This window comes from Chrysemys picta, chromosome 1, assembly GCF_011386835.1.
Source record: "Chrysemys picta bellii isolate R12L10 chromosome 1, ASM1138683v2, whole genome shotgun sequence".
Classification (NCBI taxonomy): Eukaryota; Metazoa; Chordata; order Testudines; family Emydidae; genus Chrysemys; species Chrysemys picta.
Genome location: NC_088791.1, coordinates 197,624,983 through 197,746,878, shown reverse-complemented (window position 1 = coordinate 197,746,878; position 121,896 = coordinate 197,624,983). Strand labels below are relative to the sequence as shown.

General features: G+C 42.8%; 2 protein-coding genes across 10 annotated transcripts; both read left to right on the top strand.

Moving 5' to 3' along the window:
- Nucleotides 1–326: 326 nt before the first annotated feature.
- On the top strand, nt 327–48,717 carry C2CD2 (C2 calcium dependent domain containing 2). 4 transcript variants are annotated; one of them, XM_065577817.1, is made up of 15 exons: nt 327–995; nt 3,937–4,035; nt 11,771–11,890; nt 12,730–12,834; nt 17,047–17,172; nt 17,500–17,620; nt 20,965–21,073; nt 24,702–24,763; nt 27,980–28,107; nt 28,616–28,787; nt 32,209–32,322; nt 36,242–36,369; nt 37,542–37,851; nt 39,863–39,899; nt 43,593–48,717. In XM_065577817.1, the coding sequence occupies exons 1-14, from the start codon at nt 729–731 to the stop codon at nt 39,886–39,888; spliced, it is 1,887 nt and encodes a 628-aa protein (XP_065433889.1). In that variant the 5' UTR covers nt 327–728; the 3' UTR covers nt 39,889–39,899; nt 43,593–48,717. The 4 variants fall into 4 exon arrangements, with proteins under 4 accessions (XP_065433889.1, XP_065433881.1, XP_065433885.1 ...); XM_065577809.1 differs by lacking the exon at nt 39,863–39,899; XM_065577813.1 differs by lacking the exon at nt 39,863–39,899 and having other exon boundaries at nt 355–995; nt 27,992–28,107.
- A 5,386-nt stretch (nt 48,718–54,103) lies between these two features.
- On the top strand, nt 54,104–107,414 carry PRDM15 (PR/SET domain 15). 6 transcript variants are annotated; one of them, XM_008179850.4, is made up of 24 exons: nt 54,104–54,389; nt 65,671–65,716; nt 69,094–69,187; nt 71,893–72,046; nt 74,775–75,027; nt 78,716–78,814; nt 79,789–80,013; nt 82,296–82,431; nt 83,899–84,080; nt 84,663–84,757; nt 87,164–87,251; nt 89,511–89,678; nt 91,124–91,218; nt 92,148–92,279; nt 93,561–93,695; nt 98,815–98,978; nt 99,628–99,707; nt 100,635–100,754; nt 101,690–101,821; nt 102,282–102,365; nt 102,542–102,717; nt 103,889–103,969; nt 105,398–105,607; nt 106,056–107,414. In XM_008179850.4, exons 1-24 carry the CDS (start codon nt 54,279–54,281, stop codon nt 106,530–106,532), a joined length of 3,537 nt encoding a protein of 1,178 aa, XP_008178072.2. In that variant the 5' UTR covers nt 54,104–54,278; the 3' UTR covers nt 106,533–107,414. The 6 variants fall into 6 exon arrangements, with proteins under 6 accessions (XP_008178072.2, XP_023956283.2, XP_065433849.1 ...); XM_024100515.3 differs by having other exon boundaries at nt 54,249–54,389; nt 83,902–84,080; XM_065577777.1 differs by lacking the exon at nt 54,104–54,389 and adding an exon at nt 55,244–55,265.
- The last annotated feature ends 14,482 nt before the right edge of the window (nt 107,415–121,896 follow it).

The window sequence follows — 121,896 nt, the reverse complement described above, 5'->3', positions numbered from 1 at the left end:
ACGAACGACAGCACTGCAGTCCATCGCTACACACTTCTGGGCCCCTTCGAAGCCCCCCCGCACCTATTTCCTACCCTGTCACCCCAGTGTTTGCACAGGCTGGGCGCTGCTGCGCCTTTAAGGACTAAGGCGCCTGTGGCTGTGCTATGAGGGGGCGCAGGCTGCGAAGGGCCGAGGAAGTAGCGGCGGTGGCGCTGGCCACCGGCTCCAGGTCGAAGCGGGGGCGGAGCAGCTCGGCGCGCGGGGCGGGCGCTGGTCCTGCCCAGCGCCCGCCCCGCGTGCTGGAGAGGCCGCAGCGCCATGCGAGAGCGGTGCCCGTCGGGCCCGGCGCTTGCAAGGCTCCCCGCCCCGCGCAGCCTGGGCTGGGCAGCGCGCAGAGGACGCAGCGGCGCAAGCTGCTGGCGAGGGGCCCCGGGACCCTAGCGGCCCCTGCGGGCATCGCCTTCACGGGCTGGGACTGGCGGTCATTTCCCTCTGTTGCGGGGTGGCTCCGGCTCAAGGGCGGGTGTTCTGGCCTGCTCTGCCCTAGGGCGTCCTCGGGCCGGACTGTGCTCCAGCCGGCGTCTGTCATTGGATTGCAAAGGGCGAGCTCGGTGCTCTCAGCGATCGGGCTGAGGTAGCGCGGGAGAAGCAAATGCCTTGAACTTTTCTCCCCCGGCGAGGGGAGGGACCCTGGCACGCGAAGACCGTGCGGGCGGAGCGGGGCAGCCGGCTGGTTATGTGCAGTCATGGCTTGGCCGGCGTATTGGGTGGACGAGATCCAGTGGTTTACCCTGGTCACTCTGTTTGTGGCTGCCCTGGTCACTCTGGCCATCTACCTGGTGCAATATGCTCTGGTCGCTCTGCGGAACAGCAGGAGGAAACCGCCGTCGTCGGATGAACTTCTGCAGGGAAATGACACCCTATTGGCCTGGGTGCTGTCTCTGAACAGCTGGAGGACCCAGTGGCAGAAAGCTTGGATAACAGCCCTGAATGCAGAAGCCAAAGTGAGAGGGGTAAGTGGCCGTGTATACTGGAAAAAAACGAAAACAAAAATAGTGGAAATCTTGCACTGAAAACGACGTTGCAGTCGTCTGTGTTACCATAATATGGGCATCTGCACTTATTGCAAGTATCTGTTCCTTGAGATCTCATGGTTTTGAATGTAGATCTGTTTCCCCAGTCCTATTTCATGGGGGTGTAACCCTGTTGACTCTTATGGAGTTTCAAATCGAAGTGAACCTGGTGAAAGGGGAGTGGAAAAATGGCTTTATGTCTCTTATTCCAAAAGGATCTTATATGTAGTATTTTAAATACTGTTGTGACTTTTATACCTGCACTTTTGTGTAAGTTAAAGTCCTGGAGAGTAATTTGAAAACCGAACCTCAGATTTTTAAGACTACAGCGTAAGGAATTATCAAGTTATTTTTTCCCTTCCAAATAAATGAACACTCACTGTTCATCATAATTGCCTTCTGGAAGCTTTAAACTAAAACCTTTCTTCCTACTTCTTACCAAATCAGTATGATTCCTTCCACTTTTTTGAACTGTCATTCCGTTAAAAAGGCGAATCTATTTTGGTAAATACATATGAATTTGGAAATGCAAGAGCCAAATTTTGCTTTCCATTACAGCTGTACAAATCAGGAGTACAGTATAAAGCATCAATGAACTGGATGTACACTCGTGTAACTGAAAGTAGAATCCGACCCAAAGACTTACACCTCCCCTACAGAGCTCTCTTGTGGTTGTAGTCTGCCAGGAGAGCTAAATAAGTGTTGTCTATCCCAATAACATGCTAGAACTTTACTAGACTCTAGTTTTATTCTTACGTTTGCTAACCGTGAATCAAGTCTTTTGGGGACTATGAAAAATGCTAACTGTATATACATTTGTTAATAAAACATACATAATGTTTACCTGATTTTATTATGTTGAAGTCATTGTCACTATTTGACTTCTGCTTTGCCTTGCCCACTGTTTACCATGTTTGCCAAAACAAGAAGTAAATATGTGTATGGTTACACTTATTCAGAATATCTTTGCCAGTGAAATCTAGAAATTTTCTTATTCTAGCCACTATTTCCTTTAAAAAGATATATAGAAGGGAGATGGCTAGAAGTGCAGGAGAGAGGGTGTTACTGACCTCTTAACCAATCAAGATAGACTCTGCATAGCAATTGATAACATTGTCCTGTACCTCTGAGGTAAACAGTAGAAGCTTCCTGACTTGTCACATGACTCTAATGTCAATCATGAACCAGACTTTTCCCCTTATATAACTCTCAAAACTGGTCAATTCTAGCCCCTCTCATGTATGTTTTTGAACACATTTCAGATTTTTGATGTTTACTTCTGTTTAACTTATTTTTGTTTGTCTGGCAGATCTCAGTCTTGTAGAGGGGAGCAGAATAGAGTAAAATAAGATAATGTTCAACCTTATGTCAGTCATGCAACTTATGTTTGAATTTTATATAAAACGTAAAAAAAAATTGTCTGAATTGACATGCACAACCTTTGACCTACCTTTCTACTCCCAGTATCTTTGTGTAAAGGACATAAAACTTTATATATGTTATTTAAAAAAAACAAAAAACCTTGGGATATGAAGGGGGGATGCAAGGGTACTTCAGGCCACAACAACCTAATTTCCTGGACTGAAATTGAAACTTTGCTGTGTCGCTGGAAATACCCAATTCTAACCATCTGGGAAATGTTGTTTCTGAGTGTAGATTTTTATGTTTACTCTTCACCACCATCTCCCCAAGCCAGTGATCTTTTGTTAGTAATCTGTTATTTCTAAGCAACCCATGTGTGTGCATGTGTGTGTGAAATTTAAAATTCTCCAGGCATCATTGTAAATGGGGAAGGTCGATAGGAAATACTTTTGATTGTCCTCTTAAAATATCAGTGCAGTGTGAGAGAACTATGGGTGTTATGATAAAGGATGAAAGACAGAGTTCTGCAAAAATAAATATTTTAAGAATTGTTATGAATTGGATACAGGTTCCAGGAGACAGAAATTAACACCACACTGTAGGCAAACAAATACAGAAAGTAACATTGCTTCTCACACACACCCTCCCCAAAAGAGCCTCTGTAGCCTTTTCTTTTGATGAATTCACTGCCTGACACTGCAATATGTTGTTACTCCCTCAGCTAGGCTCCCAAATGCTCAGAACAATGTCAGCATCACAACGCTAATGAAATTCCTCCATGTGTACTCTTATACCAAAGCAAAACTTAACCTGGGAAGTCTGTTAATGCAGCAGCCGCCAATGAGCACTCACAGCATGAGTAAAATGTAATTACTGTTGTTTCTGAAAACGTGACTTCACAAAGCAGTGGATTTTAGGGATCTCTTTCTGCCCCTCTTTGTGTGTGTTACGTTTACATCATATTCTTCTTCCTAGGTTCTGGTCAGTGTTGTAGGCATGGAGTGTTTTTCTGTTAAGTATTAAAAACAAAATATTGTGTTTTTAAAGATCTTTCAAACAATTGTTTGGTAGCTCTTCATTTTGGGATAGATCATGCAGCCAGCCATATAACATGCTGTAGAATAGTATTAGAGTTATTAGGCCGGATCCTGAAAACAGTTGTTACTATTATTTTTAAATATTTATATTATGGTAGCTGTGAGAAAACCTTACTCATGAGAGTAGCTTCATTGAATTCAACAGAATTACCTGCAATATGTTGAGTGCCCTCACCTCCCATTGCTGTCAAGATGAGTCATAATCAGGTCTTATGAGAGTGAAATTCAGCATAGGTTTTCCAGGATGTTCCTTGCATTATGTAGTGGAGAATAGTGGATAGGATTAAAAACCCCTGCAATTTTATATATGAAAACTGACACTTTCTATTATCTGATGGTTTCAAAAACTTTAATGACAGTGTGTCTCTATTATGTTGAAGTGAAAATAATTTATTTGATTAAAACGTGTACTTGTTTCTTAGGATTTGTTGTTGCTTACATTTGAAGAAGACACAACTCCTCAGCCACAGGAGCTAGCAGTTAGACGGGTTGTAAGTGTTGTAAAGTCAGCCCAAGAGAAGGTAAACTTTTAATGTTTTCTCTTAATAGATTAAAATTGTTACTCCTTTTTAAAATACTAAGCTTTGTCAAGCTTGGTAATGGACTTTCTGAGTTATGGACTGTTGTAAACCCTGTGCATGCTTATTTGAGCCGATTATAAGTTTGAGTGTGTTTCAGGGCTACTAGCAATTGATCACAAAATTGAGTTCATTCTTAGTTTTATGTATGCATCTGTTAAGGTCACATGGCCAAATGTTTTCCCATTATTTCCCCCTCCCGTTATTGTTAAAGTCTGCTTAGGGTGGGGAAGGAAAGGAACATTCTGGAGAATGTTTTGTTGATTAAAAGTTTTACTTAACTGCAACCAGATAAGAATAGGCCAAGTAGGTACAAAGTCTAAGGGTGAAATCTTGGCCCCGTTGAACTCAATGTGAATTTTGTCCTGGTCTTTAATGGGTCTGGAAAGTCACCCTAAAAGGTATTAAGTGAGAACTAGCATATGAATGCTTTTTTTTTTTCTTTCTTTTTTTTTTTTTAAGAAGCACACAACATTAAAACAAGACTGAATGTGGCCATTTGAATATGTACATTCTTTCCGTGAGATACACAAGCACAACTCTACTGTCTTCAGTGGAAGTTGCATTGGGTGGCATAATTTGGACAAAATTGTAGAGGCTAATGACTAAGTTTTCAAACTTAAATGCCTACAGTTAGGCCCCTAACACAAAGTGGCCTGATTCTCACAGGTGCTAAGCACCCACTCTCTTATTACTTCTCTCTTCCTGTTAGTCCTGTGAACTATGCACATAAGTCAGAGTAGTCTAACTTTAGGTTCCCCGATTTGAGGTTTGTTTTTGTTTTGTTTTTTTGTTTGTTTTTTAATAACAAATTCTTCGTTGAATGGAAGGTAAGGGCCCAGATCATTTGATATGGCAGATCTGCATTCAGAGTAAGACCTGAGTGTTTCTACACCCCTAATCCTGAGGCTAGCTGATGGCTCAGCCAGTCCACAGAGTAAGTTAGGGGAGTCTTAACTCCCAGGATGTAAGGATGCCCATCTGCATCTCCCTTTTCTCCAGCAGTTGGGGCTAGGATGCTATTATGTTGGCTTCACATTATCTGAGGATTCCCCAACACAGGGGGAATCCTCCGGAGGCTGGATCTGCTAGTACTATGGCTATAGTATTTTGGGCCACCACTGGATCAGATTGATGTTTTTTCTAAGAGATGCTTTAGTGCAAGCAGGAATTAATTCAATCAGGGAAGCTCTGTGGCCTGTTTTATACAGGGGATCAGACTAGATGATTATGGTAGATCCTTCTGGCCTTAATCTATGAATCTATATAAATATTTTTTGTGGAGCACACATAAGAGGGAGATTGGGGGATTTTGAGGAGGGGGAAGTAGAACCAGCCGAGACCAGAAAAGTCAATAGCCTGGTGATTAGGGCACTCCCCTGGGATATACCTGCTCTAGAACCTGGGTCTCCCATATCCCATTTAGGCATTGATCTGGGTCTCTTCCATTTATCTCCTTTCTCTTCCACCTCCTTCTCTTCCTTCCCCACACCCCCAAAATACCCCAAAACAAAACATCCTGGATCTAAAAAGCTTTCTGATGGAAGCTTAGTTGAGATGATAAGTTTTGGTGTTGACAAATCTACATTTTCCACTGAGAAACATTTTGGCAAAAAAGTCAGATACAGACAGGACTGTGTTGAACACTGTCTTAATCATATAGGCAGGTTTTTATGGAAATGGCTTCAACTTTATCTATGAATTTCTTTACTCTTCTTGGTTTAAGACACACACTGCATGAAATTCAAATATATTTTGCCTCTCTGCACAATAGTTGTAAATTAAAGAAGGAGCCCTTTGATAGATACTTTCACTCCTTTTTTAAATGCATGTGTGGTTTTTTTTCCCTAGCAAACTCTGGTAGTTTTCCTGTAGAACATTAATTGCAAATCCAAAGATCATTGATAGTAAATTCATGGAGAAATAAGTAGTTCTTTTGTATTGTTCTGTTCCTGGAATTGGTCTACATTAAATTAGAACGGGAAATTCTATAATACAGAATAGAAACCTTTTTTAAGGCCCTGTCCACACTGCAACTTTCAACTTGAGTTTGTAACTAGTTACTAGCATGGTGTGTGACCAGGCCCCACATGTTTATCAATGCAGTGGCAGCCAAGAGCATTTTGCCCTTGCCAGAAGCCATGGTTGGCACATGGCTATCTTCTTGCAACCAGTTTGGCACCCTTTTATTTGTGATTGTATTACAAGAGCATCTAGAGGCCTCACTCAAGGATCAGGGCTCCATTATGCCATGTGCTTTACAAACCTAATTTAAAAAAACACAATCCCTTCCTCAGAGCTCACAACTAGGATTATGACAAGACTCAACAGTGGATGCAACAGAGGAATTGGAGTGAAAGGACAAAATGACAGTAAAGTAAATACATGTATGCATAATATTATGCATAAACACCATGGGGTTCTTTTATGTGTTGTGTGTATCTCTTCTGTGTGATTAGTCTCCTTCCTCTCAGCTCTCTCTGCAGGAGGACATGCCTGAGTGCATTAGTCCACATGATGCAGGTTCTACTCTGTGAACAAGTCTACCAGGGCACTGTATCTCCTACTGAGGTATTAGTGGATATCTGGCCAGAATGTTGTTCGTTTTTGCAGTAGATCCAGAGACCCCACTTAGGATCAGGGCCCTATTATGCCAGGCACTGTACAAACATATCCCAACACACTTTGTCCCTTCCTTGAAGAGCTTAAAATCTAAGAAACTGGTGCATTTCCCAGGAAGCACTGATGGTTAGGCCGGATGCCAGCTGTGGGCAAACAAACATGGTTGTAATGGCAGAAAAGTGGCTGTGTGGATGCAAAGTGAACCATGTGACTTGTTGCAAGTGAAGGTGACCAAGCCTCTAACCAGTTACAAAATCAATTAAAAATATAGTTTGGACAGGGCCTAACTGTATAGAATGAAGTGATTTGTTTTTAGAAGTACTTGCATTGCTTTAGTTGACTTGGTCAGCATTTCCATCACCTGTTTCCAGAAGGCTTATTACTTGGCAGTAAAAGTTTTGTGTTTTGCTTTTGGTTTTTTTCCTCATGTCTGGAACTTGGCACATAAGGATCTGGCCTAGGCAAGAGCAAGTTTTGAAATCCATTTAGTTGTTTTTAAGCTACAATGAAAAGTATCCCTCCTTTTCCTTCAAAACATTGACATTGCCTGCTTGACATATTCTTCATACTCTAAACATTCCCCCTGGGGTGAGGGGGAAAGGAAGTGGTTTAGAGAAAGGAAAGCTTCATTTAGTGGGCTAATCAGCCATGTGATTTTCAGCTGGGCTTTGCAGCCTGCTCTTGAGGGCCTTATTAAGCTACTCTGCCATTGCAACTGTGCTGGTTCTGTAGGTTGGCTGAGAGAGTTGAGCAATGTTGCCAAGAGCAGGTGGTATAGGGTAGCACTGTTGTAGTGGTTGGAACCTTTCAATCCCGTTTGGAGCTGGCCAAGAGAGAGAAGGAGCAGGTAAAGACCAGTCATGCAAAAGGCAATCAGTTAGTTTTAAAACACGCTTGAGATGTTTGATATCCATCCCATCATCTTACCCTGAACTCCTGAGGAGAGACTCTGGGTTACTGGCAGGAGAGAAACATGATCTGTGATTCACGCTGCTTATTGAAGGTCACTGACTAATAAGGTTAACCCAGGCATGGCCTTGGATGAAGTCTCTGATTTTTGTATTTCTGAGATCTGGCTGAGATGAAACTGTTGTGGAAGAAGAGAGCCCTGTCTTTCTCTGGTCACTACTCTGAGTGCAGAGTTAAGATAGTTTGGGTGCCTAAGAATAAATTGGCATACCTTCCAACACTGGGGTTTATTGTAAATTTAACCTTAACTTCAATTTTCTGGCTTTCTAATTGTGTGGTTTTTCTTATAAGGATTTTTATTCCTAAATTACTGATATGCAGTCAACCTTCATTAAGCTATTTATCTGGGAATAAAATTGTGTTGTATAGTAGCACCTGTTTCTTTTCTTTCAAAGAAAAGGCCAGCCAATGCTAGTGATGCACTGAGAGTTTTAATAAATATGTATAGCTAGTCATCTTAACAAACCCTAAATATACTGCTACTGGGAAGCTAAAAATTTACCACTTAAAATCCATTTCATTATGGGATATGTCCCACTTGTTTAGAGGGGGTAGGAAGAATAGAATGTCAGAGGCGTGGGCAATATTTGGAACAATGTGTGAAGTGTGTGAGGTTTATATAGTACCTGTACATAACAATTTTATTGAAATAAAACAAATATACAAACTAAAATAAACCTAAACCACTTTATTTTAATTATTTAACTGCATGTTGCCACTTCTTCAAGGAGAAAAGAGTAGCTTACATTTTGTAGCTCTCTAGAGAGGTAGGAGGGAGCAAACTGAAACTGAGACACAAGTTCCCCTACTAATTCAGCTATACCTCTACCCAGATATAACACAAATTCGGATATAACGCGGTAAAGCAGCGCTCCAGGGGGGCGGGGCTGCGCACTCCAGCGGATCAAAGCAAGTTCGATATAACGGGGTTTCACCTATAACGCAGTAAGATTTTTTGGCTCCCAAGGACAGCGTTATATCAGGGTAGAGGTATATCTGGAGAACCGGAGGAAAAAGTTCATCTAAAAAGTTAAAATCAGACTGAGAGATAGAAATATAAAATTTCTGTAAATTGTGAAAGGGAAAACTTAAAATAATTTAGACACTCTTATTTATATAGACGCATTCTCGTTAAAATAGTGTCTAAACTTGTTGAATTAAAACTACAGATCTGCAAATATTTGTCTGTGATGGATCTTGAAATTAACAGATTTTTTTTTTTATTTAATAGTTTGTGGCTCAGAACCACTGTTGTTGATTACAACTCAGGGGAGAAGGGAATAAGAAAAGAACCAGAGCTAGAAGATAAGAACACTGGTTAATGTATAAATTCACCATACAAATAATGGCTATTTTACCTTTAATTCCATTGAGACAAGGTAGAGAACGAAAAGATGGAGCACCCATTCCAGTGGGTGTAGGTCTAAGCAGGCGTGACTTTCACATTTTAGGATAAAGGAAACAGTTATATTACCTGTGTAAGTAAGTGTATACATGTTAGACCTCCTAGAAGAAGGAATGACCTTTTATAAAGAACTTTCTTAGTCTTTGAAAGAAGTGTTGTGGTGTTTCTGTTTGAAACAGAATGAAACTGAGGACTTCTGGGTTGAGTCTGAGAGATATAAGCAGATTGAGAATGAGTATTTGTCGTTTGTTCGGCTTGCTGTTTATTTTAAACTGTTTATTATTATGGAGTTGTACTAGTGACCCTATGGACTATATAACCAACTGTTGAAATAGATACAGTAACTCCTCGCTTAACGTTGAAAAATGCGACTTTAAGCGAAACGATGTTAAGCGAATCCAATTTCCCCATAAGAATTAATGTAAATAGGGGGGGTTAGGTTCCAGGGAAATTTTTTTTTCACCAGACAAAAAGCTATATATTATATAAATATACACACAGTATACGTTTTAAATAAACAATTTAATAGTGTTCACAGCGATGATGATTGTGAAGCTTGGTTGAGGTGGTGAAGTTAGAGGGTGGAAAAGGGTGGGATATTTCCCAGGGAATGCCTTGCTGCTAAATGATGAACTAGCACTCGGCTGAGCCCTCAAGGGTTAACACACTGTTAATGTAGCTTCTCATCAAGGCAGCACGAACACGAGGGAGGGGAGACAGCATAGCAGACAGAGACAGACACACCTTGTGTGTGGGAGAGAGAGAGATATGCACACTGCCCCTTTAAGTAAGCTGACCCACTCTTAAGTGCATTGTCTTTTTAAGTAGATCAGGAAGTTGAGACAGCAGCTGCTGCCCCAAGCTCTCAATGTCTCTCTCCGTCTGTGTCCCCTCCCTGCTCTATATGGAGAAGGGGTAAGTGGGGTGCAGGAGCAGGGGGGAGGGGAACACCATGACATTAGCCCCCTCCTCCCCCCCTGCACAGCAAGCAGGAATCTCTGGGAGCAGCTCCAAGGCAGAGGGCAGGAGCAGCACATGGCAGTAGGTGGAGGGACAGCTGAACTGCCGGCAATTGATAGCCTGCTGGGCGGCTACAGCACAGGGAACTTAGGGGAGTGAGGAGCTGATAGGGGGCTGCCGTTCCACCCTGGTTACAAGCTCCCACCAGCTAGCTGCAATGGGCTGCTCTTCCTGCAAGCAGTGGACAAAGTAGGCAGCGGCCAAACGACGTTAGAGGGGAGCACTGCATAACTTTAAACGAGCATGTTCCCTAATTGATCAGCAACGTAACAATGAAACAACTTTAACCGGGACAACTTTAAGTGAGGAGTTACTGTAATGCAAATAAGAATTGTAAATCAATTATCAAGAAAACAGAATTTTTTGGAGGCTGGGGGAAAGAGACAGAAATAATGAATGTCTTGTCCTCCTAAGAATATTTTTGAGGGTGTGGAAAGGGACTGTAGGGGGAGGGATAGCTCAGTGGTTTGAGCATTGGTCTGCTAAACCCAGGGTTGTGAGTTCAGTCCTTGAGGGGACCACTTAGGGATCTGGGGCAAAAATCAGTACTTGGTCCTGCTAGTGAAGGCAGGGGTCTGGACTCAATGACCTTTCAGGGTCCCTTCCAGTTCTATGAGATAGGTATATCTCCATATATTTATATTTAGAGTAACAAATTCTACCTTTGTGCTTTAATAGCATACTTAAAATGTTCCTATGAAACGAATCCTGAATCAGAAATTGATGACTTCATGTGAGCTAGTGTACTTGCATTATAAGAGCATGACTGTGATGTCTATTCACTTAAGATTGCTGATGTGATTCTGCCTCCTTAGTGAATTATCGTCTATATCTGGGGCTCCTCTGTGTTGTGAAATGTGTCCTGCAAGTTCTTTGAATGTAGAAAGTCAGTTCCTGAACCAAATTGGCTTGGGGGAGGAGGGAGGATGAGATTTTTGCATTTGTAGGTATATAAATAAAGTTACTGTTCATAAAAGCAAATGGACTGGCTACCTTGGGTTAAGCAACATGTATTGCAGGCAGGCACTGTACAAGCTTTGTCTCTTGAATATTCACCCCAAACTCTGCCAATGCACTTTAGTACTAAATTTCAACACCTTTTCTGGTTCAACCAAAGATCTCTTGAGTAGAGGAGGCTAATTATGCCAAATTATATGATGGCTTTTTGTTATGTTCGCAAACAGGGAAACTAGGATGATGCAACAAAATTCATCTTTGTGATAGCTGTGAAAGTGACTTCATTATTTTATTCAGGCCATCTTGTGACCCAGAAATCTTAATGTCTTGTGAAACTTTCACAAGATGGCTAGTTTCACATCAAAATATGAAAAAAAACTGGGATTTCATCATGTTTTGATGCAAAAATTTGATCTTTGACTAAAATTTTGTATTTTTTGAAAGTATGTGTGGGGGGGGAAGGGGGGAATGTTTGACAGTCAAGGAACTTACTTGGAGCATTTTATTGATTGTGTCAAAACCTCCAATTTTTGAGAAAGGTAGTGGTTGTAAATGCTTTACATTACAGTCAGGATTTGAACTTTGGTCTCCAGCAATGAAAGTCTAGTGTCCTTGACCCCTGCATTTCTGAACTTCATAATTTTTCTAACTGATCCAGGTAGAAAGTTTCTTGAATGAAAACCTTATTTATTTATTCCCTGCTAGGTGGTTTCTTGTAATGTAGTGGGAGACTCCATTCAATTTATTGTTCATGTGTCACATACTTCACCTACTACCACAGAATGTCAGTCATACAGTGTGAAACTGTCTCCACTTCACTTACAGGTAACGTTTTTTAATTATATCCCTTGCTAAATATTACATTCAGATCCAAAAAAACTAATTGGCCCAATTTTTTTACATACACTGTAGTCAAACTGAAAGATTGTTTTAACTTTTGAACCTCATAGTTACAAAATGCTTAAATATTTAATGTTAGCGCTGTCCACAAAAATTGGCTTTTTTTTTTTTTAAGGTACTTTTGTCCCAATTCATTGTCTAATTAAAATTAAATATTTGTGAAGACGATGCAAATAAATAATATTGCATTTATAATTGTGGACCATGAAAATACATTTTTTCCCCATGAGTCTGATGTTCTCAACCAGGGTTCTGGGCCCCCTTGGGGGGGCTGCGAGCAGGTTTCAGGACCAGCGTTAGACTTGCTGGGGCCCAGGGCAGAAAGCCAAAGCCCCACCATGTTGGGCTGCAGCCCAAGCCTGAGCAATGTAGTTTCGCGGAGGCATCTGTGTCATGGTGGCCCAGGCAATTGCCATGCTTGGTACCTCTTAATGCCGGCCCTGTCTTTTATATGTAGAAAACCAGTTGTTGTGGCACAAGTGGGCCATGGAGTTTTTATAGTATGTTGGGCGGGGGCTCAGAAATAAAAAGGTTGAGAACCCCTGCCCTAGGCTATACTCATAAGAAATTATTTCACTTTTTAGTGTATTCTATGTTCTTCTTAGCCACTATCATTTGAGATTTATTAAATTAAATGCTGGTATCACCCTGACTTCAGTGATACCGCACTTGTTTACAGCAGTGATGAGCTTTGTCCAGTGCTTCTCTTAAAAGATATTTACAAGTCTGCAGATGACAAAAACTAACCTCTGTCATTTCAACAGCTGGAACTCTATCTGAAAGAGAAAGGTGAAGACATTGAAGTTGTGTGGTCCTTCCTTAATGCCCCTGAAACTAATATTAAAATCCAGCCAACAGCAGTGCAGGAGGTCAGTCAGTAAGTTTTTTATTTTTGTTTGTTTGTCTGTCTTAACCAGTCCTCTAAAACAAAACTAAAGGACACATTTTGAGTCCCCTCTTAAGCACAGTAGCACCCTACATGGATACTAAAGTGTTAAACCTAAGTTGAGATAGAGTTGACCAGTTTTCACAGAGAAATCATTTGTTGGGTCATTGGTTTCATCCAAATCTAAAAGCATGAAAAATCTTGCTTCTTAAATAAAATTATTTCTCAAAGCATTTTTGGACATCTGTAATAAGTGTCCCAATCAAAATATTTTTTTAAGTCACTGTATGGATCGCTTGCATTAGTATTAGAAGAGGACAACCTTATTTCAGAGCCAACTTGACAAATGACTAGTTTGGCGGCGGAGGGACTAAGAATCTTAAGGCTTTCCATAGTGCTAAGCACTTGATTTGTGCTTTCTTATTTGCATATGTTATCTTTCAAGTTACAAATTAATTTTCTCATTATTTGGGATCTTTCTCTCCTCACTCCACTTTTTATTTATCAGATTAGAGAAATTGTACCTTAACAATGGGAAATGGTTCCCTTGTGCTTTTTTTTTTAAACTATACACTTACTTTTTTGTGTCTTGCACTGTAACTTGTGTGGTGTTTTTTCCCTTCTTAAAAAGTTGACTTCAGTGCATGTTAGAGCTTCTTCTGAGGAATTGTATTGACTGAATGATTACTGGGGGGGGGGGGGCAGGGGGATATTTAATTTTATTATCATGGATATACAACTAAATGTATTAAAAAATGATGTATGACAAAACACTCTTCAGAACACTAAAAAAAACCAAAAACTCAGATTTATTTTTCATGTGTGGCAACCTAAATGACCTTAATCACTGGGAATAATATCTAATATCCATGTATTAAACAGTCACTAAGTATTTATTGACAGGTCATAATGTCTCTGAAACAGTGTGGCCCGTTGTATTTAAAAACTCTGCTTTTTGAAAAGTGCTTGACTGTTGATTTACAAGTGTAGTTATATTGCATTGGGTGTTGTACATGCTCTTAAAAAGAACCTGTAAAATCTAACTAACTAAAGGCTTCATTCTCTCCTTAATGTTAATGGGAACTGAGTATGCATCTTATAGGTCTAGAGTCGAAAACCCCCAAAATATTGACATTTATGAATGAACTACAGTTTGGAAATTGTTTCGGCTCCTTCATTTAAATGACATTTTCCCTCTGTTCCTTTTTTTTTTTTTTTTTTTTTAAAGTAAATACTTTTACATGCAAAAATAATAATGATCATCACTTAAAGAACTTATCTTCACAGTGCTTCATACACACCAGTTAAACTGGATGAAATAAGAAGATTCTAGTTTACACTGACAAAAGCTTGATGACTCTGAATCACACTTGGCGCTCTGTACTTGGCTGACTTTTAATATTGCAGATGATATATATGGCCTTGCATAGAAACTGCACTACCCAGTCACAAAAATAATATTTTACAGTTAGGAACGACAGTTCTAACATATTCTAAAAATGACGTGTTAAGGGTTCTTGAAGTAACTTATTCAGATGCAGTTTTAATGTTTCCTGTGTTGGATTCCAGAAAGAGAGTTGAATGTAAACGTTTACAGTTGAAGATGGGGCACAGATAATGGAGTTAAAGTTTTTTCAAACATTATATTCTACCTGAAGCCAACAAGGAAATGGAATATAATCTTTTTGAAAAAACTTTTATATGAACCTAATTCCCCCACAACCCCAAATGCCCATGATATTGGGTATCCGTCTTTCCAAGCCTTTACATTTGGAACTAAACTTGGGTGAGTGGAGGTTTTTTGTTTTAAGTGAACTGCTTCATACATGGACATGAAAGCATCAGAAAATGTCAATGAGTATCAGGCTAATTATAACAATTAGCATAACTTAGTTCATAGCAAAATTAGAACTTGTTGGAATTTTTCAAATTTTCGAGAATAGTTTCCATTAAACTAAATTTTCATTGAAAGTGGGCAGTGAGTGGAGGGGAAACACCCAACAAGAGGGGTTGGTTGGTTGTGGGTTTTTTGTTTTGTTTTGTTTTCGTTTTGTTTTTTAAACTTTTTTTGGGGGGGGGGGGTTCAAGCAGGTGTAACAAAGGTTTGTTATCCATACACTTATCAAGTTGATAAGGTGACACTGCCAAAGTGGACACTGGAAGTTTAATTGTAGCAGTCTTTTGGGGTATTTTTTTAAAATATTGGAGCACAACAACATGCAACTTATACAAATAGGCTCCTTAAGTAGGTTACAAGAGAGAGAAGCAGCAGTACAACATGAGAAAAATAAGGTTGAAGGGTGGAAGGTGCTTTATATGAACAATATCTACACATCTTCAGAGTGTGACATCATAAAGCGGGTAGTGAAACAAGATGTATATACATTGCAGATTGGGATTGTTCAAACACACCTAATACTACCCCTCAACAAGTTAGTGGTCAAGAAGGGACTCTGACTTTAAATTTATTAGGCCTGTGGTGAAGATTTGGTTGTCACTTGCACCAGTGCAGGAATATTTCATTAACTTGTACTAGTTCTAAAGCACCGTGTAGGTTTGCAAAATGAAGTGGTCAGTCCTGGGATGTGTTGCGCATTCTTGGCTCTCATCAAAGTTGTTGAGAGTTGATGGAGCTCAGTCAGAATGTTGCAGGACACTCATCATCTGCCAGGATTAGATTCATAGATTCATAGATTATAGGACTGGAAGGGATCTCGAGAGGTCATCGAGTCCAGTCCCCTGCCCGCATGGCAGGACCAAATACTGTCTAGACCATCCCTGATAGACATTTATCTAACCTACTCTTAAATATCTCCAGAATAGATTCATTAGGTCTTTCATCCCCTTTATTGTGATCATCTTGAGTTGCGCTAGTGAGTTGTTGGGATATTTCTGCCAGGAATGCAGCTAAATAGCTTAGCTTCTGCAACAGGGCCTAGTTAATATCCATTTTTTGGTCTCTAACTTTTTGCCAGAGAATGTGAGTCCTCCAATTGCGTACAAAATGGCTGTGTGTTCTGACCTGACCACAGCACACATCAGGATACTCTTTCCATCTTACTGTAAGAATCAGGAGACATGAATGTTTCATATAAGACTCAGTAAATTGGCTCCATTCCTTTAAAAGTTATGGTCTGTAATAGTATAATCTTTCTAAATGAGATATCAGTTTGAGACACTCCTCTATATATTTTCATCTATAGGTATTCTCTGTCATGTAGGTCTATGCAGTGTCTCCATGTATAGCCTGATTTACATCGCTGTACATTAGAAATTGAACCTCTTCTAGATTCTTCCTGGACCACTTCCAGTGCTCTTGAATTTCCTATTTGTTGTCTATGTGCAATAATTTAATTAAATATCCCCTCAATTCCAAATATTGAAGAAAACTAAAGCATAGAATAGCATGCTGCCACTGATTGATTGTAGCTAAAAGTAAAGTGATCTCCTTTATCAGATCACTGGCAAGCAAACAATTACTGCATCGATGTGCTTTATAAGTAACCTCAAAGCTACCATGTATAAGCAAAATTTTGCAATGCATTTTGATGCCTGCAGTATAAAGGACGGAGCATAAATGAGTGCTGCAATGAACCATCAATATCTGGAAATCATTTCTTGGATGACAAGCGGATGGGAATAAGGAGCTGCCTGAACATTCAGACAGAACTATTTTAGGCATGACTGAGGTTTGGACTAAAGAAGTACCAAAATGATCATTGTGTGCTGAATGGAAGTTGCCAAATTTCAGCTAATGGAAGTCAGCATAGTTCCATAGAAGTCAGTGGTACTAGTTTGATAATCTGACCTGCTGTCTGTATATACTGTATTGCTATCCTGGTTTTGCCCAGGTGGTAAAAGCTTTAACAGCATAACAAATATGTATGAAATCATGACTGAAGTTCTTTCTGAGGTGAGTAATGACTTTACCCTTTCCATTTCTCTTTCAGAACTGCTTGTGATTATAATGCATATATTGTGAATGTGGGTTTTTTATTTTTAATAGCTAAGATCAGTGACTATTTGTCTGACATTTCAGTATGTCTGGCTATTGGCACTAGACCTGCTCTCATTCTTACAACATTTGCTTTATGCTATAGTGATAGACTGCATAGTCAGCTGTCCAGTGAATTTCTGCATTAATGTTTATTCTCCTGATTAATTAGAAGCATGATTCTTTTTTCTCTCCTACTAGGGCCAGATGGCTGAGACATGTGCAATATTTGAGCCATTCAGAGATGTTTTCCAGAATCTAATTAGTTTAGTTTCACCATCTGTAATTTTGAGTACAAAACCTACAGATATAATAAAGGAGGTACAGGTAAGTCTTGTATACATTTAAATAATTTTTGCAACCTGTTTTCTGTTAATATTACTATGACTGGTCAGAGGACACTCATAATCCTGTGAATGAACTGCAAGTTTAACACTGTGCTATTTGATCAGAAATCATAGAGAAACACTTTAAACCACTTAACCTCTGGTACAGGAGGATTTGACCTTAAAATTCCTAGGTGACTACTTTGTTGCTAATGCTGCCCTGTAATTTTTAATATCAAATGACTTTTAGCATGTTCATCTGTGTGAGTATACAAGGTATTGAGTATTTTATATAGATGATCCCTTGTGTCTTGTTTCCTTTTCACAGAATGTACAAAACATAGGAACCCTCCCCCAGGGCACCAGCCCTCCGAAACCTCCAAGGATTCATGAACTAAAACTGCTAGTGAAGAACATTGTAGCCACACTGACTGATCACAGTGCTGCAGGTAAAAACAAAATCTACTGCAGACAGATATTCTGCTTCAAAGCTGTAAGGAAGGTGACTCTTTAACCTGTAGTGGTCATACTTTCAGACACAACAAAATACAATGAATGGATCAGATAAATCCTCATTCTGATCTGGTGCCTCTGCGGCACTGGTGGGCCTTTTTCCTCTCTGTCCTCTCCACATCCAAGAACCTGTAGGTGGGGCAGAGTAACTGATTTATTTTAATTTGAATAATTAAAAGACTCATGCACAAAGCTAAATGTCCAGGCACGTAATATTGTAACAAAATAAAACCCCAGAAGCACTAATTAATCATTCCAAAAAGGAATCCTGCCAAGCTCCTTTCCATCCTGCCATCGTTATTGGAAGAAGACCCTCAGCCCTCCCCCAAAACCCTATGGAGCAGATTCCTTTGCAGCAATTTTGGGTTATTTCAAACCAATAGGGGTTGTGCACTGTGCACATCATGACTCTCTCCTTCTACTCCCCCAGCAAACCATAGTCAATAAACTGGTTTGTAGCATTGCTCTGTACCATGAAGCAATTAAGGGGGGGTGGGGAGTTCTGAGGCAGCAGAAGATTAAGTAGTTGATAAGGTGGCTATAATGGAGTTGCACTGCCAAGGAGCAGAGGGCCCTTGTGTCCCAATGTGAAGGCATAGGATCTTTATCAAGATGGTTCTGTCCTTTGGCAAGATCTGAACAGTCCTCAAGGGTGGGTGTGGGAAGAGGAGGACATAGAATTCAATGCACTGGTTGTGTTCAATTCTGTGTGTATGTAGGGTGGGGGTAATCATTCTGTTAGGGGCGTGGAGAGAACTCTAAAGGAAACCTCCTTAGTTCTCTTTCCTCAGTCAGGGCCTCTCCCCTGCAGGTCTGTTGGTGGGAAGGGGTTGAATATGGCCGATATGAATTGTTGTTATGCCCAGAGATTTCCAAGAAAATCTCTGGGCATTGTATGGTCTGAAAAGTCACATTTGGGGGAGAGGAGAGGAAACAAAAGGAAGTAAAACACCTTGAAATACCCTTATTGTATTGTCACTTTTTAATACAACTTTCCACTTAAATCATTTGGAGGCTCTGCTTAACAACTGATGACTCAACATAGGTGTTATAATCCAACTCCCGGTCTTTTCTGTTTGGTTGAATATTACTTGGTATGACACTGGCTTAGCTGTGCTCTGAGTAATTTGTTAACACTAGAACCCTCCATGAGATGTTTATTCAGGCAGGGATACTTTATTGAAGAAAGACATACCTTTTTCCCCCAAAAAACAGTCATTGGCTTGGGGCACATGGAGCATGAAGCCAAGCAGGAGGTCACTGCCCACGAAAACAAGTTGTGCTGCTTATGTTTGGGGCGTAGGCTTTCACCCTGTCTTTCAAGTGTCTAAGCTTCTTCATGATCAAGCCTGCCTGCTTCATTGCTCCAGGGCTAGAGCACCAACTAAGCTTTTCAGAAGTGTCTGAATTCTGATCAGTGACCTTTTGGGTGCCTCAATTTTGTGCGTGCCCAACTTGAACCTTTCAAAAGGGTGCTTTTTCAATGTAGATTCCCCCCATCCCCGAATATGGGTGATCGGAACTTTCTGAAAATCTTTTAACATGCCTCAATCTGAGCATCCAGAATCGCTAGTTACTTAACAAACAAACAGATGCCCCTTTTGAAGTGCTTCAGGTTGGGTGTAGTCTTTGGTCTCTGTGGCTTTTGTAGTGTAAATAGGCCAGAATTCAACAGTCATTAAACCCTGTGCTTGGGTTTGGCTCCCTACTGAGAATGAGGTGAATCCTTACCATTGCCAGGCTAAGGGATTTTTTTTTTTTTCAAAAGTGACTGTTATTGGGTCATGTTAAAACATTTTAAAACATAGGTTTTTTTCACCATTTGTAGGCAGGACTAAGCTGAGTCTGACCATGTTGTTGGAGCCCTCTGTAGCATGATTGATTTGCATAGCTTGTTTCTTTGCCTATCATGTTCTAGATAGGCTAAAATAGGGGTCGACAACGTTTGGCACGTGGCTCGCCAGGGTAAGCACCCTGGAGGGCCGGGCCAGTTTTATTTACTTGCTGACGCGGCAGGTTCGGCCGATCGCAGCCCCCACTGGCCGCGGTTCGCCGTCCCGGGCCAATGGGGGCGGCGCGGGCGAGCGATGTGCTGGCCGCGACTTCTCGCCGCCCCCATTGGCCCGGGACGGCGAACCGTGGCCAGTGGGGGCCGCGATCGGCCGAACCTGCCGGTAAATAAAACTTGCCCGGCCCGCCAGGGTGTTTACCCTGGCGAGCCGCGTGCCAAACGTTGCCAACCCCTGGGCTAAAACATGAATCTTTAACCTGTCCATAACAGGGTTTTGCCACATTAATATGCCTGTATGAGTTTGTATAGTGAGTTCTAACTGGTAAATAACCATTGTTTACAATTACTTTGCTAGTAGGCTCTACATATGTTTTTTGTATAGATTGTCTTATGTGTATGTGGTTCAGGTAACACATCTGAGATTGATCTAATATAGCAAATTTTATTTATATCTCTCTATCTAATATAGATTCAATATATCTTTGTCTATTTCTGTGCACAAACCTCACTGCAAATTTGTGTATGTTCTTGCCTGTTGTCAGAGCCCCAAAGATGAAAAATAGTGACTTTTGGCATTGTAAAATTTACTCCTTTTTTTGTTTGTTTTTTAGAAGCTATAAATAATACCAACTGTTCCCACTTGGAATAACAGTAAAATTATTCACTTTTACCTTCAACTTGTTAGTAGACATTTCTGTATTAGTAAAGCAATGCTCTTGAGTGGCATGATCTCTTTAAAAATAGCAATCTGTAAATCCATTGTTCATTAACAATGTGATGGACAATATCTGTTAACACAAGAAATAGTAGTTCCTCAAGAAACAGTTAGACCGTCAGTAAGGACTTAAATATTTATCTAATTTTTGTTTTAAGTGACTTGAAACCATGTAACTGTTTACATAACTTCTCTTAGTAACTACATTTCCGATTGTTATTACCCTCCTCCTCTCTCCAGCTCTCGTGATTTTGTTACACCGACACTCATAGCTCCTGGTCTTTAAATTAAGGTGTAAGATCTTTGGGGCCAGGATTGTTTTTTTTAGTATGTTTATACAACACGCTGGGCAAGGATGCCCCAATCTTGACTGGGCACTAATGTAATACAAACAATAAGGGGTAGGAAGAAGGAATAACGCTAGGGTGTGGGGGGCTTTTTTTTCCCCCAGTGGTCTAGACAAAAAGGTGTCTTGTACTTGTTCAAGAGAAATAAGCTTATTGATGACTTGAAGTCAACAGTTGGATATTTGTTCCTTTCCTTTCCCAATACAGGCAGCATAAATCCAGTGTGTGTAACTCAATTGAATGATCCTCTACAGAAATTTTCCAGCTCTGTAGCCAAAAATGGCACTAACCTCTCTTGGAAAGAGGAGTTCATCTTGTAAGTAACCACCAACATAACATTTTCTATTAAATGTTTCTACAGTCTCAATTTATATAAGACGTTGGAAGAGGAACTGTGTTTTTAACGTATCTTATTAGTTTTATTTCAGATGATTTGACACTGACAGGGCAGAACTGTGGTTTTTAAAGCAATTTTCTAGTACTGAGTTATAGCAAGTGTTAACATGGATTTCAGTCATTTTTATTTTTAATTGAGGATTGTTGGGCCTGGGATTGGGAAGTACAGATGTGTGGTTTCTAATAGAGATGGATGATGGCAAGTACCTGAGGGCATTCCTACACCACAATCTTAAGTCGACCTATGTTGGGTCAGCTTACAGCCATCGTAGTAATGACTGTGGTGGCTGATGTCCACACTATCCTCCTCCTGTCAGTGGTGTGCGTCCTCGCTAGGAGCGCTTCTGCCGACTGAAGAGGGGTAGTGTGGGTGTTCTGAGAGCCGGGGCTCTCAGCTCCACACAGCTCCCTGCCGGGAGCCCAACTGCTCCCTGCTCCCACCTGGGAGTGAGGGGAAGCCACCTGGGGCTTCTCGTCTCTGGAAAGGAGATCCATGCCTTAGTCCAGTTGGTTGCCGTGCTCCCAGTGGGGAGCCTGGGCAGCAGCCCAAGCCGAGAGCCTGGATGACAGCCCAGCTTGGAGTGGAGACCTGGCAGCACCACTGGGGAGCTGGCTTTCTTGTCAATTCACAGTTCCAGCTGAGCCGTTAAAATGACAAGCCAGCCGATGTAAGGAATGCAGTGTCTACACAGACGCTGTGTCGCCCTAACTATGCCGACATAATTCCACCTCCAAAGTGTTGGACTTATATCTGTGTAGTAGGGCACATGCATCCACGGGAGCAAGACTGTAATGTAGACTGACATAAGCTGCCTTATGTCAACCTAACTATGTAGTGCAGACCAAGGCTTAGTCTTAAAAGGGCGTTTGGTATAGTTCTATTGTAAGTGAAGGTCACAGAGCTCTATGCTGTGGAGTGGGAATGGAAAAAGAGCTTACAGACAGTTTGGATAAAGCTGCTATCTGACAGTACTCTGAATGATACAGCAGTTGCTTAGGTGATCACTATCCGCTTCAGTGTTGTTTAGGAGAAAGCCACTGATAGGGCCAGAGGCTTTTTACTTTACTGGCTAAAAGGAAGGGAGGGAGCAGAAGCGGGTTGTTATAATAAGTGAGGAAAAGAAGTGCTGCTGTGTGTACTTCTCTTCTCCTAGAGCATTAAAGCAAAAGGTGTTGGCTCCTATTGGGGTCTCCCTCTCCTTACAGCCGATCAGTAGCTTTCCTACCCCAATCCATTTTAGGAACCTTCCCTCCTTTCTACTCGCTTAAAAGAAAAGTGCCACTTGCTGTGTCCCCCTGTGTCCCCCTCACCCTGGAGTCACTGTACAGCATCCATTGTCCCTTTTGCCCTCCTAAAAGGGCAGAGAGGCAAATTTCATGAAGACCTGATCTAGGAGAGGATTAGGTCAGTGCTACTGCTGGGACTGGCAGCTGCTTTACCACCTGCTTGAGGGGTGGAGTGAACTGGCTATCTGTTCTTCAGTCCTAGGGGGTGGGGGGGCACTGCAGTGCACAGCTCTGAAGAAGGGAAGCTTTCTCCCTCCTCATTGTTCCCGGCGCTGCATGTGTAGGTGCATGCATAGCACAGGTAAGAGCATTGCGAAGCAGCAACAGCAGTGGACGGGTTGTGAAGGAATTGTAGAGTGAGATAGTTTAGGATGTGGAGAATGCAGCTCCCCCGATTTGAATGTATGATAAACGCTCTGAATTTGACCTAGCCAGGAAGAGAAGCTTGGTAAATATTTCTTAATGCAACCCTGAAAATCTTGTTTTTATCATGCACTTAAATGAGAGTTGTGTCCAGTGCATGCTGCTGTATGTTATCTTGCTGTTATGTTTAGTGAAAAATAATTAGCCTTGAAGCTGCCATCTTAAGACACCTAAAGTCTAGTGACTTATGTTCTTTTCTGTGCTTGGTCTCATCACTGGAAAAATGTCTCTCTCATCAAAGACACTGGCCTTGCAAGGCCACGGACCAGACACTCTGCCATGACAATGTGATTCTTTGCCACCACATTGCTGGGATGAGCATGATGCAACTCATTTGCATTAATAGAAATAAACCAGTTGGATAGCATCTTTCATCTTGAAATATCTCAACGTGCTTTATGAACTTCATATATTGTATTTGCAGATGGCTTCAGCTATCTGTTAGTGGGGAGTTCAGGTGAGCAGGATGACTGTTTTAACTGGAACTTGGTCATTACACCATAGTTATGGTATGCTTTCCATAGTGATGGGTGCTCTACATGTGCCTAAGGTAGATAAGTTTGCAAAGTCCGATGAGTTCTTTAATGATGATAAGTAGTCAGGATTTGGTCTATGTCTGCACTGCACACCTTACAGCAGCACAGTTGTGTCGCTACAGCAGTGCCACTGTAAGGTATGCAGTGTAGCTGCTCTTTGTTGGCAGGAGAGAGCTCTCCCGCCGACAAAATAAAATCACCCCCAACGAACTGCATTGGCTCAATGGGAAGAGTGCCACCTACTGAACTGCCAACACTACTCCCCTTCCTGCTGGCATCCTGTGTCTTCCCTGGAAGTGTGGCTCAGTACTGAGAAAGTTCCCACCTGAATAGAAGCATGTTTCCAATATTAAAGTTCTCCACTGAACTCTTTTATAATAATTGCAGAAGGAATAGAATAAAGTTGAGAGGAAATTTCACAATATCCATATACTTTAACAGCCCAGTTGATAGATTTGGGTGTGATGTTTTTGTTTTTGTCTTTTTTTGTCTATTGCATAAAGCACCACAGGTTGTTCCAAAAGCAGTTGTGTCTAATGATTCATGCTGCTCATGTCATGTTCTTTACTCTCATCCTCTTACAGTGTCCCTTCATTCTAACTTTGTGCCAAAATAATATGGACCCTTCTTAGAGAAAATACCAAAGGGAAGCACCAATGATTTCTAAATCAGGAAGTTTCACAGTCAGTGGTCAGATATCTATGCCAGAAAACTATTTATTTAAATGTAATATTTACCTTCCTTATTAAAATAATCTTACATTGGCAGGATGCTACTCCACTTTTAATAGACCACTGGATCTATTCCATCTTCTTGACTTATGAATTTGGAAGCTGTTGTTGTCTCAGCTGTACGCAGAAGGAATTGTTTCTCAGTCTTCGGGTAGAGCACAGACATGGAAAACTTCATCCTGAAAGGCAAAGTTTATAACCAACTGAAAAAAGGCCCTCTTATAATGGAAATGTTTTGGCAATCCTAAATTTAGTGAGGAAGCTAGATAGACCCAAGGTTAGGCTCCACCCCAGCATTCCCTTCCCTCAAGTTAATTGAGTTCAAGAAGTGGGACACATGTTTTCTCGACAGTATTTGAAAGGCAGAGTGCTGTAAATGCTGTCTAACACTTTCCACTGGCTGGACAATAACACTGCACTATATGGTGCAATATGCAAGGTGTGAGACATAATATAAAGCCTTCTGTAAAGAGTGATTTAAAATGAAGAATGGAGAAACATTCTCCGTACAATAACTGGAGTAGTAATGAAAATTCCTTGAAGGGTTGACATCATTTTATTTATTCCACAGTGAATTAAATGCCAAATCAAAAGAGTTACAACTGCAGATCTTGGAAGATGGGAAATTGGATAGTAAGTACTGCAACTGAATTCTTTTGCATGGTCCCCTCATGGGCATTACTGAGCTCTTGAAATAAATCCTCTTTTGTTTACACAGTTGAATAAGATCATGTAAGAAGCTGTCAGAAGTTGGCAGTTAATGTAGACCTGTTCTGCTGACTAACCCTGGTAGCCAGATCAGGTACGCCTCAATAACTCCAGGAACAAAGAAGGCTGATAGTCGCTGGGGCAAGAGAGCCCTTGAAAGAGGAGCCAGGAGTTTTGCTGGCTTGGACCATTTAAAAAAAAAAAAAAAAAAAAGCCAACCCAGGAAGAATTTCAGAATTAAATTTGTTTGTAAACCCCGTTCTGCTTTAGGGCTTAGCTACTTAAATTATAGATCAAAGGCTAACTCCACTGGCAGTTTTAGATGACCTCCTGCTGCGAAGTGGGTATGGGTTTTTCACTGTTTCCTTGTGTTCCCAAACATTGACACAAGGGATGGCATTGTGCAAATGCTTTTCCATATTCCTGGGTTTTGCTTTATTCTTTAACAAAGCCCTAAGGCAGGACTGAATGTACAAACGAGACTTGAGTCTGAGTGCTGTCTTGAACTTGGCTGGTGTTTTTTATGGTTCCACCCTCTAATATTCTCTTGCCTTAGACGTCTCATGTTTTATGTTCCTGAATGGGCTTATGAGACCCACTTACTGTTTGGCAGGTCAGCAGAACAGTCCTGGACTTCTACACAGAGTGCAAAAGTTTGACTGCTTAGCCCAGAAACAAACTCTTATGCCACTTGTGTCTGGAACTGCTTACCAACTCTGAATAGTCTTGTGTTTATAAAACTTACTTCTTGTGCCAGAGAAGGGAAAAAAACATCCACCGCTTCTGAGTGGATGAATAGAAAGAAATCCCGATGAATCCTGACTTCCCTTCTGCCCAAAACTGGCTGTTTCCAAGCACATAATCCCACTTATGTATAATCAAACTTTGACTGTAGGGAATTGTACGCTACTATACCTGATTCTACCATCCCAGATTAGAGCTCCTTATCCCTACTTACAAGAAAGATGTTTCCATTGCAGAGTAACTCTCTACTTGATCAGGAGAGGCGCAGGCATATATATATTTTTTCTTCTTGGATTGCTGGCGAGGGGATGGTGTAGGCAGGTTTTAAGATCAAAAGGAATGTTCAGTTTCACAACTTTTACATGAGACATGGTACTTTGTACCAGAGCAGTATTTCTCTATCCTAGTGCTTCACTTTAGGTAGAAACTCTAAATTTCATGTTACACCTCATGGGTCAGTTTGCTAATATGTCAGGATTATTCTGTAAAAATGGAAGCATCCTTTCTGAGTCTTAGCTATTCTCTTCTATTTCAGTATTGTCAAATTTAGTTAACTTTAGATTAATAATGATTCAAAACCAAGTTAGAGTACGGTGATAAACTTTCCACACCCCACCAAGTAAACACTACACATCTTTCCTCCAGCCTTCTGCCTCCTACCTATTAATGAAACCCTTATCCAATGTAACTTATGTAAGCCATATTTAATAACTTGTTATCAAAGCCATATTTAGAGTGCTATGTTAGTCATGTAGAATGTGTTTTTAAATTCAAGGTTGGCAAAAAGGAATTACAAAACTATCTGAAAACCATACAAGGGTGGGTGAGTTTTGTATTTTGTTACACTTTTGGTAATTGTGGCTGTTTTTAAAAGCTCTGTTGGGCCACAGATTTTTAAGTGGAAATAAGCCAGTTTTGGGGGAGAAATGGTTGTGTATCAGAAACATACAGAAAGTAACTTTTTTTTTTTTCCTCAGCAAACAAATGTGAGGGGGGAAATAGCCATTTTGTCAAAAACATATATACAGAGATGTGGAGGATGGAAAGACCCACACACAAATGAAATGCCCCCCCCCCCACACCCCTCCCAAAAAAAAATTCACACCGGTCTAATGTAGAGCCATTAACACTTCACAGTAAGGGGGCAAAGTATGTATTATCATTTACCTGGGCAGGACAGATTTTTTTGTAGGTGTCTTTAATAACAGTCTTTCACGATGTGTCAACCGTTACACATACCATAACTATTAATGGCACATTTTTATTACTTTATTTTTTTTGCTTAAAAAGAGTCTTAACAATAAATAAATATAAAATAGCAGACATAAAATTTCTGAAAAAGTAATATTTAATTGGTGGTGGTAGTGGTTGTTAAATCTTAGTAAGAGGAATGTGCGAAATGATGGCAGCCGTCTAACTTTAATGTAGATCCATCTACCATGGCATCTGAGTGCCTTCCGTGTAAAATCGATAGCAACACTGAAGAATAATGCATTCCCGTCTCACGGTGAACATTCTGCATGGGGTGGGCTTACTGGTTAGAAGGGGTGTCAGTGTTGTGAGCGTCTTTTATAGTAGACTAATCTAAAAGGGCCTTTCTGTGTCAGTTGAAGAAGCTAAGCTGTAGCACAGCAGTAAGGAGAATCATAAACACTTGTCACCCTGAAATATGGAAATCCTGACTGCTTAATGGAGTGAAATCCTGACTCCATTGAAATCAGAGGCAAAACTCTCATTAACATGAAAGGGGCTAGGATTTTGCCCATTGACCTACATCACAAAGTTTTAGGCATCACGTTAATTTTGTTAACAATAGAATTCCACTTTAACATAACTATAAGAGAGAGAGAGAGAGACTCTAAACTTGCTCTCTAAGACCAACATAAGGAAGTACTCTTAGTTGTCTATGCCATTCCAAAATGAATCCAGGGAGCACCATCTATGAAATACAAGACAAGGGCAGTTGAGGAGAAAATGAAAGAATTCAGCTGGATTGTATCTTGAACATTCTCATCAGTGTTCAGAATCTCTAGAGGTTGGTTTGTTTGTTTGTTTTCTCCAAGTGTCCTGGATGCAGAGGAAAAATTATTTAAAAAAACAACAACGGAACTATTAATGATTCAGTATCTGCCTTATTTTCTGTCAAGCAGTGTCATATCTATTCTAAAAACCTAGCCTGCAAGAACTACAGATCCTTCTTTAAAAATTTCCTCTGCAAATAATCCTGTCTCTTTATAAAGTAAATACCTTATTGTGCTGTAGAGATAATGCCTTGCAATATTAGGTGCCTCAGCAGTTTGAAGTAGTAATGGCTTCTGCTTTCCACCTTTTCAAAATAACTTCAAAGGTATTGACCGCTCAGACAAGACTTTACTATGTCACTTTCATTTATTTTAGGTTCTTTTTCAGCCTGGGCAACTGTACCTTTAGACTTGTTCAGGAAACAGCCTTCTGGACAACAAAGCTTTGCACTGAAGAGCAGGTCCAGCAGCCATAGCCCTGTGTTAGGATCGGTCACTGCAGAGGTATCACATTCTTATGTTTATGGTTGACTTTTGACTGTCAGATTGTCCATTTTAAGAATACAGCCCAATACACTATTGCCGAGCATGTTTTGTAACAATTTACAGAAGTGCCAACTGAGTGTGGTGCTACTTAATCAAAATGGTAGTGTTGTGAACTCGCTTTGTACTTGCGTAAGTGACTGCATAAGGTGCAGGGTAACAGTGAATCATACCCTACCTACTTAAAGCAAAAGCTGTGACTGTTATGGACAAAGCTTTAGGAATAATTTGAGTCTTCTAAGGGCTTGTCTACACGAACACTTAGTTCATGGCAAGCTGGGATGTCAATCTGCCCCACACTACCCTGGTGCATGCTTAAAGGTCTGTGGGCACCTTGCTAACATGCACTAACAGTTCATCAGTGTGCTTTGATCTAGTCCACTCTACAATTCCAGCTGCTGTTTCAAAGTGTCTCTCTTTCCTTTTAAGGTGTAATTATTACTTTAATTACCAATGTTTCTCTTTTTAGTTCTCTTATGTAGAACCTAATGAGTCAAAATCCTGGCAAGTTCCTGCTCCGCTTCCTGCCACAAAAATAGAAAAGGATCGAACCGTGATGCCTTGTGGGACTGTAGTCACTACTGTCACTGCTGTGAAAACCAAACCTCGACTTGAAGGGAAACATTCTGCACTGAGCCCAGGTGAAGACATCAGTGAAACTTTAAAATGCAAATCCAAGATTGTTTGTTTGGTTTGTGCTGGTTTTTAGGAGTATAGTTCCCATGGGGGACGGGGAAAGAAAAAAAGAACATTGTCTAGATCCATTTTAAGTGTTGGTTGGTTTTGTTTTTAATGTGGTCCTGGTTACTTTGGATAAAATATTTCTTTTGCATGAAGCCAGATCCTACCCCACTGAAGTCAATGGAAGTCTTGCCAATGACTTCAGTGGGAGCAGAATCAGCCTCCTGGTAAGTAAGGTGAGAAATGATCATGACTTCCTTTGCTTGGTACTGTGAATGTTGGGTGTCTCTCTTTGGTGAGGTTGGGTTTTTGTGTGTGTGTTTAGTATTCCCTTTGAAAACATGAATCTCAAAGAGTAGGGTAGAGTAGATAGTATGATGCTGCTATTAATGTATAAATCCATTGCATTTGGGGTGTTTCTTACACCCTGTCAAGGTGATCATCTGTCTGCCCCTGTGGAAAAAATGGCACATGACCCTCTAAAAACACACAACAAGCTGCTAATGTAGGCGCTCTTATGAGATGTCAGATTGTTTGTGATGTATAGAAAACTTGAAAAAAATAGACCAAGTGCAAAAGATACAGGACAGCATTACCAGAACAGAAATTGGGTAACTTGCTTTAACATGCATAATGCTTTCTTGAAGTATATTACTTCTGTTGTCAGTCACGTGGGGGAAGGGAAGAAATGTGGAGTCACCCACTTTTCTTCCACCCTCTTTATCCCTCCCACATCCCCGTAGGCATACATACCCACGAGAGAGGATATAAGTAAACCATATTACCTATATGGAAAATGCATTGCTTTAAAACTCTTAACTTCTGATTTCTGTATTTCTTGACCTGTTTATCTCCTCTGCCCCCAACTCTTTAGTATAGATTGGTGTTGTTCTAAGCTACCATTCACACCTGACCAGGATTCCTGACAGGGATCTTCCTTATTAAACAGTTTGATTACTGACGCTTCCCTGGGGTAACCCGAGGTTGTGAGGCACCTTGCTACTCCCTGCCTTTTGTATGAAGAAGCCTTGACTGTGCCTGCCGGGAGTCAGCTTCCTAACTCTTTTCAGAGTAACAGAGTTAGTCTGTATCCGCAAAAAGAAGAACAGGAGGACTTGTGGCACCTTAGAGACTAACAAATTTATTAGAGCATAAGCTTTCGTGGACTACAGCCCACTTCTTCGGATGCATATTCCTAACTCTGCTGGCCACGGGCAACATAAGCCCTCCTCTCTAGGCCTTACAGGCACTGCTGGTACACTGCTGATTAGCGATAGGCACAGTCCAATCCCTGAACTCTCTGAGTGTCTCCCTGGAGTGGCCAGCCCCTGGTCCACTGGTCATTTGCAGTATGCACAAATCCATTTCTCCCAAAAAAGTAGTATATGCCAGCTTACCAGTTCCACCTCAGATCGCTGCTCCACCAAACACACAGCACTTGGATATGTTTATGCTGAGATCATATCTAAGTTTATTCAACCAAGCATAGAGATTCAAGTAGTAGCAAGTAGAAGTATTGTATGCAAATGGTTACATATCAAATAGAATCATAGCTCTCTTTCTGGAACTGGGACTTATTTAACAAGCTCCTCTCATGTCTAATAAAGTACTGCTCACCCAAAATCCCTGCAGCGCTTTACAGCCAGACAGGCTTTGACTCTTCTTTCATGAGACCTGCGTGTTGTCAGTTTGCCACCTTGCTTTTGAAGGATTCTGTGTTTCTTTGTGCTCCAAGGGCTTGTCTTCCCGTACGGTGCTACAGCAGCGCCCCTGTAACGCTTTAGTGAAGATGCTACTACGCTGCTTGGAGAGCTTCTCCTGTCAGTGGAGTTAATCCATCTCCCTGCGTGGCGGTAGCTGTGTCTGCGGGAGAAGCTCTTGTGTCAGCCTAGCACTGTCTGCATAGAGAGTCAGGCTGGCATAACTGTATCGCTCAGGGGGTGGATTCTTCATGTTTCTGAGTGAGGTAGTTGTACCAATACAGGTCTATAACTATAGACCTGGCTCAAGATAAACCAGACCAGTCCTTGGTCTTTATTCATAAACAGGACACCCCCTGCTGTTTGTTTCTTCCTGTAGATTTCCTCTCTTCAATTTTACAATCTCTCAACTCAGACTGAGGGCTTGTCTACACTGGCACTTTACAGCACTGCTACTTTCTCGCTCGGGGTGTGAAAAAACACCCCCCGAGCGCTGCAAGTTTCAGCGCTGTAATGTGCCAGTATAGACAGTGCACCAGCACTGGTAGCTATTCCACTCGTGGAGGTGGTTGTTTTGGGGAGAGCTCTTTCCCAGCGCTATGCTGCGACTACACAAGCCACATTAAAGTGCTGCCGCGCCCAGCGCTTTAACGTTGCCAGTGAAGATGTGCCCTGAGCCTGAAAACATACAATACACAATAGGCCTGACAGATAGGTGCTAATTACCTCCTGCCTGAAAGGAATATTTCTGAGGTATGTCACCTCTTGGTGACCTCCCTTAACTCCAAGACCTTAAAAACATAATTTTAAGTATAGATACATAACTCCTTTAAGTATTATCTGCACATACATTTCTCAATGATTATCATGACCAGTGGGCTACCAACTCTTGGTAGAGACCCCACGTATCACCCTTCAGTGAATTATTATGCAGATGCCCAGCCCAGGGGATCCCTTTAACACTGTATGCACTCTCTACATACTCTGCCAGTCAGCACCAAGAGCTCCCTGTGTCACTTACCTTAGTTGTTGTTGCTCTCCGAGCACTCAGTAATGTCTACACTTTATTTATAATATTAGACTTTTTGTCTTAGATCATAATGAAAATGAGTTTGGCTTCTGGTGGACGCTTGTCCACATTACAACACTATCATAAAACTTGATGAGGCTGCCAGAGTCTGTGCTTATTACAGACCTGGCTGGCTCTTTCTAATCCTGATTGCTATAACTATTTTTAAAGTGGATTGGCAATGTTGTGCGAGGACGCTTGTCCAGTGTTGGTCCAGACTGTGCCTTGCTGTAACTAGTGTTGTTAGCCCTTCTGTGACAGGCACGAAGTTAAAACCCTCTTAAATGTTGTGCATGTAAATGTAGATATGAGCTACCATCGTCAAATCATTGCACAAACTTTTTTTAGTTTTATTTACGTGGCTCTTTTGTCTAGAATGTTTTAAAATCAAAATTATAAACAGAAAAATTAGCTCATTTTAAGACTGAATATTTGGCATTTACCAGTGACAGAACTTTTGCTCAGAATTATACGACAGGTTTTTTCAAATGGTAATTTGTATCAGTAAAAGCACTTTTTCAGATGCCCATTATTTTTGTTATACACATTTCTAAAATACCTATCACCACAGTATCTAGGTGAGAGATAATAAATGAGAAACTTGCTTCTCAGATTCTCCTGTGAAAACTCCTGCTAAAGTGAAAGTGATTGAAAAGGATTTCTCAGTTCAAGCAATCCATTGTCAAGGTGCTCCGGTCAGCAAAGTGTTATCCTCTTCAGATACAGGTAAGAGAGAAACCTCCAAAGCCTGTATCTATATCCCTTTTTCTCTGCTATGCCATAGATTATCCTAAAACATTACATTAACAGCAGGTCCCATGCCTTAGTGCCTTCTGGCAGGTATCATAGCATTTATGTTAGTAAATATTACAGTTAGTGTAGAAGTCTGCGTGTAACTAATTCCTAACTTCCTGAAAATCTGTCAAGGAGCTGTGCTGTTAGGAGAGAAGGGAAGCCAATGGAGAAGCAGCCAGGTTGGCTCCTCTTTACTTGTCAACTAAATATCTCTTTCCTACAAATCCCTGGGCTCCATGGAATTAGGAAGGTACAAAGACTCCCTAATCCACAATTCCTAAACTTCTTCCACCGGAGGGGATGGTGCACAAAAGCCCTTGTGAGTGGGACCACTGCTGAGTCCTCCTGTCAGAGGGGGTGCACTCTCCCTTGTGTCTAAATTAGTGGGAGAGAGAGACCGCCTATGGAAGTCAGAAGACTGGATTCTCTTCTAGCTCTGCCACTGACTCACTTTGTGACCTTAAGCAACTCGTGTATCCTCACTGTGCCTGCTTCTCTACCTTTTGTAAATCACCCAGGAGATAGAAGATGAAGTGTGTTTAAAATACTAGGTAGGGATGGTGGTGGTAGAACCGTTATTGAATTCACTTTTGGCATGTGGTTACATATGCTTTTTAATGTATTTAAATATAGACCCAAACTCTTCAAGTGTATATAAGAGCAAACACCCTTTTTTCCCCTCCATATTTTGAATTTTCAGTGTCCTTATTTATATGGTCTTGTGGATGTCTTCCTGCAATGCACTTTAAAAAAAAAAAAAAAAAAAAAATCCTTTATCCACTGTCCTTGTGTCCTTCACTCCTTGTGTCACAGTGAACATCACTCCCTTCTTGGAACTATAGTATCATAGAAATTAATAATGGTAGAGACTCATTATGTCATCTTTAAATGGCACATGCTATGGAATTTACTGCTCCTTTGGGGGGTAGAGATTAGAGTACATAGCACACTCTCTGGAGCCAATTCACACAGTTCCTGAAACAGTTGGAGGGTTTGCTGGACGATGAAGATCTGCTGGCCCAAGGACAAAGATCCATGGTAAGCTGTTGTACATCAGTGCAGTGACTGGAGTTCATGCAGATTTCTTTAAATACTTTTGGTTTTGTTTTGGCTTAGGCTTCTTTAAGGCCTATTTGTTTACTTCATTTATAACATTTCAACCAACTTGATAGCTTTCTTTGACAGGGTAACAAGTCTTGTGGAAAGGGGGGAAGCAGTAGACGTGGTAAATATTGACTTTAGTAAGGCTTTTGATACTGTCTCACATGACTTTCTCATAAACAATCCAGAGAAATACAACCTAGATGGAGCTATTATATGGTGGGTGCATAACTGGTTGGAAAACCATTCCCAGACAGTAGTTATCATTGGTTCACAGTCAAGATTGAAGGGCATATCGAGTGGGATCCTGCAGGCTGTGTTCACTCTAAGCTGCGCGGTCGCGTGGTGGCCCAGGAGCGAATCAGGTGCCACACACTTGATTAGCAGAGCCGCGCACAGCAGCATGTGTTCAGATGCCCCTCCCCCTGCTGTTCTGCAACCGCATTGCTCCTGCCCTCTGCCTTGGAGCCCCTGGCCAGTTGCTCCTGGCACCCTCCTGCTTGTGCAGAATGGGGGAGGGAGGGAGGAGGAGAGGCGCTGATGTCAGGGTGTCCGCCTCCCCCGCCCATGTACGCCATCTCCACAGAGCAGGGGAGAGGGGACAGGGCTCAGGAGCAGGAGAGCTGCTGGCAGTTGATGTGGTCTGAGCCTTCTGGCGAGTGCCTTAAAAAGACAGCACATGTTCTCTCATAGACTTCCCCAGCTCTCAGAGAGAGAGAGAGAGAGACACACTCTCTCTCTCTCTCTCTCTCTTTCACACTCGTCTACAACACATATTTGTGGTGTTGTTACTTCTTGGTATTTCCTGAATTGTACATATATTCTCTGTAATTTTATTCTTTTAGTTTTTTGACTGGTCTGTGCATTTTATTTTATTTCTCTTATGCTTAAATTTAATTCTTTCAGTCAGTAGTGAGTTCTAAAATGCCTAACCTGTCCTGGCTGGAGTAATTATCCCTATGGTAACTTTAAAAATATATATATATATTATATCTAGATTTTTTTGTTTCCACTGGTGCCGCACATTACCTCGATATTGGTGCACATAACAAAATTAATTCCGCACATGGATGGAAAAAATTAGAGGGAACATTGCCCGCAGGGATCAGTTCTGGGCCAGTTCTGTTCAGTATCTTCATCAATGATTTTGATAATGCCATAGAAAGTACGCTTCTCTAAAGTTTACGGATGATATCAAGACGGGAATGGTTGCAAGTGTTTTGGAGAATAGGATTAAAATTCAGATTTATCTGGACAAACTGGAGAAATGGTCTGAAGTAAATAGGATGAAATTCAATAAGGACAAATGCAAAGTACTCCACTTTGGAAGGAACAGTCAGTTGCACACATACAAAATGGGAAATGACTGCCTAGGAAGGAGTACTGCAGAATATGATCTAGGGGTCATAGTGGATCACAAGCTAAATATGAGTGAATGCTGTTGCAAAAAAAAGCAAATATCATTCTGGGATGTATTAGCAGGAGTGTTGTAAGCAAGACATGAGAAGCAATTCTTCCGCTCCATTCCATGCTGATTAGGCCTCAGCTGGAGTCCTGTGTCCAGTTCTGGGCACCACATTTCAGGAAAGATGTGGACAAATTGGAGAAAGTCCAGAGAAGAGCAACAAAAACGATTAAAGGTCTAGAAAATATGATCTATGAGGGAAGATTGGAAAAAATTGGGGTTTGTTTAGTCTGGAGAAGAGAAGATTGAGGGGGGACATGAAAACAGTTTTCAAGTACATAAACAGTTGTTACAAGGAGGAGGGAGAAAAATTGTTCTCCTTAACCACTGAGGATAGGACAAGAAGCAATAGGCTTAAATTGCAGCAAGGACGATTTAGGTTGGACATTAGAAAAAACTTCCTAACTGTTAAAGTGGTTAAGCACTGGAATAAATTGCCCAAAGAGGTTTTTAAGACCAGATTAGGCAAACACCTGTCAGGGAAAGTCTAGATCAGGGGTCCTCAAACTGTGGGGTGTTCCCCCCACAGGGGAGCATGGAGGAACCTTCTGAGGGGGCGGGACCCAGGCTAACTCACAAGGGGTGGTGACAGAGCGCCACCCAGCCCTGATCCATCCCCAGCTCCGCTCCAGCCCTGCTCCCTGCCGTGGCCCTGGTTCTTGACTGTGGCTCTGCTCCTGGCTCCAGCTCCGTCCCCGCTCCAGTCTTGGCCCCCGACTGCAGCCTGACCGTGGCTTCCACTCCTGGCCCCAGCCTCAGCCCCTGGCCGTGGCTCCGTTCCTGGCCCCAAACCTACCCCCAGCCTTGGCTTCCTTACCCCGTCCGCGCCCTGTCTCTGGCTCAAGAGGGGGCGGGGGGAGGCGCGGACAGGGGTAAGGCGGGGTGCAACTGAAAAGTTTGGGGACCACTGAGCTAGATAAGATTTAGTCCTGCCATGAGTTCAGGGGACAGGACTAGATGACCGATCAAGGTCCCTTCCAGTCTGACAATTCTACTATTCTGTGTCCAGAGAGACTCTGAAGCTTCATGTACAGTCTTGGAAGAGTGAATGACATACCTATTCCAGGATACAAAGGAAGGATTTGGGAATGGAATGGAAACTAATAGTAAAATGATCATTTGGCTTACGTTTGGTTATGTGGTGTTTTAGTTACATGATTTCTGTTGATCTCTCTATTTTTGTGTTTAAAATTCAAGCTGTCTTCCTTTTCCTGCTCTTATGCTTTGCTCTGCACTTAAACCCTTGTCTGCTTTTTATCTTAAAGCACTTTCCTTTCTTTTCAGAGCTGCTGGTGTTGAATGGCACTGATCCAGTTGCTGAAGCAGCCATTCGACAGTTAAGTGAGTCTGCAAAGCAGAAGCTGAAATCTCCAAGAAAGAAAAGCACCATTATCATATCAGGGGTGTCCAAGGTAGAGTTCAAAGTCACACTTGTATTTAATGCCCGACACTGAAGAGACTCTTCGCTTTGCTGAGTATGATACTTGAACACGCACTCTGCTCTCTTCCATTTGACAGTTTTTGCAGAAGCTGGAGTTTATATCCTTATTGCTTCAGAAATTAAGTGTTGCAAGTTCAGCCTAAAAGCAGAGAGTTAATCAGACACAATTTAGCTAGACGACTAACTTTATTAGATAGAGGCCGTTATCTTGGGAGATGGGGCTGTGGTTAGAGTTGGGGAGGACATGTCCAGGCTCAAGAGCCTGGTGAGAATTCCAGCTGCGAGGCAAGGAGATGGTGTTGGAATTGCTACCAGGCTATAGTCCCTAGACTGGGCATGGGGGCTTCATCTTTCAAACTAAGCTCCCTGTAAAAGAGGTAGTTGATTTTTTTTTTTTTTTTTTTTTAAATGTCCCACCACTCTCTCCGGCTGCTGGAAAAAAGAAGAAGCTTTTGTCTCTTTATGTTCCCTATCCTCATATAGCCTTCTGGCTGCTCTCCCCCAGCCCCCATCTTGTTCATTCTCCCTACCGAAGAGCTCCAAGGCCTCTGCTGCTTCTCATTTTTTCAAGCTGCCGTGCAGTGAAATTTACTGCCGTTTTTTGTCACTTTTCACAGCTACTTGTAGGGTTCTGAGGAGAAGCAGTGCAAGCTGACATAACCCTTGTCTGTCTGCACTCTGCTGTGAAAGCTCGGAGCAGCAGCATTGAAACTGTCTGCAAAATGGGAATGAGGCACTACATAGACTTGAATGCAGCAGACTTTCATAAAGGTTCCTTTGCCACCATAAGGTCTTAAAACCTTTTTCTTTTAACCAAAGCTTAGATTTTTCTGGAAGTTTCTGGAAGATATCTTTTTAGTTCCATCCACACAGATGCTTACTTGCAAAGGAAAGACTTCCACTGCAGTAATCACTACTGGTCAGTGGATTTTTTTTTTTAAACCAAGCCCTAATCCTTTTGTTAAAACCAAAGTTAATTTAGCTCTGTGCTCTGCTTAGAAAAGGAGCAAAGAGAATTTGCGATACTGTGGAATTTTGGCAGTATCTGGGCAATGCAAACAGGGTGCAAAAAATGAATAAAACCCTTGGGGTGGAGATTGGTTTGTCCAGTAAATAGTGTCTTCCCCCCCCTCTCTGTGGCAGACCTCCTTATCTCAGGACAGTGAAGCTGCACTGATGATGGACTATGCAGCAGCCATGGATGACTCATGTAAAGAGGAAGCCCCTTCCATGGTGGGGGATTCTACCACAGAAGTTCCCAATAAAAAACTACCACCAGCTGCTTCACAAATGCTACCTGCCACTGACCCAGAGGAAAATAGCCATAATGCGTGGGACTTGGATAACAGCAGCCAACAATGGACCAGCAATGCACTCTTAGACCAGGACTGTGAAGAGATGTCCGGGAGTTCATTAAGTGTCTCGGAATCTGGGAGTGTGAAAAAATCTAAAGGTATATGAGCTCTCTTGACACTTGCCTAGTATTGTATCAAAGTACTGATTTCTATAGCTGAACTTCAGTGTCTTTGTCAAGCAGCACTATTGGGTGATTCTTTTCTGTTCTTACCTTCTTAAACTTCCAAGTGGATTTGGTGCTGGTAAAAAGTGCCTGACTGATAACCCTGAAGAATGAAATCCTCTAGTTAACCACAAAAATACAGTACAGGCTTCCCCGCACTGTGCCCCTCCATCACAATATGGAAAGACTTGTTCCAGGAGAGAGAGGGTAAATTGCTCCAAATCCATTCAGTCATCTGGCTTCTCTGAGAAGATCACTGACCAAACTGCAAATTCCCTGATGCAAATTCTTTCTGGTAAATTAAGATCAAGAGTAGTGAGGGCCCAAATAAAGAGAGAAAACAGTACAAATCCACAATCCCCTCCACCATCCCCTCTGTGCACAACCTCCCACTGTCCCCTCCCCGTGACCCTCCCCACAAAAGGATATTTGTGTCCCTGATAAACTTTTTACTCTTTGTGCATATTAAACTACCCATTGAATAGTTTGTCCCTCTCCCCTCTTGCCTTTTTCAATAATACAGGTGTTTACAAAAGAGAGTGACACACAGGATGTGATTGTTTTCTTTAAATGAGGGACAAATTGTTTTATCATCATAACTGATACTTGCCTGAGTGTGTCTGTAGGCTGCAAATGACCTGGGCACGTCTTGTGCCTGGTGGCTCATTAGATTTTTCTTCCCCTGTCCTTATACTAACTTTGGAGACGAATTTGAGTCCCACTGCTTCTGTTCTGTGGCTGGTGGGATTTTGAACCTGAAAGAAACCAACTGGGAGGTGAGCTGGGAACATTGTGTTCAATGGACTTCACTCACCCACTTGCCTGTTACTAGTGTAGGAGAGAGGCAAGTCTAAGGGCCACTGTCCAGTAGCTGCCAAAGTTCTTATGTATGCCATCCCCCTCAAGACCTTTTCTGACTTTTTTTATGGCCTTCAGGAATAGTACTGAAAACCCCACCACAAAATTTTTATCTCTCGTGCTTTAAATTCATAATCTCTGCCGTAAAATATAATGTGGATCTTTACGTGCTGAGGTTTCTCCCATTCTGTCATGATTTTCCCATCTTGTCTTTCCTCGCAGTCACTTATTGTTAGCACCTTACCTGAAGCTGTCAAGGTAAATGAGCAGTTTGGCAAATGTGTCCATAAGCTGGCCATTAAGAAGTTCTTTTATAGAGGGTGGGTTTGCCTGTGCGTAACTCTCTCATATTTTGAGACCTGAATATTAGGAAATGTGTGATTCCAGGGTACACTGTTACTAAGCCTCTGGACTTACTCAAAATTTACCTTCGGAAAACAAAAACTTACATTTGAGTAGCTGTTTGGGTGGGGTTGTTGTTAAAAATGCAGTTACAATAAAAACATACTCTTTTCTTTCTCTGTACAATCTGACTGCTCAGACTTAAATGCTACTCTTTTCTATTTTTAAAATAATTGTGTTCACCATCTCCTAACTCTTCAGTAGAAACATTCTGAGTTCATGATGCAATACATGAGTGCAAAAAAAACATCAGGTGTCACATTCTTGCATATTGTGAGGATGTTTGTGTCACACTCCACAAATAGCACAATGTTGTTCTACACAAAAGCCTGTCAGAAAAAAAATTCACAGTCTAACTGTGGGGCTCTTGTATGTTGTGTTCTCTATAGCATCATGGCTTTTGTGAAGTAAGACAGGAATATTTCCTCTTTCCCTCATCCGCCCCCCACTAAGTTATGCTAGTACAAGATGTTTGTTGTTTAAAAACTCACATCTGCATTCGTTTTGCAGGGGAAGCGTTTGCCAAATGTTCTACTTAGCCAAAAAAAATCCTTCACGTACAATGTTAATGGTTCACAATTTGTACTGTCTTTCATTATTATTTTTGCTCTTGCCTGTGTTGCTTTTTACCTCTTATTACCTTTCTGACTTCATCTTTCTTACTCATGCCTTTTGTAAACTTAAGAGGACTACTATGCCAACCTGAATTAATTGCCTACACAGTAAGTTATTTTTGTTTTACTTTTATTAAAGAAAATGTAGCTTTACTGTGAGACACTTATTGCAAAAGTGAAGCAAAACTTTCGTTTGTTTTCTCACCTGTTATCCTCTTACCTGTGTCAGGGTTGGGTTTTTTCCTTCTCTCCGCAATACCTTTGTTTCTGTAGAGAGTTCTTAGCAGCTTAGTCTGTAGTAGCAAGTCATTCTAATTTAAGTGTGTTACCCTTACAAATAATTGATTTGGGGGTGTGGGAGAGAAGATTCCCCTCTCCTCTGTCCAGATTGAAGATAACAGATTGGGGAAACTTGGATAATTACTGCAATTTTACTGACATCTCGCTGTATTTCTATGGCATTCATCCCTGTAGGAGCCTACCAAAGACATGCATGTACAAACTACAGATGATTACATAACCATACATGAATACTGTGTGTGTTTTACAAATTGTTTATGGCTTTCTAACACTCTTTCCTAACAATCCCCAATTATTTGAGCTATAATATCTTTATATTTCAAATATTGCAATATCATTTCAAAAACCCTACTATTCATTACATACGTAGTGCACGTTTGTTTGCCTTTATGGAGCCAAGCAAAACAATTAAGACTCAAACGTGACTTGAACTCATTCAGAGTGCTTGCTAAGGATTCTACCTGCCCCACTCCCTTTCTCTTGTCAGAAATAACAAAAGGATTACATGAGAATACAAGTTGATTTTGTATTTGCTTTCACCTGTTTCCAGTCACTTGTCTTTCCATCCTACTGCCCAGCTAACCTGGCTGTTTCACCAGCAGCACCTCCTGAAAGAAAGATACTCCTGCTTCCAGAAGTATAGATTGAACATTAAAGTATAAGCAGAACCAAAGTGAAAGCAGAGGCATGTATTAAATAACTATATTGCACTTCCTGGATGAAAGTTACTTTTGTGGAATAGAGAAGACTGGGAGAAGGAGGGGCTTTAGTCCGAAGCCACAAATAGTATGGAGACACGGGATACAAAACTCATTAATTAAACAAAAAATGTACTAAATACAATTCTTCAATAATCAATTTGAGTGGGAGTGGGGAACAATGTTGTTGTACAGGACAACTAATCTTGTATTAACTGTAAGGATATTGCACTGAATTTCATTAGGGTATGTCTTAATATGATGCATTTGACAGGAGACTCCATTGACAATAATGGTAGCCATATCCTACTTCCAGGACAGTATAATGTAAAAAGTTCCCTGTCTGCCTTGGTTTATGTATTCATAGGTAATGACAGCAAAGCAAAGCGAATGGCATCAAGATGGTGATGGGTGCCAATAAAAGAACCTAGCTAGACTCGTTAGATTAGATAGTGGTGTGAATACAAGCTATTGTGACTGTACAGCACTGGCAAGTTAGTAATGGAGACCACATTTTGTTCTCTTGTACTAGTTTGAGCTCCAGAGAAGAAGATGAGTACTTGATGCTCACTGTTTGGGGTCCTAAGCTGCACTCCCCCCAAGTTCTTCACTTTAACTGCCAATTTCCAATCTACATGAACCCTCTAGAGGAGGAGATGAAAATGCCACCACCCCACTGTGCACAAAACCAAGTTTGTCATTTTAAATCTGTATTGCTAGACCTTCCTTTTAATACCAATGTAGACTGACCTCTCCTCTTAACTTCAGGGTTTTGTATCAGAAACTGACTAATTGCATGCTTCAGCCTCACAGTTGAGGCTGTGTGCACACACAAAACAGGATCACTTACAGAAGAGAGAATTCTTAGAAGTGGGGAACTGCTGGCTCCCAAAAGCAATCCATTTTCTTACAGAAAGAAAAGATTACTGATGATTTGTGTTACATATGCAAGTTTATTGAGGGGAGACAGGCTGTAGTTGGCATGACCGCATAACACATGACACGCTTGCCTTTTCATGCATTAATCAGGACTGTATTATTAAAAGTATTTTTCATGTAATTGGGGTATTAATTTATTACGTAACTACTTATGTCTGTTCATTTTAACAACCCTGCTTGACGACAAACTGGAGAGGGATTTTGAAGAGTTTGGCGGCTAAATTCTAACAAGTCTGTTCTGAGCATGTGCAAACTGAGACTTTTTCAAAGATTTATTACCATTCCAGATTTGGGCTTCTTTTTTTTTTTTTTTTTTTCCCCCTCATGGAAACAGCAAATGGCACATCCTTGACAGCAGGCTCCCTGCCAAATGCGAAGGCACTAGAGCATCTCAATGAAACACTTGAAAAAATGTTTTTAACATGGGAAAAACAATGCATGTTTCCCTAGCCTCGTTTTCTGAAACAGTTGAATCCTTTCTGCTGAAATTTTAAAAATGAAGAAATTTAGCCACTTTCCATGCCCAGTCAGCTAAAGTTAGGCAAAGTTATAAGCATCTGACAACAGGACATTTATAATGGCAAGTGTTGGGCAACTTAACTGTAGGTACCAGCTCCACCTATAATACACACACTGACTTGTACAGGCACATGGCATGTAGTGCTCTGAATAAATTAGCATTTACAGATGCCAATGGGGATCCTGAACTTGGAATTTAAATGCCAACTTCATCTTGTGCATAAACTAGCTGTATACTCTCTCTCCCCTGCCCCCCCCCCCCCCCCCCAGCTTCCTTGCTATTTCAGCAGCAATCTATGCACTAGATATCTGGGGGGAGGAGGGTAGAATGTGTGTGTATTTCTGAACCTGTCATCCCATTCATTTCATATCTCTTCCCCCGTACCACATGCTGTACTTCCTAGTGTATTGGAAGGATTAAATCAACCTGAATGAGATGTGAGAACTCAAAGATCCTGGAATGTTGCAGCCCGCAATGAATGCTATGCATGTATCATGGGCTTTAAGAGAGCAACTGAAACTAAGCAAATGGAAGGGAAGTCTACAATACTCGTGGATTGGCCCTGAAAAGCTGGAGAATTCAAAGGATCTCCAATATAAACAATTCTCATCTGTACCTTGTTCTGTAATAGCATCTCTGTCCTTTTCAACCATGCTCTTTTTTCGAGGACTGAAGGAAAACTGACATTCTCTTTAGTGCTCCTCTTAACAATAACAGTGAATGCCTACATTGCTTTTGTTGCAGATAATATTTTCTTCCTTGGCTTTTCTATTACCTGTAAGTGTCTGTGCATAAATAGAGATCTATAGTTGCTGTAGGTCCTCATGAATCTGAGTGATTAGGTTAGAATGAAAAGCGCTATTTCCATGAAGTTGAGGGGAGGTGAAAGAATATATATATATACACACACTTGCCTTTTCACTAACTTAAGAGCCTAGACTTTCCCAAAATTGTTCCATTTTGGGGCGGAGGGAGGAGGTATGTGCATGTTGCTGGGAATACAGTAGCATACAGTGTAGATGCATTCTGTCATGTGAGCATCTAGTTGACAGCACAGATCGTGTACAGGAAAACTTAAGTTATTGTGACTAGCTACAAAACAGAACTTTGATAGAGCATTGATGTTATCTAACCTAGAGAACGTTCATAATATTCTTGCTCCAGTACAGAACATTCTTGGTTTCCTAGCTTGTCTTTCACACTAAGTATTTCAGAGGGCATAATTTAAAATTGGAAACACACTAAAAATGATTTTTTAAATAGAATGTTAAAACAAAATAAAATGGTGATCCATCGGGGAAAGCATATTTATATCTAAATTCTCCATCTCATTCACCTCTGCAGGTGGAATTTTGAAAAAAAGTGCAAAGCTGTTTTTCCGTCGGCGGCATCATCAGAAGGATCCAGGAATGAGCCAGTCACACAATGATCTTGTTTACCTGCAGCAGCCAACATCTGATGAAACCCGAAGGAAGGGAGCAACGCTAACACGCATCCTTCACAAGAAAATTCTTTCTAAGAACAAAAGCAAGAACAAGCTGAATGGCACTTCCATGGAGCCATGTGTATAAAACCTAATGCTCTCTAAATGATACTTGCACATCAATTGATCAGCGGTTTACAAAACAATACTAGAAGATGTAAACACAGATTGTGACATGCATAAAATGATATTCACAAATGCAGTGGTTCCAGAATAAGCAGACAAAGCTTGGCTTTTATTTTTCCAAAACACTTTATTTTTTTTAAAAGCCTTTAAGCAAGAAGGATCCTCCTGTCCCCACCAGCCTACTCCTAAGCATAAATAGTGTTGATTGTATGATGACAACATGTTTTCTCCCCCACTCCAATCCAAGTTGTCACTCTGCATTCAATCCTGATTTGAAGAAGGTTTGAATCTACCACTCCTAGTGATAAGATTTTTATTTTTGGGAGGGATGGGGGTAGAGAAGGTGGGTTGGACTGTAGAAGTGGTGTGACTGGGGAGCCTCACCTTTTTTTAAGTTTAGAATATTTAATCTAGCTTACATTTAACTTCTAGCCAACATGACTTCTTGGTTTCTAGGTAGATGACTGGACCACTGTAAAGAGGTAACGTACCACTGTGGTTTGTGCTTCTGTAATAAGAAACAATAGTAGCAATGCAGATCTCAACTTGGGTTTCTAGGCAGGCTGAAAGTGGAAGCCAAGAGACTCTGATCTGGTTCCTGTTATAATTTGGAAACCGGTTTGTTTCTGGAAAAGGAAATTAAATGCTGATTAATACAACCTGCTGTAATAACTTGTAAATCAGTGTAGGTAGACGTTTACCTTTGATGTTAGCCATAATAATTGATGATTATGCAAAGCTGTATCCTAGAATATTTAATTATGTGCATATATTATGCTAAAACCCCTTTTTTTCTAGGTTTACTTTGTTCCCATTTGCAAACAAAGTATTTAAAAGGTCTTACTGTTACTTCTATTTCCCCCACTATATGAGAAGCTATAAGTGCTAATGCAACAGTTTTATTTTGGGGACTCTACACCCTTATCTACAGTACTTTTGTAGACAAGTATACTAGCAACCATATCAAAAGCAAAGTTAGGAGCAATAAATGTTGTGTAGATCACGTTTAATCCTACTTAGATTTTTATTAGTTCATGGTCTGATTTGCTAGTTACCAGTAGCCTGGAAAACAGAATTTTTGAAATGTTTCTCTTTCCCTTCCTTCAGTTACAAGTTTACAAGTTTTGTCATATGGTAAGGGTTTTTTTGGTTTGGGTTTTTTGTGTGTTTTAAAAGATATTGTAGTTAGCTCCTTTCTTTAATATCTGATAAAAGAAAAATTGTAGTTCTCACTTAGTTAAACTGCCTAAGAGGGGACTAAAACTTCTGTATCTAGATACATTTTACAGATTACATATTTTTCATATATATGTCTGTTTACACATTCCTTTGCCATATATGCATTCCCTGTTGAGAACATAGCACCCAATCCTGCTGTCTTTACCCAGGCAAACATGCCTGTTGCACCAATATCACCACTGATCTAAACTGATGCAATTCCATTGAAGTGAACAGAGTTGTGCCTGTTTCTGTCACTAGTGAATTTGGCCCAAAGACTTCAGTAAGACATTTGACTGAGTAAGGATGGCAGTATTGGGCCTTAGCCTTAAAGGCATATTTTCCCAAAATGGAAACTTGAATAATTGAACTAAGAGCTTTCAATACTTGTGGTAGGCTCCAAATTCCTTAGCAAAGATGTACTGAAGGGTATAAAACTTGGGGGGGGGGAGGGGGGAATCTTTAGCAAAAAATAAAATATCCAAAGAAATGAACCACCAAATGCTTTTAACTGAGCCTCTAGTTCCAAATACATTTTATTTGGCCTAGTAATAGGACTGACAGTGCTGTCATGCATACCATTTTACAGAAAATAGGTACTGTCAACAGTCTTGCTGTATTTGTTGTTATAAATACTTGAAGGCATTTTTAAACACTATTTTAAAAAAATCTTAAGTTTGTTGCAGTTGCAATTTTTTTGTACTATAACTATGCACTCTACAGCTTTTGTGGGGTTTTTCTGTTGTGGGTTGTTGTTGTTTTTTTTAAATCCGAAATCATTATGGCTTTGGGATTAGGTTAAAGTCCTACTTTAACATATTTGAGACTGTTTCTCCTTTTTACTGACTTGCAAAAAACTGAGATTAGGATTCCATATCTACTTTACAACAGTTTATGCCATCAGCACCAAAAGGCTGACCCTGCACTCCTTTGGTGCACACACAATTCCCCTTGACTTTGTTAGGTGTTGTTTGCACGTAATGGTAGGTAAAAGAGAGATCCCTGCCCTATTTAAAGTTTTTGATCTGGTTTACACTACAGACTTATATTGGTATAACTGAGTTGCTCAGGGGTGTTTAAAAATCCACACCCTTGAGCAATGTAGTTATACCAACCTACCTCTCCCCCTCCATGAAAGGCAGATTAATTATGCCGATTGGAGAGCTCTCCTGTAGTTTAGAGTGTCTTTATTTAAAGCACTATAGTGGCACAACTCAGCGCTGCCCTGATGCAGCGTTTTAAGTGTAAACTTGCCCTTAGTGATGCTATTTGCTGAAAGGAGGAAAAACAAAATTAAACCCTGAATGTCGTGGCCTTTCTAAACTCAAGTTTTCCTAAGGTGCATAGATATCACCACAGTATACAAGAACCTAGGAAGTGCAGGATTAGGCCCTGATGAGTGAAAGGAATCACTGACAGTAAACCAAACATTTGACACTAAATAAGTTAAATTACTGAGTTGGGATTTTCGTGTACAAAACCTTGTGTGGTTCATTTTTTAAATTGGTGTGAGGGATTACATTCATCTTGGCAGAATGCAAGCAGGAGGCTCCCTCCTGCACCCCCCAGGAGACCAGTAACTCTTCATTTTTATGGAAGTCTTGGATGACTGCCAAAATTTGAGTTTTGGTGGTGGGGAACTAAGGTGGAGACTAGAGTAGCCTATTCTCAAGATGGAGGGGACAAAAGCATTTGGGATAAAAGGGGGTCTTAATTTTTGTTGTTAAATTAAAAACTTCTCAATGGCCCCTCCAAAATAGCCCTGTTCAGATGGATAGTGATTTAAGATTTGCCACATGTGGCTAGGTCATTTCCCCCTCTTCTAGAAATCACTGTAGATAGTGTTGAGAACATGTTAGCCATAGCCACTAGTTGTGAACCCAAACTGACAGTTCAAATCCTCAGTATTTCAAATGTTAAAAATCATGATCCAGACCCCCCACCCCTCAAAAAAAATTGAGATTAAAAATAAATGTGAGGGGGTTATATGCCCTCTGGTTTCTGAGCCTTCACTCTGTCATGTTTTTCAAGCTTTCCTCTGCAACCACGAGGACTAGGAACTTACTCTTATTTTTAAATGAAAGCTGAGAGTCTCCTGTAATCATTTTATTTCCAAGCATTGGGGCTTTAAATAAAATCTCATATTGGAAAGCTCACTGTTAAAATTGCAAGAGCTAGCAACACTCAATCCTATGGAAATAGATGGGCACATACCAGTAGTTCACCTACAGCCTGCTCCCATCTACGTGAAGATGAGTTTTGCCACAGAATTCAGCAAGATTGAGCACTTAACATTAACACTGGGTCCAATCCTCTCAAGTGCTGAATGCCTCCTGCAATGATCTGTGAAGAATACCAATGGGCATGGGGGCAGCACAGTACCTTGCAAGATCAGATCCAGCATGGTTCCCTAACTTTGGGGAAGGGCAGGGGTTGTAATATACAGACACACATACCTTAATGATTTTAGTAGTTCAGCATTTGAGAAGGAATATCACATCATGCACCAAAACCCTTGCATTGTGTTATAGTTTTTCCTCAGAATCAAATTATTTCAAAGCTGTATTGTGGAAATAATTCATGAAATCTTTTTGTGGTGTTTTTTTAATTCTTATTTATCCGTGCATTCTGTAAGCCAAAGAAAGTATACAGCGGTTGGTTTATTTGGGTTTTTTCCCCCGTGTGTTTTCTCTTTATTGTTATGTAGAAATTGCAGAAGGAAACAGTGAAACTAACTATACTTTGTACATTTGACAGCACTTCACCTTCCCACCTTCACTCCAAATTGTCCTTTTCAGTTCTAGTGATCCCTTAGGTGTTAGAGCAATAGTACTATAGGGTTTGGGGGGGGGGGGGGGTTGAGGAGGAATCACATAAATTTTACTTCTTTTTTTATTGCTTGTGTCTCATTGAATATAAAAGCCGAAAGTTAAGATACATGTGAGCGGGGTACCATAAAAACCCCAAGTACACCATAGCATAGGATTAAATGACTACTCGAAGGGGACAGAGCCTGGTAATACAGTCCATATTTACATGTAGCTGCCCTACTGGAAAAAGCTATGATATAAAGAGCAGAGTTGTTAACTAAACTGCTTTTAGCAACCAATGGCCTCACATTTACTCCTTGACATCCACATTGACTTCTGTGGGACGATTCATGTACTTAAAGTAAGGTCTGTGTTTAGGTACCTTGCTGACTCAGGGCCTTAATGATAAGGAAACTCTGAATACATTCAGTTAATCTTCCCACCATTCAATTAAGGGTGAGCGATGTATTACTCAGGACAGCTATACTGCTGTTGTGCAAGCTACTAGCGAGCTGCAAAAGTAGCTGGCATATATGGAACTGGTTATCTTGCCAATCTTGTTATTTTAACAGCCCTATATAAAAAGTGTAGCTGTTTACCAAGGGTGTAATATGCTTGCATATTCCAAACAGGGTGAAACATTTACTCTTAGCACTCAGCTGTGATAACTTTTTTTAAATTTGTACACTAAAATAGCTTGGTGCAATTAAGAGGACTGTGCTGTACAGATTTATTAAACTATCACTAATAAGCATGAAAAGAGGATGTCTCTTCTTTTTTTAAAAGAAATAACTACTGTTGTACATAAAACAATAAACACCAATTGTCTCTGTATAGTATCCTGTCATATGTGCCCAGGTCTTCCAGGTGTACCAGATCGTCTATCTGCTCATCTGCATTAATAACAAGACTCCATGTTTACAGGGCCTCTTTACCTGTTTTCTTTTAGCAGCAAGCTCCTCCTAGCTGTGCCTGAACCCATCGAGGAAGGATCCTTTGCTGCTCTATTAAGATGCATAGTAAAGCTGTGTTGGGAGGCAGCCTATTGGAGGGGATTGAGGGACTAGTGAATAATTTGAGCCTAAGCTTTGATGTTTGCATAGTTTGTCCAGGTTTATGAACATGCCCAGCTCTTAATGGACAATTTGTTGTATCCCAAAACCAACTATCACTTCACCATTTTTTTTGTTGTCAGAAAAGGTCCTTTAGCAGAACAGAATGTCCAGAAGTCACCTTGTGTGGAATCCTACAAAAGTAGGGCTGGGTGGCACCTCGACAGGTAATGTAGTCCAGCCCCGTGCACTGAGGCAGGATTATGTATACATAGCAGTATTGCAGTGTTGGTTGTCAAGATGCAATGGTGTTTAGATGAACTGAACGGAGCTGTTTGCCTAAAGGATACTTAGTGTTCTGTGTGTTTAGTTTTTGTGTGTGTTTAAAAAAAAAACCTGGAATTTTTTGATGTTCATTTTCCAAACATTAAAACTGGGATGAAATTGGGGTTTTAAAAAATTGGGGAAAAGGGAAAAAAATGTTCATAATATACACATTTTACTACAGTATAATTGAAACATTTTTATGTACAAAGATATTTTTGTCTCACTCAGAGCTAATAGTTTTTCCAGAAATCCTGATTTGCATACGCTCATATAATTTTCTTCACAGTATCCTCACTCTTGTTGAGTCTCTTGCTGTCTTGGAGGTAGTCCAACTTTGAAAATAAGCACCCTGCATCAAGACATCCAGGGTGTTCACTCAGAGCTCACCATATCACTTGGCTGAAGTTGGGAAGTGTGTCTTGATGACTTCCAAAAAGCCAGCACATCCAGTTTCACATCAGGGTTAGGCATGTTCAGGTAAGTCAGTACCGGGTTTACAATGGGGCCATGGAGTCAGGTGCTTGCTCAGAAGAGGCCCTGGCCTGCTCCGCTTACACTGAGCCCCCGCCAGCCTCTGGTTCCCTCTCCCCCGCCTACACTTGCTCCTCTCGGCCTGCCTACCGGTCAGCCAAGGGCTCCTCTCCACCCCCTGGCCCCACCTGCCAGCTCCTCTCTGCCTCCTGGTTGGACTCCAGTGCATCTCTGTCTCCAGGCACTCTTCTTCCTGTCATCTATGGGGCCCCACCTGTCTTCCCAGAGCTGAGCCGCCTGGGACTTGTGCAGAAGCCTGGCCAGTCTTGGCCAGTTGTGGGGGAGAGCCCTGGCCTGCCTGATCACGCCACTCCCGAGGAGCCGGAGTGATTCCCTGCCCCGGGACAGCCCTGGCTGCGCTGCCGGCTCAGCCTGGCAGACAGTCACCTCCCAGCAGGGAGTGCGGGAGTTGGGGAGTGGGTCTCTGGGGGGACGGAAGGGGAGCTGGGCTGTGAGGGGGTGGGGAAGATCTGTGTGTGTTGGGGCACTAGGGAGTGGAGGTTCTGTGTGGGGTGCTGGGCAGTTGTGGGGCTGTGGGCAGGGGGCACTGAGCAGGGGTACTGTTGTGCAGGGTGCAGTGCATTTGTGGCAGGATCTGGGGGGACACTGGGCATAGGAGATCGGAGGGGTGTTCCCGTATTGTGTGGGTGAGCTCTGTGGCGTGGCATGGGCTCACCCCCGAGGGGAAGGGGCACGCTGACAGCACAGGGCCAGGCAGGCCATTGTGCGTCTGGCAACTACCACTTTGTAAATAGTGCTCTCACACTGGGCTGGGTAGAGCGGGTCCCTGCCATGTCATGCCCTTGGCCAGCCCCTCACTCCAGGGACCGACCTCCACATGCCATGCTCCATTGTCTCCATGGTGGCCCACAAATATGTTTGGGGCCAGGCCCACAAAAGGTTAATCCTGCCCTGAGGTAAGTAGTAAATTCTCCTTTTCAGATTTGAAATTCCACCTTTAGTGGCAAATGGTTGAAACACTCTGGCATAAGGGTCATAGTTAAATGCAAAATTCACCATGAGGAACAGGTGCAATACTTGGATGATGTTCTAAAATGAATCTTCAGCACCAAACACTTCAGGGTTCATTGTGTTGAAGGTTTTGAACGCGCTTTTTTTGTTTTCTTGTGTTCTGGGGTCGGAAGGATTTCTAAAAACAGCTGGGTTTTCTTGACATATGTTTCTCCTGCAGCGTTTGTACTCAATTCAGCTGTAATTTTGGTTGTCAGGATATGGTAAATGTGTGTATTGGCAAACATGTTGGCAGTAGTCAGAAAAAACTCCCGTGTTTTCTGTGTGTCACACAGTGATACCAAGTTTTCAACAATGAACATTATCTTGGTGTGCAGAATCTGGTGGTCATTTTGGTTATTTGCCAGTCTCGTCAGAGTTTCTGCTTTAGAACCAACAAACTCAGGATGATCTAGGAGACCCATTAGTACAGTCCATGCGTTATTTACATGATAGGCAGCGCAGTACAAGCTCATCCAATGATGTGGCACAAAGGGGTATGTAATTGGCAGCCAGTTCTGCACTCATCTCCCACTGTGTAAAATGGAGCCTTCAACTTGTTCGCAAATGGCCCCAAATCCTATGATGCATGATTTCATGTCTTTTATTTCTTCTGTAGCAAAGAAATAGGTGAGCAGCATCTCCTTGTGAGTCAATCATAGTGCGATATTAACATTGTTTGATTTTCGACTTCCATCAGGTGTGTGTTCTGTGTTTTACACTGCAGAACTGCTTCAGTCTCAGCACTGCAGGACACAACAATCGCATAAAGCTTTAGTGTTTAACAAAAATAAGTACCTGAAAAAAATATTAACGGAGTGTAAGTCAGTAAAAAACCAAACTCCCTTAATTAAAAAAATCTGGTAATTTGTCAATGGAAATTGGTAAAAACTGAAAACCCGGAACACTAAGGGTACTCAAGACCCCAATCCTCGAATGAGCTCTGTGTGGGTGCTGGGGGCCATCTGAATGGAGCCCATTGTAGAATTGGAGCCTAAAGTATTATTTTTAGTTCACTGGCCAAAATGAAAAATAAAGTTCTGGGTTGACCTGAAATGAACCATTTCATTTTTTTACTTTTTTAATCTTTTTTTTTAAATAAAGTAAATTTTGAAACAAAGTAATTTCAAATGAAAAAAATCAAAATGTTTTGGTTCAACTTTTCTTTAAAACAATTTTGAATTTTTCAGAATTTTTTTCAATCAAAACACTTGGGCAAATTTGACCTGTTCACAAAATGTTGGGGGTCAACCCAAACCTGCATTGTTTGGTGACAAAAAGTTTTGTTTGAAAAATTTCACCCAGCTCTACTTCTGGATAATCCTGCCAGCCTCTGAGCAGCTTGAATGCACATTTTAGCGCTATAATTATTGACTATCCTCTTCTCTCAAAAGGTATGTAAATAGAACTTGTTTCTGAAAAGGATAGTTTTTGATTTGTGTGGGGGTATAAAGCCAGGGAGGGGTTAATTGTAATGATTTTTCTGTTTCTCTCTCCCCCCCCCCCCACACACACACACACACTTTTTTCTGTGGTGACTCTCTGCCTAAACTGACTTTTTTTTTTTTTTCTAGGGGTTTGGCCATACTGAACTATAAATCTATTCAATGGCCCCCAAAACTGCAGAGTTAGTGTTGCTTGGTGGTATGTCGTCCCGTCCAGTATATTGAGTTGGGCAAAACTCAAACTTCTGAAACAGGGTCTGGGAATGGGAAGAGCCAGGCAACTTTAAGCATGGCCAGTGCTTTTAGCCTCACCTGTAATAGCATTGTGGAAATCATTTAACAGCTTAATTTGTTAATTCTGTGTAATGTTTCAACAGTCATATTACAGGAGCCATCCTACCTCTTTGTGAATGTGCTTTGTAACACGTGGCATAGTGGCTGGGACATGTGAGGATGTGAGTAATGCCCCATTGTTTACAGGTTTCAGAGTGGCAGATGTGTTAGTCTGTATCCGCAAAAAGAACAGGAGTACTTGTGACACCTTAGAGACTAACAAATTTATTAGAGCATAAGCTTTCGTGGGCTACACTGTGCACTGTGGGAAGGCTCCAGCCTGTTTAGTAATGCAGAAGATCTCATGTTTGTGTTAGCATCTGTGGGTTTAATTGTATGGTGCCGGCGTTTAAGTCCAGAGAATCCCAATTAAAGCATAAAAGTATGTTTACACTACAAGCACTACAGTAGAGGGTACATCCTTGCTACAGTGAGAGAAGTAACTCCTGTTACTGTAGTAAAGCCAGGGTGTCCCTTATTTTAAGATGTATTAAAACAGATAGCTTCCATTTAATATTTAAAATGGTATTTAACTGCATTGTATACAATAGAGTGGTGGAAATGAACACTGGAAAGAAGAATATGATATCCTAAGGGCAATGGTGTTTCCCTGACATGTCCTTTAAAATACAGTGTTGTCCTGTATTTCTCATGAGGTTTTCCCTTATTTTCATACGCCACAGGTGGGCACCCTAATCCACCCTGTGAGGCAGGAGTTGGTCAATGGAAAAATTCTTCTGTGGCCCAAGCTGTCCCTAGAGCAGGGGTTAGACCTACCTACCTGCATCATTTCTACAGCTCTGAGTGATGGAGCAGGTGGCTGTAAGTCAGGGGTTCTCAAACTAGGGGTCAGGACCCCTCAGGGGGTTGCCAGGTTATTACATTGGGGGGGTTGTGAGCTGTCAGCCTCCACCCCAAACTCTGCTTTGCATCCAGCATTTATAATTTTAATATATTTATTTAACAAGTGTTTAATGTATAAGGGGGGGGGGGGGTCTCACTCAGAGGCTTGCTGTGTGAAAGGGGTCACCAGTAAAAAGAAGTTTGAGACCCACTGTTGTAAGTGCTAGGGGCAGAGCAGGGCCGGTGTGTGGCAGCCTGCAGCACAGTGGTTTGAGCTCCGGCTGGGCTGCCCCGTGTGGGTGCACAGGATCCCCAGGTGTGCAGTGAGTGGGGGGGGCCAAGAATAAGGAGAATTGTTGCAAGGGGACGGGGAGAGCTACCAAACCAGCTACAAAGCATTGAAATAAGGGAGGCAGTATCAGAGGAGTAGCCGTGTTAGTCTGGATCTGTAAAAAGCAACAGAGGGTCCTGGGGCACCTTTAAGACTAACAGAAGTATTGGAGCATAAGCTTTTGTCTGATGAAGTGGGCATTCACCCACGAAAGCTTATGCTCCAATACATGTTAGTCTTAAAGGTGCCCCAGGACTCTCTGTTGAAATAAGGGAGGGTCCCTTAAACTAGGGCAGGCACCCCCCACCGACCTGTGCTGCAGGCGAGCTTGCAAGGGTGGTGGCTGAGCTCTGGCAGGCAGCCTCCCTCGCCGGTGCGTACAGCGCCCTGCACAGGGGCCCGGACCCCGCCGGCTGCGGCAGCCTCGGGGAGCGACTGCAACAGCGCTAGTGTATAGCCCCACCCCCACAGCCCGGCGCGGCGCTAGAGTAGGCGGCCCCCTCCACGAACTACGCCTCCCATGGTGCTTTGCTGGCGGGCGGCCGGGCCGGCTTCCGGTGGAGGGTGGTTTCCGGAGCGGATCGGAACCTGGAGTCCGGATTCGATCCGGGTCGGAACATTCCAAAAGCAGGTAACGCAAATCCCCGCATTCCAGCGCGGCGCGCGGCGCTGCCCGCCCCTGGCCGGCGACCCCTCCCCACCCCTACTGCCCCACCACCGCGCGCCGCGCGGCCCCCGCCCCCCTGGGGCTGCCCCTGGCGCGCGGGGCCCCCGGTCCGGCTGCACCGGAGCCGCCGCCGCCTCCATCTCCATCTCCAGGCCGCCTGTTCTTTGTTACAGCGGCCGCGCCGCCGCCGGGGGGGCCGGGCGGGTCCGAGGCAAAACCCGGCGGAGCCGCTCCCGGATCCCGGCCCAGCCGCCCGCTCCCCCGGCGCCTTGGAGCTGCATCCCGGAGCCGGGAGCGGCCGGGTTCGGGGCCGCGCGGAGCCCGGCTGGGGCGGGGCTGGGGCTCGGCAGGTGCCGGGAGCCTGCAGGCCCCATGTCACGCTCTGATGGCTCGTGTGCAGCCCACCCCCATTTCCCCGGAGCGCGGGGTGTAAATGATCCGCCCTCTCCCCCCGCTGCACACCGCCCCCCTGGGTTCCCAAGCCCTTCCCAGGGCTGCAGCCGCTGTGAGCTAAAAGCTACTAAGTCCGATTTTAACTATAGCCACCCCCTCTCGCCCCTCCTGGAGAGCCCGGCACAGGCTCGCTGCTGAGACCGGAGAGAGATGTTATCTGTTGTCGCAGGGGTGAAATCACCATAACTTAGGTGTTGATGAACAGACTCTTTGTGAGTCTTTCCAATCCATAAATGCGCAAACTGATTATTTAAACAGCATATTAAAATACAACGTGGAAACACTTTGCACGTCCACAGAGAGGCAGGATTTATTGTATATTTCCAGAGAGGGTTGTTATTACTTCTCTCTCTGGATACACAAGCCCTCTATGAGTTCTGTGCCGAGGTGAGATGTTTTGACTTCCGATTTTAAGGGGTTTGTTCTCCTGTCTTTGGGCTACACATTACCTAGACCTGAAAGGATTTAGCTGTGACAAAGCATTATTCTGCCACATAAAGTGAAACCTGTGCTAAAGACCCCCATCTCCAGTGAGGGAAACCACTGCTGTCAGAAGAAGCCACTTCAAAATCTCTCCAATTTTCTTCAATCTTTAAAGGCCACCTCTACCAGGCTGTGGGGCTTTTTCTGGTTGGTCCCTTATATATTTTTGAAGGATGACTCACTACTCTCTTGCACTTAATGTAAACAGGATCTTCCTTGGCAATGTTAACAGATTGCTTTGGGCCCAATCCTATCTTAAAGTTAAATTGGATCAGGCCCTTTGTAAGCAGGTTGGGAAGTGGTCTCATTTAGGAAATTATTATTAAGTATCATTTATATAATACAGGCATTACCATCATGGTATTGATATATAAATTTCTTAGTCTTTTTACATTTAAAATAGCCCAGCTCTATTGGCCTCCAGGGGAAATGTACTTTTCAGGCAGTGGTGAGGATGAAAGTGGTATGGTCCTCTCCACCCTGTAACTGTCATGGTTAGTTCTGAATTGTCATTCTGGCCTGTGGAAATGGAAGACACTTGAAAGTTTTGCAGTAACCTTATTTTATTTAGTAACAGTTAGATTTTAGCCAAAAATGTAACATTTATCTGCTTATTGGGGTGCATCAAATGGTATAAATGAATGTATGTGATACCTAGGTTTATTGCTAAAGTATGTGCTTTAAAGGCATGATGAAAAGTCAGGAAGACAGGACTAAGGGAGGACAAGATAACCTTTCATGTTACTAGGAAGTACTTTGAGTTTTCTGATAGCAGTTAACAATGTAATGTTATGGTTTTGTATTTCAAGCCATTTAAATTATAAAACATATTGGTCCTATCATTTTGATTCTGCTTTGTAAGTGCTGGCCTATAACTTAACAAGGTGTGATGCTGTAGGTTGAATTATAAAGGAAAAATGCCCTTTTCCATGGTGCATTCAGTGCTGTTTCCTGTAAAACATTAATTCCTTGCTGATGCCTTTCATTAAATACACTTTGAAGTTTACTTTTTCTTAGTACACAGAAGTGATTATCATGTTCACAGAGGGGCTAAATAAAATATGCTGTTTTTAAAAGGTACAACACAAACTCAGAACTTTACATTTTGCTAATCTGCACTATAAATGATTGGGGCATAAAAAATAAGACATCCTTTCCCCATCTCTCAGCAAAAAAATTAACAGTAGAATTGTATACTCAAGCCTTGTGTTACTAAAACTTTATTACTTGACAAAGTATACTGCAAGATATCTTTAGTATGGTAAGAAGTATTATAAGTAAACTACATCGTGAAATCAGTGAACGAAGTAAACTTCTGATGAATTTTTCTTGTTTTATGTGTGTATTTGCAACCTTCATTCAATTGTAGTGTGTTCCAGTTATTTGGGCAAATTAGTGAAGTTCTGCTGTAATGTAGAAAGGGAAACCTGTATCATACACTCTCATCCTCATTTGTTTTCATAATGACAGGTATCCTCATAAATTCAGACAGAATTAAAGGTTTGAGTCTATGCATCTTATGCTTGAGTTTTAAAAAATTATATTGTTTCCCTTTATATCTAGGTTACCAGTTCAGTTTGTGAAACCAAAATTGTGCCTCTTGCCACTATGACCTACATTTTCCAACTCTGTGTTTTAAATATGTAACAATGTGCACTCACTCTGGTATGCTCAGATAAATGGAAATATTTTTATAAGAGCAATTTAAATATGTAGGTCCTGATCCTGCAACTGGCACCATGTGCCTGTATAGACCCTCAGTGGGGCTGACTTCAATGAGGCTCCACATGGATTTTATAGTTTGTGCATATGGAAAAGCTTTCAGGATTGGAGCCTTAATACAATTGGAAAAAGGGAGTTTACCTGGTTATGTTCTTAGAGCTCTTGCTTACATACAACATTGCTCAGTTATAAAATCTGAAAATAAGCATCACCTACATTTACAATCTGCTGATGATTATTAAATTATTACAGTAATGCTGCAAACTTTTGAGGGGTGAGTAAAATTCTCCCATTTACTTGCAAAATCTTAACTGGTTTAACATATAACTATTTATAGGATGCTATCTATCACTTGGGTATAGTTATGTATATTGGTAACTGAAGGGGCAAACCAACAGATTCTCTTCACTAACTAGTATATTATAAGTATACCAAGCTGATGATAGCTTGCTGTTTGTGGGCTGACAGAACTCGTATGCTCCTTGGTGTAGATAATTTGCTAAAGAAACTTGGCAGTTCACACATGATTTCTTCAACCCTTGACCCCCAAAACAAGCGCAGGTTGGTAAGTCAAAAATCACCTATCAAGCTGATGTGAGTTTCTCGCCCTTTCTACTTAAAGGGTATACTGTCCTGCCCTTCCCGCATAGCTGAGAGTACGCTCTGCACCTGTAATCTAATGGCCATTGTCTGCTTAGCTGAAACGATATTTGCAGAACTCCTCATGCATAGTGATGGGAACATTGCTGTTCATTTGCTTAGTCACCACTGAACTATTCCTATCAGTGTCGTTGGGCTTCGCAGAAGTTCGTTATCATCTCTATAAGCAGATAACTATGTGCAGTGGAATGAGTAACTTAATAGATCTCTCCACTAGTACGAATTTTAGTATCTTAGGGAGGAAATGAACATGGTCTCAGGGTTAGAGCAGAAACTGGGAGTAACAACTACTGGGTTCTATCTTCAGCTGTGCCACACAGTGTGACTTTGTACAAGTTTTTCCACCTCTTCAGGCCTCATTTACCTATGTGGTAAAGGGGCATAGTAACACATTTCAAAAGGGTATTATGAAAACTTACTTCAGGTTTGCAAAGACCTTTGAGGTCCTTGCCTGAAAAGTTCTATGTGAATGCAAAGAATCATCAGCAATCCAGTTGTAGGGTCACACTTCCTCCTTCGAATTTGGAAAAGCCAAAGATGTAGAGACTAGACAGAAATCTGTATCAAGAGAGTGCATATAGTAATGTACAGTAGTCTTTGAGATCTCTCTCTGCACCTGAGGTGTTTCATTTAGCAAATTTTATTAGCTCAGTCCCAATGGATATATTTACACAGCAGTTTTGAGTCTACTTGATACAAAATTACAGCTTCTGGTTTTCAGGATTTTTTAATTTAATTTTTCAGGGCTTATTTTTAGCAAGTTTTGAGTTCCATGTAGATGTCCAAAATTGTTTTTTGGGAGGGGCTTTCTCTTTGTACATATATGTAGTACTGTTTCAAAAACACTATGTTAAAGCACACTAGGGAACCATTAGTGCACGCCAGCAGTCTGCACCAGTGGTGGACAACCTGCGGCCTGCAGGCTGCATGCTGCCCATCAGGGGAATCTGATTGCGGGCTGCGAGACATTTTGCTCACATTGACCGTTTGGAGGCACGGCCCCCTGCCGCTCCCAGTGGCCGTGGTTCGCCGCTCCCAGCTACAGGGAGCTGCGGGGAGCTGTGCCTGCAGACGGTCAATGTCAGCAAAATGTCTCGCGCCCCGCAATCAGATTACTGTGATGGGCCACAGGTAGCCCACCCCTGCCTTAGATACAAGCTGGGGAGCGGGGACGTTGCCTGTATAAACAAACTGCACTTGGAAAGGGGTGATGTCAACATGAATTGAGTAACCATTTCTGGTGTTTTTCTGGTGTTCATGGGATAAACAGCAATTTATTTAAGTGTTTCATTGGTGTTTGTTGGTGAAACCCTAAAATCATCAGCTTTATACATATTGCATTATCTGTTCTGTCAACATAATACAGTAGGTCATTGTGCTAAACTTTCTGAAAAGACCTCTGATGCATCAGAAATCACTGTGCTGTGTAGGAAACAAAAACACTTGTTTAGAAAGGTGGACATTAAGTTGATGTAAAACATTTACTGAGAGTTAGTACCTTCTTATCAATTAATTAATGAAGTGTGTATTTGGGTGACCTCTTGTTTTCTATCCTCATCTCCTTAAAGGGTAGCATTATGACGTTACTGTGTTCTCCCCTTTCTCTGTTAAATCGCTCGCACTTTCCCAAAGCAAATAGCAGTTTTGGTTCTTCCACAACAGTACACATCTGCATCCTCATTATTATCAAAAACATGTTTTGATTTAATCTGCTGTTTGTGAAAAATGCCATTCTGATAGTCCTGGAGCCAGAGTTGCTTGCACAACAAGTCTGACACAGGCAATGTGCCACACCAATGAGTCTCAGCCCAATTCTATAGGGATTACTTTAGGACCCATCCACATGACATATGGAAACCATTGCAAGGGCACAGACTATGTATAACCTAGAATTCCACAAGTGTCACAGTCATAGTCAGCACTGAATACACTAGGGAGAAGCTGTATGGGCTCTTTTACACTAGAACAGTAGTTCTCAACCTGTTTACCATTGTGGGCTACATATGCAGCTCTCTGTGCGTTATGTGGGCTGCATCCACACAATATATATACTATCTGTATGGCCCTGAGGATGTCACATGGGCTGCAGCTGTGTGCTGATTGGACCGTGGGTTGAGAACCACTGTACTGGAAGCACATTTCATTAAAGCTTGAATGAGTGACAATGGTTGGAAGTGGTGTCTGGTGGAATTCATAAGGAGACTGTGGATATCCAGACTATCGTCCCAGGGGGATGTTCCCTGGAGGACAGATCCAGGAGGAGTCCAAGTGACTGGACAATAGCGGCCCACCTTGTCCTCTTTCTTGCTATGGAACTTGCCCAGTGGATTGTTAGCTCAGATCCACTTGGTAAGGAAACAGTGTTGTGCCTAATTGATCGGAAATAGCTTCTTGATTTTAGAAGGAGGAAGAACATGTTTAGTATCTCTGTGCAGAGCTGACCCTGTGTTTCAGTGATCATCAATACGGCTGAGAGCTGTAGGGGAAATATCCGATATTGCTTTCTGGTACATATATGTGATACTGGCAAGTCTGCAGCTTGGGCTGTTGTGCTAGGAGTGTGAATTACAGGGAAGTCTTAAAAATATCCCTGAGGCTCAATAGAAAGAGTTGAGCATGAGTTGATCTCACTTACATGGTAGGGCTGTTGATAAGAATGGCCATACTGGGTCAGACCAAAGGTCCATCCAGCCCAGTATCCTGTCTGCCGACAGTGGCCAATGCCAGGTGCCTCAAGAGGGAGTGAACCTAACAGATAATGATCGAGTGATCTCTCTCCTGCCATCCATCTCCACCCTCTGACAAACAGAGGCTAGGGACACCATTCCTTACCCATCCTGGCTAATAGCCATTACTGGACTTAACCTCCATGAATTTATCTAGTTCTGTTTTAAACCCTGTTATAGTCATAGCCTTCACAACCTCCTCAGGCAAGGAGTTCCACAGATTGACTGTGCGCTGTGTGAAGAAGAACTTCCTTTTATTTGTTTTAAACCTGCTGCCCATTAATTTCATTTGGTGGCCCCTAGTTCTTGTAGTATGAGAACAAGTAAATAACTTTTCCTTATTCACTTTCTCCACACCACTCATGATTTTATATACTTCTATCCTATCCCTCTTTAGTCTCCTCTTTTCCAAGCTGAAAAGTCCTAGCCTCTTTAATCTCTCCTCATATGGGACCCATTCCAACCCCCTGATCATTTTAGTTGCCCTTCTCTGAACCTTTTCTAATGCCAGTATATCTTTTTTGAGATGAGGAGACCACATCTGTACGCAGTATTTGAGATGAGGGCGTACCATGGATTTATATAAGGGCAATAAGATATATTCTCCGTCTTATTCTCTATCCCTTTTTTAATGATTCCTAACATCCTGTTCGCTTTTTGACTGCCGCTGCACACTGCGTGGACGTGTTCAAAGAACTATCCACGATGACTCCAAGATCTCTTTCCTGATTAGTTGTAGCTAAATTAGCCCCCATCATATTGTATGTATAGTTGGGGTTATTTTTTCCAATGTGCATTACTTTCCATTTATCCACATTAAATTTCATTTGCCATTTTGTTGCCCAGTCACTTAGTTTTGTGAGATCTTTTTGAAATTCTTCACAGTCTGCTTTGGTCTTAACTATCTTGAGCAGGTTAGTATTGTCTGCAAACTTTGCCGCCTCACTGTTTACCCTTTCTCCAGATCATTTATGAATAAGTTGAATAGGATTGGTCCTAGGACTGACCCTTGGGGAACACCACTAGTTACCCCTCTCCATTCTGAGAATTTGCCATTTATTCCTACCGTTTGTTCCCTGTCTTTTAACCAATTCTCAGTCCATGAAAGGATCTTCCCTCTTATCCCATGACAACTTAATTTACGTAAGACACGATTTCCCTTTACAGAAACCATGTTGACTTTTGCCCAACAATTTATGTTCTTCTATGTGTCTGACAATTTTATTCTTTACTATTGTTTCAATTAATTTGCTCGGTACTGATGCTAGACTTACTGGTCTGTAATTGCCAGGATCACCTCTGGAGCCCTTTTTAAATATTGGTGTTACATTAGTTATCTTCCTATCTATCTAGACTGAAGCAAAGAATTCATTTAGTTTCTCCGCAATTACTTTGTCGTCTTTAAGTGCTCCTTTTGTATCTCGATCGTCCAGGGGCACCACTGGTCATTTAGCAGGCTTCCTGCTTCTGATGTACTTAAAAAACATTTTATTACCTTTTGAGCTTTTGGCTAGCTGTTCTTCAACCTCCTTTTTTTGGCTTTTCTTATTACGTTTTTACACTTAATTTGGCAGTGTTTATGCTCCTTTCTATTTACCTCATTCGGATTTGACTTCCACTTTTTAAAAGATGCCTTTTTATCTCTCACTGCTTCTTTTTCATGGTTAAGCCATGGTGGCTCTTTTTTAATTCTTTTACTGTGTTTTTTAATTTGGGGCATACATTAAAGTTGGGCCTCTATTATGGTGTCTTTGAAAAGTGTCCATGCAGCTTGCAGAGATTTCACTCTAGTCACTGTACCTTTTAATTTCTGTTTAACTAACCTCCTAATTTTTGCATAGTTCCCCTTTCTGAAATTTAAATGCCAGAGAGTTGGGCTGTTGAGATGTTCTTCCCACCACAGGAATGTTAAATGTTGTTATATTATGGTCACTATTTCCAAGCGGTCCTGTTATGGTTACCTCTTGGACCAGATCCTGCGCTCCACTCAGGACTAGATCGAGAATTGCCTCTCCCCTTGTGAGTTCCTGTACCAGCTGCTCCAAGAAGCAGTCATTTAAAGTATCGAGAAATTTTGTCTCTTCATTCCGTCCTGAGGTGACATGTACCCAGTCAATATGGGGATAATTGAGATCTCCCACTATTATTGAGTTCTTTATTTTGGCAGCCTCTCTAATCTCCCCTAGCATTTCATAGTCACTATCACTGTCCTGGTTAGATGGTCAATAATAGATCCCTACTATTATATTCTTATTAGAGCACGGAATTACTATCCATAGAGATTCTATGGAACATGTGGATTCAGTTAAGATTTTTACTTCATTTGATTCTACATTTTCTTTCACATATAGTGCCACTCCCTCCACCCCCACCCTGCACGACCTGTTCTGTCCTTCCAATATATTTTGTACCCGGAATGATTGTGTCCCATTGATTGTCCTCACTCCACCAGGTTTCTGTGATGCCTATTATATCAATATCCTCCTTTAACATAAGGCACTCTAGTTCACCCATCTTTTTATTTAGACTTCTAGCATTTATGTACAAGCACTTAAAAAACTTGTCACTGTTTATTTGTCTGCGCTGACGGAGCTTGCATGCTTATCCTATGCGCATTTTAGGAGCCATCACCCAGAATGACTATTGCTCCATTCAGAAGCAAGTGCTGGTGACTGTGAGATAGTTCTTGGATATTTCTGTTTGCTGGACAGGCAAAGTGCATGAAGCATGAATTTTTAAGAAATCTGGTTTGTACAAGAAGGGACAGTGTTTCCATTGTCAAGGGGGGTCTCTGCCTCTACAATGATCCTGGGTGACTGCTGTGCTAGATGTATCTTTGGTGAGTGTTTCCTATGGCAGCATGAAGACCTTTCGAATCTCAGATCAGACTAGCTTTGCTGTTTATCACCATCTGCTGGGTGTGTCTTTAGTCTTTCCTCCTCCTCCCTCCGTTTGCAGTTTTAATCTCTCATTCTACTGCATTTATCCTCTCTCAAATACATCCAGCCTCTTTCTCTCCTTCCTTAGTTCTTCTGCTGATCATTTTGCCTCCTCCTCTCCCACTATAGCTCTGGGAATAGTCTGTCCCTTGTTTGGGGGTTCTGCTTCTCTCTCTTATGCCTCTGGATATGTCACTACAGGACCAGAATGACCTCTCGGAGCTGGGAGAGAAATGATCTTCCTGACCTTGTTTGTGCTTGCCCATTTTTTTGCTGTGAGCCCCAGATAATCACTAACAAAATATAGGGCCCAGTTATAACAACCGACCATTGACAGTTTAGGTTATTTAGACATCAGTGAGAAGCAATTATCCAATGATTTTCATCCGTTAACACTCGAAGTGCTTTAGAAGTGAGGGTACGGGTTCTTAGCCTCATTCACTGGTGAGGGGAAACTTGTTTGCGTAGAGGTCAGGTGACTTGAGTAAGTACAATCACACAAGTCAGTGGCAGAGCTTGGACTAGATTGTGCGTTTCCTAACTCCCAGTACTTAGATTGTAAGCTCTCTGAGGTAGGGACTGTCTTTTGTTCTGCGTTTGTACTGCGTCTACCACCGTGGGATCCTGATCCATGACTGGGGCTTCCAGTAATAATAATACTGCATCCACTCCATCAAAGCACGCTACCTCTCTGGATCAGATGTGCAAAGGCATACGTGATTTACAGCCACCAAAATTTAACCCGAGCTTGTGGTTGGTGCGTATCAAAGAAGTAACTCTCCTCTCTCAAATAGAGATTTTCCTTTGTTGTTCTGTAATACCAAAAATAAATCAAATAAAATCAGCCTTCCACAGCTGGGGTTGCCGTTTTTAGAATCCCGGCTCCTTAGCTCTCTGACCCATGACCAAAAAACCCAGCATCATAACTTGAGCATTGGGATTCACATTGCAGCATTTCTCCATTCTGCTTGCTCTCTCCAATCTTCTTAGGGAACAGAGGACTGGCATTACGGATTCTTGTCATTTTCAGAATGTCTTCTTGTCTTGGCTCAGAAGAACGGTATTTGCAGGTGGAGGGCGGAATGATGTGACGTGACTGTGCACCACACCAAAGCTGGCAGACCTCATTTCAGGCTTGTGAAGCAAAGGCATTGAGAAATGAGTCTTCTACTTCATGCTCAACTTGACACTTTATGGCTGAGAGTTGTGTGGGATCTGAGCTCATTGTGTGAGGTTATGTACCATGTGCTGTACTGTCTAGATCTGGGGTAGGCAACCTATGGCACGTGCGCCGAAGGCAGCGCGCGAACTGATTTTCAGTGGCACTCACACTGCCTGGGTCTTGGACACCCATCCAGGGGGGTCTGCATTTTAATTTAATTTTAAATGAAGCTTCTTAAACATTTTAAAAACTTTATTTACTTTACATACAACAATAGTTTAGTTATATGTTATAGACTTATAGAAAGAGACCTTCTAAAAACATTAAAATGTATGACTGGCACGCGAAACCTTAAATTAGATTGAATAAATGAAGACTGCACACCACTTCTGAAAGGTTGCCGACCCCTGCCCTAGATAATAGAGGGTATGAGTTCCTGAATAGTTGATGCACACTTAAAACATTTCTGTCCCCTTTTCTGTGAACCTTGCCTTAGCTGACACATTACTAACAGGTGCTGTTATAATGTACAGTGGAATGCACTTAGAGTAAACTCAGAGAGAAGGTCAGTTTATAGTGAAATGGAATAAAAATCCCACATTGTTTAGTGGGTGTCTATTCATAGTGAGCCGTTACGTGGAAGGGAAAAAATACTTGATAATAAAAGAAAAAGTTGCATTGTGTTTATGTGCCTGCTTGTAAAGGTGTGATAGTGCATGAACTGCTGTGAACTGTTTGTTCATAAATGATTGTATAAGGATTAAGGATTGAAGTAATGTATTTTCGTTCTTTTCATTAAAAAAAAACCTGCATGAACAGAGTGGTTAGGAAAAGCATGATATTTATCATAGGAGGGGTCTTGCAAGGCACCTGACATCACCCTTAATAGAGACATTAGTGGATCATTAACCACTTTAATTTGCGTTTTACATTCTATGAATGATATACTGTGCTAGGGTTCAGTAATCTCTTTGCACACACATTGGGTCAGTTAATATTATCACTCAGTAGGTAACTCTTTCATTAGATCTGCACATTAGAACTGTGTCAGGAAGGAGCATTTACATTATGCTCAGTTTTCTCCTTTTGTATTTTGACAGGTTTCAAAAATGGCAGAAGATGGCAGCGATGAGACCATGTTTATTTGTAAGTACTAGAAGAATAATGATGGAGTCATAATGTGACGTGTATTTACAGAGCATTAATTTTAAAGCTCAGACCAACTTACTCTTATATTGTTTTCCCAAAGGGGATTATTTAAGGGAAATCTAAATAGTTAATGGCAGTGTGGAGGGAATCGCACTAAAGTTAAGAATACAAATTCTCAATTTTTTGTTGGGAAATGCAAGAAATGGCTAGATATGAATTAATAGCTCAGTTTATTAATTGCTAGCCTCCAAGAGACTAAGGGTATGTCTGCATTGCAATTAGACACCTGTGACTGGCTCATGCCAGCTGTCTCAGGCTCACGGGATTCAGGCTAAGGGCTCTTTAACTGCAGGACAGATGTTTGGGCTCAGGGTTGGACCCAGGCTCTAGGACCCTGCAAGATGGGAGGGTCCCAGAGCTGTGGCTCAGCTGGAGCGCGAACGTCTACACCGCAACTAAACAGCCCCTTAGCCTGAGCCCCATGAGCCCGTCAGCTGGCATGGGCCAACCGTGGGTGTCTAACTGCAATGTAGTCATATCCTAAAAGCCTAACGGTCATCCGTGGCTGAATAGTTTCCTTTAGGTTAGGTGACTGCTGCCACCTTGAGTGACACACTGGGGAAGGAACCGAGGAGCTCCAGAGTTAAAAGCTTGAACTGCTACAGCTGGGCTAAAGAGTCAAGACTCTCTAGTGGGGGCTGTGACAGTGTTGCATCCTCTGTGGATATGGCACATTTGTGGAACTGGAACTGGAACACACACTCACCAATGAGCTGCACTTACATAAGTGGACGAGACCTTGATCTATCTGGTGTGGGGAGATCAAGAGCAGAGAGTGCTGCCTTGATGGTATGTGTCATAGTCCCTTCCCCTCACAGTCCCTGTAGGTGCACTTCAGGGTTGGGGCTCCAAAGGTCAGGACGGGACTGACTGGGACATCTTCTCACTTTTCAAAATTTGCTGGGGTTCCACCCCTCCCCCCCCAAACAGTAATGCTGATTCAGTTGATATAGTCTTATTTGGATTGTTCAACTCCAGAGGGAGCCTTCTTCCCCTGCCCCTCCTCAGAAGAGCTGTAGAAACTGGAGAGGTCTAGGAAGCAGAGATAAAGGCTCTGATCTCTATGGGTTTCGGGGGGCCAGTTATCTTGCCAGTTCCACAGATGGTGTATGTCAAACAACCCTCCTCCCCCAACCCCAGATGGGACAAGATGGATGAATTCATGAAGTTTCTTGCCTCCTATGTGAGATTTTTCCACAGAATTTAAGGGCCGCTTCTGTTTCAGAAAAGTGAATTTCTAGATCTGACATTGTGGGCTTCCATAGTTACTGACCATCAGTGAGTTTCATATCCAGTTACCTCAGTTTATAAGCCAGACAGCTTGTTTCTAAAATGCCAGCTCTTACTGCTCAGTCTGGGGCCTGACAATTGTGGCTGTCTCTTTCTGTTCCATGCAGCATCACCAGAAATAAGGGTTGACAGTCGTGTGGGTAAACCTGAGGCCAAACATAACATGTGGTGCTCTTCAGCAATTATGATGACTTTGCAGTGCCAACAGCAATGACACTTTTTCCTTTCTGCCAGCAAACTAAGCACGTGTGTCTGAAAAGATGCACGTAAAGTCCCGTACTTCGACTTCAGTGGGAGCAGGGAATTCTGTCTTGGAATTCAGTGGGAGCAGGATTGAGCTGTCATTAGGGAATAGGAATATGCAGTGGAGGGCGTTGTAGTCTAGTGGTTAGAGCTGGGAATTGGAAGCAGACTTCATGTGTTCTGTTCATAACTCTCCCAGTGACTGTGCCAAAGTTTACCCAGTTGCAAAATGGATGTAATACCCACCTCATATGTCACTAAGATTTAGTTGTTTGCAGAGTGCTCTGAGATCCTTGAATAAAAAGCACTATATAAATGCAAAATATATTAAGGTTTGTACTTTTAAAATATGTATTGATTAGAGTTATTCTTCTACCATAAACTCAATTTTAAAAGGCATCTTCACCGCTAAAGCCCAACTGCATACACTCCCCTTAGAGAAATCTACGGTTTATCTCTTTGTGTCTGACTTTGTATTTCTTCTGTGGTCGTAAGCCCTTAAGTATCACATATGGTGAGCACTCCGATTCAGGGGAGGGTCTGGTATGAGGCATCCTGTACAGATTCTGTAGACTTCAGAGACATATGTCAGAAAACACTAGAGTTCCCCACTTCGATGATCTTTAATCCTCTAGTGGATGAACAAAAATGATATATGCTTCTTGTACTCCTAAATAGTGCTAGACAATAAGAAATGTGGAGAGCCCAGGCTGTACGGTGTGTGCTATCTTTGCACACGTTTCAGGCACTCTTAATTTGAATGCTGATCATTAAATGAAAGCTTCAGCTACAGCAAATCCTTTAAGGAAGTGCTATGTAAGTTTCACAGGCATGAAAACTGCTGGTGAGAGTTTAGTTTCCCATTGTAAAAGCAAGGTGTTCTTTCTCACTAGCTACAGTCTGGAATTATATTCTGTATCACATTAATTTACAAACAGGTATGTAATAATATACTTGGGCAACCTTACTGAAGTCCTCCAGGTTCCCCATGTTTGACTTGAATTTGGCAGCTGGGGAATATCCCCTCTGTGATGACTTCTTGTCCCTATCCAATCAACTGGCTTCACAGTAACATTTTGACAACTCTTTATGACAGAAATGTTTATTTCAACTAGTCCTAAATTGACTCTTACTTTATCATTATCCAGGGCTAAAGGTTGTTTCTTGGGATCCCGTTATCCCTGGATAACTTACAGTATTTTAAAATAAAAGTCAGATTAGGGGAACTGAAAGCTTGTATTATTTTGTCCTATAATAAAGAATTGCCAGATTACATTGGAAAGGGACCAGAGGTCCAGAAGAGCTGTTGCCATAGTGCCGGATTTCCCCCCCACCATACACATGCAAGGGAGGGTTGCATAGGTACAACTGTGGGCAGAGCTTGCTACCCAGAGTCTCTGAGAGCCCATCAGATTTTGACTATGCATTTTAAACCCCTGGCTCCAGTGAACAGAATAGTGATTTTTTTTAGCCGAGAGAGAGTAGCGCAGTGGTTGTTTTAAATCCTCCTGCCTTTAAACAAAATATTTACTAGAGTTTTGTTTAGCAAATATTCTCTTTAGGAAAATATTTACATTTTTAAAGTGTCTTCTGGTAGTCCTAGGTATATGTTGAATGATACCTTTGAGTCAATTGTGTATATCCTTTGGGGTGCAGTCAAATTTACTACTTTATTGTATGTCATTAGTTCAGTATTCGAATTTTCTGTCTGGCTGCTGACTGAGAGAGCACTGCCTGAGGACAGCATTTACCTTGCAGCTCTATGTGCTGTTTACTTACAGGGTGCGAGGATTGTGGTCAGTACCATGATTCGGAGTGTCCTGAGCTGGGCCCCGTGGTGACAGTCAAAGACTCCTTTGTGTTGAGCAGGGCAAGGTAAGTAACTTTAGCATGACTATATGGCTTGTTTGTTTTCTAAAGAGAATTTCGTCTTTGTGAAAGGTGCCAGACTGGCAGCTGAAAAATGAAGTCCTCTCTCGGCAAAATAGATGCAGCCTCAAGTAAACAAAGAATCGAAGCACATGCTTAAATGATTTGCTGAAACAAGGCCTAAGAGAGTCTGTTTATGCATTCCTTGGCAACTCTCAGAGATTGCCAACAAAGGAGTCAGATAGTACCAGTTGTGGTGGTGACTTGTTTCCTATATTGGTTGAAAATCTTTGACATTTATCCCGTTCCTCCTCCTGACCTGTGCTGCACTACATTTTCAAATTTCAAAATGGTTCATGGGAATTTCCCAGTGGCGTTAATAAGAGTTACACAGCTTTGCACTGCCTCTGTAATTCCTCTACTGTGAGAAGCAAAACTTGGGGACTTTTCCATCTTTGTAAATCTTCTAAAGAGTGATCATCAATCCCAGTTTTGTCAGTAAATCTAGGTCTATAATACAATAGCAGAAATATTTATGCTCCCCAAAAGAAAATAACAAATTAAATATAGATTTAGGAATAAGATAAAACAAAATTGAGGAGTAAACTTTATATTGAAGCATTAAATGTTTATATTCTGATGTAGAATGTTTGATTTTTTTGCTTATAATGGCTGTAGACACATGGTAGGAACACAGGAAATCAGAGAAGGATACTGATCTCTAACGTATAGCATGGGGGCAATGCAGTGAATGTTTGATCAGTACCAAACTGACTCATTGAGAGCTAAACTGTCCATATCAACTTTCTCTTCTTCATAGCGCCTCTGGTGGATGAACACCCCCCTCATATCACCAGCAATGACAGTAATGCTTAGATAACCCAACTGATGTCGCTGTACAAATGTATTATAAGAAGAGATGGTCCCTGTCCTGAAGAGCTTACAGCCTAAATAAACAAGATAGGCAACGGGTGGGAGAAATATTGCTATCCCTGGTTTACATTTGGGGAGCTGAGGCTGAGCGAGATTGACTTGCCTAAGGTCAAATGGGAAGTCTGCAGCAGAGCTGGGACTGGAACACAGATCTCTTAAGTACCAGTCCAGTGACTTAACCACAAGATCACCATTCTAACAAATGTCCTTTCCTCTCTTATAACAACATGATCTCTTAGGATATTAAAACTGCTTTTAAAACTCTCCTTTGCTTTTCACTAAAAGTTTAATTGGTTTACTTTCTGTATTTCTCTCAGCCTTGACAGTGAAAATAGACTGGTCAGATTCACCTTTGTTTATAGTTGGTTTCTAGCCAATTTCATTCTCAGGTTCTCATGCACTAGAGCGGTGTTGAAAAGTTGCGTAGCTAACAATGCAGGGGGACGTTTGTCTTTTTATAAACTTGACTTAATTGGAATTTTAAAAATGTTTGGAAACCATTTCCCTTGAGCATAGGCTTTGTAACAACTTGCTTTTATAAAACTTATATTTGGGCCAAATTTGACTAGCCAGCATAACTTTTTGAAGGTTACAGTTCTATAAATGCACGGGGTCAAATCACTCCTCCAGTAGGAAAACACATGGGGGGAGAAACTTTGAATTACCCCATCCCTCCCTTCTGAGGTGAGTTATTGAGGAGGAAGAGGTGCATGGATTTGGAGGCTCTGCCCCATGCCAACCCCACACATGTGGAGAACTTGGGAGCATCGAGGGAAAGGAACTCGCTGGCTTTTCTTTCTTGTAACACAGCTGTTACTGAAGCTGAGTTGCCATTGCCTCAGTCCCCCTGCAGGTGAGGAGCGCTGCTCAGTGGAAGGCAATGACAGCACTAGCGGTATTATTTGCTGCCCGGATTTGCATGAGGAAATCTGAGCCCAAAGGAAGGGATGGTATTGTGGAGAGCAGCCCGTCCCTGGTCTGTTTTCCTTACCCTTCTACAAAGCCCTTTCAGCGCAGCTCTCACTGGGGGCATTCATGAGGGGCTGGAAGGGGGATAGTATAGAAAAATACAGTCCTTCCTCCCCATTTCTATGCCTAAAGTTTGGGCCACAATAAGTTAAATAGGAAAACAGATTTACTGGGCGTGGCTGCAACACTTGAATATAAATGCATGCTTAGGCTTCTTACACCAACATATTTTTCTTCTGTTTGTTACACCAGTATTGAAGAACAATGGAGAATGGTTTACAATCTTTTACATCAAGTTCCCATACAACTATTACCTAAACTGCATGGCGGCTCTCGTCACAGGAAGTTATTTTCAAATGTGTGTCACATTTGGATACGGTTCCCCTTAAAAACAGATTTGGAAAAATGGTGAGGCACCAATGACCAAGGCACCTATAATCTGAAGGAAAGCTACTGCTAACCTCTGGATTTAGAAAGGAGACAGGATTTGACATCAGAGATGGGAAAGATTCTGATTAAAGAGGAAAATATCTTGAAAGCAAGTGATCTTTGAAAAGGGCTCAGATTTGGACCAAAAAATAAATTATTTTAAAAATCAGCTTTTATAGAATTGAAGCTCAGTAGAAATGTTTCCATTGTTTGTTTGTTTTTTTAAAATTCCAATGGAAACTAGTTTTATTCAGCATAACAACTTCCTGTCATTGCAGCATTGAGAAATGGGTGCTGATTTCTTTTGGACATTGCAAGAATTGTGTTCTGCACAGCTACTTTACATGGTATTTAGATTCTCTCATTTTTGTTTTCAATAGGTCATCCCTTCCTTCCAATCTGGAGATCAGACAACTAGAAGATGGGACTGAAGGAGTATTTGCAGTGACGCAGCTTGTCAAACGTACCCAGTTTGGCCCATTTGAATCCAAGAGAGTTGCCAAATTGGAAAAGGAGTCAGCGTTTCCACTGAAGGTACAGTATGGCACCAGCGAAATGATACTGACATGAAGTTAGTTTTAAGGTCATCACCTACAGATGATGTAAAGAAGCTGATAAGTAGAGACGGGTTCAAGCCGCAAAACTTGGAGTCAGTTATTGAACTGTCGGGTGCTCCAGGTATTTTTAATGAAGGGTTCGATTTGATCCCACTTCTCTAATAGGTAGTCACAAAAGCCAGTACGCTTTTGCCTTGACAAGAACATAAGATGTGGTGGTGCTGTTTACATAACATCCAGAAGAAAAGTTTGTTTCTTTCTCACTGGGATCTTCTCCCACTGGGAAGAACTCCTGGGATCTTCTCCCACTTTGCCACTAGCTTTCTGTGTGACCTTGTGGAGGGGAGGGATAGCTCAGTGGTTTGAGCATTGGCCTGCTAAACTCAGGGTTGTGAGTTCAATCCTTGAGGGGGCCATTTAGGGATCTAGGGCAAAAATCTGTCTGGGGATTAGTCCTGCTTTGAGCAGGGGGTTGGACTAGATGACCTCCTGAGGTCCCTTCCGACCCCGATATTCTATGTCTATGTCATTTTTGTTTCATTCTCTCCCCTTGAAAAGTTCCAGTGAAAAACTACTTTGGGTGTTTCAATCCAGTCTTCCCTTCGCAGTAATATCTGATTCAGCAATAAAGATCTAGAAACCAAATTCAAGGGTAATAAGTGTTCAGGATTCTTTTCCCTTACCCTTAATAGGTAAACAAGTTAAATGACATTTCTGTTTTGAGGGAGGAATTGTGATCTAGAGGCTAAAGCAGCTTACTTTGAGTCAGAACTCCCTGGGATCTTCTCCCACTTTGCCACTAGCTTTCTGTTTGACCTTGTGCAAGTCTTTGTGCCTCAGTTTACACGTCTGAAAGCATATGTGACGCGTACCTTGCAGGAGTGTTGAGGCTTGCTTTGTTTCTAAAGCGTTTTCAGACCCATGGATGAAAGGCACCAGCAAGGCACTAAATACACACTTATTTATTATTAATAACAATAATGTGTTATAGGGCTGTCAATTAATCACAGTTAACTCATGCAATTAACTCAAAAAAATTAATCACGATTAATCGCAGTTTAGTCGCACTCTTAAACAATAGAATACCAATTGAAATTTATTAAGTATTTTGGATTTTTGTCTACATTTTTAAATGTATTGATTTCAATTACAACACAGTATACAAAGTTGACAGTGCTCGCTTTATATTATTTTTATTACAAATATTTGCATTGTAAAAATGATAAACAAAAGAAATAGTATTTTTCAATTCATCTCATACAAGTACTATAATGCGTTCCCTTCATTGTGAAAGTGAAACTTACAAATGTAGATTTCTTTTATTACATAACTGAGCTCAAAAACAAAACAATGTAAAACTTTAGAGCCTACAAGTCCACTCAGTCCTGCTTGTTATTCAGCCATGCTCAGAGAACAAGTTTGTTTACATTTACAGGAGATAATGCTGCCTGCTTCTTATTTACAGTGTCACCAGAAAGTGAGAACAGGCATTCGCATGGCACTTTTGTAGCTGGCATTGCAAGGTATTTACGTGACAGATATGCTGAACATTCGTACACCCCTTCATGCTTCGCCCACCATTCCAGAGGACATGCTTCTATGCTGATGATGCTCGTTAAAAAAATGTGTTAATTAAATTAGTGAACTCCTTGGGGGAGAATTGTCTGTCTCCTGCTGTTTTACCTGCATTCTGCCATATATTTCATGTTATAGCAGTCTCGGATGATGACCCAGCACATGTTGTTCATTTTAAGAGCACTTTCACTGCAGATTTGACAAAATGCAAAGAAGGTACCAATGTGAGATTTCTAAAGATAGTTACAGTACTCGACCCAGAGTTTAAGAATCTGAAGTGCCTTCCAAAATCTGAGAGGGTCAAGGTGTGGAGCATGCTTCCAAAAGTCTTAAAAGACCAACACTCTGATGCAGAAACTACAGAACTTGAACCCCCAAAAAAGAAAACCAACCTTATGCAGGTGGCATCTGACTCAGATGATGAAAATGAACATGCGTCGGTCCGCACTGCTTTGCATCGTTATCAAGCAGAACCCGTCATCAACATGGATGCATGTCCTCTGGAATGGTGGTTGAAGCATGAAGGGATATATGAATCTTTAGCGCATGTGGCACTGAATATCTTGCATTGCCAGTTACAGCAGTGCGATGCGAACGCCTATTCTCACTTTCAAGTGACGTAAACAAGAAGAGGGCAGCATTATCTCCTGCAAATATAAACAAACTTGTTTGTCTGAGCAATTGGCTGAACAAGAAGTAGGACTGAGTGGACTTGTAGGCTCTGAAGTTTTACATTGTTTTTTGAATGCAGTTATTTTTTGTGCATAATTCTACATTTGTAAGTTCAACTTTCATGATAAAGAGAGATTGCACTACAGTACTTGTATTAGGTGAATTGAAAAATATATTTTTTTTTTACAGTGCAAATATTTGTAATCAAAAATAAATATAAAGTAAGCACTGTACACTTTGTGTGTTGTAATTGAAATCAATATATTTGGAAATGTAGAAAACATCACATTTATTTAAATAAATGGTATTCTATTATTGTTTAACAGTGCGATTAATTGCAATTATTTTTTTAATTGCACAATTAATCCCGATTAATTTTTTTAATTGCTTGACAGCCCTAATTTTATTATTTATTATGTTTGTATATATATGCATTTGTTTGTATGGGTGGCTCACAGGTTTTCCAGAAGGATGGGCCTCTGGTTTATTTTGATACCTCTAACGAAGATGACTGTAATTGGATGATGATGGTGAGAGCAGCCACTGAATATGAACACCAGAACCTGACTGCCTTCCAGCATGACAATGATATTTACTTCACCACCTCCCGGGACATCCCACCAGGAACTGAGCTGCGAGTGTGGTATGCAGCTTTTTACGCCAAAAAAATGGAAAAGCCAGTGCTGAAGCAGGTCACTAGTATTGCCAATGGTACGTTTTGGGAGCCTTTTTCTTCTTCCCTGAGGGCCCAGTCCAACTAGGTGCTGATCCTCCCCCTGAGCTCAGTGGCAGTTGAGGGTGCTCAGTACCTTGGAGGATCTGGCCCCGAATTTGTAAATTGTGTAAAAAAATTGGACTCTCAGATGCATTTCTGCCCTACAAGAAAGAAGCCTAAGTTCTGCACCAAGAGGTATCTGAGTCTTTAAAAAAAGATGCATGTCCTAATTGGTTCTGCAGCAGTTTGAGACCCAAGACTGGAGGAATGGTCGTTAGCTGCAGAATCAGTAATTTCATCAAAACGTTTCTTCATGGAAGAGCTTTCCAGTCTCTTCCCAAAGAAATTCAAATGTCGGCACAGTGCAAACACATAAATAGATCACCTGAGAAGCAGTCTTCTTTTCTTTTAATTGCAATGAAGCTTTCTGTCCTTGCCATTGAGTGTTGTACAATTGGGAGCAATTACATACACCTTCAGAAGTCTTGTGTAGAGCCCTGTGAAGCAAGGAGATGAGTTCAGACTGAGCTTTTGTTCCTCATGATTACTCGAGTTTCTGCAAAGGCAGGTAGACAGCTTTGGTAGAGTTCTTTAAATTGATGTTAAAGCTTCTATGCTTTGTGCTATGGTAATATAAATAATAATCATTTCCTCCTTAATTCTCTTTTACCTTTACATTTCTGCAACCAAAAAAAACACTTCTAGTGTTATTGTTGCTGTTTAATTGAGAATACTTTAATGTACAGTGTGGTTCCTGGGCTGAGAGAAATTTCCAGGATTATGAATGTAGCCACGATTGCTTAGTGATGTGCCAGCACCATCAGTGTGCTTGGTAACTTTGTGTTCTTGACAGTGCAGCAGGCAATCTGAAGTGCCGTAAAGCTGATTGGTATTTAGGTCATTCTGGCAAAGTAGTTTTGGTCCCCCAAGATGTTTCTCAGTGGTGTAAATTGAAAGCCTACCTTTTGTTTGGTTGTTTTTTTTGGCGCAAACAAGCACCAGGGTTGGTTAATCTTGTGAATGTGTTGCGAGATTAAATCAAATATCCTCTGTTCAAGTTTTCTGATTAGCTTAGATCAAGCTTCAAGTCTGTGCTAAATATTGGAATGAATATATACATTTGTAGGTTAATCCCTTCCAAATGACTTCCAAGCATTGGTGGCTTATATAGTGTTAGTGATCTTTGTTGTCGAATGAAAATATGGAGACCGTACATACCTCTGTAAGGTAGTATATCCATACACAGTGAAATCCATGTGTTTGCATCCTGAGTGCACACCTTCTGCTGTGCGATGCCGCTGTATCCCGGATTCTAAACTGGAAGCTATTCTGCAGAATTCAGGCATACGTAATGTTTTGCCTTGATTAGGCTCTCTCGCAGAGTAAGTTGTCGAAGACCTGCTGGGTGGCATAGCCTGCAGCACCCACATATGTCACACTGGCACCACAGCAAGGATACCAGTCAGATATTGGGAAAATAAGAAAAAGGAACTATTTTTTCCTTCACCGCAGATATATGCTTAGTAGTGATGGAATGCGACAAGGAAGGGAACAAAATCTCTTCAAAGCCTCCCAGTGCAGTCTTGTCTCTTAAAAAAATCAAGAAGTCCAGTGTGCCTGTAGCTGACTTTGCAGGTAAATAAAATATTTCATCCTCTGTTCCTGTCTGTGCTGTATGGAGCCAATAGTGACAGTTGAAGGGCAGATCTGGATGGAGCAAAGGAGCTGCTCAGTGCCCAGTGTTTCTGCGGTGATGGAAACATCATGATTATGTGACATACAGTAAATATGTAAGCGCTTAATCCATCTTTGATAGTTAATGGGGAGAGAATTTAAGTCTATGGATTTTCCCTTCCCAGGTGTTGTGCCTAAAAATCCACTGAAGATAAAAAAGGGAGTGAAGGGACATGGAAACTTTTTCAAGCAAATGTTTCTTATCCTAAATGCCACTGACTGTTTTTAATTTGTTTTTTTTCATATTACCTCTTTTTTTTTTTTTTCTTTTTGGAAGACATAATATCTGAAATGTGGTAGAAGACAGGAAGAAAACCAAAAAGATATAGCAGAGTGAGAGCAACGCCATTTTGGAGATGGCAAGAACAGTGGTTACCCCTGAATCTTGTGTTGCTTAAAGTAGAAGGATGTAGTTAAAAATCTTAAACTTGTAAGCCAGGTGGATAATATTGATAAAGAACAGATCATTTGGAAAACCTAAATGTGTTATAAAGATTGGCTCCCACTTCCCATAGGCATGAAGCAGAAAAAAGAAATCTAATCTTTGGTAACTGGGGCAAAGAAAATTTTTAAAAAGCATTAAACTTTTAGAAATTGCCACACTAAAAACCCAAATCAGGGTACATTCATGAACCTGGAATCCAGATCAAAAAGAGATCATCTGGGATTGTTCTTTGAAAAGTAGTTACACTAACTTTTACATATTAACATTAAAGATGTCATTTTCTTGGTTGCAGAAGTGTAAAACACTCCACCAGAACATCCCCCCTTTGTTAGTTCCAGTACTGTTATTGCCAGAATGTAGAGCTGGACAGGAAACTGAAATTCAGTTCTGTGAGAAATTTTAAATTTTCAGAAAATTTTTCATCCACAATTGGGACAAAATATAAGACTCAAGACATTTTCATGGAATTAAGCTTCTGCAATATTCTGTGTTGGAAATGGGAATGTGTTTCCAAAATGGAATATGGCCTTTGGGATTCCTGGCTACCCACATGGCAGTCTGTGGGATTTCAATAGATTGTGAAATATTCAACTTTGGAGATCTTAAACAATCTGCAGAATGTTCTAGATTTCTCAGGTCCACCTGATGGATCCTTAGATGACCTGTTTAGAACTTAATCTCTGTTCACAGCGCACAGTTATTTAACAGTTTTCCTGATTCTGTTACCTTCCTTTTCCCTGAAAAATCCATAATAGCATTATGTGTCGCATGGTTACTTAAAATAACGTCCTACTTTTCTTTCTTTGTATGTAAGAGCTGGGAAGTTGCTTAAGCAAAACATCAATATGCTCGTCTGGCAAAATATCCAGCTCACTAAACTGTTCAAATATGTGATTTCCTTATCACCACCCTTATTTGCTTTAACCCAAATGTTAGTGTTTCCATGATGCTTTTCAGACAGTACTTTGTTCAGTCTGTGTCCCCAGTTTGTCCAGAGCTGGGTAACTCCGGTTTTGAAGGTGCCCAAGATTGGTTGCTCCAGGTGTGCTTTTTGTACTGTTTCTTTCATCTCCACTTAATTTAGGGAGAAGGAGATCCAATCTACAACTCAGATGAGACGTAGGAAGGCTCCCACCTCATAAATCTCTCCTGTTTTTTTTTCCAGTTTCTGTTTTGTCTCCTTAAATGTTGGTATGAGAGAGTCCTGTTTGCAGCCTTCTCATGGAGTAAATGTTAGTCTTTGAGTGTCATTTCTGGCATTTTGTACATCTTAAAGTATCTGAGGAGGTGTGGTTTTTATCCCTCCTGTTCTTTACCAGACTACAATACTAGTGCCAAGATAGCAGCAGCTGCCTCCTGGGGTCTTTCATGACTGATTGATTGTAATCTGCTCTTCTGGGGACTTCCTTACAGGATAAACAAGATAGTAAATCTCAGAAAGTTGCTGAAGGGTTTGCTGTCTTCATTTTAAAAACTTGTAATAATTTCTCTTTGGCATGTCCTAGTGAGCGCTCCAGAGAGTACTGGGACCCTTGAAGCGGAGTCCAGCCAGTGGACATGTAAAGTGTGTTCATCTGTTTTCCCGGAACCTCAGCTACTGACAGGTAAGGGGAATACGGAATTCGTATAAAAAATATACCCAGAAATATTCTGGAAGTTCTGTCCTTCCAAACCAACAGATTATGGGCAGGGAGGTGGCTTCACAATAACATGAATTACACTTTTGTAGATTCCGTCCCCCCCGATCCTAAGGGAGTAACAAGTAAAACTGCAGTAGCAACTGATATTGACTGTAGGCATCCTGTCTGATAAAATGTTTGTATTATTGGATCTGGAATGAAAGAAACACTTGTATAACATATGGTAGATTAATATTAAGACTCTCAAAGGATAGGGAATTGTATACGCAAAATGGTGCAAAATTAGTGACAGGCTTATGCTCAGTGTTGTTATCAACAAAGTGATTGGAGCTGAACGACACTATAAGTAAAAGCTAATGGAACTTGTCATTTTCATACTTTGTGTTTATAGCTATTGAGCATAATTTCTGAGCACCTAAAAGGTTTAGCAGTGGTGGTCCCATTGACTTTCAGTGAAACTTAGGCTACTAAGTCATTTTAAAAAATGGCACGCTGTTAAATCATTGAGGTACATCAGTGGGCCGTAGGTCTGTTCAGTAAAATATAATGTAATCATCTTGGCTGTTACACCAGGCATTGAACCAGGAATCTTCAGAGCAAAAAGTATGAACTGCTACAACTTGAGCTAAAAAGGCAAGGTTCTGTAGTTGGGGTGTGTAACAATTCATATCCTCTGCAGAGTGGCTCAGAAGGGGGACCTGAGCACGCACTCACCAATTTAATAACAAGTATTAAAACCTCTGAAATTTCAATCCATCTCAATGATCAATTTAGTTTATAATAGAGAGCGTACTTTTAGTTAGAAAGGCGTTTTAACTGCAGTGAAATACTTGATCTAGGCAAGATTCAGTTCAGTAAAGGAGATCTAATTATAAGTTTTGGTGCTGGAGCCGTCTACATATTACATGACTGTGTTTCCCCCACATACACGCCTGCAGAACATCTGTTGAGTCACCTGGAACAAGCCAAAGGAGTCCCCCAGACAAGCCAAAATGATGCAACTCCAGAGAAGCCTGCAGAGGCTCCCATTGCTGATCAGCCTGTGACTGGTGAAGGTGCTGGTGCCAACGTAGACTCCAGGAGGACTCCACGAAGGGGAAGAAAGCCCAAAGCAGCAAAAGCAGAAACACCTCTTGTCATCACTGAAGATAAAGACCCAGCAGGTGAGATGAGAGAGGTTTAATAAAAGTAGTTGCCAAACATGCTTCCGCCTTAATGATCTATTCTCAGCAAAGTCTGCCGAGCTCAGAGTCTAAATGGGGAAACCTGGAGATTTTTTTAGTTCACATAGAAAACCCTAGTGTCATTGCAGAAAATGATTGTCAGTCTTTTCTAGATGCCTCAGTGCTAAACACTGCAGCAGCTGCGTTTAATCTGGTGGGCAGATTTACCACTGGGCAGCCAAAAGAACGCCCAAACTTTCAAGTTCAGGTCCAAGTCCCTTTCTTTAGGACTGGTTTTAGTAAAACAGAAGTTGCAGAAAGACTCAAAGACGCACAAAATACTGGGTAATGGAGGCCTAACTTGCTTTCCGCAAGCTGGGAAGGGAAAGGACACATCCTTCTGCCTAGCCTCTCCTGGCTGTCCCCTAGGCCTTCTGTCTTGCTCCCATGAAGGGACTTCCCTCAGGATCTTTCCTCGATCCTCATCTTCCCAAGATTGAGCCAGGAGCCTTCCTTTATATTGTCTCCAGTAGGGCGTCACATAATGCATGGTCAGCCAACCCTTCATTGACATGTGCCCTGTCTTGAAACCACTGTTCTTACAAGGCTGTGCCCCTGTGACAGACATGTTGGCTGTGCCTCAGCTACAGTCTGGCACTCTGTTACACGACACCTGTGTTATCAGTGAAGCTGTTGAATGTGCCAGAGCCACACAGGGCATAGCACCTGCTGTCCATGCTCTGCACACCAAACTGTGAACAGCTCTAGCTTTAGTACTCCCCTGGGGGAGTGGCTTGTGAACCTAAGTCTGCAAAATAAACTTGACTCCTCGTCCTTTACAGTACACTATTCCATGGGCGTAAAGTTTTTGTCTGAGGCGGTTAGCTCAGCAGAAAAAAAAAAAAATAGATTGGACATTTATGTGGCTAACAAGAATATCTACAGGTTTCAGAGTAGCAGCCGTGTTAGTCTGTATCCGCAAAAAGAACAAGAGTACTTGTGGCACCTTATCTACAGTTACATTAAATCGGATAAAAACAAAATTTGGAAAGGAGCTAAACCCCCATGTTTCTGGGAGAATAAGCCAAACTCTAACTTGAGTTTGTTGGCAGAAACATTTCTGATGGGCAGATTTTTCTGTAATTGCCTACTTCCAGCTAAACATCTGAATCCTGAACACTGCTGGTGCTGACTAGAGGCTGTGGCAATTCTCTTGTTTCTGTTCTTATTGTAGATCGAGGTGGGCAAACTTTTTGGTGCAAGGGCCATATCAGGGTTGTGCAACTGTATGGAGGGCCGGGTAGGGAAGGCTGTGCCTCTCCAAACAGTCTGTCCCCCTCCCACTTCTCGCCCCCTGACTGCCCCCCTCAGAACCCTCAACCCATCCAACCACCCCGATCCTTGTCCCCTGACCGCCCCCCTGGGACCTTCTGCCCCTAACCAACCAATACCCCACCCCTCCGCTCCCTGACTGCCCTGACCCCTATCCACATCTCCTGACAGACCCCCTGGGACTCCCACACTTATCCAACGCCCCCTGTTCCCCTGACCACTCCCTCCCAGAACTTCACCCCATCCAACCTCCCCCTGCTCCCTGTCTCCTGACCGCTCCCCTGGGCCCCCCCGCCCCTTATCCAACCCCCCTCCGCTCCCCGTCCCCTTACCATGCCGCTCAGAGCAGCAGGAACTGGCGGCCACGCCACCGCGCTGCCCAGAAGGAGCAGTGGGCCAGAGCGCTGGCGGCGTGGCGAGGTGAGGCTGTGGGGGAGGGAGAACAGCAGGGGAGGGGCTGGGGGCTCAAGGGCTGGTCAGGATGGTCCCGTGACCAGATGTGGCCTGCGGGCCATAGTTTGCCCACCTCTGTTATAGATGGATCTGTCTGGAGACCTTGGTCTCTCTTATGTAAAGAAGAGTCCTGTGGAGAAAGAGAAATGTTTTCTTTTCTGTTCCTTCTGAGACTAAATTGTTCCAAAAGAGTCCTGTACTGCCCTCCCCACATAATCAGATGGTTTTGTTTGTCTTGGAGGTGGTTGTTGAGTTGGGTTCCCATTATGGACTTGAATTTGAATCTTCATTTTTGACTGTCCTATGTATTTTGAACTCAATCGGATGCCAAGAGTTGAAGCTTCATTTCAGTTTATTTCTGGATCAAGAGTGTGTCAAAGTAAATATAATGGTTAACGTCTGCCTCAGAAATATTCTGAGTTTTATTCCTGTGTGTGTGTGCGTGTGTTCAAAACTCTTCATGCAAATATTGTATTTTTATAATAATGTATTCACAGTGGATCGAGTAGCTGAAATTATAACAGAGATCCCACCTGATGAGGCAGCCCTTCCCTCTGCAGCGGAAGAGAGGATTATGGAACTGGTTTTAGGAAAGCTGCCAAGCACCACAAACAACATCAGTTCAGTAACAAAGTAAGTCAGAGTGGGATGCAATTCTTCATAACGGGGTAGAACCTTCTCTCCTAACATCTGTAAAGCACCATTGTAGTTTCCCCCTGTTAGCATGGAGGAAGGGCTCATTTGGAGCAAGTGATAAGAGCCATATACACTTAGACAGACTTCTTCAGAATATAATGACTCTGATGAGAATTTGGACACATAGCCATATCCATTCAAAGCCTTCTGTCTTGTATGTGCATGTGCACACATGCATGCTGCCGGTGGAAAAGCTGGTCAAGGAGTCTCTGCACCCTTGTATGCCACAAAGGGAGATTCATGCAGGCCCAATGCAATGATGCTGGGTTGTAGCCATGGGTGATGCAAGATTGGTGATATGATTTTCACCCTCAGCGTGCAGTGCAATAGGATTATTTCTCTATCTTGCTACAGTTTTGTACAGTGGGATATTTGAAACCCATTAGAGGCTGCAAAGTTAAATGTTACTCTCACTGAATGTTGGTGCTAAAGATATGGATTTTTAAATAACCTGCCTGGGAGAGATTTTGTCTCTCACTGATATTTGTAACTTGTGAATCGCGTCTCTTGCATCACTGCGAATTTCAGGGTTTGTAATAAACCTTGAGCAAAGGCGAAAAATGTCTATGAAATTTACAGAACCTCATAGAGGCCTTTGTTGTACATTTAATTACATATTTAAAAACTTGTTCCAGTGAAGCTAGCTTCTTGAGAGACTTGGAGGTGATCGATCCGTTGGTGTTTTAAGATTCTAGTTCATAATGCTATAAATAAATTGAAGTCCAGAGCAAGTAGATGACAATAAGAAAGTACACATTCAAAAACATGTGCCGAATGGCATTTAGACAGTGAAACAGAACAGTGCTTCCTGATGGTTCCACGCATGCTCATTTTGTACGGTTCTTGCATGAAGATTATAAAGCTTTTAAGTGAAAAATGACATAGAGATATCTTTGGAGGGTATGAAGAGCAGTTCCTGTGAGAGCCCTGAACATACAGTCTTTGACTGTGGTGGCCACTGTTTTTCTGCCTGAGAGAGACTGGAGCAAATTCTCTTCTGACAGGTTTCAGAATAGCAGCCGTGTTAGTCTGTATCCGCAAAAAGAACAGGAGTACTTGTGGCACCTTAGAGACTAACAAATTTATTAGAGCATAAGCTTTCGTGGACTACAGCCCACTTCTTCGGATGCATACCGAAGAAGTGGGCTGTAGTCCACGAAAGCTTATGCTCTAATAAATTTGTTAGTCTCTAAGGTGCCACAAGTACTCCTGTTCTCTTCTGACAGATCAGCTACTCTTCATATATGGCCAGGAGGAGTCACCATTGTCCAAACAAGAGGCTGACTTCCCCCTAAAGGCTGAGGTAGCCTCCTAGCCTTTGTCAGCGGATGGAACTCTTAACTTTTTATTTTATTTTTAACTATGGAATGCTGTTCACTCACTGCCTTTCTTTCTCTAATCCAGTAGGTTTGCTCATCACCAAAACACCATGTCCCTCAAAAGAAGTTTAATTCTCTCCAGTAGACATGGAATACGTCGAAAGCTCATAAAGCAACTTGGGGAACACAAACGGGTATATCAGTGCAACATCTGCAGTAAGATCTTCCAGAACAGCAGCAACCTCAGCAGGCACATCCGGTCTCATGGTGGGTTTCCCTTCAGCTCCCTACTATGCTGTGGTTCTCTCCAGTCAGTTCAGGGGTTCAGCAGAGGAACTGAGATATTTGAGATGCAGATGTTTTTCACAGGTTCCATCATTAATTACTAGAGGGCTCAATCAAACAGACAAAAGCATGATAAGATCCAATGGCTGGAAGTTGAAGCTAGATAAATTGAGACTGGAAATAAGGTACAGACTTTCAACAGTGAGACGGTGTCATGTGTTCTCCATCACTCTGAGTCTTTAAATCCAGATTAGTTGTCTCTCTAAAATACATGGTCTAGTTCAAGCAGGGGTTATTGGGCATATAGAACTAAATGCAGGAATTATGTTGGGGAAGTTCTGTCCTGTGCTATACGGGAGATCAGACTAGTTGATCACAATGGTCCCTTCTGACTTCAAACATCAATGAATTAATCCTTTTAATGATTGAAGCTGCTCACGTTTCAGCTGACTGCTAGCCTATTTGTTTGGAGCAACCTATAGAATTGTTCAGATATCACACATGGAGTTCCCAGTTGGTTACATCAGTCGCTCACTCTTTGTTTTGTCTTGATGGATCCCTCAGGTGACAAACTGTTTAAATGTGAGGAATGTGCAAAGCTGTTCAGCCGTAAAGAGAGCTTGAAGCAGCATGTTTCATATAAACACAGCAGGAATGAGGTGAGTAGAAATAACCAGATGGTTCTTCATGAGGAGAGATGAAAATGTGCTGAGAGTTCAGTGCTGATGATTGGGGTGTGTTAAGTCAGTCCTGTGTGAATGGATCCCTGGTATGAATTGCCTATGGAAAAGTGCTCAGGCATTTCTTACCACAAGGGGGAGTGTCACTGAATCAGAGCTAGCTGGAGACTCAGGGCAGGATCTAAAGGTGTGCTCTGACTGCTGTTCACTGTACTAAGTAGGATTGTTTCACTATTGTCTTGTTTGCGTGTCCTCTCTGGTTATTGCCACCTGTTGTGTCTTGTTGTATGTTTAAACTGTGAGCTCCCTAGAGCAGAGAGGGTCGTGTGGGTGTGTGTGGGGGGGTGTGTGTGTGTACATGTACAGCGTTACTTGCATTGGGGCTCTGATCTTTGATTGAGGCCTCTGAATGTTACTGCAATACAATTCATAATGCGAGTAAAACCCATTAATGGCAATGACAGTCTTTCGACTAACTTTAGTGAGTTTTGGATCAGGCCCTAAACTCTCAGATTACTGGCATCTGATGCCAAGAATATTGTGGAGCCTGACTATGAGTCAGAAAACATCTTGTTTTTCCTAAATCAAATTCTTCATTGCAGGGCTTAGAGTAGCCAAAAACACACACTCTCTCTCACCTACACACGTACATATGTGTCTTTTATAGATCAGTAAGTACAGCACCATATTTTTTGCAGCAAGTATAGAATTAGGAGTCATTCTTTGAAATTTAAAATGTCAAAATTCTGCGCTGAAATGTAGATTCATAGATTCATAGATTCTAGGACTGGAAGGGACCTCGAGAGGTCATCGAGTCCAGTCCCCTGCCCGCATGGCAGGACCAAATACTGTCTAGCCCATCCCTGATAGACATTTATCTAACCTACTCTTAAATATCTCCAGAGATGGAGATACCACAACCTCCCTAGGCAATTTATTCCAGTGTTTAACCACCCTGACAGTTAGGAACTTTTTCCTAATGTCCAACCTAGACCTCCCTTGCTGCAGTTTAAACCCATTGCTTCTTGTTCTATCCTTAGAGGCTAAGGTGAACAAGTTTTCTCCCTCCTCCTTATGACACCCTTTTAAATACCTGAAAACTGCTATCATGTCCCCTCTCAGTCTTCTCTTTTCCAAACTAAACAAACCCAATTCTTTCAGCCTTCCTTCATAAGTCATGTTCTCAAGACCTTTAATCATTCTTGTTGCTCTTCTCTGGACCCTTTCCAATTTCTCCACATCTTTTTTAAAATGCGGTGCCCAGAACGGGACACAATACTCCAGCTGAGGCCTAACCAGAGCAGAGTAGAGCAGAAGAATGACTTCTCGTGTCTTGCTCACAACACACCTGTTAATACATCCCAGAATCATGTTTGCTTTTTTTGCAACAGCATCACACTGTTGACTCATATTTAGCTTGTGGTCCACTATAACCCGTAGATCCCTTTCTGCCGTACTCCTTCCTAGACAGTCTCTTCCCATTCTGTATGTGTGAAACTGATTTTTTCTTCCTAAGTGGAGCACTTTGCATTTGTCTTTGTTAAACTTCATCCTGTTTAACTCAGACCATTTCTCCAATTTGTCCAGATCATTTTGAATTATGACCCTGTCCTCCAAAGCAGTTGCAATCCCTCCCAGTTTGGTATCATCCTCAGACTTAATAAGCGTACTTTCTATGCCAATATCTAAGTTGTTGATGAAGATATTGAACAGAGCCGGTCCCAAAACAGACCCCTGCGGTACCCCACTCGTTATGCCTTTCCAGCAGGATTGGGAACCATTAATAACAACCCTCTGAGTACGGTTATCCAGCCAGTTATGCACCCACCTTATAGTAGCCCCATCTAAATTGTATTTGCGTAGTTTATCGATAAGAATATCATGCGAGACTGTATCAAATGCCTTACTAAAGTCTAGGTATACCACATCCACAGCTTCACCCTTATCCACAAGGCTCGTTATCCTATCAAAGAAAGCTATCAGATTGGTTTGACATGATTTGTTCTTCACAAATCCATGCTGGCTGTTCCCTATCACCTTACCACCTTCCAAGTGTTTGCAGTTGATTTCCTTAATTACTTGCTCCATTATCTTCCCTGGCACAGAAGTTAAACTAACTGGTCTGTAGTTTCCTGGGTTGTTTTTATTTCCCTTTTTATAGATGGGCACTATATTTGCCCTTTTCCAGTCTTCTGGAATCTCTCCCGTCTCCCATGATTTTCCTTTGTGCTCCAAATGTTTTGAAGAAAAATATTTCTGTTGAAGAAAATGAAATGGATGTCACAATAAAAAAGCAGCCTAGAATTTGTTGCAAGCTCTCTTTCCATTGTGTATGGTTTGTGTTTCTTCTTCCTCTTTTAAATGTTTACTGTTTACAATCCTCAGGTTGACAGCGACTACAGGTACAAGTGTGCTACATGTGAAAAGGCCTTTCGGATAGAAAGTGCATTGGAATTCCACAATTGCAGAACAGGTGATGACTGCTCACCAACGTTATCTAATCTTGAATCAGCTTTCATAATTTCCCATATATGATGGCATTTACAGACCCCTCACTTAAGACTAAATGAGCGATGGAGCAGTACTGGGCCAAGAGGGCCCTGCCCCTCAGCCACTGTAGAACTTGCTCCAGATGTAGGACCTATTTAAAAGGGGAGTCTGGCACTCAAGCAGGCGGGAGAGTGAAGAAAAAACTGTCTGCAGGAACGAAGCAAATTGGTTGGTAGCTTCTGGGACAGGAATCCACAGGGGAAGAGCCTGGACTGTGGGTAAGACCTGACGTAGCAGCCAGAGGCTCGACCCCTTTTCCTCTCCCCTTCTCTCTGACGGGGAATCACTGGACAATGTGAAGGGAGCTGGGAAGCCCTGAATGACTATCTGACTTGTTGAGAGTGTCTGAGCAACCCTCGCCGGGGAGGGAAGCAGCGTGCTGTGACCCTGCCCCAAACGGAAGAAAAAATAGGGAAGATAGGAAGTAGTCCAAGGGTGGCTGGTCTGGTGTACCAGCAAGAGGGGGGCTGAGACACTCCTCCCCCTTTTCCCCCTTGGGCTGGGACCCAGTGGAGAGGGAGGGCCCAGGTCCCTGTACCCTTCGCTCCCCCCCTTTGTCCAGCTGGGAGAACCCAGCGAACACCGGAGGAAGACAGCTGTAACTCAGCTGCCAGGCCCTCAGATTGCCTGACAAGGCCATCCCATGATTTTGGGGACTGTTGAGCCATGGCCAATTGACCCCCAAGTGAAGTCTGCTACACCATAATTCATCTCTATAGCAACTAGGAGGGAAGAGTAGTCATTTCAAGCTTCACCTTCCTCACACTACAGCAGCACTGTAAAAACAAACATCTGTTACCGCATCATGGAAAACTATTTCAGGCAATCTGTACAGCAACAATTCCACCAATGCGTTGTATTTTATCTCTTTCCCTCTCTCGAATCTCACATCCCCGGCTGTGTCTCGGATATCTCCTCCCAGATATCCTACCACTTTCTCCAGCTTGCTTTTTCTAAAACTAAACTTCACACCTTTCCTCTCAGTCCATCTCTGCTTCCTCTTATCTTTATCACCATTGAAGGCCCCAGACTTGCAGCCTCCAGTTTCCCAGACTTGCACTCTTCACCTGCTTTCTCATTCCTTCTCCCAATAAATCCAGTCTCCCACTAGGTCCTGTTGTTTCTTCCTCTGTGATATCACTAGAACCTGTCCTTTCCTCTGCATCTCCTCCCTAGAGCCCTTAGTCACTCCTTGGACACAAAATATCCATCAGCCTGGAATCCTCTGGGTAATTGTTCCTCCAAGCACAACTGGAGGTAACCTTACTTAAGACTTTTCTTCCAAGGGGCAATGCTTGTATAAAAGGACAGATGGTGCCAAGACCTCCCAGTAATCTGCCTTCGTCAGTGGCAACTCTCTCTCTCACAGAGTTGATCCTTTCCAAAATTAAAAACATTTTGGACCTATTGTTAACTGGCCTAATACTTCTTTCTTCTGTCTTATCCCTGTGGCATCTGCAGGACCATGCAACAACCCTCAGACTTTTGAACAGCCTCTGAGTTAGGAAGAAACTTCCCCAGTAGGCCTCTTGTTGTTTAACTGTCCATTATGGGGGTTTTACGCCTTCCTCTGAAGCACCTGGTACTGTCTGTTCTTGGAAATCAGGTGTGGACTAGGTGTGCCTTTGCTCGAAGCTGGGATAGCAATTCCTATGCTACTGTGTTCCTCAGACATTGCCGCTCCAAACAGGACGTCATATTTGGGAAACCTGTGACTGAACCCAGTTTGGATAGAATTAATGAGAGTATGCCAGACTGCAGGGTCGGGGGCCTATATGAGAAACTTATTTTGCTAGAATCAATGTACATGTTAACATCTTTAATATTTACCATTGCTGAATTAACTTTGGAAGCAATTTTGGTGTGTTTTGGTGACTTCCAGATTTTCATAGCGCAAGATAAACCTGAGGGAGCGAGGGTGGAATCTCTAGTAGAGTTGCCTGTGATTGATTTTGAGGAGCAGATCTTAACCTGTCGAGATTCTAGATTGACTGATTTGATTTTATTTTTTGACAGAAGACAAATTGACAAGTAAGAACGAAAAACTCATGTTCTGCTTTCCCCAGATTCATGTGTGGTGCTTTGTAATGCCAGATCTTACTACAGAATAAATTTCTTATCATATTTTTAAAAAAATACCATTTTTATCTTAAAATAATTGCTTTATTTTCATTACCTACAGATGACAAGACATTCCAGTGTGAGATGTGTTTCAGGTTCTTTTCCACGAATAGTAACCTCTCCAAACACAAGAAGAAGCACGGGGATAAGAAATTTGCATGTGAAATCTGCAATAAGATGTTCTACCGGAAGGACGTCATGTTGGATCATCAAAGGAGACACTTGGAAGGTAAGTACACTTGGCATGAAGCTGATTGTTGCTTTTGAAGTGTCAGTTGGCTTGGGGAAATTAAGTAAATCATTCTGCATCAGTTTTCACTTGATGCTGGCTATCATTTCAAAACTAATTAGCTGATCTGGTGTAGCTTATCCTTGGGAAGGTTAGCAAATTTTTAACAATAAGGATAATGAACCATTGGAATTGATTACTGAGGGAAGTGGTAGATGCTCCATCATTTGGAGTCTTTAAATGAAGATTGGGTGTCTTTCTAGACTATATCCTATAGTTCAGTCACCAGTTGTTGGGCTACATGCATTAACTGCCTGGTGAAAATTGTGTGGTTTGTGTTGAATAGGAGGTCAGACTAGATGATCAGAATGATCTCTTGTGATGTTAAAAATCCAAGCCTTCTGAAATTTCTGTGGTAACTGAAAAGCTTGTTGGCAAAGTTGCTGTCTTTCATTGGGAATTGGACGGCAGTGAGTAAGCACAGATCCATTCCAGAGAATAATATGGGATTATGACTATCAGTTTAACAAATAAATTGAATGCGGCACAATATGTTGCCTTACAGTATTTAGAGCACTTATGAAACCAGACCAGAAGAGCTGAGCACTCACAAATCTCACTGAAGTCAGTGGGCATTGCAGGTGCCCAGCACCTTTGATAATTAAGCCGTAGCCTCTGAAGGAAATGATAGTCACAAAGAAGAGGTTAAAAATGAGAACATACAATGAAATTTGGGTATTTGTTTTAAACTGCCACTAGTAGTTTTTAGGGACAAGATTGAAAGTAGTTTAGAAGTAGGGCCAGATTAAACAATCTGGGCCCTAGGCACATGACAAGAGAGGCCCCTCCTTTTGTTCTGTCCCCCATACCACAGCCCCATCCCCCACTTTGAGTGGTGTTGGGGGCAGTGGGTCTCCCCTCACCTGTCACAGAGGCTGGGCCAGTGACCTGGGGCCCCCTTCTCCCCTCGAAAGCAGCAGGGGTGGAAATAGGGGTCTTTGTTAAACATGAAGTGCCTGGGGTTGAGCGACTGTGCATCTACAGCACCCACTGACTGACTGACTGGCTGGCAGAGTTTCTATGTTAAACTGCTCCCCACCCTAGATAAATCACCTCGCACCGGATAGACTTTACTGAAACAAATAATGAAAGTGATTTGCTTACAATAGAAGTAGCTTTTCTCGCACTTTAAGATTGGTACAAGTAACCAATAGGAAAACAAAAATATATCTTCAACACGCCTCTCTTGTATTTCTAAGATCCCTTTCACTGCTGTAACTAAGTACTGGTTCGTTCATTCAGAGACAAAATTACGCATAGAGCACTACTCCCCTATCTCACTGCGCTTTACAGGAACAGTGTGTATTCGACTGAAAAGGCATACAGGAGTGGAAAATGTGGTTTATTTTATTTTATTTTTTTTTGGTGGGGACTGTGACGTTAAGGGGTGAGGCGTGTGAAAAGAGAAGACTTTGAGCACAGCACCGAGAACATGGTGCGCTACAAGAAGGAACCCTCGGGATGCCCTGTGTGTGGGAAGGTAGGCTTTTTTTGCCAGTTTGTGTCAGATAGAGCTTTGCATTCAAGCTCCAGCAATCCTCCAGTCCTCACTACAGACGCACCAAGAAATACTCTGTAGCCAGCGTTCTGAGAAGCTTTTCACTTAAAGCAGCATTAAACAAAACCCTAGTCCAACCTCATATTTTCCGAGGACCAGTTATAAACTGTTACGCTCCAGATTTGTCTGTTAATACAGTCTCTTTATTTGGCTTAGGTTGGAGTGAAGGGTTTGTGTTGGAGTGAGAGGAGCTGGATGTGGGCTTTGTGAGCAATTCTGCATTAGAACTGAAAGTGAGCGTGTGGCGTAGTGATGGAGGCCACGAGTGCAATTGGGCAGTGTTGGGTGGTAAAATATGCAATCCAAGATTAGTGTGAATGTGAATGGCATGGATGAGAATGTGGACTTAACTACTGTTTCCAAGATGTTTAGTGATTTGTGGTGGTGGAATTTGCACTCAAGCAACCTTATTTCTAAGTAAATGATTGGTTTTTTTACTTGGGAATAGCTAAGTGTCACTGCAGTGTCGCATATATAGAAGGGGACCACCCTTCTTAGGCAATCCTGTTTCAAGGGACCATCCCCAAATATCTCCAAATGTATTAATTGTAATTCTACTCCACCTATATTAGATGTCCACCTCTGTTACATAACCAATCTCTGCTAATCCTTTGAGTGATTATTGATGCATAAGTGACTATGTTAACAGCTTGTGTAGCCTGGTGTGAAGTGGATGATGGGAGCTCTTACTTCTCTGAAACACAAACAAATAGGTTGCCCTGCCCAGGAACAAGTAGAGCAGTATTAAATACCTCCTAAATCTAATTGCAAATTAAGTTATGAAGAGGAGTAGCTCAGATGCCTCTTGAGGCATGACAAGAAAAATATTCTTCAGTGTTCTTCTACCCTAGGTATTTTCATGCAGGAGCAATATGAACAAACACCTCCTGACACACGGAGACAAGAAATACACCTGTGAAATCTGTGGACGTAAATTTTTCAGAGTGGACGTTCTTAGAGATCATATTCACGTCCATTTTAAGGTATTCTGTTAATATTCTGATAACTTGCATTTTTTATTGGAAACCTGTTCGAGACTACTAAGGTGGTGTGATCATGCTGGCCACGTAAGAGGGATCACATATATCTCCTTGCCCTGTACGTACATCTCTATAAGGGTCTGTTACACCTGTTTCTCGATTCAAGCCAGAATTTGGTGTTTTGAATCTCAGAAACAAGAGTTTTGGGTTTTTTAAGGTAAATCCTTCGCAGCTTATCTTCAACTCTGTGGGTGGTTAAGTATGAGAAAAAAACTATGAAATAGGGGAGTTGAGGGAACCATCACTTTAAACATTAATAGCTAGGTTACATAGAGGAGGTGTTGTCTAATGGTTATGGCAAGCAACTAGAAGTTAGGAGGACAGCTTAGTTCAGGTCCCAAGATTGACCCCTGACACTCTGCCTGACCTTGGGCATGCCACTTAACCACCGTGCTTCAGTTCACCCACCTAAAGCAAAGAGAACACTTACTTCCTTTGCAAGGTGTGGCAGCTCAATTAACTAGTGTTGGTATGATCCCTTTTAGAGCTTTGGGTGGAAGCTGCTATGGGAGTGTTGGGTAGAAGTATTGATTATTATAGCAGTTGTCACACTGATCCACAGAGCACAGGCTGGTGGTCCGCAGACATGGTGCTGCTGCTCCTCCTCCTGGTTGCCAGCTGCTAAACTGCATTAAAAGGCAGCTATACACTGAATCTTTTCTTGATGTTACTTTTCCATATAAGCAATTGCTATAGTTGCTATAGGGCTGTTAAGCAATTATGAACGGGAGAGGAGGCATGCCTGAAATAGTCTCTCTGCTATAATGTGGTCCATACTCTGAAAGTCTTTCAGAATCCCTGAGGTATTGCAGGATCCTCACAGGGAAACGTCTTGCCTGTTGAACTGTCTGGAGAACCCTTGTAATGCAGTTAAGAGTCAGTGGTTTAGTGAAATGGTGCAATTTCTTTAACACAAACTGAAACGTGTTACACTCTTCAATGGTTCCATTAAAATGGTGCTATGGATTTAACACGGCTGCGGTTTGGTGCTTATTTATACTAATATTCATAAAATATGCATATATTTGGCATTTTAAAAATAACAACATTGTGTCTGTACAAACTGGGGAACTTTTGCAGGTATTTCATTATATGGGAGAATGCCTTGAATCACATTATTGTTGCAGTTTATGTAGTTAATCAGTGTCGCAAAAGGGTTGGAGATGTATTAACTTTTGACATTAGATCTGATTAAGATGGAATCTCCTTCCCCACCCTGTATAGGACATTGCACTAATGGATGACCACCAGAGGGAAGAGTTCATTGGTAAAATCGGAATCTCATCAGAGGAAAACGATGACAACTCTGATGAAAGTGCAGATTCTGAGCCTCACAAGTATAGCTGCAAAAGGTGCCAGGTAGCTTTAAATTCTCCTTTCCAACTAAATGTGTGTTAGTTTCTTCTGTCAAAGAAAAAGTTGTTATAATCAGAATTTCACAGAACATTGAAAATAAGCTAAGAGAGGGCCAATCTGATGGTCTAGCAGCAGCACAATTTGGGGGATTCAAGACCATGACCTAATTCTGGTCCTGCACTCCCACATCAGCAATGAGAGGGTGCCACACTCCTCCCTGGCATCCGACGCTAATGGAATGGCATTCATGGCCTCTTGAGCATACTTGATTGAGCCATCCACTGTGGGAGGAAGAGATGATCATCACAGGGCAGGGCTTTTGGGAGTTGGAAAGAAGTGTGTGGAGGTGGGAGTCGTGGCCAGGGGGAAAATGTCATCCTCAAGATTCTTAGAATTCTCTATCAGAGAACTGATTGGTTGGGACAGCTAAACTGACTGAATTATTACTTATGTCAGAAAGGCAGAATGGCTTTGTCATACAAGTAATCATAATAAAGATGTGTGACCTCAGCAGTGACATGCCTCACTTTCAGCTCAGTACAGTTTAAACAGCCGAGAAGCGAAATCTCTGAGATGGTGCTTTGTGGTAATTCTTCAGGCTGCCTGTTGTCTCCTTCATGAAGAGACAATTTCTCTTTATCCTCTCCGCTTCCCCTATGAAATGGGAAAGATCCTTAGGCCTTGGCTACACTTGTGAGTTGCAGCGCTGTAAAGCCGCCCCCAGCGCTATAACTAACTCCCCGTCCACACTGGCAAGGCATTTGCAGCGCTGTATCTCCGTGGTTGCAGCGCTGCATGTACTCCACCACTCCGAGAGGAATAGCGAGTGCAGCACTGCCGCTGCGGCGCCAGTGTGGCCACCCAATGCGCTGTGAATGGCCTCCAGAATTATTCGGCAGTATCCCACAATTCCTGTTCTAGCCACTCTGGTCATCAGTTCAAACTCTACTGCCCTGGCCTAGGGTAACCAACCATGTGACCCACCCTTTACATTCCCCAGGAATTTTAAAAATCCCCTTCCTGTTTGCTCAGCCCGGCGTGGCATGGAGTGCTATCAGCGAATCTTTCCAGGTGACCATGCCTCCACGCGCCAAGCGAGCCCCAGCATGGAGCAATGGCGAGTTGCTGGAGCTCATCAGTGTTTGGGGGGAGGAAGCTGTCCAGTCCCAGCTGCGTTCCAGCCGTAGGAATTACGGTACCTTCGGGAAGGTATCAAAAGACATGATGGAAAGGGGCCATGACCGGGACGCCCTGCAGTGCAGGATTAAAGTGAAGGAGCTGCGGAGTGCCTACCGCAAAGCCCGCGATGCAAACGGCCGCTAGGGTGCTCCCCCTGCGACGTGCAGATTCTACAAGGAGCTGGATGCGATACTTGGGGTTAACCCCACCTCCACTCCGAGCACCACCATGGACTTTTCAGAGCCGGTGTGGGGGGGGGGGGAAGAGGAGGAGGAGGAGGAAAACGGGAGTGATGGTGGTGGGCCGGATGGAGACACCCCGGAATCCCTGGAGCCATGCAGCCAGGAGCTCTGCTCGAGCCAGGAGGATGGTAACAAGTCACAGTGGCCGGTACTTGGTGGAGAACAAACAGAAGAGCAGGTTCCTGGTAAGCGTTTTTTTTTTTTTCGGGAAGGAATTTTTTCGGTGCAGGCTCTTTGGGAGAGGAGGGTTAGGCATGCATGCCTAGATGCAGTATAGTGCATTGATGTGGTTTATCACATCGCAGTAATCAGCCTCGGTAATCTCTTCGAATGTCTCATCCAGAACGTGTGCAATGCGCTTGTGCAGGTTTATCGGGAGAGCCACCGTGGTCCTTCTCCCAGCCAGACTAACGTGTCCGCGCCACTCTGCCGCGAGGGGCGGGGGGACCATTGCTGCACACAGGCAAGCTGCGAATGGGCCAGGGCGGAAGCCGCATTGCAGTAGAAGACCCTCCCTCCCTTGCTTCCCAGGTCACCCTCAGCAGCGAGATATCGTCCAGGACAAACTCCTGTGGAAAATGTTGGGACAGTGTTCAGTGTAGGTGCCCCCTGAAGCTGTTGGCTCTCCCCAAGGCACAGAAACCCAGAGGACAGTGCAGCCCTGAAACAATCAGTCCCCATTACTCACCATTTTGAGGCTCCCGTGGGATATGTGTGCTCTGTTTCGGACGGGAAAATTATGCTATTGTGTAGACCCTGTGTGTTTTCTACTCCTTAAGTGCGGGAGGAATCATTACTCTGTCTGGTATAAACAATGCTGCCTCTGTTAAATGTTACATTTTGCCTATACAGCTGCATCAACCTTGAGACCTCAGCCATCCCTCTTATCACCTGCTCAGAGACTGCAAAGACTCAGGAAGAGACCGCGAAAAAGCAAAGAAGACATGCTGCAAGAAGTGATGAGGCAATCTATTAAAGAGAACAAGAAGGCACAGGACTGGAGGGAGAGAGAAAGCAGGATCCGCCAGGAAAACGCAGCGCACCGGCGGCAAAGCACCGCGCACCGGCAGCAAAACACTGATAGGCTCATAAGCATCCTGGAGCGCATAGCAGACGCTATCCAGGAGCTGGTAGCCATGCAGAAAGAGGAGCAGTACCGCAAATGCAAACACCCCTCCCCCCACAGCCCTTGTCCCAAAACTCTTTCCGTTGTGCCCCACTGTCACCTCCAACCCACTTTCCCCAACTTCCGTGTTCTTCACGCCACCCGCTGCCTCCAACACCAGTATCTTCACCACCCAATCCTGAAGACCATGACCCTTACCCTCTGCACTCAACCCCCATCACCATGCAGTATAGCTGCCCTGAAGTGCAGCAGTCACTGCACAGCACACCAGACAGGACATACACGAATCTGTGATTGTATTGGTCCCCACTCCACCCCCTTGTTTCTTTTCAATAAATTTTTTTTCTTTTCAATATATGGATTCTTTGGCTTTGAAAACATTCTTTATTATTGCATAAAGCAAAAGACTCCTTAGCCCAGGAAATAAACAGGCACTGCAAGTCTGCTTGTCTGCTAAGCAGACACTGATTCCTAAAGATTGGAACTACTGCATTTCACTCCCGTGCAGGGCACCAGATATCACTGCTGGTTTTCAGCCTCAAATTGCTCCCTCAAGGCATCCCTAATCCTTGCAGCCCCGCGCTGGGCCCCTGTAATAGCCCTGCTCTCTGGCTGTGCAAATTCAGCCTCCAGGTGTTGAACCTCGGAGGTCCATGCCTGAGTGAAGCTTTCACCCCTCCCTTCACAAATATTATGGAGGGCACAGCACGCGGATATAACCGCGGGGATGCTGCTTTCGGCCAAGTCCAGCTTCCGATACAGAGATCGCCAGCGGGCCTGTAAACGGCCAAAGGCACACTCCACAGTCATTCGGCACCGGCTCAGCCTGTAGTTGAACCGTTCCTTGCTGCTGTCAAGGCTCCCTGTGTAGGGTTTCATGAGCCATGGCATTAATGGGTAAGCGGGATCTCCAAGGATCACAATGGGCACTTCCCCTACCGTGATCTTCCGCTCTGGGAAAAAAGTCCCGACCTGCATCTTCCTGAACAGCCAAGTGCTCCGAAAGATTCGTGCGTCATGCACCTTTCCAGACCAGCCTGTGTTAATGTCAATGAAACGCCCACAGTGATCCACAGGCGCCTGGAGAACCATAGTGAAATACCCCTTCCGATTAACGTACTCGGATCCTAGGTGGGGTGGTGCCAGAATAGGAATGTGCGTCCCATCTATCGCCCCTCCACAGTTAGGGAACCCCATTTGTGCAAAGCCATCCACTATTTCCTGCACGTTACCCAGAGTCACGGTTCTTCTGAGTAGGATGCGATTAATGGCCTTGCAAACTTGCATCAACACGATTCCATCCGTCGACTTTCCCACTCCAAACTGGTTTGCGACTGACCAGTAGCTGTCTGGAGTTACCAGCTTCCAGATTGCAATAGCCACCTGCATCTCCACTGGCAGGGCAGCTCTCAATCTCGTGTCTTTGCGCTGCAAGGTGGGAGCGAGCTCCTCACACAGTCCCATGAAACTGGCTTTTCTCATCCGAATGTTCTGCAGTCACTGCTCGTCATCCCAGATTTCCATGACGATGTGATCCCACCACTCGGTGCTTGTTTCCCGAACCCAAAAGCCGTGTTCCACGGTGCTGAGCATGTCCGTGAATGCCACAAGCAATTTTGTGTTGTACGCGTTACGTGGCTCGATAGCATCGTCGGAATCCTCACCCTCACTCTCACTGTCACTTTGGATCTTAAGGAATAGTTCGATAGCCAAATGTGACGTGCTGGCGAGACTCATCAGCATACGCCTCAGCAATTCGGACTCCATTTCCCGCAGACAGATCGCGCTGCACAGAAACCGTTGAAAGATGGCGCCAAAGGTGGACAGAAACAAAGGGATTTCTGGGATGCGAAGCGATGCATCACGGGGCATTGAGACAGGACCCGGAATCCCCCTTCCCATGCCCCCTTCCCACAACCCACGGCGCCAGAATGGGAAAAGGTGCTCTGTGGGATAGCTGCCCATAATGCACCGCTCCCAATAGCGCTGCAATTGCTGCAAATGTGGCCACGATAGTGCGCTGGGCAGCTGTCAGTGTGGACAGACTGCAGCGCTCTCCCTACTCAGCTGCACGAAGTCAGGTTTAACTCACAGCGCTGTACATCTGCAAGTGTAGCCAAGGCCTTAGAGTCCAAAAGCTACTCTCTCCCCTGCCGGTTTGCTGCATTGATGGCTAAGGGAGGTTGGCTGTAGCTCCCTTCAGGGCCAGAAATAATCAGAGGATTCCTAGCAGAGCAATGTGAGACATTTTTTTTCCATCTCCAGCGGCTGAGTGAACTGCTTCTGCCGCATTCTTAGACCCTGGGAGGGGAGTATCAACCTGCACTAGTATCCCAAACTACAGTCTCCCATGTGGAGGGACTGGTTTTGGATGTTCTTTATAGGTGTCCTTAGTACCTCAGTGACAAAACAGGTTCCAAGAAGGAGTATAGATTTCCCTGTACTCTTTGTCTGATAGTGAGGACAGTATTTCTGATTATTGGCTATTTATGCTGTAGATCCCAGTACTACATTAACTGGTCACTATTTCCTGAGAGATTTTTTCCCGTGCATTCACTATTGGTTTGTTCTGCAGTTAACCTTTGGCAGAGGGAAGGAGTACCTAAAACACATAATGGAGGTTCACAAGGAGAAAGGCTATGGCTGTAGCATCTGTAATCGACGATTCGCCTTGAAGGCAACTTACCATGCTCACATGGTCATTCACCGGGAGAACCTGCCTGATCCAAATGTGCAGAAGTAAGATGACATGTCTGACTAATATTGTATGAACTACATTTTTTTTTTTTTTGAGATCATGGTGGCTGTGCCAAATAGGGGTGCTTGGTTAGTGAGGGATAGACACACATTGACATTCTTGAGGCTTTTCTCTTTAATGTCAAGGTACCAGGAGAAATCACTTCTTTTTTCAGTTTCTTTTGTGATATGAGTAGCTGATGTTTTCTGACATTGTTTCAGGTTTATACAGTCCTGCAGTTCTTGTGTCCCATTGAGACCTCTTGCTTCATTAAGGGTTGTAAGATCAGGTCCTCATTTACTAAAGGGGTAAAACATACCCCCGATTGTCAATATGTCATGTCATATATAGCAGGTACACCATCGGGCAGATAATAGTTCTGGATTTTTAAAGTAAATATTTTTAATCAAATCAAAAAATGACTGTATAATTTGAGAGAGCAATACTGCCTGGCCACACTTACTTTGTGATGCACTTGTATGTTTTTTTAAGGCTTATTTTATTTAACCCTATTTTACCATACACTTATATTGCAAGGAAACCTTTCCAGTAACAATCTTTTCAAACAAATTCCAGTTGCTGATTGAGATTACTGAAACCATAGTCCTGTCAAAAAGAGAATGGCAGAGTCTGCTTCTTTTTCTGTTTCAGATACATCCACCCATGTGAAATTTGTGGAAGGATTTTTAACAGCATCGGGAATTTGGAACGACATAAGCTTATACACACAGGTAACATGATGTTGTTGTTGTTCCTTTATTATTAATATCAAAGGTTTCCTTTTCTGGATGCTTTCTGAGGCCATACTTTTACTTGTCAGGAAGAAACTGGTTATGGTAGTTTACAGTAAGAACCCATACAGTTATTGCTATTTTTATGGTTTTATGGCAGGCCAGTTTTATAAAGTGTGTGTGTATGTATGTATAACATTGATGAGGGTAAATGATACCAGAGCATGATTTAAGCGATTCCCTGATTATATAATTTAGCTTTCATCCAATAAAAATGTTGGCTCTCTACTTATCTCTGCTGAAATACTCATCCGGGCCTTCATTTCTTCTCACCTTGAGAACCGCAGTTCCTTCCAGCTCTTTGGCATCTCAAAGTGCCAGCTCTTTACTCCAGCATGTGCAGAAGGCTGCTCCCCATCTCCTCTGAGGTGGAGAGGAGCAGGTCCACATCCCTTCATCCTTAAATGACTTTGCTGGCTCCCCACTGTGCATTTCAGAATGCAGTTCAATCTAGCGCTCTTTGGTTTTTAAAAATCTCCAGTCAGACTTCTGTCCCTTGTCTCCATCTACTCCCCCCCCCCACTTGCTCACTTAGCACCACTCACTCTTCTGTCCCTTTACACAATCTCAGCACTGTTGATACAGAAGCATAAGTCTCTACGCTCATCATGAGATCCTTCTCTACAGCTTTCTTCCATCTCTCGCTGCCTCCGTCTTGTTTCAAAGCTCAGATGAAAACCTCTTCTCTCCCTTGCCTATTTCTCATCATTCATTTTGGGATTCAGTTTGTCTGAGAGGAGCTGTTCAGGAGACAGTTGGATTATTGCTCAGTGAATCTATTGCCAGAGGTTTGTGAGCTTTTAGCAACACACATTTTCCCCTAGAGATTCTGCTTATACTGCAATAACCTTTTTTTTTTTTTGGAAGGTGTAAAAAGTCATGCGTGTGAGCAGTGTGGAAAGTCATTTGCCAGAAAGGACATGTTAAAAGAGCACATGAGAGTCCACGATAACATCCGAGAATACCTGTGTGCGGAATGTGGTAAAGGTACAGACATCGCCTTTGAATTAGACATTTTGTTTGTTACATTTCCCATATTAAAACCAATAGCTTCATTAAATACCAGGAAAGTCCTCAAAGTAATGAGTCTTGAATAGGAAGCCATGCTGATCAGGATGTTAGGGGCCTGCCTTAATTTGACATCCATCAGTTCCCTGGCCTGCAGCAAGCAAACCTGACTTCTAAATCATAGAATCATAGAATATCAGAGTTGGAAGGGACCTCAAGAGGTCATCTAGCCCAACCCCCTGCTCAAAGCAGGACCAATTCCCAGCTAAATCATCCCAGCCAGGGCTTTGTCAAGCCGGGCCTTAAAAACCTCCAAGGAAGGAGACTCCACCACCTCCCTAGGTAACGCATTCCAGTGTTTCACCACCCTCCTAGTGAAATAGTTTTTCCTGATATCCAACCTGGACCTCTTCTTCATCTGTGCTGCTGCTAATTTCAGGAACGCTTGCCTGCCTGACTTCCATCGCATTTACATCCCAGAAAAGAGTCAGAAAGAACACAGTTTAACTGTGCGTTCTAGGCTGAGTTTTCAGGACTTAGCAGTTAGAATAAACATTTTTCTTTACTTTGTTACTTGAACAACCTTGAACTGAAATCCCTGCAAGACACTAATATGATGCCTTAGATTATGTTCTTGTCAAATTCCCTGTCTCTCCGTGCTTTTCTCTTACCCTTCTTAGTGATTGTTTAAATGTTTTTCATAGATTTTTTTTAACATAAAAAACCCAAACCCACTATTTAAAGAGCATTTCTAGATCACCTATGGGCATTCGTTGACATCTTCTATTAGGGATGAAGTTAGGATCATCTGTTTGAAACATGCTCATCTTGAGTCCTTACTCAGGGTGGGGGGTGAAGGGTAATGCAGATGAATTTTCCCACCATGTCTTCAGTTACATCTTCATGGCTCACAGGAATGAAGACAAAACATGCTCTGCGTCACCACATGAAACTCCACAAAGGGATTAAGGAATATGAATGCAAGGAATGCCATCGTAAATTCGCACAGAAGGTCAACATGCTGAAGCACTACAAAAGGCACACAGGTGAGAGCAACCCAGAGGACCAGTCATCCTGCAGAAATCACACTTAATCAGTTAAATGGTTGTTTTGGAAATATATGACATTACCCTGCTCTGAATAGTCAAAGAGCATGAGCAACACAGTTAAAAAGAATATGCATATACTGCATTTTAAAAGGTGTGAAGACTTTGGCCTCTCATGAGCAGAGACCTGCCCACTGTGTCATGGTTTGCTTTTTTAACATAGACCATTGGGTGTAGGATACGCTTTTTGTCTCGAATTAGGGTTTGAACTCTGATCCCCAGAGACAAACGTCTCACCCACTGCACCAGCTCCCATTAGTGCCTGCATTTCCTACAGTACTTTTGCAAACAATGGAAAAAGTGGCTAGTGAAACTGATTTTTCATAACCTAAGATTCACAATTGTACCAGGTACCTTAGTCTATTATCACTCCAGTTTTAAATGTAATCTCTCCATATAGGAATCAAAGATTTTATGTGTGAGCTCTGTGGGAAGACATTTAGCGAGAGAAACACAATGGAGACCCATAAACTGATTCATACAGGTAAGTGCACTAATGCAATGTATCGAAAGACAACAGCTTGACATTCTGCTTCAAGCAATCCTGAGTCCGCATTCTGCACTACGTAATTAAAAAAAAATGTGTTCCTCTTAATGCACTATTACAATATTCACCTTTAGGGATATCTACTAACTCCTTTTCATTTCATTTGCCACCAGTTGGGAAACAATGGACGTGTTCAGTCTGTGATAAAAAGTATGTCACTGATTACATGCTTCAGAAGCACATCCAGTTAACTCACGATAAGGTAGAAGCTCAGAGTTGTCAGCTCTGTGGGACAAAGGTTTCTACCAGAGCTTCAATGAGTCGACACATGAGGCGCAAACATCCAGAGGTGAGATCTGTGGCAGATGGATTGTGGCTTATTATAAATTCACTTGGCGTAGCTATGACTTCAAGTGAGTCATCTACTTCCTCCTCCTTGCATTCTGGCAGGAGTGATCTTGGTTATTTGTAGACCAAGTGTCTGTGTTAGGCTTGATTTTCTGCATTAATGGCAATTCCACAACCCCTTGCCCCTCTGTTTGTGTTCCTTCTAATTGCTGATTCATAAACATTTAATAATTCCTTTTTCCTATTAATTCAGCTAATTTTTTTCTGCTGCATCTTAACTCCGTATTTTTCTGTTTTGTCCTCATCAACTAGTGTGGATAATTGATCCCCGTTCCTTTTATGGCATCCCTTGTTGATAGCTATCATGTCTTCCCTCAGAATTCCTTGTATCTAGCTCAGCTATGACCTGCTCTACTAACTTTTCCCTTGGAGATCTTACTTTATAAACCATTTATCACTATTATTGCTCTTCCTTGATCTCTTTTTTGTTTCCCAGTGAAGGCTGGGAAACAAAATAAGGGGCAAAAAAACTCTTGCCCTCTCTCTTTTGCATTAAAACCAAGCTGAGTAATAAAGTACCTGAAATGTGGAGAGCTGGTTGTTTCAGATCTTCAGTGAACTGAGATGTATAGATCCTGTTGTATACAGAGGAGCACGCCACCCTCAGAGATTTGTAGTTCAGGGGCACTGTAATTTTTGTTGCTCACTGAACCATCAGGGCTGGTAAATGTGGGTTTGTCTTCTCCTGAAGTCCTCCAGTTTTAATGGGGTATTGTCTGCCTAGGAAGCAAGGATGAAAAGATGGACTGCAGCTGCTGTTATGTTTAAACTAAATTTCCAGCGGTGTGGTCACTTTGTTCACATGGCAGTATAGTGACCCATATATTATGCTTATTTTTTCCCACAGAAAGCAATGAGATTTTATGGAAACTAAATGTTATGGAATTGGTTGCTGTGGTGTCAGTGAGAGGAAGGAAGATTATATACCATAAGATTATTATTATCAGTGGAAGTAAAACACATTAAACCTATTATATTGATTAATCAAATCAATTAAAATGCGTTCGGTTGCATGATCCTGTCTTGTGGTGTTACTTGTCAGTGGAGCTCTCCATTGCTGTTCTGTACTGGCCATAACTTATCAAGCTGACCCAGGATCTGTTTATCTGTAGGTTCTTTCAGTTAGAATTGACGATTTAGAGCAGCTCCCAGAAGCTACCACCATTGATGCCTCCTCTATCGGGATTGTTCAGGTAAACTAACCGTGGCAGAATCCTAAATTCTTCTGTGGCTTTGAGTCCTTGCCATTCACATGCTGTTTCCATGGCACTGAATGACATACACCATGGCATCCACCATCACTGGTGAGTGACCCCGGATAAAATTGGAACCTGCTCATGAATGCTGGGGTTGGATTCAGGATCCTGTATGCACTATGGGCAAGTGTTTTGCATTTGTCCCAGGCTTAGTCTTAACTGAGGATGAACAAACTTCTTTTTCTGAAGGTGGAAAAACAGGTTTGAAAACTTTACTCAAACACTGTAGCTTATTGTTACGGTAGTGCCTAGAGACTCCAGTGGGGTTTGGGTTTGTGCTCTGTTTATAGAGATAGTGAAAAAAGAAGCAGAGAGAAAATGCAGTGGAAAAATGGAGCAGAGAGTGGGAAGAGTTAACAAACATTATTATTAAGCGTTTCGGTACTGTCATTGTGTTTGGCTCTGTGTTGAATAGATCAGAGACAGGGGCCCTGCTCTCAAGGGTCAGACCTGTGGCGATCAGACTGTGAAAGAAGCATCACAGGGCAGATTTGAGCTGGGGCTTTATAGGCCTTGTGGAAGAAGTGTGCTTTATGGAGGGACAGTAAAGAGAAGAGATTGATCAGATCGGAAGCAGGATTCTGAAGAGGAAAACAGAAGGTTGAAGCCCTGGTCTTACTGAAGTTAATGGAAAAACTCCCATTGAATTCAACTGAGCCAGGGTTTCAGAGAGGAGTAGGAGAAGGAAATGAAAGAGGGATGTTAAGTGCTCAGGTAGAGCAACAGGGAGCAAGTGAGCTTAAGTAGTAAGAGATGTAGCGGTCAGGGCGCAATGCTAGGCAGAAGGTGATGACAGGGAGCTTTAATTTTATGTTAAGTGAGCAGAAGGCAGTGGAGGGATTCAAAGAGGCAACAAACATGATCAGACTGTCTGAAAAATGGAGCAGTGAGGGGACCAGCAAAAACTCCAAGAAAAAAATAGAGTGACAAATAGAAGAGGGGAGTAGGCAGAGTGAAAAACAAATCCAGAATGAGTGTGAAAGACTGTGTAGAGAGGAAGAAAAATTCTAAGGAAAACCAGATTTTGTGCCTACTGTAAATAAGGGTTATGTCCTTTGCAAATATCTTAACTGTGTTCAGCATGGTTGGTGGGGAATGCATTTTTCAGTGACTCAGCTCAGCTGGTGTAGGTCATCTTTTTGACTGCACTACAGAGATGCTAATAACCTCTCTGCTTTGTGGTGTAGTGGGGGTACTGGCATTGTAAAGAGTTAATTACAGGGAGAAAAAACATTCCCTCAAATCTGGTCATCTTCACCTGGGGATGGACAGAAAACCAACCTCTGGTGACACACTCAGATCTATGCTGAGCTAAATGACTTGAGTAGCGACATTCAGTTGTACTGAAAACTCTTCTTCTTGTAGCCTGAGTTAACCCTGGAACAGGGAGAGTTACCCGAAGGCAAGCATATGAAAGCTCCTAAACGTGGCCATAAGCGAAAGCAGAAGCCGGGTGAAGAGGAGGAAGTGCAAGTGCCTGAGGACCCTGCCTTCAATGAATACACAGAGAAAGAACCTGAATTCACAGGGAATGTGGGAGATGAAACCAATTCAGCTGTACAGAGTATTCAGCAGGTGAGTTCCCATGAAAAGCTACTGGACAGACATTGCAACAGGGGTTGATGGTGTTGGAATCCTAAGGCCTAATGTGAATGAGCTAGAGATTTAAAGCTGAAGGTAGAAATCACAATTGAAAGAGATATAGAAAGATGGGGAAGGAAGAGGGGTCTATTTAATCCCCTCCACTTCCACTAAACTCCTTATCTTCATTTCAGCCCATTCGGTGCCACTGCCTCTTGCTGAAGCTGTGCTTGCAAGTTTGGAATTAATTCAGTGAATCGTTATCAATATTACATTTGTCTCTAGCTTGTTAGTTGCTTTCTTCCGCTTACAGCAGCAGATTCCCTTCAGCACGATATCCATGGCCAGCAGTAGGGGCACCAAAATGGTCTGCATCCAGCTAACATGTTTTATTTCAGAGAGCCAAACAGAAGGTTGAGGTTTTATTTCTGTTTTTCCTTAGGTGGTGGTGACCCTTGGCGACCCAAACGTCACGGCCCCTTCTAGTTCTGTTGGGTTGACAAATATTACCGTCACCCCGATTACCACGGCAGCTGGAACCCAATTTACCAACCTCCAGCCAGTGGCTGTGGGCCACCTGACTGCTCCTGAACGCCAGTTACAGCTCGACAATTCAATCCTTACTGTGACATTCGATACGGTCAGTGGTTCTGCCATGCTGCACAATCGCCAAAACGATATTCAGATACAGCCGCAGCCAGAGGCAGCCAATCCCCAGTCTGTGGCCCATTTTATAAACCTGACAACCCTGGTGAACTCCATTGCTCCTCTAGGGAACCAGATCGCAGAGCAGCATCCGCTGACATGGAGGGCAGTGCCTCAGCCCGATGTCCTGCCGCCCCAGTCGCAGCAAGCACAACAGCAGTCAGGACAGCAGCAAGTTCAAACAGAGCAGCAACAGCAGATGTACAGCTACTGAGTGATGCTTGACAAGTCTGGAAAAGGACTGGACTCTGAGACAATTTTTTAAAAAAGTGGGAAACGATAAGTGAATGGTTTGCTGGATACCAAACGGAGTTGGAAAAATGTTTATACAATGAAATGTAAACTAAAATTGGCATAGCACCCTGCAACACTGTGGTCTTGAAATTCACACACTATTTCTAAACGCAGCACCACCTAGAAGTCTCGTTCTAAATTCAGCACCCCAGTGTGGTGGTGTGTTTTGTGCAGTGATGGTTCTGGGTTTTGACCAGAGCATCGCAATAGACCTTACACAAAGAGGGGAAATCACAAATAGTACATATGACTAACCCCTCAGCCATACAATTTAATTGTTTTCCAGTCTGGAAGGAATGTATACACTGAGCTGGGGTTCACTGGTTGTCACCTTCTAGAGACTGAAATGTAAAGATATAATTGAACCCCCAAAAAAGGATTGTCTTGCTTTTTCCATTCTTAGAAGGTCTTGTATCTCTGGTAAAGTAAGGGTGAGGGTTGGGGCTGGAAGTGGGGGAAAGTCTATGGGGTAAAAGAAAATGTACCCAATTTCACAAAGTATTTCCATTGTGGTGATGGAAAAATATTTTATCAGTAAAACATGTCAGTGCTACCTGAAGCAAATAGCCAGTCTGATGTTAAAACAACTTTACTAGAAGACCATAAAAGTTGTTTGAATCAAACCGGTTATGAGCTGAAACCATAATGTGATAAAATTTTATGTAATTTTGTCAAAATTGCTCTTTCAATATTGCTTTTAGCTAGGAGGCTTGAAGAGCAATCAGTCCCCTTTGATCAAGTTCAGGATGTGAATTTACCAATTAGTCTTCTTTCATCATGTAATAAACATTTGAGAAAGTAATTTTTTATATAGCCTTTGTATTTCACTGTGTGTTCTTGGTGGATATTTACGTATTAACGGCTGGTCTGACTTAGTTCCATGTATCTTTTCATCTCCTTATTCTTCTGCATGGCAGAACTAGTGTGTGGATTCTGCTTGTAGAACTTCCAAATCTCATAGCCACACACTGGCTGTCATGAAGTCATAAAGTGCAATGTCTAACATTCTTGTATACTGCCACAAGGAGGCACTCTGAGCCAATGGATATAGGCCTGCCTGGATATATGACCCATCTATGCTGAGACTGTCATTTCCAATGCCTGATAAGCTGTATCCTCCATATCTTCTGTTTGTGCCAGTGTGCAGTCTGGATTGTTGCATATCAAAATGACGATGATATCCTCCCACACAAAGGACAAAGCACTGCTGTTGTCAAAGAGCAGTGAACAGTAAAAGTTGCTCTCTGCCACTGGACACCTGAAAGGCAAATTTTCCAAACCAGCAATGGATGAAGAAAAAGTTCCTTTGCTGCATTACAAACAGAGGCACTCAAACTTGCTAAGAGGGATATTCCTTCATACGGCAATTGCTGCACTTCACAATGGAAACAGACTGATGTTAATGAAAAGCCTATCTGTGCCTAACATATTAATGAAAATGTTCAATTTGTAAACAAAAACGTGATGAGGAATGAGTTAAACTTGAAAGTGTGTGTCAGCAAGATCTACCTCACCCTTAGAGAATGAATTATAGTATCCACAGAAGAATAATTCTACTTAGAAACAAAAACAGATCCCTCAGAAGTATGAATGCCTGGAAATGAATAGTTAAGGGATGTGCAACCACTTTGCTCATTATTAATTATCTGTATTGTAGCATTGTCCAGAGGCCTGAAATAGGAGTGGGACCCTGTCGTGCCAAGCTCTGTACAAACATTCAACAAAGAGTCCCTGCCCCAAGGGGCTCACAACAAAAATAAAATTCAGAACCATATATTCTATTGCCCCATGCAAATTACACCTTCCCACGCAACCTAAATTATGCACCCTTGTTGTGGTCTGAAATAATAACAGTGTTAGCGAGATAAAGAAGAAATAACATTCTGTTTAATTAGAACTGAAGATTTCAAAACTAACAAATCCTGCATCTTGGCAGGGTGTTAGACTAGATCAGCATTTCTCAAATGCGGCCACAGCCTCCTGGGCAATGATTGGGGGAGGGGGCAAAGCAGCAGCCTCCCCCTCCCCCCGCCTCCCCCCCCCAGCAGGGGTTGGGCCCTGTCCTCTTCTGCAGACACAAATGCTGGAGGAGCAGGCAGCCAGTGAGTTTCCCACCTTGGGGGGCGGGGGGGAGGGGGTCAGGTTTCAGCCCTGGAGTGGTGGCCAGCAGTGGGGCTCCAGATTGCAGTGACAGGCTCCTTACCCCAGCTGCAGTGCTTCAGGCTCTGTCTCCGGGCCCCATCCCCTAGGCGCGGGGCTTCAGGCTCCATCCCCCAGCCATATGATGACAGACTCCAGCCCCAGGCTCAGCACCCCTCCTTCATCACCCTCGTGTCCCACTGCCTTCTCTGGCTCAGGGCTTCAGCCACACTGGGGCAGGCTCCAGCCCTGGGCTTATCCCCTATGACCCCTGGCCTTCGCTGCCTCCTCCAGCCCTAGGCTTCAGCCACGCAGCAGTTGTTGGACACTGGCCCCTGCTGCCTTCCTATCCACCTCCCCATTCAGGGCTTAATTTGTCCCCAGGCTTACCAGGGTTGAATAATCTGCAGTGAAAGTGCTATTTGTATGTTTGTTAATATCACTTTTCACAGCAAAATTAGCTGCTAGCTGAGACTGTGATATTAACATACAAGCACCACTTTTCATAGCAGCAGACTTACTAGACTTAAGTCTAAAATCAACAAAGCAAAAGGGACAACAGAAAAGACAAGAATGTGCAAAGCACCTTATTTGTATTTCTATTCTGTTTAGACCCAGTAAAGAATAGAGACAACTGTACATTATTTTTATTATTGAGTCTGCAAAAAAAAGCCAACCCTACATAAGTGAATTACATACACATGTCCAAATCAGTGTACATATTTGTTTTTCCTAAAGTTAATTAAGTATTTTAGGAAAAATTGACAAGAATGGCCGCCACCACCAAGAGTTGGTGGCTGCACTCTGAGGCCACCAAAAAAATCGTTATGAGAATCCCTGAACTAGATGACCCTTGCTGTCCCTTTTAACCATTATGGTTCTATGATTCTGTGCCCCAGGGTACATTTGCTTATGTTGGAACTCAGTTTTCTGCAAAAAGAACAGGAGTACTTGTGGCACCTTAGAGACTAACAAATTTATTTGAGCATAAACTTTTGTGGGCTACAGCCCACTTCTTCGGATGCATAGAATGGAACATACAGTACGAAGATATATATAACATCTTAAGAGTTTGTATGGCAACTTCCACCTTTTCATGTTCTCTGTATGTATATATATCTTCATACTATATGTTCCATTCTATGCATCCGATGAATTGGGATGTAGCCCACAAAAGCTTATGCTCAAATAAATTTGTTAGTCTCTAAGGTGCCACAAGTACTCCTGTTCTTTTTGCGGATACAGACTAACATGGCTGCTACTCTGAAACCAGTTTTCTGCAAGTGTGTTGTGCTGATCGAAAATGTTTTTGAGAGAGAGAGAGAGAGCGAGCGCACTGGCAAAAAAAAAAAATTGTGGCGGAGAGAAATCATTATGGAGTTACAAAATGTGTTGCTATATGTTGGTGTAAAGTTAACTGGTACATTTTACCTAAATTTACTAATAAACGTATGTATAGCTTTTAAAAAAGTGTACTATATGTTAGAGCCATATCAGACTGAAAATAGACCTCTTGATAAGGAAATGTTTGGGTTTTTTTTTTCTTTCATTTTCCTAGAAATATGTTTTCAACTTTATATGTATTTATGCAAAGTGAAATTTGGCTGGGAGGTGTAAGTTCATCAGATGGCAGTAAGTAAAAGGAGTATGTGGCATGAGTGTGTATTTAGTTTCTTTCATTTCTCCAGAGCCTAGTAGATTGGTGTTTCTGCAATATAAATAATGAGGAAAGTGGCTTCATCCCTTAACTGTTCATTCCCAGACTATCATATTTGAGGATTTTTGAAGCAGAAGCATTATAATACAGGTGCAGTGGGACAGGATAGGCTCTATTGCTAAATGCTTTCAAAATCAACTCATTCCTGCTGTTGTTTGTGAATTTCCCTGCTTTTTTTCTCCTTTAAGTGCCAAATGTTGAAAGAGGGTTGATGTTTATATGGTTTGCAATAGAGAGAGCCCTACTGAGACAGATTTTATGAGGACCAATGAAGCAGAGCTGCTTTCCTCTGGATGTTAGCGAGTCCAGGGTGTGGAAGAGTTCCCTGTGGGCGGGATCAGAATGGGCGCAGTGGAGAAGGAAAGGCTTTTATCTGTGTGATCATATAATGAATGTTTGCATGCCACCCATTTATTTGATCTACTGTAATCATATCAAAAGAAATGTGTCTCTTTTGATCCTCCAATAGCCTTCCCCTAACCCTAAAATACTAAAAGGCATTTCACCGCAGGAGAACAAAAAGAAAAACATTGAAGTTCCTTGACCAGGCCACTTTGAAGAGATTATGAGCTAAAAAAGTATTAGAAAGTTTTTCAAAAATTAAACTTCAGCTACGTTTTTCAGAGCACCACAACTTTAAAACTGTTCTACTTGGGTCAGTATACTGCAAACATCACATTTATCAGAGTATTTCTCTTAATTTTTTTCACCAAACTTCCCCCCAAAAAGCCATGTACCCAGGGTGAGATGCCACGTGTGGAACTGCAGCACAATTGATGTCTTTTTGGAGAAGTTGGGGGTGGAGGATCTTAAAAATGAGCTGATCTTGGAGAGCTAGTGAGTGCTGCAGCTTCACAACTGCTCTCCCTGTGAAAACATGTCCTTCGCAATGCTCCCTCAGGATTGGCCTGCTTTTACCTTTTTCCACAGAGTTTGTCAAGGATTTTTCTTTAATACTTTGGCCCAATATGAGGAACTTGCTTATCTGAGCAGTTTCTATATCTCCTACGCTCAAGAAATATTGTCTTTAGATAAAACGAATACCAAAGTTATGCCACTTTTGTTTCAAAGTAAAAATACAAGGGGTGTGTAATCCAGCACAGAGACGTGCATTTATTGAACAATATCTTTGCCAATACATCACCAGCCTCTTTTGACTAACGTTAAGTTATTCCCTGTCTTCTCAGCAATGATTTGGGAATTTTGCACATTGATAATAGCAAAATATTGAATTATTTGGAGCCAAAATGGCAACATTGTATAGCGATCCATGTACATACAAGTGTCTATTGGTAAAATATTTATTTAGTTGAACGGTGCTTGTGGCACATTGACACTGAAACAAAGGAGCCTCAAGCTACAGAATCTTTACTAGCGCGATCATTCAAAACCAAAAAGGGATTAGTGTACCATAGGGCTTTGCCTACAAGTTACATAGACTTGCTGTAAAGGCAATAGGCTTACTCAGTAGTTATGTCATGTTACATTTGTACATACCACAGAATACAAAAACACAGGGTACAGTTTTCAAATAATTATACTATAGCAGTGCCATTGTAAAGAAGTGGGATGAGGAAGAGGTTAAGTCCTCCTCACTTGTAGTCTGAGTTCTCTCAGGAAAACGTACTGTATCAAGTGCTATTACACTGTCTACCATTAAACTTTTTTGAGACTTCTCAGTATGGAAGGTGTATATTTTATGTAGAAACGTACATATCACTTTTCCCTCTGTCTAAATAGCCAAGTTCTCTGTACCTTTTAATGTTCTGGAAATTTTGTCTGAAGTTGACATGGGTAGGTAAATTTTTCAGAAAAGATTTCCTATCACTGTGTAATAGAACAATCCAGTAAATGGTGCTGTGTGTGTATGCAAAGGTAACTGAATTTCTCATCCTGAAACCCATGAGTAGAGCCATATACACAGCCTATATATACACAGACTATGGATGCCATAACATCTCCAATTCCTGGCTTCCTTAAAGAAGGGAAATTCAGTGTATCTAGGGTGACCAGACGTCCCGATTTTATCGGGACTGTCCCGATATTTGCTTCTTTGTCCCGCGTCCCGACCGATGTTTGGTCGGGACGCGGGACAAAGAAGAAATTTTCCCTTCCGCTCCGGCTCCGCCCCCTTCTCCCCCCATTGGCTCCCTCCTCAAATCCCCGCCCTGGCCCCGCCTCTTCCCCAGCATTCCTCCTCCCTCCCAGGCTTGCAGCATGGCAGTGCAAGCCTGGAGGGAGGGACTGGCGGCGGCGGTGCCTGGATCCTGGAGCTGGTAAGTCAGCTCCAGCACCCGGGCACCGGGCAGGCAAAGGGGGCCTGGCAAGGGAGGGAGACGGCGGGCTCAGCTGTGAGCCCCCCCGCCGCGCCAGAGGGCTTCTTCCCGCGGGCTGCCTCACCCGGGGCCGGGAGTGCAGCCTGGAGGCTGCTCCAGCCCTGCAGCCCGCGGGGCAGCGCGGTGGGTCCGGGCGGGGGCAGCGCGGAGCGGGCGGGGGGTGGGTGGGTGGCGCGGGCTGAATCCCCGCTGCTGCTGGGGAGCCCCGCGCCTCTCCGTCCCGCTCACGGCCGCGGCTCCTTCCTGGCCGGACGCGCCCCCCCCCCCCCCCCGGCTTGCCCCGCGCACATGCGGCGCACATCCAGCTGCTCCTTCCCGGCGGGAGGGAGACTAGGCGCGGGGGACGCGCGCCGCATGTGCCCGGGGCAGCGGGGGGGGCGCGTCGCGTCGGGAGGGAGCCACAGCCACGAGCGGGAGGGAGAGGCGCGGGGCTCCCTGGCAGCAGCGGGGATTCGGCCCCTGCCACCCACCCGGCTCCTGCCCGCTCCGCGCTGCCCCGCATATGTCCGTGGCGGCCCAGGGGGTGGGAGGCTCCGCGGGGAGGGCAGCGCGCGGGGCCTGCTAATGCCCCAGGCCCCTTAATTTTTTTGGCCCCGCCCCCTTTTTTGGCTCCGCCCCCGTCCCGATATTTTACGCTTGTAATCTGGTCACCCTAAGTGTATCTGCTGTGGACTGGGCTTCCCATTGCCATTCAGGGGGCTGGAAGAATTTTGTAATTTTGCCTTCAGTTAACAAGTTGTGAGTCACTGACTTCATTCATAGTATTGTTGTCCTCACCTAGAAGCCAAAGTAGCAATGGTAGAAAGAACAAGGAACAGCTGCAGACTCTTCCAGATTCTGATAGGTTTCAGAGTAGCAGCCGTGTTAGTCTGTATCCGCAAAAAGAAGAACAGGAGGACTTGTGGCACCTTAGAGACTAACAAATTTATTAGAGCATAAGCTTTCGTGGACTACAGCCCACTTCTTCGGATGCATATAGAATGGAACATATATTGAGGAGATATATATACACACATACAGAGAGCATAAACAGGTGGGAGTTGTCTTACCACCTCTGAGAGGCCAATTAATTAAGAGAAAAAAAACTTTTGAAGTGATAATCAAGCTAGCCCAGTACAGACAGACAGTTAGATAACAAGTGTAAGAATACTTACAAGGGGAGATAGATTCAATGTTTGTAATGGCTCAGCCATTCCCAGTCCTTATTCAAACCGGAGTTGATTGTGTCTAGTTTGCATATCAATAAATTTGTTAGTCTCTAAGGTGCCACAAGTCCTCCTGTTCTTCTTTTTCCAGATTCTGATGTTACTTTGAGAATCTATATGAATTTCAAGTTACAGCTGTTTGAATATTAGCTAGAAATTTACATTTCTGTTCATTCCCGATGTAACAAGTAAAGACTCTCCCTGGTGGGGTGTCACAGGTCTGAGGAAATACTAAGGGTAAAAGTGGGAAATCAAATTGCTATTTTTATTCTTGGAGCAGAATAGCTACCTGTGACAAAGTTCCTCCTCTATCTTGATGGGTCCTGCGCTTATTGTCGGATTTTCTTGCCTCAAAGATTCACCATGTGGGTTGGGGAACAGCCCAGAGACCTTCCCCTCTGGAAGAACCCACAGTCCAGGTCAATTGGGAGGTTTGGGGGGAACCCAGGCCCACCCTCTACTCCGGGTTCCAGCCCAGGGCCCTGTGGACTGCAGCTGTCTATAGTGTCTCCTGTAACAGCTGCATGACAGCTACAACTTCCTGGGCTACTTCCTCTTGGCCTCCTCCAAACACCTTCCTCATTCTAATCACAGGACCTTCCTCCTGGTGTCTGATAATGCTTGTGCTCCTCAGTCCTCCAGCAGCACACCCTCTCAGCTCCTTGCACCTCTTGCTCCCAGCCCCTCACACTCACATCACAAACTGGAGTGAGCTCCTTTTAAAATCCAGCTGCCCTGATTAACCTGCCTTAATTGATTCTAGCAGCTTCTTCTTAATTGGCTCCAGGTGTCCTAATTTGCCTGCCTTAACGGGTTCTAGCAGGTTCCTGATTACTCTAGTGCAGCCCCTGCTCTGGTCACTCAGGGAACAGAAAACTACTCATCCAGTGACCAGTTTATTTGCCCTCTACCAGACTCCTGTACCCCACTGGTCTGGGTCTGTCACATACCTTATACCATTACAAGTATAAGATCTTACAAGAGGGCATTGGAGGACATCAGGAACTTAGTAAAGAAATGAAACTGAATTCCTTGTAAAAGGGCAGGGGACGGAGTTCAAAATACCATTGAGACAATATCCAAAGGAGAAAATCCTATCGAAAGTGAGGATACTTATTAGGCCACTGGAGCTGGTGAGCCTTGCAGGGGCGAAAGGGCAATGTGGAGCACATACTTCTCACAACAAATATGGCATTTGTACTTTGCAACTCCATCATTCTGCAACCCCAGATAACAACAGACAAGCTCATGCCAGCTAATGTCCAAAAAAGTTAAAAATCACTAGTTTCAAGAAAATAACTGAACATGGGGAAAGACACAGATGGTTGTTATCAGGTCTTCCAAAAGGTGTTTCCTCCAGCTCTGAGATGTTTTATTTTTCTGCCACTAACCCATTTGCACTGCAATAGGTAAGAAGCAGCTGCAGTTTTCTTGATTAAACCCCTGATTTGGAAACCTTTATAATGCTGCTGTAAAAATTTACTTCAGGCTCTGACTTGCACAAAGTGTAGCATACAGCACATTTTAAAACAAACTGAGAACATTGTCTTGGCTGTTTTCTTCGTACCTTTCTAAACACACTACTCGTTTGAGCTACGGAACTCACATTTCCATTTCAAACTGAAATTCATCATGTGAAGCATCCATAATATAATCAAACCACATTTGAAGTTTTGGATTGTTTTCTGAAGAATCCAAGACATCCCCCACTGCCCTTATACAGGGCCCTGAGCTCTCCCTGACACTGTGCTGTCCTCGGTCCTGAGTGTTCTCATGCATGCTGTCTCAGCACCCACACACGCAGTCCCCTACTGCTGCCCTGCATCCAGCTCTGAGCTCTTCCTCAGATAGATAGGCTGAAGAGCACCATCCTCACCAGGGGCCCAGCAGTTCTGGGAACCCAAACTGCATTCTGTGTGTCTGCTTCTCCAGGAAGAACCAAATACCCAGAGCCAATCCTCCCACATGCCTGTGACTCGGGATTCCTGGTTAGGGTGACCAGATGTCCCGATTTTATAGGGACAGTCCCGATTTTGAGGTCTTTTTCTTATATACGCTCCTATTACCCCACACTCCCTGTCCCGATTTTTCACACTTGCTGTCTGGTCACCTTATTCCTGGTGCTACCTGCTTTGCTTCTCCCGAGGGTTGGGAGTGCCCAGGGACACCAAGACTACAAAATGTGGCACACGGAATTGCAGTGCCACAGAAGGGTCTAGACTGCTCCCTCATTGTGCCCCTGCCAAGCAGCGGGGCCTCTAGCCCCACGCACCACCAGAAAGCTCCTGGGCATGACTGTGCCAGTAGTCCTCCCAGAGCTGTGCTACACAAGCTGCAGGGCTTGACTCGGCAAGGTGCTCAGCACACTGGCCCCAGTTCAGCAACTCACTTAAGCATGTGCTTAACCTTCAGAAGCATAGAAGTCCAGGGGAACTACTTATGTCCTCAAAGCAAAGAATGTGCTTAAGTACTCTGCTGGCTGAGGACCAGAGTGCCTAGCACCTTGCAGGATCAAACCCACAGTGCATGGACTCCCTGCAGCCTGTTCTCCCGTCCCGTCCCTGCTGTGCTGGGTACCCTCTGCTTAGTTTTCTTTTGAATGTTCACAAGACTGAGCTTTTATCAAAGGTACCTGTGGTATTCGCCAGGAGCAAACACTCAGCAACCTGCAAAATGTCAAGTATGTGGGGAATACTATGAGAGTGGACGGGCTTTTGCCACCATAACAATAGATGGGAGGTGCATAGGGAGTGGGGCTGAATTGACATTTATCTTGTACCAGCCCTAACGAGGTGAGCTGGTGTCCAGTTATGGAACTACAGCAGACTGTGTTTTCTGTCTCATCATCCATCATCTTCTGGTACAAAAATAAGGAAACATGATTTTGACTAAACGACTCTAAAAACCACAGCAAGGGAACACACAGGACTGAAACAGCCTTTGGCCTCCTGGCACACTACAAACTTCTCTCATGTGCTGCACTTAATATCCAATCAACTTTTGTCTTCTCTTCTGCTGTAGACAGTGGAGCTTAAGTTCACTTAAGATTATTTTAATTTATTTCTAATAATATGTTCTGGGTTTTAATATTTAGTTTTGTTATAAATTTATTTAATGTTTCTAATTTTTCCATTAAAGGCCATTGGCATTTTGGGTGCAGAGGGAATGAAGGATCAGGCAGTCACTTAATAAACGGTTATCTGGTAAAAACACTTTTGTTTCAAGGTTCCTTAGAGAAGGAACTGAGGAAGACTGTCGGAAGATTATTCTAGAAACACATTCCAGTCCTATAGACAGAGCTTGGTTGGGCAACCTCCTGTCCCACACGGAGCACTTCTTTATTATTATTTGTCCTACACTGTAGCACTAAAAGCCCCAAAACAGATCACAGACCATAGTACTAAGCACTATATCAACACATAGTGAAAGATAGTTTGTGCCCCAAGAAGCTTACACAGAAGGCCTGGTTTACATCTAAAACTTAGGCTGACCTAGCTATATTGCTCAGGGCTGTGAAAAATTTCATGTGTGGTGCATATATCAACTCTCTCTCTCCGAATTTTTCATTTCAGTGTCGGATGGGACATAAGGCTTGAGAACAAAACTTGACTGTTTTGTATATAGCAGCAGAAGCCTAACATAACCATAGCATTTTACTAAGGAGTACAGCTCCTTGATTTTTTTCCTGACCGGTTACAGCACAAAATTCTTACCTGCTTTCGCAAAATTCACAGTGAAAAGGATGAACATCAGAGTGGCTCAGTTTGATGTGCATTTTCAAACCTGCCACTGAGTTGATCATTTCATACAATTAATATTTTACTCGATTAACTGAAAAGAAAAACATTCTTATTTCTAGTTGCAGTGGTTCGATAGGAAAGGCAGATACGCAAAAAATACATGAACAGAAAAATATTCCATAAGTGCTCACAACCCAGGAAAAATGACATCACAGTCTCTAAATAGCCCACTAAAATCCCTAAATATTTTGGGGCAAATTTTGCACATCAGTTACACACTCGCAAATCCAACAAAAATCTTTTCTTAGGCAAGTGAGGGAAAGTACTCCTGGGGGAATTCTGCACCACTGCGCAAGCACAGAATTAATGACCCCCACAGATTTTTCCCCCCTGCAGAATAATTGTTTCTGACAGGGAGGTGAAGGGAAGCCGCAAGAGCGGTCACACACCTCTCTTGGGCAGCAGTCCTGAGTGGGTGCGTCAGTTTGGGTGTCGTGAGCAGCCGGGGGAGATATAAATCATTCCCTCTGTTGGGGGGGACGGGGTAGGCGGGGCTGGGTATGCGTGCGAGACTCTGTCCCTTTTGCTTCCTATCATCAGGGCTGGCCCACAACATTTTGGCACCAGAGGCGAGGAGCTCAAAGGATGCCCCAATCCCCCTTGGTTGGGCCAAAACTTTGAAAGGCCTCAATTCTGCCTTCTTCCTGTTCTACTCCTTTCATGGTACTGCTCTGCTACCTACCCCAATAAAGGAGAACTAACAACTTAAACTGCCTTGTTCAAAAAATTTTAAGTAACATTTAACTTTCAAACGCCTGAACAGCAAATGTAACTTTTCTTGTCTGCAGAGTAAACACTGGCATTTTTATCTGTTTGAATAATCAAAGTGGTGCTCTCCGTGCCTTCTTGGTTGCAAAGCTTTGAACTGCTTCCTGCCGAAGGTCCACAGTCTGGGCCAGCTCATGCTCTACTGAGATGGTTGCAAGGCCAACCAGCCTCTCCTGTGTCATTGTGGAGCGTAGATATGTTTATATTAACTTCTGCTTGGAGAAGCTGCGTTCTCCACTGGCAACTGTTACAGAAAGTGTTAGAAATATACACAGAGCAACAAAAGCATTTGGAAAGAGGGTGGTCGTCTTATTTGTGCACATATATTCCAGAACAGCCTTTGGAGTTGATCCTGCTGAAATGTATCTTGAATGGGCTTTCAGTTCATCACCTAAATCACTAGCATCAACATTGCGCATGTCATCATGTGTCAACACTGTGTCTAGTGCCCTGCATTGCTGGTTTAGGCAGGGCCGGCTCCAGGCACCAGCCAAGCAAGCTCATGCTTGGGGCGGCAGATTTCAAAGGGCGGCATTCCATCTAATCCTTTTTTGTTTGTTTGTTTTGTTTTGTTTTGCCCTTCACCGCTTTGGCCGCCCCTGCAGGTTTTTTCTTTTTGGTTTACTGCTCCCGCCGCCCTGTAGGGGGTAGAGGAGGGGAGCGCCCTGCATCAAGCCCGGTAGGGCAGCCCGCGTCCTTCCCTGCCTGCCGAACGGAGCGGCGCGGAGCCCTCCCAGCAGGCGGCGCAGCGGGAGGGGCCACGTGGCAAGCGCCCCGCTTAAGGAAGCCCTGGTCGCCCCCCTTCTCTCTCCCCCCCTCCTCCGCTAGCTGGGGTGCGCCCTCCGCTGCCCGGGGTGTGCAGGGCAGGGAGTCCCCCTGCACCCACGCTCCCACCGCCCCGCAGCTATTTTTTGTTTGTTTTTATTTTTTCTTTCCTTCACCGCTCCGGCAGGCGGGCCAGTTTGTCATCCCCTCCGACCGCCGCTCCAGCCGGGGGCAGGTTTGTTTCCCGGGCCCCCCTTTTGCCGCTCCGGCCAGTTTGTTGTCTCCCCCTGCCTCCGGCTGGGGGCAGGTTTGTTTCCCACCACACCCCCCCCTTTGCTGCTCCGGCTGGGGGCAGGTTTGTTTTCCTCCTCCCCTCCCCCGCCCCACCTTGCTGCTCCGGCCAGCTGGGCGTTTTTTGCTTTGGGCGGCAAAAAAGCCAGAGCCGGCCCTGGGTGTAGGTCTTCTTCAGGTATAGTGAAGAGTTCGGGAATATCATACAACATCCCAAATATACTGCTGTGTTCCTTGAGCTGCATGAAACATTCAACTGACTGTATTGCACAATCTAGCACCTGGTTAAAGAATTCAACTTTGAATTGTTGTTTGGGGTCTCTTGTGGGATTATCCCGTGCCTTGTAATCAAAATGTCTTCTTCTTCGGTGACTCTTGTATTCTTGAATAGGTGGGAAAATAACTTCAGTGTGAAGTTCCTCTGCCAACTTCTGTGCACTCTTCAGAACGTTTTGAAATCCCTCATCTGACCGGTAAGACAGTAGGTATGACTTTGCTTTGTCCAGTTGTTCCATTGCTCCAGATATGTCAAGGTCAACACCTTGGAGTCTCTTGCTTACAACATTTATTTCAAACAGTATGTCATGCCACAACACTAAGCCACACAGAAATTTGAAGTTATATATGTTTCTGGTGATTCCATTTTCCTCTGCCACTGTTCTCCCACAAACAGTTCCTGTCATAGCATTATCCTCCATAATGGCAACTATGGCATCATCTGTCTTCCCAATTTGGTGTTTGATAGGCTTTATCGCCTCCACTCGACTTTCCCATCAGTGGTTTCAGTGTCAAAGAGGATGTCCCCAGATGTTGTTTCAAAATTTGCCATTGATGAGTTGATGCAGAGAAAAATACAGAGATGCTTTGAATTACATTTAAAAAATTCAGCAGCCTCACTGGAAGCTGATGCTGCATCACTGACCACCAAGTTCAATGAATGAGAACTGCATGGGACAAAAAAAGCTCGAGGGTTTAATTCTCAGATCCGTGTCTGCACTCCTCTGTTCTTTCCTCTCATGTTGGCACCATTATCATAGCCCTGACCTCTCATGTCAGCTATCGCAATTCCAGTATCTTCCAGCTTTTTAAGAAGCACATTTGTCATACTAGCTCCTGTAGTATCATCAATATCAATAAATTCTAGAAAATGCTCTCTGACAGTCACCATTGCAGGAACATTTTCACTAGGTTCTGTTGTTGTTACAAAATGCACCATTCAAGTCATTTGTTCCGATGTCAGGTGTGCAGTCCAGAATAACAGAGTAATATCTTGCTGACTTCAGATCTGCCACAATCTTCTGTTTGAACTGTATGATCTCATTTTGAATTGTTTTTCCAAGCTAGTGGTGGGTGTACATTTCTTGGGTGGTGACTCTTCTCAGATGCTCCCGGAGTACAGCATCAAACTCAGCCATCAGCTCCACAATTTTAAGGAAGTTTCCATTGTTTGGCACATACATCTGAGATGAAGTGCCACACAGTGCTAGGTTTTGGGTAGCAAGCATTCTCACAATGGCAATGAGCCTTTTCAGAACATTTTGCCAGTAAAGAGACTCTGATGCAATCTTGTCTTGATGCTGATCATCTATGGTGGCCTTTAACCTTAGTCTCATCTCAAGCTCTTTCCACCTATGGAATGCTCTCTGGTGATTTGCTGCCTTCTCATGGCAGGCCAGATTTCTAGCCAGATTTTTCCAATCCTTTGTTCCTGTAGAACCCAATGTGGCTGGAACATTAGGAAGAGTTTGCAACAAAAACAGTAGGCAGCATTCTGGGTTTTTGAGTACATAACCCATGGCCTCTCCACTTTATCACCACTGGGGATTTCACACCAGTAATGTGTTGGGTGGAAACTTCTATTTTCATTGTCTTTGGGGGACATGAAGTTTTTCACTTGCTGTGGCCCATGCAGTACAAGGAAGTCCCTCAGGCTACTGCTCAAGTGGGTCCACAGTCCTGGATCATCTAGACCAGGGGTCTCCAAACTGCAGCCCATGGCCCAGATCCGGCCCGAGGCTTCCATTTGTCCGGCCCTCCAACGAACAGGGTAGAAGCGAACAGCTGAGTAGGCACACAGAGCAGGCAGGGGGAGGGGCCTCCAGCAGCAGCTCACGCGGGGCGGCAGCACCGAGCTGTGCAGAGAGGTGAGTGCCTCTGGGAGCCAGTGTCCCCCCAAAAGGGGAGCCAACTTAGGGGAGAGTTGCTGCTGCAGCCGAGCAGGCACGGATCCCTGCCTTAGAGTAAAAATACAAGCCAGATGCTT

What these genes read in the sequence shown, in the direction of transcription:
- C2CD2 (XM_065577809.1), top strand. Translation starts at nt 729, where the DNA reads ATGGCTTGGCCGGCGTATTGGGTGGACGAGATCCAGTGGTTTACCCTG. An exon ending in GGAAGATGGGAAATTGGATA is followed by an intron (nt 24,764 to 27,979) that starts GTAAGTACTGCA and finishes CATTTATTTTAG; the next exon opens with GTTCTTTTTCAGCCTGGGCA. An exon ending in TCATATCAGGGGTGTCCAAG is followed by an intron (nt 36,370 to 37,541) that starts GTAGAGTTCAAA and finishes TCTCTGTGGCAG; the next exon opens with ACCTCCTTATCTCAGGACAG.
- PRDM15 (XM_008179850.4), top strand. Translation starts at nt 54,279, where the DNA reads ATGGTGCTTTGCTGGCGGGCGGCCGGGCCGGCTTCCGGTGGAGGGTGG. An exon ending in TCGGAACATTCCAAAAGCAG is followed by an intron (nt 54,390 to 65,670) that starts GTAACGCAAATC and finishes GTATTTTGACAG; the next exon opens with GTTTCAAAAATGGCAGAAGA. An exon ending in AGTCAGCGTTTCCACTGAAG is followed by an intron (nt 72,047 to 74,774) that starts GTACAGTATGGC and finishes GGTGGCTCACAG; the next exon opens with GTTTTCCAGAAGGATGGGCC.